Source organism: Petromyzon marinus, unplaced genomic scaffold (genome assembly GCF_048934315.1).
Source record: "Petromyzon marinus isolate PM22_M1 ecotype Great Lakes invasive population unplaced genomic scaffold, UKy_Petmar_22M1.pri1.0 PM_G_Scaffold_32, whole genome shotgun sequence".
In the NCBI taxonomy this organism is placed as follows: domain Eukaryota; kingdom Metazoa; phylum Chordata; class Hyperoartia; order Petromyzontiformes; family Petromyzontidae; genus Petromyzon; species Petromyzon marinus.
The window spans coordinates 569,452-694,087 of record NW_027422895.1 but is presented as its reverse complement, the minus strand read 5'-3'; the positions used below and the strand labels follow the sequence as shown (position 1 = coordinate 694,087).

At 47.6% G+C, this 124,636-nt stretch overlaps 4 protein-coding genes across 13 annotated transcripts; 2 read left to right on the top strand and 2 right to left on the bottom strand.

Moving 5' to 3' along the window:
• The first annotated feature begins 3,119 nt into the window (after nt 1–3,119).
• LOC142915533 (uncharacterized) lies at nt 3,120–25,219 on the top strand. 8 transcript variants are annotated; one of them, XM_076061290.1, is made up of 7 exons: nt 3,120–3,187; nt 13,539–13,668; nt 15,901–16,085; nt 17,156–17,420; nt 23,049–23,124; nt 24,730–24,794; nt 24,995–25,219. In XM_076061290.1, the coding sequence occupies exons 2-7, from the start codon at nt 13,617–13,619 to the stop codon at nt 25,120–25,122; spliced, it is 771 nt and encodes a 256-aa protein (XP_075917405.1). In that variant the 5' UTR covers nt 3,120–3,187; nt 13,539–13,616; the 3' UTR covers nt 25,123–25,219. The 8 variants fall into 8 exon arrangements, with proteins under 8 accessions (XP_075917405.1, XP_075917408.1, XP_075917409.1 ...); XM_076061293.1 differs by lacking the exon at nt 24,730–24,794 and adding an exon at nt 20,401–20,573 and having other exon boundaries at nt 23,049–23,120; nt 24,995–25,084; XM_076061294.1 differs by lacking the exon at nt 24,730–24,794 and adding an exon at nt 20,401–20,573 and having other exon boundaries at nt 24,995–25,083.
• Nucleotides 25,220–29,180: 3,961 nt separating this feature from the next.
• LOC142915532 (coxsackievirus and adenovirus receptor homolog) lies at nt 29,181–76,732 on the top strand. The gene is made up of 5 exons (XM_076061289.1): nt 29,181–29,272; nt 32,729–32,856; nt 37,342–37,537; nt 73,714–73,910; nt 75,196–76,732. Exons 1-5 carry the CDS (start codon nt 29,197–29,199, stop codon nt 75,208–75,210), a joined length of 612 nt encoding a protein of 203 aa, XP_075917404.1. The 5' UTR covers nt 29,181–29,196; the 3' UTR covers nt 75,211–76,732.
• Nucleotides 76,733–83,431: 6,699 nt separating this feature from the next.
• LOC142915489 (lysophosphatidic acid receptor 1-A-like) lies at nt 83,432–91,102 on the bottom strand. The gene is made up of 3 exons (XM_076061249.1): nt 90,984–91,102; nt 84,867–85,639; nt 83,432–83,912 (listed from the first exon to the last, which is right to left on the bottom strand). The coding sequence occupies exons 2-3, from the start codon at nt 85,600–85,602 to the stop codon at nt 83,581–83,583; spliced, it is 1,068 nt and encodes a 355-aa protein (XP_075917364.1). The 5' UTR covers nt 85,603–85,639; nt 90,984–91,102; the 3' UTR covers nt 83,432–83,580.
• Nucleotides 91,103–98,350: 7,248 nt separating this feature from the next.
• On the bottom strand, nt 98,351–107,225 carry LOC142915531 (uncharacterized). Of its 3 annotated transcripts, none has more exons than XM_076061286.1 (8): nt 107,030–107,225; nt 104,209–104,345; nt 103,976–104,065; nt 102,855–102,947; nt 102,574–102,679; nt 101,660–101,826; nt 100,936–101,199; nt 98,351–99,099 (listed from the first exon to the last, which is right to left on the bottom strand). In XM_076061286.1, the coding sequence occupies exons 2-8, from the start codon at nt 104,297–104,299 to the stop codon at nt 98,939–98,941; spliced, it is 972 nt and encodes a 323-aa protein (XP_075917401.1). In that variant the 5' UTR covers nt 104,300–104,345; nt 107,030–107,225; the 3' UTR covers nt 98,351–98,938. The 3 variants fall into 3 exon arrangements, with proteins under 3 accessions (XP_075917401.1, XP_075917402.1, XP_075917403.1); XM_076061287.1 differs by having other exon boundaries at nt 103,988–104,065; XM_076061288.1 differs by lacking the exon at nt 104,209–104,345.
• Between the last annotated feature and the right edge of the window lie 17,411 nt (nt 107,226–124,636).

The following is a 124,636-nucleotide window of genomic DNA, read 5'->3' as shown; positions in this document are numbered from 1 at the left end:
TTTTATTGTTTCCCTTCTACGTGGTGACTTTACCGAAAGAACAAAGAATATGAATCGCCGCAGTCACGAAAGATTTAAATAATTAAATAAAATTGCAAGAGATTGATTATTCGTGCAAAAGAGCGTCGCGTAACCGATCACTCAGGAGTGGGACCTGCGCCTTTAGTGGCACCCCGACGTGAAACGAGCACACGGCACCAACTGTCCCCACTTCCTGAAATGGAACGGGGTTTTACAATCGATGCACGTGCAACTAGTCTCAATGATTGTTGCGCACAGGAGTGCTTCAGGAGAGCATCAGCGAGGTTTTACTCTTCCTCCTCCACTGGAGGGGCGCAGGCTACAGCACAGCGGTTTACCACCAGGCACTCCGTAGTTTGGGTTGTGTGGACACAACATCGCAGGGCTGTGAGACTTCTTGAAGGAGGAGATGTGGCACATCAGCCTGTTGATGTTTTGATTTAAAGCTTTCCTTACTGCAGTAATTCATATTCTTAGCTCTTTCGGTAAAGTCACGTTGAAGGGAAACAATAAAATATATTTTGATCTAAAGCTTTCGTGACTGCAGTAATTCATATTCTTAGTTTTTTCGGTAAAGTCACGTTGAAGAGAAACAACAAAATAACAAAATATATATAAAACAATAAAAAATTCTCACGACGTTTCGACCATAACTCAAACGGTCATCATCAGGTGTGTTGGTTTGCATAAATTTATTTTTAAACGGCACATTTATTTATAAGTTATGATGACCGTTTGAGTTATGGTCGAAACGTCGTGAGATTTTTTTATTGTTTTATATATATTTTGTTGTTTCTCTTCAACGTGACTTTACCGAAAAAACTAAGAATAATAAAATATATATTGTGTTATATATATATTTTATTGTTTTATTGTTTCCCTTCAACGTGACTTTACCGAAAGAGCTAAGAATATGAATTACTGCAGTCACGAAAGCTTTAAATCAAGAGTCCATCTATGTTCTGAAAAGAGGAGGGGGGAGACGAAAAATTAATTTATGCTGTCTGAAAGCCACCGTAAGCGTGAACAATCAATTAAGACCTGAAATGGTTTATCAAATCCTTCCAATGATTGCTAAGCCAGAGTCCATTTTCTCGGTTGAAAGTGTCTCTGTGTTTGTATATGTGGATAGCCTCATGAACAAATCTCTCATGGTAGCCAGATGGATTGCAAAGAACCTCTGTCTTGGAGAAGTCAATGTCATGTGAGCCTACTGAATTATAACAGTGATCTGCCATGGCCGAGGTGTTGGTCCTACCGTGTTTAAGGTCTGCTTTGTGTTCACGAATGCGGTCCGAGACATGGCGTTTGGTTTCTCCAATGTAACTACTACCACAGAGGCAACTTAGTTTGTAGACACCAGGGTACTGTATGTCGTGATAGCGAACTAATGCGTATAATGCTCCACATTTATAATGAACTTAGGTGGGTGACCACTATTGATTCCCATGTCACAGGGCTATACCTAATACATGAAAACTTGAAATGAAACTTGAATAACAGACTGTTGAGGCAATTGCTGTTGGCGAGTAACAGCGTCTATGAAGGCTGGCACAGCACACGAGCAGTGGGTGGCCAACAGCAGGCCGGGCCACCAGAGACCCACAGAGACCCACAGGGAAACATAGAGACTGACAGAGACACACAGAGACCCACAGAGACTCAGAGAGACCGACAGAGACACACAGAGACCCAGAGACACCCACAGAGACACACTGAGATACAGAGAGACCAACAGACACAGAGACTCATAGAGACCCACAGGGACACACAGAGACCCGTACAGACCCGTAGAGACTCATAGAGACCCATATAGACCCAGAGTGACTGAGACTCGTAGACACCCATAGAGGCTCAGGGACTCACAGAGACCCATAGAGACACCATCACCACCACCATCACAACCATGATCATCACCACCATGGCTTTAAATGAGCACCAGGTACTCATTTAAAGCCATGCCGACCCATGGAAAGCGGTTTAAATATTCGGCACCATTATTGGTCGTGAGTGGGGAGGAATTGAACTCTGTTCACTGGGTTCGCAACACAGCGTTGCAAGCCACCACACTGCCGCTCCCCATTAGGACGACGCACACGGCATTGACAACCTTGATGCTTCCGGTTGCTTGCGATGAAGTGACCGGTTGGCTCAGCCTGTCAAGAGCACCGAGCTGTACCGCTGAGACCATGGGTTTGAAATTCAGGCAACTTGCTTGTGATTTTAAACCAGGTTTCTCAAGCGTATTGCATTTGGCTAAATTCCAGCTGAGAATGAAAATATCAGTTTCACTCTCGTACGTGAAACATTTTTCTCGGTGGCAGGGTGTGTGGGGAGGTGCTGCTCATGACTGTTTGGGGGGGGGGGGTGGTGGTGACACGTGGCCCCCCAATGATCCGATCAAAATCCCTCATTTCGATCGGATCATTGGGGTTTACAGTGAGGGAAAAAAAGTATTTGATCCCCTGCTGATTTTGTACGTTTGCCCACTGACAAAGAAATATAATTTTAAGAAATATAATTTTAAGAAATATAATTTTAATGGTAGGTTTATTTGAACAGTGAGAGATAGAATAACAACAACAAAATCCAGAAAAATGCATGTCAAAAATGCTATAAATTGATTTGCATTTTAATGAGGGAAATAAGTATTTGACTCCCTCTCAATCAGAAAGATTTCTGGCTCCCAGGTGTCTTTTATACAGGTAACGAGCTGAGATTAGGAGCACACTCTTAGAGGGAGTGCTCCTAATCTCAGCTCGTTACCTGTATAAAAGACACCTGTCCACAGAAGCAATCAATCAATCAATCAGATCCCAAACTCTTCACCAGTCAACGCCCTACCTGGTTGATTGACGTTGAGAGACCACGCCCACACACGTGATCGTCTAACGTGGTCGATTCCCACGTCTACACAGTAGGAATCGATCAATGAAGGTTCATTTTAGACCACTGTTGATTCCCATGTTATCCCAATGCAAATCGATTTTATTAGCCTAAGCCACAAATAAATCGGTTCCCATGTTGTCCCAATTGAAATCGACTCATACATCCGTAATTCTATTATAATCGATTCCTAATGTTATCCCATTAGGAATCGGCGCGAGAATAGTTAATCGAAATTTGAATCGATTTTCTCTGCAGGTGACTTGGCGCAGCAGCCACGGTAAGCCGAGCCGATCGATACATCATCGGGTGCCAGGTTGTGGTGGACGTGGGGAGCGGTGGTGCAGTGGTTAGCGCACTGTGTGTGTGTGGGGAGCGGTGGTGCAGTGGTTAGCGCACTGTGTGTGTGTGGGGAGCGGCGGTGCAGTGGTTAGCGCACTGTGTGAGTGTGTGTTGAGTTTATGTGTGCGTTGGGGTGGTAGCTGTGAACACAGTGGGTACTGTGTGGTTAGTAGTGACAAGTACATTATTATACAGCAGTGCCTTAAACTTGTTATTAGATTCAAGTATAACGTTGCAATGACTATTGTTTGCTAAACATAACTTAACATTTTTAATGACTGAGTTGAGTTTATGCGTGCATTGGGGTGGTAGCTGTGAACACAGTGGGGACTGTCTGTGTACTCAGTAGTGAGTAGTACATTATTATACAGCAGTGCATCTCATACACACACACACGCATCTCATACACACACGCATCTCATACACACACACACATCTCATACACACACACATCTCATACACACCCACGCATCTCATACACACACATGCATCTCATACACACACACGCATCTCATATACACATGCATCTCATATACACACACATCTCATACACACACACATCTCATACACACACATCTCATACACACACACTCGCATGCATCTCATACACACAAAGACAAAGACCCCCGTATAGCCTTAACAGACTCGGGGCAATCGCTGGGAGCCAACACCTATGAAGGCCGGCCCAGCACACGATGGGGTGGGTGGCCAAACACCACGCCCGGCCGCATTTGTCTCCCAAGTGGCGATGTTCACACCCTGCACCAAGTACTCATTTAAGGCTGAGTTGACTTCAAAGACGGAAACAGGAATACTTCTTCATAATTATGGCAAATCGCCTGATGAAGCTGGTTGTAATAATCAGTGAAACGTCATACTCTAATGGTAAATGTTCTGGGTTTACTATCCAATACACAACCAGTGTGCTGAAGCAGTAACTAATTGGCACGTTTTGTTTACGTGACAAACCTTACTAATTGGCTGTCAGGTGGTGGCGGGTTTAACGACACATTTATATTTACGCAATCTAACCCAAAAAAAGGTCCCTTTATTATGGATGATATTGGTCGCAAAAGCCTACTAGGTTTTAAACTGAGTCGACCCAGGGGAAGCCCAGGACTGGTTCAGATCATCGTCGCTGGTGTTGGCCGTGAGTGGGAATCACTCAGGTCGCCAGGTTCGTAGTGCAGCACGCTCACCGCTGCACTACCGCTTCCCATATACACACACACACACATGCATCTCATACACACAACAAAGACAAATATTTCGATTTAAAGCTTTCGTGACTGCAATGATTCATCTTCTTTGGTTCTTTCGGTAAAGTCACGTAGAATAAGAATAAAATAATAAATTGATAAAATAAAATAACACAATAATATTCTCACGACGTTTCGGCCACAACACAAGCGGCCTTCATCAGGTGAAGGGACGAGACTGTCTGGTAGGACAGCGCTGGAGTGAAAGAGCCACGTTCAGATCACGGCCTTTAAGCCTCAACTTTAGCACCACGGATAGCTACGGGCCCCGTTCAGACGGACGAGTTCGTCCATGGTCGGAACAGAGGAGGGGGAGAGAGACAGCTGCGAGGCCCTAGTATACTCCATGTTGTAAAACCATACCATTAACCGTGGTGTGAGAGGTATTAAGAGGCAATGCTGGCGAAAGAGCTGCGGTCTGAAGGTCATCGTAAAAATACAATTAATTAAGAACAGAAATGATTTAAAACATCTTTCCAGTGGTTACTAAGCCAGAATCCATCTTCTCGGTTGAAATTGTCTCTGTGCTTGTATATGTGATTGGCCTCATGAACGAATCTCTCATGGTAGCCGGTTGGTTTGCAAAGAACCTCCGTCTTAGAGAAGTCAATGTCATGTGAGCCCACTGAATTATAACAGTGATCTGCCACGGCAGAGGAGTTCGTCCTACCGTGTTTCAAGTCTGCTTTATGTTCGCGGATGCGGTCCGAGATGTCTTTTGGTTTCTCCAATGTAGCTACTACCACAGAGGCACTTTAGTTTGTAAACGCCCGGGTACTGTATGTCTGGAACAGCATCTTTTACAGATGGAACTAAATCACGGATTTTATGTACTGTGTTGAATCGGACCTGGATCTTGTGTTTATTCAGGATTTTGGAGATCTTTTTTAGTGACCCCTGCAATGTAGGGTAAGGTAATCGTTTTGAGTGGCTCCACAAGAGGATCCTTCTTCATGACTGGAGTGATGGCTTTGCGGATTGTGTAGTCGGAGTAGCCATTAGCCCTGAGAGCCTGGTGTACCTGCTTGAGTTCACTGGTAATGTGTTCCTGGTCGGAAATGCATTGGGCTCTATGGTATAGAGTCTTGATGAGGGAGTTCTTCTGGGATGGATGGTGGTGGGAATCCGGTTTCAAGTAAGCATCTGTATGGGTAGCTTTCCTGTAGACCAGGGGTCGGGAACCTATGGCTCGCGAGCCAGATGTGGCTCTTTTGATGATTGCATATGGCTCGCAGATAAAACAAAATATTCTCACTTGTTTTAATCCATCCATCGATTTTTCACTGCGCATGTCCTGTTCAGGGCTGCAGGAGCAATTGTCCATTATTTTAATTGGATGATACTGGCCTACGTTTGCCGTTGCTGGGTAAAACAGGTAAACGCCCCCTTTTGAATCAGTCTGAGACTGCGTCTGCTCGGTCATTAGCTCAAAGCTAACCCTTCGACGAAGAAGATGGCGAAAAGAAAAAAAGACGACGAGTATCGTACATTTCAGGACGAATGGACCGAAGAATTCGCCTTTGTGGAGAGAGCGGGTTCTGCGGTGTGTCTAATTTGCAATGACAAAATTACATCGTTGAAACGGTCGAATGTAAAGCGGCACTTCGACACGCGCCACGCTACCTTTGCATCAAAATACCCTGCGGGAGACAGCAGAAAGAAAGCGTGCCAAGAGCTTCTGAGCAGGGTGCAAGCTAGCCAGCAGCAACTCCGCGTATGGACCCGGCAAGGTGACTATAATTCGGCTAGCTTTGCTGGTTCTTTAGCAATAGTGAGGAACGGAAAACCATTCACAGATGGCGAGTATGCTAAAACGTTCATGCTGGATGTAGCCAATGAACTTTTTGATGATCTTCCGAACAAAGACAAGATAATCAAACGGATACAAGACATGCCTCTGTCGGCAAGAACTGTTCATGATCGTACCATCGTGATGGCAAACAAAGTGGAGGAAACGCAAGTGAAGGACATAAATGCAGCGCCGTTCTTTTCTCTGGCTTTGGATGAGTCAACAGACGTGAGCCATTTGTCGCAGTTCAGCGTGATTGCAAGATATGCTGTTGGTGACACACTGCGCGAAGAAAGTCTTGCTGTTCTGCCATTAAAAGGGTCCACAAGAGGTGAGGATTTATTCAAGTCTTTCATGGAGTTTGCTCAAGAAAAAAGTCTACCTATGGATAAACTTCTCTCAGTGTGTACTGATGGTGCTCCGTGTATGGTGGGGAAAAACAAAGGATTTGTGGCGCTTCTCCGTGAACATGAAAATAGACCCATCCTAAGTTTCCATTGCATTATACACCAGGAGGCACTTTGTGCTCAGATGTGTGACAGGCAGTTTGGCGAAGTGATGTCGCTGGTCATTCGTGTGATCAACTTTATTGTTGCCCGAGCCTTAAATGATCGCCAGTTTAAAACACTGCTGGATGAAGTTGTAAATAACTATCCTGGTCTGCTTTTGCACAGCAATGTGCGTTGGTTGTCAAGAGGGAAGGTGCTTAGCCGTTTTGCGGCTTGCCTGAACGAAATCCGGACTTTCCTTGAAATGAAAGGCGTCGGGCATCCTGAGCTAGCCGACACCGAGTGGCTCCTCAAGTTTTACTATCTCGTAGATCTGACTGAACATCTGAACCAGCTCAACGTGAAAATGCAAGGCATTGGAAATACAGTGTTATCCCTTCAACAAGCTGTATTTGCTTTTGAAAACAAGCTGGAGCTTTTCATCACGGATCTTGAAACAGGTCGTTTACTACATTTTGAAAAACTGAGCCAATTTAAAGATGCATGCACAGCAAGTGAGCCCATTCAAAACCTTGATCTCCACCAGCTAGCTGGCTGCACATCCAGTCTCCTACAGTCCTTCAAAGCACGCTTTGGAGAATTTCGTGAGCACACTCGTCTTTTTAAGTTCATCACCCATCCAAACGAGTGTTCACTGAACACAGCCGACCTGAATTACATCCCTGGTGTCTCCGTCAGAGATTTTGAAGCAGAAGTGGCTGACCTGAAGGCCTCAGACATGTGGGTGAATAAGTTCAAGTCACTGAATGAAGATTTGGAAAGAATCACACGACAGAAAGCGGAGTTGGCGAGCAAGCACATGTGGACAGAAATGAAAAAACTCCAACCCGAAGACCAGCTGATTCTCAAAACTTAGAACGCGCTTCCTGTCACATACCACACACTGCAGCGTGTGAGTATTGCTGTATTGACCATGTTTGGATCTACGTATGCATGTGAGCAGTCATTCTCACATCTTAAAAACATCAAGTCCAACCTACGATCACGTTTAACGGATGAAAGCCTCAACGCTTGCATGAAGCTTAACCTCACCAAGTACCAACCTGACTACAAAGACATCAGCAAATCCATGCAGCACCAGAAGTCGCATTAATGGTGAGTGTTATAACAACATTATTTAAAAGAATAAATTCAGAGGCTTATTATACTGACATTTAGTTGAATTCACTTTTAAAATATATTATATGGCTCTCACTGAAATAAATTTTCAAATTTTTTGCTTTCATGGCTCTCTTAGTCAAAAAGGTTCCCGACCCCTGCTGTAGACAGAGTGGCTCATTGAACCATCATGTCTCCTTTTAATTAAGACATCCAAAAAGGGTAGTTTGCCATCTTTTTCGACCTCCATGGTAAATCTGATGGCTGGGTGTATGGAATTGATGTGGTCGCGGAATTGGTCTAGAGCAGGCTGGCCATGTGGCCAGATGACAAAGGTGTCATCAACGTACCTCTTCCATAAGGTCGGGCGTAGAGTGGCAGTCTGGATGGCGTCAGTTTCAAATTTTTCCATGAATACGTTGGCTACAACCGGAGATAGGGGGGAGCCCATTGGGGTGCCCTCAGTTTGTAGAAAGTTCCATTCCAGGTGAAGTATGTGTTGGTTAAGCAATGTCTCACCAGGGGGGGTACATCAGTATGCAGTCCTTGATGAACCAGGTCTTCAATGATAGCGATGGTGTCAGGTACCGGGACTTTGGTGAACAAGGACACCACATCAAAACTGACAAGCAGGTCGTTTGGGGACAGGGAAATGCCTTTGATTGTCGATACCAGGTGAGTAGAATTTAGTACCGCAGAGGTGGTTTTTCCAGTGAAAGGTCGCAGTATATCAGCAAGAAAACATGCCAGTTTGTAGGTGGGGGAGTTGATAGTAGAGACGATGGGACGAAGGGGTGTATCTTCTTTGTGTATCTTTGGAAGGCCATATAATCTTGGTGGTCTGGCAGCAGAGGGTTTCAACGAGAACTGTTTGATCTCATCAATTAATGCTGTTGAATCAGAGATGATTTTGTTCGTTTTGGTGACCAGGCTGTTGGTGGGATCTCTTTTTATTTTTGTATAGCTGCCATCGTCGAGTAGTTCTTGAATTTTGTTGTTATATTCTGTTTTGTCCATGATGACAGTGGCATTGCCTTTGTCGGCTGAGAGGACGACAATATCATCCCTCTTTTTTAATTGAGATAATTCAAAACGTTCGTCTTTGCTGATGTTGCTGGGTGGCAACTTAGCGTTTTTGAGGGTTGCAGCGATTTCAGATCTTGCTACGTCTGCAGAGATGTGACTCAAGCCCTTGAGTGCAACGTCGACATGGGCAATGATATCATTAACCGGTAAGTGTCTCGGTGTGACAGCAAAGTTTAGACCTTTAGCTAAAACGGATTTCAGACCATCAGAAATGGAACTGTTACTGCGATTAATTACGACTTTGTTGACGTCTATCTTTTCGGTGTGTGGATCCGATTTTTTGCTGGAGAGGTGATTGAATTTGGAAATCAAATTGTCCCTACATTTGTTCGACATAGTGGCAGCCGAAGAGGTAGTCATATTGTCTACATGTTCCCAATCCGATGTAGACATTGTTGCTGTCAATTTTAAGTGTGATTTGTAGAGTGTCTTGTCTAACTGATCGAGTTCGGTGCGTGTAAGTCTGATTTTTTCCGAGATAAGAGCGAAGCTAGTTCTAGCTAGAATTCGTTTTGCATTGAGAGAAGTTGCAACAGCAGAGGTTAGTGTAAATGCGGTTGGTATTACCTTAGAGTTGCGGCATCTCTTCAGAAAGGTGAGAGACTCGATTAGTTGAGCCTTCTTATCCCGGAGTCTTTTGAATGATCTTAAGGATGTGTGGAATCCCTCCCCGTAGAGGCGGTTAAATTTCGATTTAAAGCTTTCGTGACTGCAATGATTCATCTTCTTTGGTTCTTTCGGTAAAGTCACGTAGAATGAGAATAAAATAATAAATTGATAAAATAAAATAACACAATAATAATTTCAGATGGTCTGAAATCCGTTTTAGCTAAAGGTCTAAAGTTTGCTGTCACACCGAGACACTTACCGGTTAATGATATCATTGCCCATGTCGACGTTGCCCTCAAGGGCTTGAGTCACATCTCTGCAGCGTAGCAAGATCTGAAATCGCTGCAACCCTCAAAAACGCTAAGTTGCCACCCAGCAACATCAGCAAAGACGAACGTTTTGAATTATCTCAATTAAAAAAGAGGGATGATATTGTCGTCCTCTCAGCCGACAAAGGCAATGCCACTGTCATCATGGACAAAACAGAATATAACAACAAAATTCAAGAACTACTCGACGATGGCAGCTATACAAAAATAAAAAGATCCCACCAACAGCCTGGTCACCAAAACGAACAAAATCATCTCTGATTCAACAGCATTAATTGATGAGATCAAACAGTTCTCGTTGAAACCCTCTGCTGCCAGACCACCAAGATTATATGGCCTTCCAAAGATACACAAAGAAGATACACCCCTTCGTCCCATCGTCTCTACTATCAACTCCCCCACCTACAAACTGGCACGTTTTCTTGCTGATATACTGCGACCTTTCACTGGAAAAACCACCTCTGCGGTACTAAATTCTACTCACCTGGTATCGACAATCAAAGGCATTTCCCTGTCCCCAAACGACCTGCTTGTCAGTTTTGATGTGGTGTCCTTGTTCACCAAAGTCCCGGTACCTGACACCATCGCTATCATTGAAGACCTGGTTCATCAAGGACTGCATACTGATGTACCCCCCCTGGTGAGACATTGCTTAACCAACACATACTTCACCTGGAATGGAACTTTCTACAAACAAACTGAGGGCACCCCAATGGGCTCCCTCCTATCTCCGGTTGTAGCCAACGTATTCATGGAAAAATTTGAAACTGACGCCATCCAGACTGCCACTCTACGCCCGACCTTATGGAAGAGGTACGTTGATGACACCTTTGTCATCTGGCCACATGGCCAGCCTGCTCTAGACCAATTCCGCGACCACATCAATTCCATACACCCAGCCATCAGATTTACCATGGAGGTCGAAAAAGATGGCAAACTACCCTTTTTGGATGTCTTAATTAAAAGGAGACATGATGGTTCAATGAGCCACTCTGTCTACAGGAAAGCTACCCATACAGATGCTTACTTGAAACCGGATTCCCACCACCATCCATCCCAGAAGAACTCCCTCATCAAGACTCTATGCCATAGAGCCCAATGCATTTCCGACCAGGAACACATTATCACTGAACTCAAGCACGTACACCAGGCTCTCAGGGCTAATGGCTACTCCGGCTACACAATCCGCAAAGCCATCACTCCAGTCATGAAGAAGGATTCTCTTGTGGAGCCACTCAAAACCATCACCTTACCCTACATTGCAGGGGTCACTAAAAAAGATCTCCAAAATCCTGAATAAACACAAGATCCAGGTCCGATTCAACACAGTACATAAAATCCGTGATTTAGTTCCATCTGTAAAAGATGCTGTTCCAGACATACAGTACCCGGGCGTTTACAAACTAAAGTGCCTCTGTGGTAGTAGCTACATTGGAGAAACCAAAAGACATCTCGGACCGCATCCGCGAACATAAAGCAGACTTGAAACACGGTAGGACGAACTCCTCTGCCGTGGCAGATCACTGTTATAATTCAGTGGGCTCACATGACATTGACTTCTCCAAGACGGAGGTTCTTTGCAAACCAACCGGCTACCATGAGAGATTCGTTCATGAGGCCATTCACATATACAAGCACAGAGACAATTTCAACCGAGAAGATGGATTCTGGCTTAGTAACCACTGGAAAGATGTTTTAAATCATTTCTGTTCTTAATTAATTGTATTTTTACGATGACCTTCAGACCGCAGCTCTTTCGCCAGCATTGCCTCTTAATACCTCTCACACCACGGTTAATGGTATGGTTTTACAACATGGAGTATACTAGGGCCTCGCAGCTGTCTCTCTCCCCCTCCTCTGTTCCGACCATGGACGAACTCGTCCGTCTGAACGGGGCCCGTAGCTATCCGTGGTGCTAAAGTTGAGGGTAAGAATCCACCCATTTTTTCGCCATATAGCATTGTGATATATAACGACTTATTGTTGGTAGCTTAGCTGATTGGAGAATATAGAGTTTATTGATAACATTAAGGTAATTTTTATTTTAGTTGTTTATTGGTTCACTATATAGTACTGTGAATAGCTCAGATGTGTAGGCCTTGACTTCAACATAGTCATTTCTGTGACCAGTCACTAGCTAATCACTCAGTTATTTCAATGCTAAATTCGCCTAGTTATTTCAATGCTAAATTCTCCTGTTTGATTTGTACTAAGTGCCTCGGTGAATGTGTATGGTCTGACTTTAACGTAGCTATTTCTGTGAGCAGTTACAAGCTAATCACTCAGCTATTTCAATGCTAAATTCTATGCTAATTCCATTGTCAAGGGGTGCCTCTGCGGATGTGTATGCTTTAACTTAGCTATTTCAATGCTAAATTCTATGCTAATTCCATTGTCAAGGGGTGCCTCTGCGGATGTGTATGCTTTGACTTTTAACATAACTATTTCTGTGACCAGTCACAAGCTAATCATTCAGCCATTTCAATGCTAAATTATATGCTAATTCCTTTGTCAAGGCGCTTTGTTCCTCTCACACAGCTTAAAGGCCGTGATCTGAACGTGGCTCTTTCACTCCAGCGCTGTCCTACCAGACAGTCTCGTCCCTTCACCTGATGAAGGCCGCTTGTGTTGTGGCCAAAACGTCGTGAGAATATTATTGTGTTATTTTATTTTATCAATTTGTTATTTTATTCTCATTCTACGTGACTTTACCGAAAGAACCAAAGAAGACAATGTTTCTACTTGCTCTGATGTCCGTGATCTTTGTGTTTGATATAAATTTCACCCCCTTTTGCAACGTTAGCTGATTCGATGGCTTCGTTATGTTTTCTTCACCATCGTCTAAATTGTTGCTCTCGGCATATACACGATGCCACCGCAAGATCAGTGACGCGCACGCCGCTGTCATACTTTTTTCTACGATCTCTTATTTCACGTCGACAGTGATCCTCGCCATTTTCTTCGCAGCTTGGCTTTCCTCACTAACCTTCTTGAATGAATTGACAAAAAAAATTAACGTTAAAATGACAAAAAACACCACGTGGAAATTCACGGAGAGTTGTAGCAAAAGGGTTGCGCACTGAACGAGATCTACTGGACAGGCAGACTGAGGAGCGGCGCTTTGTTTAAGTCGTGAACGGGCTCTACTCTACGCGGTGACTCATCCCGACCCATACAAGTTGCAGCAAGCGCGTCGTACCCCAAGCAAGACGTATCCCAAGACATTTTTTCTCTCGTCAAATACACGACGTGGACCAAATTCAACGTATTCCAAAGCGGTCGTCCACTGTAAATGCGTTTTGGTGAGGAGAGTGCGATGTTGCTGTGATGTAACAGTCGATACCGCTGGTGTTGTTGACGAGGTACAAGAACCAATGGTCGCCGCCTCAGAGCTGAATGTGAACGTCCATTTCAATGCTATAAAATACTGTGAATTATTAAGGTCTAAAATATGAAGCGCGGTGGAAGGATGGTGTCTGATCGACTTATTGCAGGTTAGAGATGTTAACTTATTTGTATTGTATAATGTCATTGTAGTGGTGTGTGCATTGTCTTAATCAATAATCTAATGGTGTGAAATGCATTGTGTTTTAATACGCAACATACATAGGGTTCACGGCGGGAGGAGAAGGGGACGGTGGTGGTGTACCAGCTACACCAGCGGCAGCAAGAACGCGCCGGCCACGCCATGTTGCCGCGGTGTCTAGCGGTGCTCCTTCTGGCCTCCGTCGCGGTCCGAGGTAACAACCACCGTGAACACCGACCAGTCCAGTTCGCTTATTGGTTAGAGCCCTGTGAGCCATGCGGCTCTTGAATCGGGTTGCAACCGCAACGAAACAATAACACGAACAAGAAACCGCAGCGGCAGCATCCAGCAAGCGTCACCGTGACGGTAATCGTCATTGACGCCGTTGTTCGGCATCGTCTTGTCTAGCGTCGTCATCGTCGTCGTCATCCGTAGACGCGTCAGCACCGCCATCGTATAATCCGTAGTTGTGGCAGCAGGTTTCCGACATCGCTGTTATCAGCAGAGTTCATCATTTGGAGAGGCTAATAGGGTGGCTGGAATCGCCAGTGTTCTGTGCATTGAACAAATAAACAGCCCAGGGCCTGCGCTTGAGCAATGGCGAGCTACAGGAGAATGCCAAACGTATCGGAGCATTCATAGCTTGGGGTGAGCAGCTCTATCATGGGATACCTTTTCACCAGTATCAAAGTATTAAATATAAGAATAGATTTGACCCTTTTGACCAAGAAAACAGATGTTATTATATTTTGATTTAAAGCTTTCGGGACTGCAGGGATTCATATTCTTGGTTCTTTCGGTAAAGTCACCATGTAGAAGGGAAACAATAAAATAATAACAATATAAAACAATAACATTCCCTTCTATGTGACTTTACCGAAATGACCAAGAAAACATGTTATTATGTTCAAATACCAAATAGATAACTTTGTCAAGGAATCATTTACTGCATCAGCTACACGTACTTGTGGTGAACATGCAAACAGACATGGTCTGATAAAAATATATATATATAGTGCATTGTACTCTGGTTTTTTCGGTAAAGTCACGTAGGTAAAAAAAAAATCTAGAATCAAAATGATAACAGCTGAATTAAACAACTAAATTAAATGATTTAATTTAGTTGTTTTCATTTATTTTATTGATTTTTTTTTACCCACGTGACTTTCCCGAAAAAACCAAAGAGTATGAATCCTTGCAGTCACGAAATCTTCAAATCTAGAAATAGCGCATTGTCTTTGTACTGTTGTACAAAGACAATGCATATAACATTATAGTCACGTTACTTTTTTTTATTTAAAGCTTTCGTGACTGCAGGGATTCATATTCTTGCTTCTTTCGGTAAAGTCACCACGTAGAAGGGAAACAATAAAATAATAATATATATATATAAAACAATAAAATTATCACGATGTTTAGACTGCAACACAAGCAATCATCATTAGGTGTGAAAAACCACGGCAAGCAATGTATTTATTATTTTATTGTTTCCCTTCTACTTGACTTTACCGAAAGAACCAAGAATATAGTTACATTATTATTATTAAAGCACTGCATATATTATCAGAGGTTGTTTGCATGGTCACCACACGTACCGTATGTGTGGTCATTTTCAGACTTGGTTCCCTGCAAAAGGTGTCTATTTGGTGTTGGAACATCTTAACACAACTCCTCTTTGATTAGTTTAACACGTAGGCTTTCGCGACCAATATTATTCATAATAAAGGTTTTTGGGTTAGATCGCGTTATTTATAAATGTGTCGTAACCCTCCACCACCCGACACGGCCAATCAGCAAAAAAAAGTGTCACGTTGACAAAAGACAAATAATTCACTACTTTAGCCCACCGGTGTGTTAAAGAGTGAATCCACATTTACAGTTTGAGTACGACGTTTCGCTGGTAAATACCTCCAGCATCATCGGGCAATTTGCCAGAATGGTAAAGCCCTCGCTTGCTCCCGGTCTTAAATAGAGCAGCAGGGTGACGTCATCATTTAACTCATATCAGGTGCAGTGATGAGAGGCAGGGGGGGAATTGTAATTATATAATCGATTGGTAATCAGCCATTGGTTATGATTAGTAATGAGTTGTAGATTAGTAATTAGTTGTAATGTGTGTTAGTGATTATATGCTACGTTAGTAATCCGTTAATTAGCATGTGTTTCCCCTATAAGGAATTGTAATATGTATTATTTAATAATACTCAAACTGTAAATGTTGTGGATTCACTCTTCAACACCACCGGTGTGGGGCTAAAGTAGTGAACTATTTGTCTTTTGTCAACGTGACACTTTTTTTTTGCTGATTGGCCGTGTCGGGTGGTGGAGGGTTACGACACATTTATAAATAACGCGATCTAACCCAAAAACAACCTTTATTGTGAATAATATTGGTCGCGAAAGCCTACTACGTGTTAAACTCTCTTTCTCCTCTCTTCCCGTGCAGATGTAACGTTCGCAGCAAAGCTCCGGCTCTCCCTGCCGGAGAGGCTGGACGTGATGGAGGGGGTGAGCTTGACCATCAACTGCTCTTTCTCACCGCCGCCGACCGACCCGAATCACGTCATCGTCAAGTGGTCCGTGTTGCCCGCGTTCTACTCGAAGAACACGCCCATTGGCGACGTCATCCAGGTGATGGGCGGACCTCATCCCGGCTCTAACTTTGAACGACCTGACTCCCCCGTCCGTGTCGCCGCTGGCATTGACACGCCGCGGTTTCTGTTTAACCGGCGGCGCGTTATTTGCGCGTGTTGGTTTTGCTCCGGAGGAGTGACGGTGTCACTTAACGACCCAGCTAACGTCTCGTCGAGTGCCACTTTTTTGTTGTTTTAAATAAGGATCTCGTTTTAAGAAGTTTGCCTAATTTCGTAATTGAACGGCTTCCTATTGAATGAAACTGGCACACCCAAGGGATAAAGCCCCACGTGCACAAGGAAAGAGCGTGCGATGTTCCAAACAAATAAAGTGGACTCTTTGATTATCCGCACTTACAGATCGGGAAGACGGCCGTGGATAATTCAAAGTCACGGATAATCCACAACTTTAACCAGTTTCTGTGGATCTCTATGCCAGAAACCACTAATATAAGTTATACATTACTAGACTTAAGGCTTTTGTCACTTTACGAGTTCATATTCTTTGGGTCTTTCGGTAAAAATTCGATTTAAAGCTTTCGTGACCGCAGGGATTCATCTTCTTGGTTCTTTCGGTAAAGTCGCCACGTAGAAGGGAAGCAATAAAATAATAAAAATAAAACATAATAATTTTATTATATTTTATTATTTCCCTTCTTTCGGCAAAGTCACGTAGATATGTTCATTTTCTTTGAACCTATCTGCGTGACTTTTACCGAAAGACCCAAAGAATATTTACACGTCACTGACGAGACGCGCATGCCGAGTGATAACACTTTACTGCCCCTGCCCAGCAGAAGGCTCTGCCCACTTAAGCGGATGACGGCGAGGCCACGGCCAATCGGCATCAATCAAACCGCGGCCGAATTCATACGCCGCGGGAATAAAAAACAAAAAAATCGCGAGACTTCGCCGCCTCCTCCGCACCGGAGTCTGGGAACGCTGCGCGAGCCGCCGGGAGCCGCTGTGGGAGGCTCGGGAGAGATGGGCCGGAGACGGGTGGGCGGGCGGGCGGGCGGGCGGGCGGCAACACCGGATCGCGGCCCTTTCCTTTTTTCTCGTCCGCAGATCTACAACTCGGGCGTCGACGTCGTCGGCGTCGGGGTGGCCGCGCTCGTGGGCGACGTGGCGAAGGGCGACTGCTCCGTGAGGCTCCGGCGCGTCTCCGCGGGCCTCGGCCCCGTGATTGGGTGCATGGTGGTCTGCGGGCGGTGCAACACGGAGGACGTTGCGGTGGCACGGGAGGCGACGCTGAACGTGACGGTCGCAGGTGAACGGAGCGAGCGGTGTTTGGGGGGACCGTCCAATCACGAAGGCCACTTGGCAAAAGATGGTGAGTGGCAAAACTGACACCTTATTTTGTTACTGGCAAATGAGGTTTCCACTGGGGTAAATGCTTACCCCGAGCTCTCATACTCTGATGGTGCATTGCCTTTTAGTTGTGCGCCTTTTGGCGTCTTCTGGTCCAACACCATGTGAGACGAGGCTCTAAAGAAAGCTGTCTCGGGTGTGGACCAATCAATTTCAAGGACAGTGGTCAAGATGGCGCCGATGATGGCAGCCTCGGCCGGTTGGTGCGCCCTGTTTTGTCCAGTTTTGTCCAGTTTTGTCTTGAGAGGGGCTTGCTGTTCAACACACTCGTGCTGGTGAGAGAGGCCTGTTGTTCATCACACCCGTGCTGGTGAGAGAGGCCTGCTGTTGTGGGGCCTGCTGTTCATCACACCCGTGCTGGTGAGAGAGGCCTGCTGTTCAGTACACCCGTTTTGAGGGGCCTGCTGTTCAGCACACCCTTGGTGGTGAGAGAGGCCTGCTGTTGAGGGGCCTGCTGTTCAGCACACCCGTGCTGGTGAGAGGGGCCTGCTTTTGAGCACACCCGTGCTGGTGAGAGGGGCCTACTGTTCAGCACACCCGTGCTGGTGAGAGAGGCCTGCTGTTCAGCACACCCGTGTTGAGGGGCCTGCTGTTCATCACATCCGTGTTGGTGAGAGGGGCCTGCTGTTCAACACACCCGTGCTGGTGAGAGAGGCCTGCTGTTCAGCACACCCGTGTTGAGGGGCCTGCTTTTCAGCACACCCGTGTTGGTGAGAGAGGCCTGCTGTTCAGCACACCCGTGCTGGTGAGAGAGGCCTGCTGTTCAGCACACCCGTGTTGAGGGCCTGCTGTTCAGCACACCCGTGCTGGTGAGAGGGGCCTGCTGTTGAGGGGCCTACTGTTCAGCACACCCGTGTTGGTGAGAGAGGCCTGCTGTTCAGCACACCCGTGCTGGTGAGAGAGGCCTGCTGTTCAGCACACCCGTGTTGAGGGGCCTACTGTTCAGCACACCCGTGCTGGTGAGAGGGGCCTGCTGTTCAACACACCCGTGCTGGTGAGAGGGGCCTACTTTTCAGCACACCCGTGCTGGTGAGAGGGGCCTGCTGTTCAACACACCCACGCTGGTGAGAGGGGCCTGCTGTTCAACACACCCGTGCTGGTGAGAGGGGCCTGCTGTTCAACACACCCGTGCTGGTGAGAGGGGCCTGCTGTTCATCACACCCGTGCTGGTGAGAGGGGCCTGCTGTTCATCACACCCGTGCTGGTGAGAGGGGCCTGCTGTTCATCACACCCGTGCTGGTGAGAGGGGCCTGCTGTTCATCACACCCGTGCTGGTGAGAGAGGCCTACTATTCATCACACCCGTGCTGGTGAGAGGGGCGTGCTGTTCATCACACCCGTGTTGGTGAGAGGGGCCTGCTGTTCACTCCCATGCTGGTGAGAGAGGCCTACTGTTCATCACACCCGTGTTGGTGAGAGGGGCCTGCTGTTCACCACTCCCATGCTGGTGAGAGGGGCCTACTGTTCAACACACCAGTGCTGGTGAGAGAGGCCTGCTGTTCAGCACACCCGTGCTGGTGCGAAGATGGCGCTGATGATAGTAGCCTCAGCCGGTCGGTGCGCCCTGTTTTGTCTTGTTTTGTCTGTCAATTCAGTGTTTTGCCAAGATTTTCGGAGTTCTCTAACAAGAGACGAACTTTTAAATATCAGGGAAACAATTCCTGTGGATTTAATTCCTACTTTTCTGCTTCCAGCGGCAGAATTAGTAGGCATTCTAGTCAATGCCGCGCTAGGCTTTGCTCAAGCAACGAAACGCCGCCCAAGGGGTAAACGGTCGGGGGCTCTCGTACGGCTACGCAGACGCGGGATCCGAACAGTGCTTCCGAGCTTTTTCCTCTCCAACGTACGTTCACTGTACAACAAAATGGATGAACTTCAGCTACTGATGGTAAAAAACAAAGACTTTCTTTCAGCTTCTGCATTGTGCTTCACGGAAACATGGCTGTGTGATTTGATTCCGGACACTTCGCTACAACTAGCAGGATTCCATCTTGTAAGATCGGATCGTGACATAGCACTCTCCGGCAAGACGAAAGGCGGTGGTATTTGTTTTTACATTAATAGTGGCTGGTGTGTAGATGTCACAGTGATTCTGCAACATTGTTCTCCACTCCTTGAATCAATTTTTATAACCTGTAAACCGTTTTACTCGCCTCGCGAGTTCGCGTCGCTCATTTTGGTAGGAGTTTATTTGCCGCCTTGTCCTCAGGTTAAAGAGGCCCAACGCATGCTCGCCGATCAGATTCTGAGTGTGGAGCGAGCAAATCCAGATTCGTTGGTTATCGTACTTGGCGACTTTAACAAAGGTAATCTCAGCCACGAACTCCCCAAATACATACAATTCATTAAATGCCCAACCAGAGAAGGGAACACTCAGTTCATATTATTAGCTCTTTCGGTAAAGTCACGTTGAAGGGAAACAATAAAATATATATAAAACAATAAAAATTCTCACGACGTTTCGACCATAACACAAACGGTCGTCATCAGGTGTGTCGGTTAGCATTCATTTATTTATTTTTAAACGGTGTTTTTATTTATATAAAACGTCACCGCCACGCACAGCGATTTGGCAGTTTATTTAGAAGGACTAGTCCATCTATGTTCTGAAAAGAGGAGGGGGGAGACGAAAAATTAATGTATGCTGTCTGAAAGCCACTGTAAGCGTGAACAATCAATTAAGACATGAAATGGTTTATCAAATCTTTCCAATGATTGCTAAGCCAGAATCCATCTTCTCGGTTGAAATTGTCTGCCTGCCGCAGGCGAAGTTTCAAGTTTTTTTTTCATTTTATTTATCGGGCATAGCCCTGCGAGCCGTGCGGCTCTCAAGTCGGGTACAACAACAGCGAACGAACAAAACGCGAAGCCGCGTTGAGCCGGTGGCGCCGCGTGCTGGTCTCACCGAGCCCCTTCTCTGTCGCCGCCCCGGTTCTCTGTCAGCCCCGCGGCGGCGCAGTTGCGACGCCGCCTCCGACCCCACAGCGACCGCGCCGCTCCCCTCGTCCACGAAGGGGACGTCGCTGATGATGGTGGTGGTGGTGGCGGTGGCGACGTTGACAGCGCTGGGCTTGGTGGCCGGGGCTGCTGCCGTCGTCGCCGCGTTCGTCTGCAAGGTGCGCTGACGCCCGCCACCTGTTCTGTATTTTGAATTTGTGGTGTCTCTCATCATCACGGTGGCTAGGAGATGTTAACTACCTCGCCCGGTATGCAGGAGGTCATCGGTCTGACCCTGATGTCTGCTGTACATTTGAAGTCTGCGTCTCTCTCTTTCTAAACACGAGATTTTGATCCTGTCGATAGTAGAGTTTGTTTGGGTGAGATGGTGTAAATATAAATGCTCTGTCGTTAAACCCGCCATCACCTGACACAGCCAATTAGTAAGGTTTGTGTCACATAAACAAAACGTGCTCAGTAGTTACTCGTTTATCGTATAGTGTATAGTGTAGTATACAGTGTAGTGTATAGTGTAGTATACTAGTTCAACACTAACTCGTTGTGTGTTGGAGCGTAAACCCACTGCAACATTTACAATTATAGTGTAGTATATAGTGTAGTGTAGTATACAGTGTTTAGTGTACTGTACAGTGTAGTGTATAGTGTAGTCTACTAGTTCAGTACTAACTGATTGTGTGTTGGAGAGTAAACCCACTACAACATTTAAAATTATAATGTAGTTTATAGTGTAGTGTAGTATACAGTTTCATGTATAGTGGAGTGTATAGTGTACTGTACAGTGTAGTGTATAGTGTAGTATACGAGTTCAACACATACCGTTTGTGTGTTGGAGAGTAAATCCACTACAACATTTACAATTATAGTGTAGTTTATAGTGTAGTGTAGTATACAGCGTATAGTGTACTGTACAGTGTAGTGTATAGTGTAGTCTACTAGTTCAGTACTAACTGGTTGTGTGTTGGAGAGTAAACCCACTCCAACATTTACAATTATAATGTAGTTTATAGTGTAGTGTAGTATACAGTTTCATGTATAGTGGAGTGTATAGTGTAGTATACAGTGTAGTGTATAGTGTAGTATACTAGTTCAACACTAACTCGTTGTGTGTTGGAGCGTAAACCCACTGCAACATTTACAATTATAGTGTAGTATATAGTGTAGTGTAGTATACAGTGTTTAGTGTACTGTACAGTGTAGTGTATGGTGTAGTCTACTAGTTCAGTACTAACTGGTTGTGTGTTGGAGAGTAAACCCACTCCAACATTTACAATTATAAAGTAGTTTATAGTGTAGTATACAGTTTCATGTATAGTGGAGTGTATAGTGTACTGTACAGTGTAGTGTATAGTGTAGTATACGAGTTCAACACATACCGTTTGTGTGTTGGAGAGTAAATCCACTACAACATTTACAATTATAGTGTAGTTTATAGTGTAGTGTAGTATACAGTGTATAGTGTACTGTACAGTGTAGTGTATAGTGTAGTCTACTAGTTCAGTACTAACTGGTTGTGTGTTGGAGAGTAAACCCACTACAACATTTACAATTATAATGTAGTTTATAGTGTAGTGTAGTATACAGTTTCATGTATAGTGGAGTGTATAGTGTACTGTACAGTGTAGTGTATAGTGTAGTATACGAGTTCAACACATGCCGTTTGTGTGTTGGAGAGTAAATCCACTCCAACATTTACAATTATAGTGTAGTTTATAGTGTAGTGTAGTATACAGTGTATAGTGTACTGTACAGTGTAGTGTATAGTGTAGTCTACTAGTTCAGTACTAACTGGTTGTGTGTTGGAGAGTAAACCCACTACAACATTTACAATTATAGTGTAGTTTATAGTGTAGTGTAGTATACAGTGTATAGTGTACTGTACAGTGTAGTGTATAGTGTAGTCTATAGTGTAGTATACTGGTTCAGTACTAACTGGTTGTGTGTTGGATAGTAAATCCACTACAACATTTACAATTATAGTGTAGTTTATAGTGTAGTGTAGTATACAGTGTATATGATTACTGTTGTTACATTGTTTTTACAGCTTTATTTTGGTGATTCGAAAACATATGGTTAATCTAAATTGTCTTATGGTTGTTGTTGTTGTTGGCTTGCACCACATTGATTTTAACACACAGCGTTTTAATACGTTTTTTTTAGTGGAATATTTCCTGGTTTATTCCAGGATGTTTCTGTTACGCGTTGTCGCTTTAAGATGTTCTGTGTTCAAGTTTTGTTTGTTGCGGTTGCACCCGACTTAAGAGCCGCATGGCTCACAGGGCTATACCTAATAAATGAAACTTGAAACTTAGTGTACTGTACAGTGTAGTGTATAGTGTAGTCTATAGTGTAGTGTATAGTGTAGTCTATTGTGTAGTATACTAGTTCAGTACTAACTGGTTGTGTGTTGGAGAGTAAATCCACTACAGCGTTTTACAATTCGAGTACCTGGTGACATTTCACCGGTAACTACGACAACAACAACAACCAGCAGAAACATCAACAGACCTGACGATGCTGCTGCTGCTTGCTGCTGCTTGATGCTGCTGTTGTTGTATTTCGGGAAGCGTCAACGGAGTTCCGTGCGTTGTTGAGTTTTTCTCCCCACCCTGCGCGTGATGTTCTCGTTCCCCCAGCGAGGGAGCGACGGAGCGCCCCAATCCTGGTTCCCGAGTGCCTGCTGATGAGTGACGCCGTCTCTGCCGAGTGTAGGTAGCCACCGCCACCACCACCACCAGCAGCTCCACCATCACCATTCCCAACACCACCACCCCCACCACCACCACCAGGAACTCCACCATCACCATTCCCAACACCACCACCGCCGCCGCTGCTGCTGGCGATAGTTTTGATGTAGTCTCTTTGTTTATCAAAGTTCCTGTGCCTGACACCATTGCAAGCATTGGAGATTTGGTCCAACAAGGGCTGAATGCTGATGTACTGGCCCTGGTGACACACTGCCTCACCAACACTTACTTTACCTGGAATGGAACATTCTGCAAACAAGTTGAAGGTACCCCAATGGGTTCTCCCTTATCTCCAATCCTAGCCAGTGTTATCATGGACAGTTTTGTAAGGAATGCCGTCCAGGCATCCACCCTACGTTCATCCTTGTGGTACGTGGATGACAAATTCATCATCTAGCCACATGGCCGACCAGCACTAAACAGATTCCTCAACCGCATCAACTCTCCATACACCCAGACATCAAATTCACAATGGAAGTGGAAAAGGATGGCAAGCTACCGTTCTTGGATGTTTTAAGAGACCAGATGGCTCAGTGGGACACTCTGTCTACAGGAAAGCCACCCATACGGGATGCTTATCTAAAACCTGACTCCCACCACTATCCCTCCCAGAAGAATTCCCTCATCAAAGCTCTACACCATGGAGCTCAATGTATTTCCAACCGTCATCACCGAGCCAGTGAACTTGAACACGTACACCAAGCTCTCAAGATGAATGGATATTCAGACTACACAATCCGTAAAGCTATCACCCCAACCGTTGGGAAAGAACCGTCTGAGGACCCAATCAAAACCATCACCTTGCCATACATAGCAAGAGGTCACCAAAAATAATTAAAAAACAATGAGCAAACACAAAATTCAGGTTCGATTTAACACAGCACATAAAATTCGTGATCTGATCCCATCTGTGAAGGATGTGATCCCTGACATGCAATACCCCGGCGTCTACAAACTAAGCTGTGTCTGAGGCTGTCGTTACATTGGGGAAACTAAGCGACGTGTCTCGGACCGTTCTCGTGACAATAAGTCAGATCTGAAACACGGTAGGACCAATACCTCGGCCGTGTGCTGATCATTGTTTTAAAGTGGTGGGCTCACACGACATTGATTTCTCTAAGACGAAGGTACTTTGCAACGGCATTGAAGGCAACAACCATCTACAGGCAACGATGACGATGGTAATTGTTGTTGTTGTTCCATTGGAAACCTCATTTGCCAGTAACAAAATATGATAATTGTTTTTTTTACCCTTTTATCTGGCAACAAAACTGACACCTTTTTTTACAAGGAGTCATGTTTACATTGACCACTATACCTGCGGTCGGAACGCAAACACAAAACAACAACTCTGATAATGTATGCACGAGGCTCTAAAGAAAGCTGTCTCGGGTGTGGACCAATCAATTTCAAGGACAGTGCCACATACATTATCAGTGTTTTGTGTTTGCGTTCCGACCGCAGGTATTGTCGTCAATGTAAACACGACTCCTTGTACAAAAGGTGTCAGTTTTGTTGCCAGATAAAAGGGTAAAAAAACAATTATATATTGTTGTTGTTTTCCCGGCAGGAGAGGGGGAGGAAGTGGAGGTTTGGCCGATGAAGACGATGAGAAAGGGTGGGGAGAGACCGCCGGTGGGTGGGGAGGGACCGCCGGTGGGTGGGGAGAGACCGCCGATGGGTGGGGAGGGACCACCGGTGGGTGGGGAGAGACCGCCGATGGGTGGGGAGGGACCGCCGGTGGGTGGGGAGGGACCGCCGATGGGTGGGGAGGGACCGCCGGCCTTCGGATCTTCATTCCTTGTTCTTTGTGGCGGGGTTCTTTTCCCTTTAAGGTTTTGCAAACGGCGTCAAAGTGCAGACATCCGGAGGGCATCCCGACTCCGCCCAGTGCCACAAGACAACGGAGACAAGTTTGGGAAGCCCCGGTGCATCCGTTACCAAAACCTCGTTCTTTTCTTGAATACCCAACGATGCCCATGCACATCGTATAATTAGATTATTATTATAATGCGTTGTTTACGTTGTTTTACGTTCTAATGATATAAAAATGTTTGGGGGGGGGGGGGCGGTGGGGCGGGAACGGCACGGAAACCACCACGAAATCCACGGTGTGGTTTCTGCGGCGCGATCGTGACGGAGTCGCGTGTCGCACGTCGGGAAGGAGGTTGTTGCGTGTACCTCGGGCGGGTGTCCACGAGGGGCTGAGCTCCGTCAGTGGACTGGGGGACCACCGAGGACCACGGGCTCCACTCCCGCGGTTCGATCGCGGCTTCAGCCGGCGTTGGTTCCTCACGGACACGGCTCGCCCTTTCGGCGCGAGCGCGCGGCGAGTTGACGGCGAGCCGATGGGCTTAACCTCCATCGCCAACAGCCTCGCAGAATCATTCTCATTATGAGACCTCCTTTGTCAGTAACAAGATATAGGAATAGGTTTTACCCTTTTAATTGGCACAAAAACTGACACCTTTATTCAAGGCACCATGTTTGCAATAACCACAACACAAGCAGTCAAAATGCAAACAAACAAAAAGACAACTCTGATAATAATATTGGCACTGTCCTTGAATTTGATTGGTCCACACCCGAGACGGCTTTTCTTAGAGCCCAGTCTCCACTGGTGTTGGACCTTTTGGCGTCTTCTGGTCCAACACCATTGGAGACTAGGCTCTAAGAAAAGCTGTCTCGGGTGTGGACCAATCAAATTCAAGGACAGTGCCAATATTATTATTAGAGTTGTCTTTTTTTTGTTTGCATTTTGACTGCTTGTGTCGTGGTTATTGCAAACATGATGCCTTGAATAAAGGTGTCAGTTTTTCTGCCAGTGGTGACTTTACCGAAAGAGCTAAGATATGTAATGGGGGGGTTGCGAGGCCATACTTCACCGTGCCGGTCGGCGCGGGTTGCTGAAGGGGACCGATCCGGACATCGCTTGCCATTTAAGTTAACCGCGGCCGGCAATGAAGGTCGGGTCAGCGGGTTCAGAGGACGGCGCGCTAACCGTTCTTCTGATGATGACGATGATGCGTCGTCGATTTCCCGGGAAAGCCTCGCCCGAGTCTCGGGACGCACGCTTCAGGAGGGTGCTTGCGTGAGGATGCGTTGCGCTATAATTGTTGTTCATTTTAAATTTCGACTTAAAGCTTTCATGACTGCAAGGATTCATCTTCTTTGGTTCTTTCGGTAAAGTCACCACCACGTAGAATGAGAATAAAATGATAAAATAACACAATAAAATTCTCACGACGTTTCGGCCACAACACATGCGGCCCTCTTCAGGTGAAAGGAACAGACCTGCCGGGACGACAGAGCTTCAATGTAGCTCTGTGAACAGAGAAGAGGCTCCGTCGTCCTGACAGGTCTGTTTCTTTCACCTGAAGACGGCCGCTTGCGTTGTGGCCGAAACGTGAGAATTTTATCGTGTTATTTTATTATTTTATTCTCATTCTACGTGGTGGTGACTTTACCGAAAGAACCAAAGAAGGTTGTTCATTTCCCCCGCTGCCGTGTGACCGCTGCCGTGTGACCGTGCGTAGCGTGCTGTACGATGGCGAGTTGAATAAACGTTGGTGATGTTTTTCATACCGACCGTGTGTCTGCCGTAACTCGACGGAGTGTCTCGTTTCAGAGACTGAGCCTCAAGCGAGCGCTGAGCTCCGTCACCGCCTCTTCCCTGTTCACGCTCCTGAATTGAATTTTTTATTTAAAGCTTTCGTGACTGCAGGATTCATGTTCTTGGTTCTTTCGGTAAAGTCACCAGCACGTAGAAGGTAAACAATAAAAATATAAAACAATACAATTAAATCACCACGTTTCGACTGCAACACAAGAAGCAATCATCATCAGGTGTGAAAAACCACGGCAAGAAAATTTGAAAAAGTGGCGTTTTTTTTTTCAAATGGTTCTTGCTGTGGTTTTCACACCTGATGATGATTGCTTGTGTTGCTGTCGAAACGTGATTTAATTTTTATAATTTTATTGTTTCCCTTCTACGCGGTGACTTTACCGAAAGAACCAAGAATATGAGGTCCTGAATTGGTCTGTGGAAATTCCACATTGCTACTAAAGCACTGTCACCGGTCGCTCCATGCACGACAACCGCTCCCCCTCCCTTCCTCAAACACTCCCCACCCCCACGATGCTCTCGTTGAGACGTAAGAAAGAGCTGCAACGCCAATGTGCCCGCGCCTGATTTGTGTTTCCGATTTGCCTTCTAAAGAAACGTCTGGCCGTGTCGTCTCGCACGCCCAGAGAGGGCATCTCGCATCCCCCCTGGGGGCGATGAAGAACGCCCGATGATCTAGAGACAGAAACCTGCATCAGGATTTGCGTCGTATTCATAGGCAGCGTTTGATTTTCATATTTACCGGGGGGGGGGGGGGGGGTGGGGGGGTGGTAGTTAGTGGCAGGGGGTTTGTGTAATAATTTAATAAGTACTTGTCGAGTTTGAACAGGAGAATGCGGTGGATTATTTTGCATCGCTCTCTATGCAAGATGCAGCGGAATGGAAGCACAGTTGGGTTCCAGTTCGCTTTGTCCCTCGCGTTCGGAATCGCGGGTCCATTTAATAAAACTTCCACCCCCCCCGCCCCTAACTTGTAAACTACTGAACATACATTGATGAAGGTGTGCAGGTTAGGAGGGGCATTGCCCCCCACCCCACCCCAAAACTCCGCCCGTGGGTGTAGTCCATTGTTGTTGAGGGGTCACGTGAGGAGAGTTGCTTGGTCCACCGGTGACGATGACGGTGATGGTGATGATGACGGTGACGGTGATGACGGTGATGATGGTGATGATGGTGACGGTGATGATGGTGATGGTAATGATGATGGTGATGATGACGGTGATGGTGATGATGATGACGGTGATGATGATGATTACGGTGATGATGATGGTGACGGTGGTGATGACAGTGATGGTGATGATGACGGTGATGGTGATGACGGTGATGACGGTGATGATGATGACGGTGATGACGGTGATGATGTGGTGATGATGACGGTGATGATGGTGGTGATGATGACGGTGATGATGGTGGTGATGATGACAGTGATGGTGATGATGGTGATGATGACGGTGATGAGGTTGATGATGGTGATGGTGATGATGACGATGATGATGATGATGGTGACGACGGTGATGATGACGGTGACGGCGATGACGGTAATGGTGATGATGATGGTGGTGATGGTGATGATGGTAATGATGATGACGGTGATGATGGTAATGATGATGTTGACGGTGATGGTGATGATGGTAATGATGATGTTGACGGTGATGGTGATGATGGTAATGATGACGGTGATGATCGTGACGGTGACAGTGACGATGACGGTGGTGGTGATGATGATGGTGACGGTGATGATGACGGTGACAGTGATGACGGTGATGATGATAACGGTGATGATGGTAATGATGATGTTGACGGTGATGACAGTGATGGTGATGATGATAACGGTGATGTTGACGGTGATGGTGATGATGATGACGATGATGGTGATGACGATGATGGTGATGATGGTGAATGATGACGGTAAGGGTCAAAGGTCGGGCAAAAGTCGGCTCGTTGCTTTTGACCTTTAACCTTGCCGAGGTCTTAGGGAAGGGGGAGGGTCCTTGTAAAGAGGGGCGTGGTTGGGGCGGGGGTCTACCGGAGCTCCACCCCTCGCCCACGTGACGTGTTGAGAGGGTAGGGGTGGGAGAGAGAGAGGGTAGGGGTGGGAGAGAGAGAGGGTTGGGTGAATGGGGTGAGGGGCGTGGCCGTGGGTGGGTGGGGGTAGTTTCATGGGTGGGGGTTGCGTGAGGGGGGGTGAAGGGGTGAATCCACCGGAGCTCCGCCCCTCACCCACGTGACGTGTTGAGAGCGTAGGGGTGGGAGAGAGAGGGGGTTGGGTGAATGGGGTGAGGGGCGTGGGTGGGGGTAGTGTCGTGGGTGGGGGTTGCGTGTGGGGGGGGGTGAAGGGGTGAATCCACCGGAGCTCCGCCCCTCGCCCACGTGATGCGTGACGTCAGGGCGCGAGAGAGACGAGGAGACAAGATGACGGCTATGGCGGTGTCTCGCTCTGCGCTGCTGCTGCTGCCGCTGCTGCAGACGACTGCGATCGCTATGAGCGGTGAGTCGGCGGCTGTCTCGGTGGTCGTGCCATCTTATTGGCGAGGCTTTGTGTGTGTGTTTATTTAGGTACGTTTGTTCTGTTTTGCCAAGTGCACCTAGCCTGGCACGAGCGGCGTTGGTAACGGTGGTGGTCGGTGCGGGCGGTGCGGATCTGTGAGGAGGTGTTCGATGTCTCAAAGTGAACCTAGCCTGACACACGAGGCTGGTGCGGTAACGGGGAGCGGTGGCGCAGTGGTTAGCGACTGGGTTGAACGTCGCCACTGGGGGGGGGGGGGGTGGGAGGGAGGGAGACAAAGGCGGCCGGGCGTGGTGCTGTGTCACATGTAGCAGCTGCTGCTGACTCGCTAGCAGCACTTGCCCCTACAGCCTGTTGAAGGCTACACGGGGGAGCTTTGTCTTTCCTGGACACAGTCTCCCTCGCGTGTCAGACCTTCATCATAGGTGACACTTCATAGGTGACACTTCATAGGTGACACTTCATAGGTGACACTTCATAGGTGATACTTCATAGGTGATACTTCATAGGTGACATTTCATAGGTGACACTTCATAGGTGATACTTCATAGGTGATACTTCATAGGTGACACTTCGTAGGTGACACTTCATAGGTGACACTCATAGGTGACACTTCATAGGTGACACTTCATAGGTGACACTTCATAGGTGATACCACAGGTGATACTTCTTAGGTGATACTTCATAGGTGACACTTCATAGGTGACACTTCATAGGTGACACTTCATAGGTGATACTTCATAGGTGACACTTCATAGGTGATACTTCATAGGTGACACGTCATAGGTGACACTTCATAGGTGACACTTCATAGTTGACACTTCATAGGTGATACTTCATAGGTGATACTTCATAGGTGACACTTCATAGGTGACACTTCATAGGTGACACTTCATAAGTGATACTTCATAGGTGATACTTCATAGGTGACACTTCATAGGTGACACTTCATAGGTGATACTTCATAGGTGACACTTCATAGGTGACACTTCATAGGTGATACATCATAGGTGATACTTCATAGGTGACACTTCATAGGTGACACTTCATAGGTGACACTCATAGGTGACGCTTCATAGGTGATACTCATAGGTGACACTTCATAGGTGACACTTCATAGGTGATACTTCATAGGTGACACTTCATAGGTGATACTTCATAGGTGACACGTCATAGGTGACACTTCATAGGTGACACTTCATAGTTGACACTTCATAGGTGATACTTCATAGGTGATACTTCATAGGTGACACTTCATAGGTGACACTTCATAGGTGACACTTCATAAGTGACACTTCATAAGTGATACTTCATAGGTGATACTTCATAGGTGACACTTCATAGGTGACACTTCATAGGTGATACTTCATAGGTGACACTTCATAGGTGACACTTCATAGGTGATACATCATAGGTGATACTTCATAGGTGACACTTCATAGGTGACACTTCATAGGTGACACTCATAGGTGACGCTTCATAGGTGATACTCATAGGTGACACTTCATAGGTGACACTTCATAGGTGACACTTCATAGGGGACACTTCATAGGTGACACTTCATAGGTGATACTCATAGGTGACACTTCATAGGTGACACTTCATAGGTGACACTTCATAGGTGATACTTCATAGGTGATACTTCATAGGTGACACTTCATAGGTGACACTTCATAGGTGATACTTCATAGGTGACACTTCATAGGTGACACTTCATAGGTGATACATCATAGGTGATACTTCATAGGTGACACTTCATAGGTGACACTTCATAGGTGACACTCATAGGTGACGCTTCATAGGTGATACTCATAGGTGACACTTCATAGGTGACACTTCATAGGTGACACTTCATAGGGGACACTTCATAGGTGACACTTCATAGGTGATACTCATAGGTGACACTTCATAGGTGACGCTTCATAGGTGACACTTCATAGGTGACGCTTCATAGGTGACACTTCATAGGTGACACTTCATAGGTGACACTTCATAGGTGACACTTCATAGGTGACGCTTCATAGGTGATACTCATAGGTGACACTTCATAGGTGACGCTTCATAGGTGACACTTCATAGGTGACACTTCATAGGTGACACTTCATAGGTGACACTTCATAGGTGATACTTCAATGTGTGATGTCCACTTCCGTGGGTTCCGTTCCCAGTGAACCACAGAGAGTCACTTGAAGAAGCAGGCAGCTCAGAGGCAGCTCTGTGATGTCCACTTCCGCGGGTTCCGTTCCCAGTGAACCACAGAGAGTCACTTGAAGAAGCAGGCAGCTCAGAGGCAGCTCTGTGTTGTTCATGGCCACCGCGAGGAGGGAGCTTTCGCGACGAGAGTCTAGCCACCACCACCACCACAACAACAATCTGCTTTTAACGTTTAGTTTTTTGTCCTTCCCCCGCACCTCCGATTCGCACGGTTGGCTACGTTACGGTGGTGCGAAAGAAGTTCAGCGTGCATATAGACGTACCCCTCCGCCCAGGAGTGGGTCACCTTAGCTGATTTTGTTTCAAGCGGGTGAAAACGCAAGAGGCCACGATAGAATCTTATCGGTCCCCATGTAATTCTCTGGGTATGGGTCTCTGTGTGAGTCTACGGGTCTCTGTGTGAGTCTATGGGTCTCTGTGTGAGTCTACGGGCATCTGTGTGAGTCTAAGGGTATCTGTGTGAGTCTACGTGTCTCTGTGTGAGTCTACGGGTCTCTGTGTGAGTCTACGGTTCTCTGTATGAGTCTACGGGTATCTGTGTAAAGTCTATGGCTCTCTGTGAGTCTTTGGGTCTCCGTGTGAGTCTATGGGTCTCTGTGTGAGTCTACGGGCATCTGTGTGAGTCTACGGGTCTCTGTGTGAGTCTACGGGTCTCTGTGTGAGTCTACGGGTATCTGTGTGAGTCTACGGGTCTCTGTGTGAGTCTACGGGTCTCTGTGTGAGTCTACGGGTCTCTGTGTGAGTCTACGGGTCTCTGTGTGAGTCTACGGGTCTCTGTGTGAGTCTACGGGTCTCTGTGTGAGTCTACGGGTCTCTGTGTGAGTCTACGGGTATCTGTGTGAGTCTACGGGTGTTTGTGTGAGTCTATGGGTATATGTGTGAGTCTACGGGTATCTGTGTAAAGTCTATTGGTCTCTGTGAGTCTATGGGTCTCCGTGTGAGTCTACAGGTCTCTGTGTGAGTCTACGGGTGTCTGTGCGAGTCTACGGGTGTCTGTGTGAGTCTACGGGTATCTGTGTGAGTCTATGGGTCTCTGTGTGAGTCTATGGGTATATGTGTGAGTCTACGGGTATCTGTAAAGTCTATGGGTCTCTGTGAGTCTATGGGTCTCCGTGTGAGTCTACAGGTCTCTGTGTGAGTCTACGGGTCTCTGTGTGAGTCTACTTGAAGATATTACTTCACAACCGTGTCACCACCACCACCCCCTTTCCCCCCTCTTTGCAGCCGTCTCGTGGATAGAGAAAGTGCAGGGGGAGACGGTGGTGCTGGGCTGCACCTGGACGGGCGACCCCACGGACACCGAGGTCCTGGACGTGGAGTGGTTCCTGCAGATGCCCACTACGAACATCTACGTGAGGAAGAGAGAGGGATACAGAGACGCACATCGCTACTCAGAGATGCCTGTAGCTTCTACTCAGAGACGCCCGTAGCTCCTACTCAGAGACGCCCGTAGCTCCTACTCAGAGACGCCCGTAGCTCCTACTCAGAGACGCCTGTAGCTCCTACACAGAGACGCCCATAGCTCCTACTCAGAGACGCCTGTAGCTCCTACTCAGAGACGCCTGTAGCTCCTACTCAGAGACGCCCATAGCTCCTACTCAGAGACACCCGTAGCTCCTACTCAGAGACGCCCTTAGCTCCTACTCAGAGACGCCTGTAGCTCATACTCGGAGATGCCTGTAGCTCCTACTCAGAGACGCCTGTAGCTCCTACTCAGAGACGCCCGTAGCTCCTACTCAGAGACGCCTGTAGCTCCTACTCAGAGACGCCTGTAGCTCCTACTCAGAGACACCCGTAGCTCCTACTCAGAGATGCCCATCGCACACGCAGAGACGCCCGTACATCCTACTCAGAGACGCCTGTAGCTCCTACTCAGAGACGCCTGTAGCTCCTACTCAGAGACGCCTGTAGCTCGTACTCAGAGACGCCTGTAGCTCCTACTTAGAGACACCCGTAGCTCCTACTCAGAGACGCCTGTAGCTCCTACTCAGAGATGCCTGTAGCTCCTACTCAGAGACGCACATCGCTACTCAGAGACGCCTGTAGCTCCTGCTCAGAGACGCCCGTAGCTCCTACTCAGAGACGCCCGTAGCTCCTACTCAGAGATGCCTGTAGCTCCTACTCAGAGATGCCTGTAGCTCCTACTCAGAGACGCCCGTAGCTCCTACTCAGAGACGCCTGTAGCTCCTACTCAGAGACGCCTGTAGCTCCTACTCAGAGACGCCCGTAGCTCCTACACAGAGACGCCCGTAGCTCCTACTCAGAGACGCCCGTAGCTCCTACTCAGAGACGCCCGTAGCTCCTACTCAGAGACGCCCGTAGCTCCTACACAGAGACGCCCGTAGCTCCTACTCAGAGATGCCTGTAGCTCCTACTCAGAGACGCCTGTAGCTCCTACTCAGAGATGCCTGTAGCTCCTACTCAGAGACGCCTGTAGCTCCTACTCAGAGACGCCCGTAGCTCCTACTCAGAGACGCCCGTAGCTCCTACTCAGAGATGCCTGTAGCTCCTACTCAGAGACGCCCGTAGCTCCTACACAGAGACGCCCGTAGCTCCTACTCAGAGACGCCCGTAGCTCCTACTCAGAGACGCCTGTAGCTCCTACTCAGAGACGCCCGTAGCTCCTACTCAGAGACGCCCGTAGCTCCTACTCAGAGACGCCCGTAGCTCCTACTCAGAGACGCCCGTAGCTCCTACTCAGAGATGCCTGTAGCTCCTACTCAGAGACGCCCGTAGCTCCTACTCAGAGACGCCTGTAGCTCCTACTCAGAGACGCCCGTAGCTCCTACTCAGAGACGCCCGTAGCTCCTACTCAGAGACGCCCGTAGCTCCTACTCAGAGATGCCTGTAGCTCCTACTCAGAGACGCCCGTAGCTCCTACTCAGAGACGCCCGTAGCTCCTACTCAGAGATGCCTGTAGCTCCTACTCAGAGACGCCCGTAGCTCCTACTCAGAGACGCCTGTAGCTCCTACACAGGCACCAGCAGGCTCCTACACAGGCACCAGCAGGCTCCTACACAGGCGCCAGCAGGCTCCTACACAGGCACCAGCAGGCTCCTACACAGGCACCAGCAGGCTCCTACACAGGCACCAGCAGGCTCCTACACAGGCACCAGCAGGCTCCTACAGAGACACCAGCAGGCTCCTACACAGGCACCAGCAGGCTCCTACACAGGCACCAGCAGGCTCCTACACAGGCACCAGCAGGCTCCTACACAGACACCAGCAGGCTCCTACACAGGCGCCAGCAGGCTCCTACACAGGCACCAGCAGGCTCCTACACAGGCACCAGCAGGCTCCTACACAGGCACCAGCAGGCTCCTACACAGACACCAGCAGGCTCCTACACAGGCACCAGCAGGCTCCTACACAGGCACCAGCAGGCTCCTACACAGACACCAGCAGGCTCCTACACAGGCACCAGCAGGCTCCTACACAGGCACCAGCAGGCTCCTACGCAGGCGCCCGTAGGATCCTACACAGGCACCAGCAGGCTCCTACACAGACACCAGCAGGCTCCTACACAGGCACCAGCAGACTCCTACACAGACACCAGCAGGCTCCTACACAGACACCAGCAGGCTCCTACACAGACACCAGCAGGCTCCTACACAGGCACCAGCAGGCTGCTACACACACACCAGCAGGCTGCTACACAGGTACCAGCAGGCTCCTACACAGAAGCCGCCCCCACAGGCTCCTACACAGGCACCAGCAGGCTCCTACACAGACACCAGCAGGCTCCTATGCAGGCACCCGTAGGATCCTACACAGAAGCCGTCCCCACAGGCTCGTACACAGGCACCAGCAGGCTCCTACACAGACACCAGCAGGCTCCTACACAGAAGCCGCCCCCCCAGGCTCGTACAGAATCAGAATTCACCTTCTTGGTTCTTTCGGTAAAGTCACCGCCACGTAGACTGGAAATAAAATAATGAAATAAAAGAATAATAATGCAATTCTCACGACGTTTCGGCGACAACACAAGTGGGCCTTCTTCAGGTGAAGAAACAGGGCTATCAAGAAGACGGAACTTGAATGAACGCTGTCAGGCAAGGACCGCGTCTTTTGAAGCTGTGTGGGCGGAGTTGAATTAGCATGTTACCAGCCTCACATCCGGAGAGGGAGGTGGGATGGTAACATGCTAATTCAACTCTGCCCACACATATTCTTAGCTCTTTCGGTAAAGTCACGTTGAAGGGCAACAATAAAATAATAAAATATATTAAAATAATCAAATATATAACAAGACATTTTTATTGTTTTATATATATTTTATTATTTTATTGTTTCCCTTCAACGTGACTTTACCGAAAGAGCTAACAATATGAATCACTGCAGTCACGAAAGCTTTAAATCAAAATTCCGCCCACACAGCTTCAAAAGACGCGGTCCTTGCTTAACAGCATTCATTCAAGCTCTGTCTTCTTGATAGCCCTGTTTCTTCACCTGAAGAAGGCCACTTGTGTTGTGGCCGAAACGTCGTGAGAATTGCATTATTACTTGACTTCATTATTTTATTTCCAGTCTACGTGGCGGTGACTTTACCGAAAGAACCAAGAATGTGAATCCCTGCAGTCACGAAAGCTTTAAATCGAAACAGAATCGGAATATATATCTACACTGCAGGAGGAATCCAATGAGCTGTAAAGCTCTTTGTTCACAGATGGGGTGGGTCAGAACGTTCCAACAACAAACGGCTACAAGAACACGTGACAGGAGTGCAACGTATAGGAAAACAAATCAATTGAACAGTATAAAAATAAATATAAATTTAAACCTGGTAAAGCCCACTGAACTATTAGGGTCTTATTCTTGGTTCTTTCGGTAAAGTCACCGCCACGTAGAAGGGAAACAATAAAATAATAAAAATATAAAACAATAAAATTCTCACGACGTTTCAACTGCAACACAAGAAGCAATCATCATCGTCAGGTGTGAAAACCACAGCAAGAACAATTTGAATAAAAGTGGCGGGTTTTTTTTTAACGTCAGCACCACGGAGAGCGATTTGGAAGTTTGTTCAGATGGACGAGTCCATCTATGTTCGGAAAAGGAATCTCTCTTGATAACCGTAAGCGTGAACAATCAATTAAGACCCCAAATGGTTTATCAAATCCTTCCAACGATTGCTAAGCCCAGAATCCATCTCCTCGGTTGAAATTGTCTCCGTGTTTGTACGTGCGGATAGCCTCATGAACGAATCTCTCTTGGTAACCGTAAGGGTGAACAAGCAATTAAGACCCCAAATGGTTTATCAAATCCTTCCAACGATTGCTAAGCCCAGAATCCATCTCCTCGGTTGAAATTGTCTCCGTGTTTGTATATGCGGATAGCCTCATGAACGAATCTCTCTTGGTAACCGTAAGCGTGAACAATCAATCAAGACCCGAATTGGTTTATCAAATCCTTCCAACGATTGCTAAGCCCAGAATCCATCTCCTCGGTTGAAATTGTCTCCGTGTTTGTACGTGCGGATAGCCTCATGAACGAATCTCTCTTGGTAACCGTAAGCGTGAACAATCAATCAAGACCTGAAATGGTTTATCAAATCCTTCCAACGATTGCTAAGCCCAGAATCCATCTCCTCGGTTGAAATTGTCTCCGTGTTTGTACGTGCGGATAGCCTCATGAACGAATCTCTCTTGGTAACCGTAAGCGTGAACAATCAATCAAGACCTGAAATGGTTGATCAAATCCTTCCAACGATTGCTAAGCCCAGAATCCTTCTCCTCAGTTGAAATTGTCTCCGTGTTTGTACGTGCGGATAGCCTCACGGCGGCGGCGGTGGCGATGGCGGAGCCCTTTTTGTCCGTCCCCCACCCCCCTGCCCTCAGGTGGCCACGTTCGCCGGGGGCGAGGGGCACATCTACCCGGACTTCGCGTCCTGCGTGCGCTTCGCCCGCAACGTGACGCGGAGGGACGCGTCGCTGCAGATCGCCGGGCTGCGGGCGAGCGACGCCGGCGTCTACACGTGCAAGGTGAAGTTCGGCACTTTCATCAAGCAGGAGACCATCAGGCTCACCGTGCTGGGTAACGAACGCACGCACGCGCACACGCACGTACGCACGTACACACACACGTACACGCACGCACACGCACACACACGCACGTACATGGACGCACGAACACACACGCACGTACATGCACGCACGCACACGCACGTACAACAACAACAACCGCCATTTGCCACTAAGTGGCGGTGACGTCACCACGACGCTTGTGCCAGGCTATGTGCACCCTGAGGCCACGTGAAGTGTCGAACGCCCGCTGGCAGGAGGTCACGGGGCAGACCCAGGTGCCACGGGTCGACTGACTGCGGCAACCTGCTGTGCTTTAGCCACCCGGCGCTCCGCTCGTTGTTCTGAGCGTCGCTCCTCCGCCCTCCGTTGTTGTTGGAGGGCGACTGCCTCCAACTGCCCAGTAGCATCCTTCACGAGCCTCCTCCACAGAGGCCGATCTTGACACTGCTGGTACCAGTCATCGGCAAGTCCACTCAGCTCCACGTCCTCCTGTACCACATCACTCCATCTCTTCTCTAGCCAGTGCCGCGCCCGCTTAGCCCCCTCAATCCGGCCGAACAAAAGCTGTTTCGGCATGCGGTGGCTGGGCATGCGGGCTACATGACCCAGCCATCGCAGCCTTGCCTGCCGGAGGAGCTCACCGATGGGACCCTGCCCAGATCTTTCAAGGATTTGTGAGCTCCTCACACAATCCAGTCTGGTTAAACCCAGGATGGATCGTAGGCAGGCCAGCCTAAATGTTTCTAACCGGCGAAGATGTTCCATTAGGGGGGTCCACGTTTCGCAAGCGTAGAGAAGGGAGGGAATGACCGTGGCCGAGAAGACCTGAAGCTTAGTGTGGAGCGACAGACCAAGTAGCTTCCACACAGCGTTACGCAACCGATGAAAGATATTGCCGCTCGACCGATTCGGAGTGAGACCTCTGCTGTTAAACTGGAGCCAGTCATAAGCACACTGCCCAGGTATGGGAAACTCTCCACTCTCTCCACAACGGCCCCATCACCGATTGGGAGTTGTGGGGGCAGAGTGTCCGATGGTACAAAATACCCAGGCAGGTGCTTAGTTTTGGTGGGGCTGATGGTAAGGCCCCACCTCTTAGTGGCACGCTCCAGTCTCAGCAACAGCATCTCTAACTCCTCCTCTGAATGAGCAGCTATTACCAAATCATCAGCATACATAACGTGGTTGAGCAATAGGGAGCCATCCCTTGACCGCACCCGGGTGTCGATCAGCCTTCCATTATATCTGTACCATATGGAGATTCCCCAGGACCTTTCCCGCACACTGAGGAGTGAGATGCCCCTGTAGTTTTTAATGCCCTGCACGCTGAACGCCGCGCGCCCAAGTGCGTGTGAGTGTTTAGTTTTGTTTTAATTATTTTAATTATTAAAGTTCGCGAGTGTCAAGGTAAGCTACGTTGACTTTATTTTTTAAAGCATTTTCTCAAGAGAACCGTTGTTGCTGCTGCTGTTGTTGTGAAAGGCCCGGTACACCCTGAGGCCTTGCCTAGACTAGGACAGCCTTGATGTCACGTGGGTCCACACTCTTTGTGTCTTTCGGTAAAGTCACGGAGGTAGAAAATAAAAGTTATTTATTAATTAATTTAATTACATATTTTTTACCTACGTTAAATGTAATTTAAATTAAATTAATTAAAATGTATTTTATACCTACGTTAAATTTAATTTAAATGTGTAATAAATTAAATTTTATTTCATACGTTAAATTAATTGAATTTTTTTATAAATTACATTTATTTAAATTTATTTTATACCTACGTTTAATTTAAATTTTTAATAAATGACATTTATTTACATTTAATACCTACGTTAAATTAAATTTTTAATCAATTACATTTATTTACATTACATTTATTTTATACCTACGTTAAATTACATTTTTTATAAATTACATTTATTTACATTTATTTTATACCTATGTTAAAAAAATTTTAGTACATTTATTTAAATTACATTCATTTTATACCTACGTTAAATTAAATGCTTTAATAAATAAAATGTATTTAAATTAAATGTATCTTATTTCATACCTACACATGTACAGTCATTTTAACTGCTCTGACTGCTTCAAGCTAAGTGTGGCCTGGAATCGTATTATTAAGTAATACATTTTACAATTACAATTCCTTATAGAGGAACCCCATACTAATGAACTGACTACGTATCTATATATTATTAAAAGACCGCACGCAGATATCACAAAAGCGGACCCCGTTGTTAACGATATAATTTGATGTACGTACACCAGTTGCTGTACGTACATCATTAAAATTACACCGATTGCAATACGTCACCAAAGACGACACAATTTTAATTTGACCCCCGGGTCTGATCGCGTTAACTATGCAGGTGGCGGGTCGAGAGGTTACTTGCACGTGTGTGCAGCTTATTGAATATTGACGTGCGATGACTTGTGGAGAGGAAGAATGATGATGATGATGGCGATGCAAGTGTTGAAGTCTGACGTTGTTCTCTGAGTCGTGTAGCCTACCTCGTGCGACTTTGGGGATTGCGTAATGTCATTTTAGTTTCCTCTGTGGAACTTTTTATTTTGTTGATTCTAACGATTGAACTAACGTAGGGCGGGCTTGGGAGCGGCGTTGACGATGTGTTTTGGCGTTGCACCAACCAGCACCTTTGCATTCAGAAGTTGGAGGTGCTTTGATTGTTACAGCGAGAGGTGGAATCATCACCGCCATCGTCATGGGTTTAAGTGGGCACGGAGCCCGTCAAGGGAATGGGTAGGTAGAGGAATGGGGTTGGAGAGTATACACAACTTGCATTTCTAGTCATTTCAACAATTTATGGGCATGCGCATCATTAACAGTATCCTGATTGATGAGCAAAACAAAATCGCACTTTAATCATCAATCTATTGTCATAAATGAGTCCGAAATATCAATCAATAGTCATGCTCAAAACCGCATTCCTATTATAAAAATCATTGAACCGCCATTCATGATGACAATTCCAATGTGGTCATTATGATGCTCAGAATTACACTTATATTCTCAGAATCTATTACAACAGCAGTGTGCTCAAAATGCAAATTTACCAATTTCAACATGTACACAATCAATTCCAAGATTCTTATCAAAGTAAGTCCTATGTATCGTGGTGTTTTCATGCTTATACATTATTACGCGCCCCCCCCCAAAAAATATATACAAAAGTGTATTTTTATAATGTTTGCATGGTGTACAGTCTGGAAATTACCCACTTGGCAAATTTCAAGTTTGGTGCGTGTCGGGAAGTACGCTAAACATTTTGAACAGACACACAATCACAACTTTGCCTTTGATATATATGGAGATTAGTAATAAATTGTTAATTTAACTACTTTCAAGTTTACGGATTGGAAATAGGAATAGCACTGGCTCACCACGGGGCTTATTGCGTGGTATCTGGGCACTTTATTTGAATCGTAAACCCCACAGTTTGTGAGTACAATTCCTCGCAAGTTGCGTCCACAGATACAGAGACAGACAGACAAATAATAACGTTTATAGGTAAAACTAAGAAATGAATCTACATGTCGAGGAGAGAGGAGAGAGCCAAGAGGTCACCTCGGGAGACGGTGCGGCGCGTTAACCTTAGTCACGTGACTGAAGGAGTGTGGGCGTGTCGTGCGTGTGTGTATACTCTGCGTGTGTGTGTGTACCGTTTGTGTGTGTGTATACTGTGCGTGTGTGTGTACTGTGCGTGTGTGTGTGTGTATTGTGCGTGTGTGTACCGTGTGTGTGTACCGTGCGTGTGTACTGTGCGTGTGTGTGCACCGTGTGTGTGTACTGTGCGTGTGTACCGTGCGTGTGTGTGTGTACCGTGTGTGTGTGCACCGTGTGTGTGTGTACTGTGCGTGTGTGTGTAACGTGTGTGGCGGTAGTCTAGCGGTTAGTACGCTGCTCTACGAACATAACGACCCGAGTTTGATTCGCGCTCACAGCCAACACCCAGTGACGATTATTTGAACCGGTTCTGGGCCTCCCCTAGGTCGACTCAGCCTCAAATGAGTACCCGGTGTGGTGTGGAAACATCGCCACTTTGGGAGACAAAGGCGGTCGTGCACGGTGCTGGCCACCCATCCCCTCGTGTACCGTTCCGGCCTTCATAAGTGGTGCTGCTACTTGCTAACAGCACTCGCCCCAACAGTCTGTTAAGGCTACACGGGGGATCTTTGTCTTTGCATCACCACCCAGGAGTCACAGAGCTTTTGAGGCTCCGAGCCACGTGGGGATCCACAACAGCGTGAGGCGGTGCCACTCACAGGTGAGACTCGGGGATATGTGATTTCTAATCGATAGCCATCCGTCAGTTAACCCATCACAACTGCTGAGTCTGTCACGCGACTTCCTCCTTCCAGCGAGCCTTTGACACTTCACGTGGCCTCAAAGTGTACCTGGCCTGGATGCAGGCATGTCCGAGGATTCAGATGCCTTCTATGACCCCCTGTCACAGGTGTTAGCTAAAAGTGGCCCCTCGGGATAGAGTCATCATGTTGGGTGACTTCAATGCCCGAGTTGGTGATGATGCTGGCACCTGGTCTGGAGCGATTGGAAGGCATGGGCCAGATCAACTCAATAACAACGGTAGGAGGCTGTTAGACTTCTGTGCAGCCTGTGGGCTTGTCATTGCGAACACGCTGTTCTGGCATCTATGCATCCAGACAACATCATGGATTCACGCCGGGTCCAAGCAAGAACATCCGCTGGACTATATAGCCAGTGGACCAGCGAATGCAGGCCCATGTCCTTGACACCAGAACCTACAGTGCTGCTGACCTCACTGACCATTAGCTTTTCATATGTATGATCTGTGGGCTGGGTAAATCTGTGAGCAGGAGCGAGAGACAATTAAGCTTCCAAGCATTCACTACGTTATAAACAACATATTTGCACTCATAAGTCGCTTGCCTAATTGCCTCAGCAACTCGGTGTTTCGTATCGAATCTCATCTCAAACAATCGAAGGGCGCCCCCTAGTGGCAGCTGCCCCTGTTGGTTCCACATAGACTCTAGACGCACGTTGTTGTTGGTTCCACATAGACTCTAGAGTCTAGACGCACGTTGTTGTTGGTTCCACATAGACTCTAGACGCACGTTGTTGTTGGTTCCACATAGACTCTAGACGCACGTTGTTGTTGGTTCCACATAGACTCTAGACGCACGTTGTTGTTGGTTCCACATAGACTCTAGACGCACGTTGTTGTTGGTTCCACATAGACTCTAGACCAGTGGTTCTTAACCTTGTTGGAGGTACCGAACCCCACCAGTTTCATATGCGCATTCACCGAACCCCTCTTTAGTGAAAAATAAAATGTGATTTTTTTCAAATTCAAGACATAGATATGTTTTTTTACTGGTACACAAAATGAGCCGTGCATGAACATTACCTTGTTCAAAGAATAAAACCAACACAATGCATAAACTCACAACAATTTACATACCTGGAAATCAATGTGACTTCTGCTGTTGCCTTTGAGAGATCAGTTCAGATATGCGTGGCTTCACCTTGGCAAGTGCCACTCTCATGTCATTTTGACAGCAAAGTCTGTTCCTTTTCTTCGTTTTTATGTCCAGCATCCTCGAAAAGGATTGCTCACAAAGATATGTTGTAACAAATGGTATAAAAAAATCCAGGGCTTTCTTAGCAATAACTGGATACTTGTTCATTTGTCGACACCAAAACGTTGAGAGCGTTGTTGTTCTGAAGAGTTGCTGTTGAACCTGGCTCTGCTGAATTTCAATGATTTCGTCGAGGAATTCATCATTGACATCTGCTGTTTCAACAGCAAACGTGAACGGCTGTCTCACCCATGCTGGATATGACTCTCTTGTAGGGAAATATCCGTCGAGAGACTTTGCAAGCTCATCTAAGTGCGTGGCAATTGTTTGCTTCAGTTCCGTGGATACAGAAATATCTCCGATTCCAGACACATCTTCGATCTTACTTGCACAGTCGTCCAGAAGCGGGAAGTTTGCGAAGTTATTGTTCTCTGTTCGTCGTTTCCATAACGGTAGCTTTTTTTGAAAAGCCTTCAGGTGTTCTTCCGCTTCCATGATATTGACTCCACCACCCTGCATCTGCTGATTGAGATGATTGAGAGCTGCGAATATATCAGCCATGTACGCTAAAATGAGAATGAACTCAGGATTTTTGAAGCAATCTGCATGGCAGTGTTGGTGCTCTTGCAAAAACAGGGCTAATTCCACACGCATGGCAAAAACACGATTCAGCACCTGTCCCCGGGATAACCACCGAATATTAGAATGGAGCAGAAGTACCTCAAATTCAGAGCCCATTTCTTTACACAGCTCACTGAAGATGCGGTGCCTCAGAGCACTTTTTCGCACATAGTTCACACATTCCACCACAGTTTTTAATACTTCTGCCATTTTTGGAGGTAAGGTTTTTGTTGCCAACGCATGCCTGTGCAGAATACAATGCGTCACAATGATGTGTGGTGCATCGGCCTTTACTAGCGCACCAAAACCAGACTTTCTTCCCAGCATGACTGGAGCTCCGTCCGTACAAACTGCAGAAACCATATCCCATGAAAGATTGTTGTCTCTGAAGAAGTCATCCACAAGCTTCTTCACATCGGCTGCCTTCGTTGTTGTTGTAAGAGGCTTACAAAATAAAAACTCTTCTTTTATCATGTCGTCTTTCACATAGCGTACAAAAACAGCAAGCTGGCTTAGATCAGAAACGTCTGTGGTTTCGTCGAGTTGAAGGCTGAATTTTGCCGGGCTTGAAATCAGATCCGCGACTACTTGAGCCAAGATGTCTTTACTCATGTCTTCTATTCTGTCACTGATGGTGTCATTTGAAAGGGGAATTTGGGATAATTTACCTTCGGCCGCTGTTCCGAGTATCAGATTCGCCATCTTTAATGCAGCTGGTTTCACAAGTGTTTCACCAATGGTGTGTGGCTTGCCCTGCTTTGCGATCAGGTAAGAAACTTCGTACGATGCTGTCAGGATCGGTTTGTTAACAGGTACAAATCCAAGAGCAGGCAGAGTGGCCCTTTCATCGAATCTGGCTCTCTTCACCCTGAATTCAGCAAGTGTTGTGTTCTTGTATTCCCCGTCTCCATGCAGCTTCAAGAAGTGTTCCTTTAGTTTTGCCGGTGCAAGACTAGAGTTGCTCAACTTGGCGTTGCAAATCATGCAGATAGGACGCTCACTCCCATCACGTTCCGTGATACATGAGAATCCATGTTGTACATATTCGTCCGACCACTTTCTTCTTTTGCCCGACATAGTTAGTATGGATAAAATATTAAAGAAATCACACGACGTACGACAACAACAGTCACACGTTGACTACTGAGTACGCACTAAATTCCCCGCAGCGCTGATTGGCCAAGCAGTGTAGCATGATCATCTGCAGCCAGTGATGGCCAAGCGGGCCGTGTGTGTCATCACAAATTTACACAATAATTCAAGTGTGTCCGGACCTCCGTGGCGGGGGCTCTGCCGAACCCCTGAGATCGACTCACCGAACCCCTGGGGTTCGATCGAACCCAGGTTAAGAACCACTGCTCTAGACGCACGTTGTTGTTGGTTCCACATAGACTCTAGACACACGTTGTTGTTGGTTCCACATAGACTCTAGACGCACGTTGTTGTTGGTTCCACATAGACTCTAGACGCACGTTGTTGTTGGTTCCACATAGACTCTAGACGCACGTTGTTGTTGGTTCCACATAGACTCTAGACGCACGTTGTTGTTGGTTCCACATAGACTCTAGACGCACGTTGTTGTTGGTTCCACATAGACTCTAGACGCACGTTGTTGTTGGTTCCAAATGTGGAGGGGAGAAACCGAAGGACCCAGAGACAAATCCAGACGACCACGGGGAGAGCATCCAGACTCCAAATACACAGCAAAGCAATTTGCTTATTGATCCCCCTCCCCCCATCACTTCCGACTCAAGAGCTCTCTCAGCATCTGGTTGTAATCGTGCTGCATGCCAAGCAGCTCTCCAAGAGAGACGAACAGCGCCTTCTTGACACCACCACCAGCGCCAGCGTCAGTGTCAGTGTGGGCTGATTGACGTCGTTTGGACGCTGACCGAGGAGCTGCTGAAGCAGGAGCAGCAGCTGCAGCAGCTGCTGCTGCTGCTGCTCTGCATGCTCCAGGGCATGCCCCAGTGGCTGCTGCAGTATCTCCTGCTGCAGCTGCATCAGGAGATACTGCAGCATGTTGTCCAATCAATGCCACACGTTGTCCAATCAATGCCACATGTTGTCCAATCAATGCCACATATTGTCCAATCAATGCCACGTGTTGTCCAATCAATGCCACGTGTTGTCCAATCAATGCCACATGTCCAATCAATGCCACGTGTTGTCCAATCAATGCCACACGTCCAATCAATCCCACGTGTTGTCCAATCAATGCCACATGTCCAATCAATGCCACATGTTGTCCAATCAATGCCACATGTTGTCCAATCAATGCCACGTGTTGTCCAATCAATGCCACGTGTTGTCCAATCAATGCCACATGTTGTCCAATCAATGCTACATATTGTCCAATCAATGCCACATGTCCAATCAATGCCACATTGTCCAATCAATGCCACACGTCCAATCAATGCCACATGTTGTCCAGTCAATGCCACATGTCCAATCAATGCCACATGTTGTCCAATCAATGCCACACGTCCAATCAATGCCACATGTTGTCCAATCAATGCCACATGTTGTCCAATCAATGCCACATGTTGTCCAATCAATGCCACATTGTCCAATCAATGCCACATGTTGTCCAATCAATGCCACATGTTGTCCAATCAATGCCACATGTTGTCCAATCAATGCCACGTGTTGTCCAATCAATGCCACGTGTTGTCCAATCAATGCCACATGTCCAATCAATGCCACGTGTTGTCCAATCAATGCCACACGTCCAATCAATGCCACACATTGTCCAATCAATGCCACATATTGTCCAATCAATGCCACATATTGTCCAATCAATGCCACATGTTGTCCAATCAATGCTACATATTGTCCAATCAATGCCACATGTTGTCCAATCAATGCCACATTGTCCAATCAATGTCACACGTCCAATCAATGCCACATGTTGTCCAATCAATGCCACACGTCCAATCAATGCCACACATTGTCCAATCAATGCCACATATTGTCCAATCAATGCCACATATTGTCCAATCAATGCCACATGTTGTCCAATCAATGCTACATATTGTCCAATCAATGCCACATGTTGTCCAATCAATGCCACACGTTGTCCAATCAATGCCACGTGTTGTCCAATCAATGCCACATATTGTCCAATCAATGCCACATGTTGTCCAATCAATGCCACATGTTGTCCAATCAATGCCACATGTTGTCCAATCAATGCCACATATTGACCAATCAATGCCACATGTCCAATCAATGCTACATGATGTCCAATCAATGCCACATGTCCAATCAATGCCACATATTGTCCAATCAATGCCACGTGTTGTCCAATCAATGCCACGTGTTGTCCAATCAATGCCACATGTTGTCCAATCATGCCACATGTCCAATTAATGCCACATGTTGTCCAATCAATGCCACGTGTTGTCCAATCAATGCCACGTGTTGTCCAATCAATGCCACATGTCCAATCAATGCCACATGTTGTCCAATCAATGCTACATATTGTCCAATCAATGCCACATGTCAAATCAATGCCACATGTTGTCCAATCAATGCCACATATTGTCCAATCAATGCCACATGTCCAATCAATGCCACATGTCCAATCAATGCCACATGTTGTCCAATCAATGCCACATGTCCAATCAATGCCACATGTTGTCCAATCAATGCCACATGATGTCCAATCAATGCCACATGTCCAATCAATGCCACATATTGTCCAATCAATGCCACATATTGTCCAATCAATGCCACATGTTGTCCAATCAATGCTACATATTGTCCAATCAATGCCACATGTTGTCCAATCAATGCCACACGTTGTCCAATCAATGCCACGTGTTGTCCAATCAATGCCACATATTGTCCAATCAATGCCACATGTTGTCCAATCAATGCCACATGTTGTCCAATCAATGCCACATGTTGTCCAATCAATGCCACATATTGACCAATCAATGCCACATGTCCAATCAATGCCACATGATGTCCAATCAATGCCACATGTCCAATCAATGCCACATATTGTCCAATCAATGCCACGTGTTGTCCAATCAATGCCACGTGTTGTCCAATCAATGCCACATGTTCAATCAATGCCACATGTTGTCCAATCAATGCTACATATTGTCCAATCAATGCCACATGTCAAATCAATACCACATGTTGTCTAATCAATGCCACATATTGTCCAATCAATGCCACATGTCCAATCAATGCCACATGTCCAATCAATGCCACATGTTGTCCAATCAATGCCACATGTTGTCCAATCAATGCCACATGTTGTCCAATCAATGCCACATGTTGTCCAATCAATGCCACATGTTGTCCAATCAATGCCACATGTTGTCCAATCAATGCCACATATTGACCAATCAATGCCACATGTCCAATCAATGCCACATGATGTCCAATCAATGCCACATGATGTCCAATCAATGCCACATATTGTCCAATCAATGCCACATATTGTCCAATCAATGCCACATGATGTCCAATCAATGCCACATGATGTCCAATCAATGCCACATGATGTCCAATCAATGCCACATATTGTCCAATCAATGCCACATGTTGTCCAATCAATGCCACATGTTGTCCAATCAATGCCACATGTTGTCCAATCAATGCCACATGTCCAATCAATGCCACATGTTGTCCAATCAATGCCACATATTGACCAATCAATGCCACATGTCCAATCAATGCCACATGATGTCCAATCAATGCCACATGATGTCCAATCAATGCCACATATTGTCCAATCAATGCCACATATTGTCCAATCAATGCCACGTGTTGTCCAATCAATGCCACATGTTGTCCAATCAATGCCACATTGTCCAATCAATGCCACATGTCCAATCAATGCCACATGTCCAATCAATGCCACATGTTGTCCAATCAATGCCACATGTTGTCCAATCAATGCCACATGTTGTCCAATCAATGCCACATATTGACCAATCAATGCCACATGTCCAATCAATGCCACATGATGTCCAATCAATGCCACATGATGTCCAATCAATGCCACATATTGTCCAATCAATGCCACATATTGTCCAATCAATGCCACATGATGTCCAATCAATGCCACATGATGTCCAATCAATGCCACTTGTTGTCCAATCAATGCCACATATTGTCCAATCAATGCCACATGATGTCCAATCAATGCCACATGATGTCCAATCAATGCCACATATTGTCCAATCAATGCCACATGTTGTCCAATCAATGCCACATGTTGTCCAATCAATGCCACATGTTGTCCAATCAATGCCACATATTGACCAATCAATGCCACATGTCCAATCAATGCCACATGATGTCCAATCAATGCCACATGATGTCCAATCAATGCCACATATTGTCCAATCAATGCCACATTGTCCAATCAATGCCACATGATGTCCAATCAATGCCACATGATGTCCAATCAATGCCACTTGTTGTCCAATCAATGCCACATATTGTCCAATCAATGCCACATGTTGTCCAATCAATGCCACATGTTGTCCAATCAATGCCACATGTCCAATCAATGCCACATGTTGTCCAATCAATGCCACATATTGACCAATCAATGCCACATGTCCAATCAATGCCACATGATGTCCAATCAATGCCACATGTTCAATCAATGCCACATATTGTCCAATCAATGCCACGTGTTGTCCAATCAATGCCACGTGTTGTCCAATCAATGCCACATGTCCAATCAATGCCACATGTTGTTCAATCAATGCTACATATTGTCCAATCAATGCCACATGTCAAATCAATGCCACATGTTGTCCAATCAATGCCACATATTGTCCAATCAATGCCACATGTCCAATCAATGCCACATGTCCAATCAATGCCACATGTTGTCCAATCAATGCCACATGTTGTCCAATCAATGCCACATGTTGTCCAATCAATGCCACATGTTGTCCAATCAATGCCACATGTTGTCCAATCAATGCCACATGTTGTCCAATCAATGCCACATATTGACCAATCAATGCCACATGTCCAATCAATGCCACATGATGTCCAATCAATGCCACATGATGTCCAATCAATTTCACATATTGTCCAATCAATGCCACATATTGTCCAATCAATGCCACATGATGTCCAATCAATGCCACATGATGTCCAATCAATGCCACGTGTTGTCCAATCAATGCCACATATTGTCCAATCAATGCCACATGATGTCCAATCAATGCCACATGATGTCCAATCAATGCCACATATTGTCCAATCAATGCCACATGTTGTCCAATCAATGCCACATGTTGTCCAATCAATGCCACATGTTGTCCAATCAATGCCACGTGTTGTCCAATCAATGCCACGTGTTGTCCAATCAATGCCACATGTCCAATCAATGCCACGTGTTGTCCAATCAATGCCACACGTCCAATCAATGCCACACATTGTCCAATCAATGCCACATATTGTCCAATCAATGCCACATATTGTCCAATCAATGCCACATGTTGTCCAATCAATGCTACATATTGTCCAATCAATGCCACATGTTGTCCAATCAATGCCACATTGTCCAATCAATGCCACACGTCCAATCAATGCCACATGTTGTCCAATCAATGCCACACGTCCAATCAATGCCACACATTGTCCAATCAATGCCACATATTGTCCAATCAATGCCACATATTGTCCAATCAATGCCACATGTTGTCCAATCAATGCTACATATTGTCCAATCAATGCCACATGTTGTCCAATCAATGCCACACGTTGTCCAATCAATGCCACGTGTTGTCCAATCAATGCCACATATTGTCCAATCAATGCCACATGTTGTCCAATCAATGCCACATGTCCAATCAATGCCACATGTTGTCCAATCAATGCCACATATTGACCAATCAATGCCACATGTCCAATCAATGCCACATGATGTCCAATCAATGCCACATGTCCAATCAATGCCACATATTGTCCAATCAATGCCACGTGTTGTCCAATCAATGCCACGTGTTGTCCAATCAATGCCACATGTCCAATCATGCCACATGTCCAATTAATGCCACATGTTGTCCAATCAATGCCACGTGTTGTCCAATCAATGCCACGTGTTGTCCAATCAATGCCACATGTCCAATCAATGCCACATGTTGTCCAATCAATGCTACATATTGTCCAATCAATGCCACATGTCAAATCAATGCCACATGTTGTCCAATCAATGCCACATATTGTCCAATCAATGCCACATGTCCAATCAATGCCACATGTCCAATCAATGCCACATGTTGTCCAATCAATGCCACATATTGTCCAATCAATGCCACATGTTGTCCAATCAATGCTACATATTGTCCAATCAATGCCACATGTTGTCCAATCAATGCCACACGTTGTCCAATCAATGCCACGTGTTGTCCAATCAATGCCACATATTGTCCAATCAATGCCACATGTTGTCCAATCAATGCCACATGTCCAATCAATGCCACATGTTGTCCAATCAATGCCACATATTGACCAATCAATGCCACATGTCCAATCAATGCCACATGATGTCCAATCAATGCCACATGTCCAATCAATGCCACATATTGTCCAATCAATGCCACGTGTTGTCCAATCAATGCCACGTGTTGTCCAATCAATGCCACATGTTCAATCAATGCCACATGTTGTCCAATCAATGCTACATATTGTCCAATCAATGCCACATGTCAAATCAATACCACATGTTGTCTAATCAATGCCACATATTGTCCAATCAATGCCACATGTCCAATCAATGCCACATGTCCAATCAATGCCACATGTTGTCCAATCAATGCCACATGTTGTCCAATCAATGCCACATGTTGTCCAATCAATGCCACATATTGACCAATCAATGCCACATGTCCAATCAATGCCACATGATGTCCAATCAATGCCACATGATGTCCAATCAATGCCACATATTGTCCAATCAATGCCACATATTGTCCAATCAATGCCACATGATGTCCAATCAATGCCACATGATGTCCAATCAATGCCACATGATGTCCAATCAATGCCACATTGTCCAATCAATGCCACATGTTGTCCAATCAATGCCACATGTTGTCCAATCAATGCCACATGTTGTCCAATCAATGCCACATGTCCAATCAATGCCACATGTTGTCCAATCAATGCCACATATTGACCAATCAATGCCACATGTCCAATCAATGCCACATGATGTCCAATCAATGCCACATGATGTCCAATCAATGCCACATATTGTCCAATCAATGCCACATATTGTCCAATCAATGCCACGTGTTGTCCAATCAATGCCACATGTTGTCCAATCAATGCCACATTGTCCAATCAATGCCACATGTCCAATCAATGCCACATGTCCAATCAATGCCACATGTTGTCCAATCAATGCCACATGTTGTCCAATCAATGCCACATGTTGTCCAATCAATGCCACATATTGACCAATCAATGCCACATGTCCAATCAATGCCACATGATGTCCAATCAATGCCACATGATGTCCAATCAATGCCACATATTGCCCAATCAATGCCACATATTGTCCAATCAATGCCACATGATGTCCAATCAATGCCACATGATGTCCAATCAATGCCACTTGTTGTCCAATCAATGCCACATATTGTCCAATCAATGCCACATGATGTCCAATCAATGCCACATGATGTCCAATCAATGCCACATATTGTCCAATCAATGCCACATGTTGTCCAATCAATGCCACATGTTGTCCAATCAATGCCACATGTTGTCCAATCAATGCCACATATTGACCAATCAATGCCACATGTCCAATCAATGCCACATGATGTCCAATCAATGCCACATGATGTCCAATCAATGCCACATATTGTCCAATCAATGCCACATATTGTCCAATCAATGCCACATGATGTCCAATCAATGCCACATGATGTCCAATCAATGCCACTTGTTGTCCAATCAATGCCACATATTGTCCAATCAATGCCACATGTTGTCCAATCAATGCCACATGTTGTCCAATCAATGCCACATGTCCAATCAATGCCACATGTTGTCCAATCAATGCCACATATTGACCAATCAATGCCACATGTCCAATCAATGCCACATGATGTCCAATCAATGCCACATGTTCAATCAATGCCACATATTGTCCAATCAATGCCACGTGTTGTCCAATCAATGCCACGTGTTGTCCAATCAATGCCACATGTCCAATCAATGCCACATGTTGTCCAATCAATGCTACATATTGTCCAATCAATGCCACATGTCAAATCAATGCCACATGTTGTCCAATCAATGCCACATATTGTCCAATCAATGCCACATGTCCAATCAATGCCACATGTTGTCCAATCAATGCCACATGTTGTCCAATCAATGCCACATGTTGTCCAATCAATGCCACATGTTGTCCAATCAATGCCACATGTTGTCCAATCAATGCCACATGTTGTCCAATCAATGCCACATGTTGTCCAATCAATGCCACATATTGACCAATCAATGCCACATGTCCAATCAATGCCACATGATGTCCAATCAATGCCACATGATGTCCAATCAATTTCACATATTGTCCAATCAATGCCACATATTGTCCAATCAATGCCACATGATGTCCAATCAATGCCACATGATGTCCAATCAATGCCACGTGTTGTCCAATCAATGCCACATATTGTCCAATCAATGCCACATGATGTCCAATCAATGCCACATGATGTCCAATCAATGCCACATATTGTCCAATCAATGCCACATGTTGTCCAATTAATGCCACATGTTGTCCAATCAATGCCACATGTTGTCCAATCAATGCCACGTGTTGTCCAATCAATGCCACGTGTTGTCCAATCAATGCCACATGTCCAATCAATGCCACGTGTTGTCCAATCAATGCCACACGTCCAATCAATGCCACACATTGTCCAATCAATGCCACGTGTTGTCCAATCAATGCCACATATTGTCCAATCAATGCCACATGTTGTCCAATCAATGCCACATGTCCAATCAATGCCACATGTTGTCCAATCAATGCCACATATTGACCAATCAATGCCACATGTCCAATCAATGCCACATGATGTCCAATCAATGCCACATGTCCAATCAATGCCACATATTGTCCAATCAATGCCACGTGTTGTCCAATCAATGCCACGTGTTGTCCAATCAATGCCACATGTCCAATCATGCCACATGTCCAATTAATGCCACATGTTGTCCAATCAATGCCACGTGTTGTCCAATCAATGCCACGTGTTGTCCAATCAATGCCACATGTCCAATCAATGCCACATGTTGTCCAATCAATGCTACATATTGTCCAATCAATGCCACATGTCAAATCAATGCCACATGTCCAATCAATGCCACATATTGTCCAATCAATGCCACATGTCCAATCAATGCCACATGTTGTCCAATCAATGCCACATGTTGTCCAATCAATGCCACATATTGTCCAATCAATGCCACATGTTGTCCAATCAATGCTACATATTGTCCAATCAATGCCACATGTTGTCCAATCAATGCCACACGTTGTCCAATCAATGCCACGTGTTGTCCAATCAATGCCACATATTGTCCAATCAATGCCACATGTTGTCCAATCAATGCCACATGTCCAATCAATGCCACATGTTGTCCAATCAATGCCACATATTGACCAATCAATGCCACATGTCCAATCAATGCCACATGATGTCCAATCAATGCCACATGTCCAATCAATGCCACATATTGTCCAATCAATGCCACGTGTTGTCCAATCAATGCCACGTGTTGTCCAATCAATGCCACATGTTCAATCAATGCCACATGTTGTCCAATCAATGCTACATATTGTCCAATCAATGCCACATGTCAAATCAATACCACATGTTGTCTAATCAATGCCACATATTGTCCAATCAATGCCACATGTCCAATCAATGCCACATGTCCAATCAATGCCACATATTGTCCAATCAATGCCACATGTCCAATCAATGCCACATGATGTCCAATCAATGCCACATGATGTCCAATCAATGCCACATATTGTCCAATCAATGCCACATATTGTCCAATCAATGCCACATGATGTCCAATCAATGCCACATGATGTCCAATCAATGCCACATGATGTCCAATCAATGCCACATATTGTCCAATCAATGCCACATGTTGTCCAATCAATGCCACATGTTGTCCAATCAATGCCACATGTTGTCCAATCAATGCCACATGTCCAATCAATGCCACATGTTGTCCAATCAATGCTACATATTGTCCAATCAATGCCACATGTCAAATCAATGCCACATGTTGTCCAATCAATGCCACATATTGTCCAATCAATGCCACATGTCCAATCAATGCCACATGTCCAATCAATGCCACATGTTGTCCAATCAATGCCACATGTTGTCCAATCAATGCCACATGTTGTCCAATCAATGCCACATGTTGTCCAATCAATGCCACATGTTGTCCAATCAATGCCACATGTTGTCCAATCAATGCCACATATTGACCAATCAATGCCACATGTCCAATCAATGCCACATGATGTCCAATCAATGCCACATGATGTCCAATCAATTTCACATATTGTCCAATCAATGCCACATATTGTCCAATCAATGCCACATGATGTCCAATCAATGCCACATGATGTCCAATCAATGCCACGTGTTGTCCAATCAATGCCACATATTGTCCAATCAATGCCACATGATGTCCAATCAATGCCACATGATGTCCAATCAATGCCACATATTGTCCAATCAATGCCACATGTTGTCCAATCAATGCCACGTGTTGTCCAATCAATGCCACATGTCCAATCAATGCCACGTGTTGTCCAATCAATGCCACACGTCCAATCAATGCCACACATTGTCCAATCAATGCCACGTGTTGTCCAATCAATGCCACATATTGTCCAATCAATGCCACATGTCCAATCAATGCCACATATTGTCCAATCAATGCCACATGTCCAATCAATGCCACATGATGTCCAATCAATGCCACATGATGTCCAATCAATGCCACATATTGTCCAATCAATGCCACATATTGTCCAATCAATGCCACATGATGTCCAATCAATGCCACATGATGTCCAATCAATGCCACATGATGTCCAATCAATGCCACATATTGTCCAATCAATGCCACATGTTGTCCAATCAATGCCACATGTTGTCCAATCAATGCCACATGTTGTCCAATCAATGCCACATGTCCAATCAATGCCACATGTTGTCCAATCAATGCCACATATTGTCCAATCAATGCCACATGTCCAATCAATGCCACATGTCCAATCAATGCCACATGTTGTCCAATCAATGCCACATGTTGTCCAATCAATGCCACATGTTGTCCAATCAATGCCACATGTTGTCCAATCAATGCCACATGTTGTCCAATCAATGCCACATGTTGTCCAATCAATGCCACATATTGACCAATCAATGCCACATGTCCAATCAATGCCACATGATGTCCAATCAATGCCACATGATGTCCAATCAATTTCACATATTGTCCAATCAATGCCACATATTGTCCAATCAATGCCACATGATGTCCAATCAATGCCACATGATGTCCAATCAATGCCACGTGTTGTCCAATCAATGCCACATATTGTCCAATCAATGCCACATGATGTCCAATCAATGCCACATGATGTCCAATCAATGCCACATATTGTCCAATCAATGCCACATGTTGTCCAATCAATGCCACGTGTTGTCCAATCAATGCCACATGTCCAATCAATGCCACGTGTTGTCCAATCAATGCCACACGTCCAATCAATGCCACACATTGTCCAATCAATGCCACGTGTTGTCCAATCAATGCCACATATTGTCCAATCAATGCCACATGTTGTCCAATCAATGCCACATGTCCAATCAATGCCACATGTTGTCCAATCAATGCCACATATTGACCAATCAATGCCACATGTCCAATCAATGCCACATGATGTCCAATCAATGCCACATGTCCAATCAATGCCACATATTGTCCAATCAATGCCACGTGTTGTCCAATCAATGCCACGTGTTGTCCAATCAATGCCACATGTCCAATCATGCCACATGTCCAATTAATGCCACATGTTGTCCAATCAATGCCACGTGTTGTCCAATCAATGCCACGTGTTGTCCAATCAATGCCACATGTCCAATCAATGCCACATGTTGTCCAATCAATGCTACATATTGTCCAATCAATGCCACATGTCAAATCAATGCCACATGTTGTCCAATCAATGCCACATATTGTCCAATCAATGCCACATGTCCAATCAATGCCACATGTCCAATCAATGCCACATGTTGTCCAATCAATGCCACATATTGTCCAATCAATGCCACATGTTGTCCAATCAATGCTACATATTGTCCAATCAATGCCACATGTTGTCCAATCAATGCCACACGTTGTCCAATCAATGCCACGTGTTGTCCAATCAATGCCACATATTGTCCAATCAATGCCACATGTTGTCCAATCAATGCCACATGTCCAATCAATGCCACATGTTGTCCAATCAATGCCACATATTGACCAATCAATGCCACATGTCCAATCAATGCCACATGATGTCCAATCAATGCCACATGTCCAATCAATGCCACATATTGTCCAATCAATGCCACGTGTTGTCCAATCAATGCCACGTGTTGTCCAATCAATGCCACATGTTCAATCAATGCCACATGTTGTCCAATCAATGCTACATATTGTCCAATCAATGCCACATGTCAAATCAATACCACATGTTGTCTAATCAATGCCACATATTGTCCAATCAATGCCACATGTCCAATCAATGCCACATGTCCAATCAATGCCACATGTTGTCCAATCAATGCCACATGTTGTCCAATCAATGCCACATGTTGTCCAATCAATGCCACATGTTGTCCAATCAATGCCACATGTTGTCCAATCAATGCCACATGTTGTCCAATCAATGCCACATATTGACCAATCAATGCCACATGTCCAATCAATGCCACATGATGTCCAATCAATGCCACATGATGTCCAATCAATGCCACATATTGTCCAATCAATGCCACATATTGTCCAATCAATGCCACATGATGTCCAATCAATGCCACATGATGTCCAATCAATGCCACATGATGTCCAATCAATGCCACATATTGTCCAATCAATGCCACACGTTGTCCAATCAATGCCACATGTTGTCCAATCAATGCCACATGTTGTCCAATCAATGCCACATGTTGTCCAATCAATGCCACATATTGACCAATCAATGCCACATGTCCAATCAATGCCACATGATGTCCAATCAATGCCACATGATGTCCAATCAATGCCACATATTGTCCAATCAATGCCACATATTGTCCAATCAATGCCACGTGTTGTCCAATCAATGCCACGTGTTGTCCAATCAATGCCACATTGTCCAATCAATGCCACATGTCCAATCAATGCCACATGTCCAATCAATGCCACATGTTGTCCAATCAATGCCACGTGTTGTCCAATCAATGCCACATATTGTCCAATCAATGCCACATGTTGTCCAATCAATGCCACATGTCCAATCAATGCCACATGTTGTCCAATCAATGCCACATATTGACCAATCAATGCCACATGTCCAATCAATGCCACATGATGTCCAATCAATGCCACATGTCCAATCAATGCCACATATTGTCCAATCAATGCCACGTGTTGTCCAATCAATGCCACGTGTTGTCCAATCAATGCCACATGTTCAATCAATGCCACATGTTGTCCAATCAATGCTACATATTGTCCAATCAATGCCACATGTCAAATCAATACCACATGTTGTCTAATCAATGCCACATATTGTCCAATCAATGCCACATGTCCAATCAATGCCACATGTCCAATCAATGCCACATATTGTCCAATCAATGCCACATGTCCAATCAATGCCACATGATGTCCAATCAATGCCACATGATGTCCAATCAATGCCACATATTGTCCAATCAATGCCACATATTGTCCAATCAATGCCACATGATGTCCAATCAATGCCACATGATGTCCAATCAATGCCACATGATGTCCAATCAATGCCACATATTGTCCAATCAATGCCACATGTTGTCCAATCAATGCCACATGTTGTCCAATCAATGCCACATGTTGTCCAATCAATGCCACATGTCCAATCAATGCCACATGTTGTCCAATCAATGCTACATATTGTCCAATCAATGCCACATGTCAAATCAATGCCACATGTTGTCCAATCAATGCCACATATTGTCCAATCAATGCCACATGTCCAATCAATGCCACATGTCCAATCAATGCCACATGTTGTCCAATCAATGCCACATGTTGTCCAATCAATGCCACATGTTGTCCAATCAATGCCACATGTTGTCCAATCAATGCCACATGTTGTCCAATCAATGCCACATGTTGTCCAATCAATGCCACATATTGACCAATCAATGCCACATGTCCAATCAATGCCACATGATGTCCAATCAATGCCACATGATGTCCAATCAATTTCACATATTGTCCAATCAATGCCACATATTGTCCAATCAATGCCACATGATGTCCAATCAATGCCACATGATGTCCAATCAATGCCACGTGTTGTCCAATCAATGCCACATATTGTCCAATCAATGCCACATGATGTCCAATCAATGCCACATGATGTCCAATCAATGCCACATATTGTCCAATCAATGCCACATGTTGTCCAATCAATGCCACGTGTTGTCCAATCAATGCCACATGTCCAATCAATGCCACGTGTTGTCCAATCAATGCCACACGTCCAATCAATGCCACACATTGTCCAATCAATGCCACGTGTTGTCCAATCAATGCCACATATTGTCCAATCAATGCCACATGTCCAATCAATGCCACATGTCCAATCAATGCCACATATTGTCCAATCAATGCCACATGTCCAATCAATGCCACATGATGTCCAATCAATGCCACATGATGTCCAATCAATGCCACATATTGTCCAATCAATGCCACATATTGTCCAATCAATGCCACATGATGTCCAATCAATGCCACATGATGTCCAATCAATGCCACATGATGTCCAATCAATGCCACATATTGTCCAATCAATGCCACATGTTGTCCAATCAATGCCACATGTTGTCCAATCAATGCCACATGTCCAATCAATGCCACATGTTGTCCAATCAATGCTACATATTGTCCAATCAATGCCACATGTCAAATCAATGCCACATGTTGTCCAATCAATGCCACATATTGTCCAATCAATGCCACATGTCCAATCAATGCCACATGTTGTCCAATCAATGCCACATGTTGTCCAATCAATGCCACATGTTGTCCAATCAATGCCACATGTTGTCCAATCAATGCCACATGTTGTCCAATCAATGCCACATATTGACCAATCAATGCCACATGTCCAATCAATGCCACATGATGTCCAATCAATGCCACATGATGTCCAATCAATTTCACATATTGTCCAATCAATGCCACATATTGTCCAATCAATGCCACATGATGTCCAATCAATGCCACATGATGTCCAATCAATGCCACGTGTTGTCCAATCAATGCCACATATTGTCCAATCAATGCCACATGATGTCCAATCAATGCCACATGATGTCCAATCAATGCCACATATTGTCCAATCAATGCCACATGTTGTCCAATCAATGCCACGTGTTGTCCAATCAATGCCACATGTCCAATCAATGCCACGTGTTGTCCAATCAATGCCACACGTCCAATCAATGCCACACATTGTCCAATCAATGCCACGTGTTGTCCAATCAATGCCACATATTGTCCAATCAATGCCACATGTTGTCCAATCAATGCCACATGTCCAATCAATGCCACATGTTGTCCAATCAATGCCACATATTGACCAATCAATGCCACATGTCCAATCAATGCCACATGATGTCCAATCAATGCCACATGTCCAATCAATGCCACATATTGTCCAATCAATGCCACGTGTTGTCCAATCAATGCCACGTGTTGTCCAATCAATGCCACATGTCCAATCATGCCACATGTCCAATTAATGCCACATGTTGTCCAATCAATGCCACGTGTTGTCCAATCAATGCCACGTGTTGTCCAATCAATGCCACATGTCCAATCAATGCCACATGTTGTCCAATCAATGCTACATATTGTCCAATCAATGCCACATGTCAAATCAATGCCACATGTTGTCCAATCAATGCCACATATTGTCCAATCAATGCCACATGTCCAATCAATGCCACATGTCCAATCAATGCCACATGTTGTCCAATCAATGCCACATATTGTCCAATCAATGCCACATGTTGTCCAATCAATGCTACATATTGTCCAATCAATGCCACATGTTGTCCAATCAATGCCACACGTTGTCCAATCAATGCCACGTGTTGTCCAATCAATGCCACATATTGTCCAATCAATGCCACATGTTGTCCAATCAATGCCACATGTCCAATCAATGCCACATGTTGTCCAATCAATGCCACATATTGACCAATCAATGCCACATGTCCAATCAATGCCACATGATGTCCAATCAATGCCACATGTCCAATCAATGCCACATATTGTCCAATCAATGCCACGTGTTGTCCAATCAATGCCACGTGTTGTCCAATCAATGCCACATGTTCAATCAATGCCACATGTTGTCCAATCAATGCTACATATTGTCCAATCAATGCCACATGTCAAATCAATACCACATGTTGTCTAATCAATGCCACATATTGTCCAATCAATGCCACATGTCCAATCAATGCCACATGTCCAATCAATGCCACATGTTGTCCAATCAATGCCACATGTTGTCCAATCAATGCCACATGTTGTCCAATCAATGCCACATGTTGTCCAATCAATGCCACATGTTGTCCAATCAATGCCACATGTTGTCCAATCAATGCCACATATTGACCAATCAATGCCACATGTCCAATCAATGCCACATGATGTCCAATCAATGCCACATGATGTCCAATCAATGCCACATATTGTCCAATCAATGCCACATATTGTCCAATCAATGCCACATGATGTCCAATCAATGCCACATGATGTCCAATCAATGCCACATGATGTCCAATCAATGCCACATATTGTCCAATCAATGCCACATGTTGTCCAATCAATGCCACATGTTGTCCAATCAATGCCACATGTTGTCCAATCAATGCCACATGTTGTCCAATCAATGCCACATATTGACCAATCAATGCCACATGTCCAATCAATGCCACATGATGTCCAATCAATGCCACATGATGTCCAATCAATGCCACATATTGTTCAATCAATGCCACATATTGTCCAATCAATGCCACATGATGTCCAATCAATGCCACATGATGTCCAATCAATGCCACATTGTCCAATCAATGCCACATGTCCAATCAATGCCACATGTCCAATCAATGCCACATGATGTCCAATCAATGCCACATATTGTCCAATCAATGCCACATGTTGTCCAATCAATGCCACATGTTGTCCAATCAATGCCACATGTTGTCCAATCAATGCCACGTGTTGTCCAATCAATGCCACGTGTTGTCCAATCAATGCCACATGTCCAATCAATGCCACGTGTTGTCCAATCAATGCCACACGTCCAATCAATGCCACACATTGTCCAATCAATGCCACATATTGTCCAATCAATGCCACATATTGTCCAATCAATGCCACATGTTGTCCAATCAATGCTACATATTGTCCAATCAATGCCACATGTTGTCCAATCAATGCCACATTGTCCAATCAATGCCACACGTCCAATCAATGCCACATGTTGTCCAATCAATGCCACACGTCCAATCAATGCCACACATTGTCCAATCAATGCCACATATTGTCCAATCAATGCCACATATTGTCCAATCAATGCCACATGTTGTCCAATCAATGCTACATATTGTCCAATCAATGCCACATGTTGTCCAATCAATGCCACACGTTGTCCAATCAATGCCACGTGTTGTCCAATCAATGCCACATATTGTCCAATCAATGCCACATGTTGTCCAATCAATGCCACATGTCCAATCAATGCCACATGTTGTCCAATCAATGCCACATATTGACCAATCAATGCCACATGTCCAATCAATGCCACATGATGTCCAATCAATGCCACATGTCCAATCAATGCCACATATTGTCCAATCAATGCCACGTGTTGTCCAATCAATGCCACATATTGTCCAATCAATGCCACATGTTGTCCAATCAATGCCACATGTCCAATCAATGCCACATGTTGTCCAATCAATGCCACATATTGACCAATCAATGCCACATGTCCAATCAATGCCACATGATGTCCAATCAATGCCACATGTCCAATCAATGCCACATATTGTCCAATCAATGCCACGTGTTGTCCAATCAATGCCACGTGTTGTCCAATCAATGCCACATGTCCAATCATGCCACATGTCCAATTAATGCCACATGTTGTCCAATCAATGCCACGTGTTGTCCAATCAATGCCACGTGTTGTCCAATCAATGCCACATGTCCAATCAATGCCACATGTTGTCCAATCAATGCTACATATTGTCCAATCAATGCCACATGTCAAATCAATGCCACATGTTGTCCAATCAATGCCACATATTGTCCAATCAATGCCACATGTCCAATCAATGCCACATGTCCAATCAATGCCACATGTTGTCCAATCAATGCCACATGTTGTCCAATCAATGCCACATGTTGTCCAATCAATGCCACATGTTGTCCAATCAATGCCACATATTGACCAATCAATGCCACATGTCCAATCAATGCCACATGATGTCCAATCAATGCCACATGATGTCCAATCAATGCCACATATTGTCCAATCAATGCCACATATTGTCCAATCAATGCCACATGATGTCCAATCAATGCCACATGATGTCCAATCAATGCCACGTGTTGTCCAATCAATGCCACATATTGTCCAATCAATGCCACATGATGTCCAATCAATGCCACATGATGTCCAATCAATGCCACATATTGTCCAATCAATGCCACATGTTGTCCAATCAATGCCACATGTTGTCCAATCAATGCCACATGTTGTCCAATCAATGCCACATGTCCAATCAATGCCACATGTTGTCCAATCAATGCCACATATTGACCAATCAATGCCACATGTCCAATCAATGCCACATGATGTCCAATCAATGCCACATGATGTCCAATCAATGCCACATATTGTCCAATCAATGCCACATATTGTCCAATCAATGCCACGTGTTGTCCAATCAATGCCACATGTTGTCCAATCAATGCCACATTGTCCAATCAATGCCACATGTCCAATCAATGCCACATGTCCAATCAATGCCACATGTTGTCCAATCAATGCCACATGTTGTCCAATCAATGCCACATGTCCAATCAATGCCACGTGTTGTCCAATCAATGCCACACGTCCAATCAATGCCACACATTGTCCAATCAATGCCACATATTGTCCAATCAATGCCACATATTGTCCAATCAATGCCACATGTTGTCCAATCAATGCTACATATTGTCCAATCAATGCCACATGTTGTCCAATCAATGCCACATTGTCCAATCAATGCCACACGTCCAATCAATGCCACATGTTGTCCAATCAATGCCACACGTCCAATCAATGCCACACATTGTCCAATCAATGCCACATATTGTCCAATCAATGCCACATATTGTCCAATCAATGCCACATGTTGTCCAATCAATGCTACATATTGTCCAATCAATGCCACATGTTGTCCAATCAATGCCACACGTTGTCCAATCAATGCCACGTGTTGTCCAATCAATGCCACATATTGTCCAATCAATGCCACATGTTGTCCAATCAATGCCACATGTCCAATCAATGCCACATGTTGTCCAATCAATGCCACATATTGACCAATCAATGCCACATGTCCAATCAATGCCACATGATGTCCAATCAATGCCACATGTCCAATCAATGCCACATTGTCCAATCAATGCCACGTGTTGTCCAATCAATGCCACGTGTTGTCCAATCAATGCCACATGTTGTCCAATCATGCCACATGTCCAATTAATGCCACATATTGTCCAATCAATGCCACGTGTTGTCCAATCAATGCCACGTGTTGTCCAATCAATGCCACATGTCCAATCAATGCCACATGTTGTCCAATCAATGCTACATATTGTCCAATCAATGCCACATGTCAAATCAATGCCACATGTTGTCCAATCAATGCCACATATTGTCCAATCAATGCCACATGTCCAATCAATGCCACATGTCCAATCAATGCCACATGTTGTCCAATCAATGCCACATGTTGTCCAATCAATGCCACATGTTGTCCAATCAATGCCACATGATGTCCAATCAATGCCACATGTCCAATCAATGCCACATATTGTCCAATCAATGCCACATATTGTCCAATCAATGCCACATGTTGTCCAATCAATGCTACATATTGTCCAATCAATGCCACATGTTGTCCATTCAATGCCACACGTTGTCCAATCAATGCCACGTGTTGTCCAATCAATGCCACATATTGTCCAATCAATGCCACATGTTGTCCAATCAATGCCACATGTCCAATCAATGCCACATGTTGTCCAATCAATGCCACATATTGACCAATCAATGCCACATGTCCAATCAATGCCACATGATGTCCAATCAATGCCACATGTCCAATCAATGCCACATTGTCCAATCAATGCCACGTGTTGTCCAATCAATGCCACGTGTTGTCCAATCAATGCCACATGTCCAATCAATGCCACATGTTGTCCAATCAATGCTACATATTGTCCAATCAATGCCACATGTCAAATCAATGCCACATGTCCAATCAATGCCACATATTGTCCAATCAATGCCACGTGTTGTCCAATCAATGCCACGTGTTGTCCAATCAATGCCACATGTTGTCCAATCAATGCCACATGTTGTCCAATCAATGCCACATGTTGTCCAATCAATGCCACATGTTGTCCAATCAATGCCACATGTTGTCCAATCAATGCCACATGTTGTCCAATCAATGCCACATGTTGTCCAATCAATGCCACATATTGACCAATCAATGCCACATGTCCAATCAATGCCACATGATGTCCAATCAATGCCACATGATGTCCAATCAATGCCACATATTGTCCAATCAATGCCACATATTGTCCAATCAATGCCACATGATGTCCAATCAATGCCACATGATGTCCAATCAATGCCACGTGTTGTCCAATCAATGCCACATATTGTCCAATCAATGCCACATGATGTCCAATCAATGCCACATGATGTCCAATCAATGCCACATATTGTCCAATCAATGCCACATGTTGTCCAATCAATGCCACATGTTGTCCAATCAATGCCACATGTTGTCCAATCAATGCCACATGTCCAATCAATGCCACATGTTGTCCAATCAATGCCACATATTGACCAATCAATGCCACATGTCCAATCAATGCCACATGATGTCCAATCAATGCCACATGATGTCCAATCAATGCCACATATTGTCCAATCAATGCCACATATTGTCCAATCAATGCCACGTGTTGTCTAATCAATGCCACATGTTGTCCAATCAATGCCACATTGTCCAATCAATGCCACATGTCCAATCAATGCCACATGTCCAATCAATGCCACATGTTGTCCAATCAATGCCACATGTTGTCCAATCAATGCCACATGTTGTCCAATCAATGCCACATGTTGTCCAATCAATGCCACATATTGACCAATCAATGCCACATGATGTCCAATCAATGCCACATGATGTCCAATCAATGCCACATGATGTCCAATCAATGCCACATATTGTCCAATCAATGCCACATATTGTCCAATCAATGCCACATGATGTCCAATCAATGCCACATGATGTCCAATCAATGCCACGTGTTGTCCAATCAATGCCACATATTGTCCAATCAATGCCACATGATGTCCAATCAATGCCACATGATGTCCAATCAATGCCACATATTGTCCAATCAATGCCACATGTTGTCCAATCAATGCCACATGTTGTCCAATCAATGCCACATGTCCAATCAATGCCACATGTTGTCCAATCAATGCCACATACTGACCAATCAATGCCACATGTCCAATCAATGTCACATGATGTCCAATCAATGCCACATGATGTCCAATCAATGCCACATATTGTCCAATCAATGCCACATATTGTCCAATCAATGCCACGTGTTGTCCAATCAATGCCACATGTTGTCCAATCAATGCCACATTGTCCAATCAATGCCACATGTCCAATCAATGCCACATGTCCAATCAATGCCACATGTTGTCCAATCAATGCCACATGTCCAATTAATGCCACATGTTGTCCAATAAATGCCACATGTTGTCCAATCAATGCCACATGTTGTACAATCAATGCCACATGTTGTCCAATCAATGCCACATGTTGTCCAATCAATGCCACATGTTGTCCAATCAATGCCACATGTTGTCCAATCAATGCCACATGTCCAATCACTGCCACATGTCCAATCAATGCCACATATTGTCCAATCAATGCCACGTCCAATCAATGCCACACGTCCAATCAATGCCACACGTCCAATCAATGCCACATGTTGTCCAATCAATGCCACATGTCCAATCAATGCCACACGTTGCACACGAACTCAGATCCCGTGACGAGAGCCACTCGGCACCGAAAAGAGGAGAAGCCCTGGAGGAGACCTCCCGTCATCGTCAAAACTCCCTCCTCGTCGTCGTCGTCGCCAGCTCTGTCCTCTTCGCGATGAGGTTGCTGCTGCTGCTGGTGTTGGCCGTCGCCCTGTTGCTCCGCGGCTCTGTGGGGTCGCGCGAGGCCACGGCGCCGCGCCTCTCCTACAGGAGCCGGAGAGGTGCAGAGTGTGCGCATGTGTGTATGTATGTGTGGTGTGTGTATGTAGTGTGTGTGTGTATGTGTGGTGTGTGTATGTAGTGTATGTGTAGTGTGTGTATGTAGTGTGTGGTGTGTATGTGTGTGTATGTATGTGTGGTGTGTGTATGTAGTGTGTGTGTGGTGTGTATGTGTGTGTATGTAGTGTGTGTAATGTGTATGTGTGTTCGTGTGTAGTGTGTGTGTATGTGTGTTCGTGTGTGTGTGTAGTGTGTGTGTATGTGTGTGTATGCATGTGTGTATGTGTGGTGTGTAGTGTATGTGTGTGTGTATGTAATAGCTGCTCAGTCAGAGGAGGAGTTGGAGACGCTGCTGCTGAGACTGGAGCGTGCCACTAAGAGGTGGGGCCTTACCATCAGCCCCACCAAAACTAAGCACCTGCCTGGGTATTTTGTACCATCGGACACTCCACCCCCACAACTCCCAATCGGTGATGGGGCGGTTGTGGAGAGAGTGGAGAGTTTCCCATACCTGGGCAGTGTGCTTATGACTGGCTCCAGTTTAACAGCAGAGGTCTCACTCCGAATCAGTCGAGCGGCAATATCTTTTCATCGGTTGCGTAACGCTGTGTGGAAGCTACCTGGTCTGTCGCTCCGCACTAAGCTTCAGGTCTTCTCGGCCACGGTCATTCCCTCCCTTCTCTACGCTTGCGAAACGTGGACCCCCCTAATGGAACATCTTCGCCGGTTAGAAACATTTAGGCTGGCCTGCCTACGATCCATCCTGGGTTTAACCAGACTGGATTGTGTGAGGAGCTCACAAATCCTTGAAAGATCTGGGCAGGGTCCCATCGGTGAGCTCCTCCGGCAGGCAAGGCTGCGATGGCTGGGTCATGTAGCCCGCATGCCCAGCCACCGCATGCCGAAACAGCTTTTGTTTGGCCGGATTGAGGGGACTAAGCGGGCGCGGCACGGGCTAGAGAAGAGATGGAGTGATGTGGTACAGGAGGACGTGGAGCTGAGTGGACTTGCCGATGACTGGTACCAGCGGTGTCAAGATCGGCCTCTGTGGAGGAGGCTCGTGAAGGATGCTACTGGGCAGTTGGAGGCAGTCGCCCTCCAACAACAACGGAGGACGGAGGAGCGACGCTCAGAACAACGAGCGAAGCGCCGGGTGACTAAAGCACAGCAGGTTGGCACAGTAGGGGGCACAGGTGGTGCATCAGTCAGTCATCTCAGTCAGTCGACCCGTGGCACCTGGGTCTGCCCCGTGATCTCCTGCCAGCGGGTGTTCGACACTTCACGTGGCCTCAGGGTGCACATAGCCTGGCACAAGCGTCGTGGTGACGTCACCGCCACTTAGTGGCGAATGGCGGTTGTATGTATGTATGCCTGGGTATTTTGTACCATCGGACACTCCACCCCCACAACTCCAAATCGGTGATGGGGCGGTTGTGGAGAGAGTGGAGAGTTTCCCATACCTGGGCAGTGTGCTTATGACTGGCTCCAGTTTAACAGCAGAGGTCTCACTCCGAATCAGTCGAGCGGCAATATCTTTTCATCGGTTGCGTAACGCTGTGTGGAAGCTACCTGGTCTGTCGCTCCGCACTAAGCTTCAGGTCTTCTCGGCCACGGTCATTCCCTCCCTTCTCTACGCTTGCGAAACGTGGACCCCCCTAATGGAACATCTTCGCCGGTTAGAAACATTTAGGCTGGCCTGCCTACGATCCATCCTGGGTTTAACCAGACTGGATTGTGTGAGGAGCTCACAAATCCTTGAAAGATCTGGGCAGGGTTTCCATCGGTGAGCTCCTCCGGCAGGCAAGGCTGCGATGGCTGGGTCATGTAGCCCGCATGCCCAGCCACCGCATGCCGAAACAGCTTTTGTTTGGCCGGATTGAGGGGGCTAAGCGGCCGCGGCACGGGCTAGAGAAGAGATGGAGTGATGTGGTACAGGAGGACGTGGATCTGAGTGGACTTGCCAATGACTGGTACCAGCGGTGTCAAGATCGGCCTCTGTGGAGGAGGCTCGTGAAGGATGGTACTGGGCAGTTGGAGGCAGTCGCCCCCCAACAACAACGGAGGACGGAGGGGCGACGCTCAGAACAACGAGCGGAGCGCCGGGTGGCTAAAGCACAGCAGGTTGGCACAGTAGGGGGCACAGGTGGTGCATCAGCCAGTCATCTCAGTCAGTCGACCCGTGGCACCTGGGTCTGTCCCGTGACCTCCTGCCAGCGGGCGTTCGACACTTCACGTGGCCTCAGGGTGCACATAGCCTGGCACAAGCGTCGTGGTGACGTCACCGCCACTTAGTGGCGAATGGCGGTTGTTGTTGTATGTATGTATGCCTGGTTATTTTGTACCATCGGACACTCCACCCCCACAACTCCCAAACGGTGATGGGGCAGTTGTGGAGAGAGTGGAGAGTTTCCCATACCTGGGCAGTGTGCTTATGACTGGCTCCGGTTTAACAGCAGAGGTTTCACTCCGAATCAGTCGAGCGGCAATATATTTTCATCGGTTGCATAACGCTGTCTGGAAGCTACCTGGTTTGTCGCTCCGCACTAAGCTTCAGGTCTTCTCGGCCATGGTCATTCCCTCCCTTCTCTACGCTTGCGAAACGTGGACCCCCCTAATGGAACATCTTCGCCGGTTAGAAACATTTAGGCTGGCCTGCCTACGATCCATCCTGGGTTTAACCAGACTGGATTGTGTGAGGAGCTCACAAATCCTTGAAAGATCTGGGCAGGGTCCCATCGGTGAGCTCCTCCGGCAGGCAAGGCTGTGATGGCTGGGTCATGTAGCCCGCATGCCCAGCCACCGCATGCCGAAACAGCTTTTGTTTGGCCGGATCGAGGGGGCTAAGCGGGCGCGGCACGGGCTAGAGAAGAGATGGAGTGATGTGGTACAGGAGGACGTGGAGCTGAGTGGACTTGCCGATGACTGGTACCAGCGGTGTCCAGATCGGCCTCTGTGGAGGAGGCTCGTGAAGGATGCTACTGGGCAGTTGGAGACAGTCGCCCTCCAACAACAACGGAGGGCGGAGGAGCGACGCTCATAACAACGAGCGGAGCGCCGGGTGGCTAAAGCACAGCAGGTTGGCACAGTAGGGGGCACAGGTGGTGCATCAGCCAGTCATCTCAGTCAGTCGACCCGTGGCACCTGGGTCTGCCCCGTGACCTCCTGCCAGCGGGTGTTCGACACTTCACGTGGCCTCAGGGTGCACATAGCCTGGCACAAGCGTCGTGGTGACGTCACCGCCACTTAGTGGCGAATGGCGGTTGTTGTTGTATGTATGTATGCCTGGTTATTTTGTACCATCGGACACTCTACCCCCACAACTCCCAAACGGTGATGGGGCAGTTGTGGAGAGAGTGGAGAGTTTCCCATACCTGGGCAGTGTGCTTATGACTGGCTCCGGTTTAACAGCAGAGGTTTCACTCCGAATCAGTCGAGCGGCAATATATTTTCATCGGTTGCGTAACGCTGTGTGGAAGCTACCTGGTTTGTCGCTCCGCACTAAGCTTCAGGTCTTCTTGGCCATGGTCATTCCCTCCCTTCTCTACGCTTGCGAAACGTGGACCCCCCTAATGGAACATCTTCGCCGGTTAGAAACATTTAGGCTGGCCTGCCTACGATCCATCCTGGGTTTAACCAGACTGGATTGTGTGAGGAGCTCACAAATCCTTGAAAGATCTGGGCAGGGTCCCATCGGTGAGCTCCTCCGGCAGGCAAGGCTGCGATGGCTGGGTCATGTAGCCCGCATGCCCAGCCACCGCATGCCGAAACAGCTTTTGTTTGGCCGGATCGAGGGGGCTAAGCGGGCGCGGCACGGGCTAGAGAAGAGATGGAGTGATGTGGTACAGGAGGACGTGGAGCTGAGTGGACTTGCCGATGACTGGTACCAGCGGTGTCCAGATCGGCCTCTGTGGAGGAGGCTCGTGAAGGATGCTACTGGGCAGTTGGAGACAGTCGCCCTCCAACAACAACGGAGGGCGGAGGAGCGACGCTCAGATCAACGAGCGGAGCGCCGGGTGGCTAAAGCACAGCAGGTTGGCACAGTAGGGGGCACAGGTGGTGCATCAGCCAGTCATCTCAGTCAGTCGACCCGTGGCACCTGGGTCTGCCCCGTGACCTCCTGCCAGCGGGCGTTCAACACTTCACGTGGCCTCAGGGTGCACATAGCCTGGCACAAGCGTCGTGGTGACGTCACCGTCACTTAGTGGTGAATGGCGGTTGTTGTTGTTGTCCCCTCTCATGCCTCTTCATCTTGCACCGAGACAATCCACGTGGGTCTGTCTCCCAGCCCCCCCACCAGGTTCCGAGAGCTGCTGATGCCTGAGGCTTTTTTGGGCATACTGAAGAAGCTTCGGTGTTGATATACGAGGCCTGGAGCCAAATCAAGAAAGTTGTTTTTAATTCTTAATGTTCAACGTTAATGCCTGGTGACTGGAATCACCGTAAACAAATAATTTATTTAGTTTATTTAGTTCACTGTTCATGTAGGGAGTTGGGGACAACCGCAAATGTCCGAGTTCACCCTTCGCGGAATATTGTGGATAATAAAACAAAGACTCCTGTCTGTTTGACCACGTTAACAACAGCATAAACATCGCCACCACCAGGGCAATGGTTCACCACGTAGCCACATTATAGGCCGTTGGGTACAAGTGCGGTTCAGCCAAGATCTATGAATGCCGGTGAGGCGTTATGGTGGGTGCAATGCCCGGCCAGTGACCTTTGGCTCGCCAGCGCCGATGTCCGCATCCCGTGCCAGGTTGTAATTTTAAGGCCGAGTTGACCCAAAGGAGGCCCGGAACTGTGAGATATCACTACCCAGAGAAGTTGGCCGTGACCTAGAGGTCAAAGTTGGTAGGGCATTGAGGTGGGGGACCAATACAGCACCCCTCCCTATTGCTATTACGAAAGATAAAGACAAAGATCCCCCGTGTAGCCTTAGCAGACTTGGGGCAAGTGCTGTTAGCGAGCACCTTTTTTGAAGGCCAGAACGCGGTGGGTGGTCAGCGCCCCATCCCAGGGGGCAATGTTCCACACTGCACCAGGTACTCATTTGAGGACGAGTCGACCTAGGAGAGGCCCTGGACGGGTTCAGATAATCGTCAGTGGTTTTGGCCGTGAACGGGCATCGTAATCTGGCCGCTGGTTCCTGGCGCAGCATCGTGCTAACCGCTCCACCACCGCCACCGGTGGTGGCGTCATCAACTGCAACAAACGCCTCGAGTCTTCACGGCTACAGCTGCTTCGTGGAGTTTGCTCTTGTTGCCTGCGTTGCCGTCATCCTTGCCGTGTCCCCACACGTGGGCCGGCAGCGTCCGTAAATAAAATCGTAAAGGGGCAAGGGTCGGTTTCCGCCGTGTGGAAAAAAAAGGTTGACGTTCGGCTCAAAGCATTAAGATTCTCTTGGAACAAAGTTTTTTCCATAAGCAATCCCTGGGCTGGTTTCTAACTTGACCAGAGTCTCATGCAGCAGTGTATGGCCTGTCTTTAAAAACAGAACTTACACTGGTCCAAAATTTGTCGCCTAAACTGCAAACTCTACTGGAAAATGTTGGTCCAGAATGCACATAGACTGTGGGAGTGGAATGCTGTTGTAATTTCATGTTGAGAGACTCTTGCTTGTTCATGATTTCATTACTGAACGGAGCACTTGGCTGGGGGGCACTGGTGGGGCCACTGGTGGGGCACAAGGAGGGGGTGCATGAGGGGGACATGAGTAACCCTGAAATGATGCACGCTATATTTACATTCAGTAGCTGTGGAGGTGGTCTCTGTGCGTGGTCGAAATTGTTTTTGAGTGTACCGTATAGGATTGCTGCCTTGGTGTTGGTGAAATTCGCAATTGTTTGTTGTGCTGATGATGAACTTGGTTGTTGTTATAATCGTGGTCATGCCACTGCTGACGCTGATGCTGATGGATGCTTCTGAGGTTAATGGGAATGATGCCGGTGGTGGTGGTCGTCTTGGTGGTTTGGTGAGGATGATAATTCTGCTGCTGCTGCTGCTGGCGAGACTGATGTTTGAACCCCCAGGGGACTGCGAGGTGTCCACGTGGGGGCCATGGTCCACGTGTGAAAGGGAGGGGAGGATGTGCAGCTTCATGTGGGGGGCCCAGGAGAGGAGGCGCAGTGTGAAGAAGAGTGCCCCCACTGCCCCCCATGGGCAGCGCTGCCCGCCACTCCGGCAGGCTCGGCGCTGCCGCGTGCAGCCCCGGTTTGCCCCGGGGATGGTGAGGATCTTTGATCTATCATCATCGTCATCCTCGTCATCGTAATCGATGACGCTGCCCGCATTGGATGCAATTGTAATCGTTGATACGATCGGTAGATTCCCATCGTTGTCACCATCGTTGCGTTTCCATTCATCACAGCTGATATTACGTGACCGGTGCATTAACACATGTGTCCTCAACGGCGCTTCGTGAACAATAATCGTCAATGCAATTATACATTGCGACAGCATGCTGTATTGGGTTGTGTATCGTTCTGCTTGCGAAATTGCAATAATATTTAGCGTTTATCACGAACACGTTGGCCATTACCAACATTGATACATTTTTTTACGTGTAATCCGAGTGCAACGTTACCGCATCGGTTCCATCAATAACTTTCACACATCCACATTAATATCAACCACACCGTGCACTCTCATCATTCGGGGTTGTCATTAGAGATGTCCGAATTCAACCACGCCTCGACATGCGCTTCGCCGCGTGTTTAAGTTGCAAGCTGATGAAGTTCAACCAGGCGAGCGCTCGGGACACCGGGCGAGGTGACCTATGGCCCCGAAACGAAGACGGTGAAAACCAAGCAGAGAAATTATGTAAAAATAGCAAACGGAAACTAAAATAAGGCCTACGAACCATAGAAAGTATTGCTCGAACATAAATCGACGTTAAATCGAAGCTAAATATTTAAATCCCCTGCAGCTCTGAACAGATTCAGCACCGAGACTAACCCCCTGATACAAGTTACAAAATTACGTCTTGTAAAAACGAACATAAATCGACGTTAAATCGAAGATAAATATTAATATTCCCTGCAGCTCCGACAAATTCAGCACTGAGACGAACCCCCTGATACAAGTTACAAAATTACGTCTTGTAAAAACGAACAAATCGACATTAAATCGAAGCTAAATATTAAATCCCCTGCAGCTCTGAACAGATTCAGCACCGAGACTAACCCCCTGATACAAGTTACAAAATTTCGTCTTGTAAAAACGAACAAATCGACGTTAAATCGAAGCTAAATATTAATATCCCCTGCAGCTCTGAACAGATTCAGCACTGAGACTAACCCCCTGATACAAGTTACAAAATAACGTCTCGTAAAAACAAATATAGGCTCCACCCATAGCGCTCTCACGCGAACAAACAGATTCTGTTGAGGATTTGCATCGCGCCCCTTTCAAGGGCATGTGCCATGAGTATCGGTGTGTAAACCAACACGTGCACAAAGACGCGTCAGTGATGTCAATACGTCAAATGCCGTCGTGCCGTGTGCACGTTGCAGAGCTGGGTCTGCTGAGGCAGAACGTTTGGAGCAGAAGAGGAGGCGACCGTTTCACGGTGACGAGGACATTCGAGGTCGAGCCCTGACATCAACCCGCGACTGTGCGTCACCAACAGCCACAACAACAACCACCACCACCTGCACCACCACCTGCACCACCACAATGACCAGCAACGCCAAACTGACGAGCGGCAGCAGTATACCTACAACAACAACAACCGCCACCACCTGCACCACCACCACAATGACCAGCAACGCCAAACTGACGAGCGGCAGCAGTATACCAACAACAACAACAACCACCACCACCTGCACCACCACCACCACCACAATGACCAGCAACGCCAAACTGACCAGCGGCAGCAGTATACCAACAACAACAACAACCACCAACACCTGCACCACCACCACAATGACCAGCAACGCCAAACTGACCAGCGGCAGCAGTATACCAACAACAACAACAACCACCAACACCTGCACCACCACCACAATGACCAGCAACGCCAAACTGACGAGCGGCAGCAGTATATCAACAACAACAACCACCATTCGCCGCTAAGTGGCAGTGATGTCACGACGACGCTTGTGCCAGGCTGGGCTGTACAGTGAGGGAAAAAAAGTATTTGATCCCCTGCTGATTTTGTACGTTTGCCCACTGACAAAGAAATGATCAGTCTATCATTTTAATGGTAGGTTTATTTGAACAGTGAGAGACAGAATAACAACAAAATCCAGAAAAACGCATGTCAAAAATGTTATAAATTGATTTGCATTTTAATAAGGGAAATAAGTATTTGACCCCTCTGCAAACATGACTTAGTACTTGGTGACAAAACCCTTGTTGGCAATCGCAGAGGTCAGACGTTTCTTGTAGTTGGCCACCAGGTTTGCACACATCTCAGGAGGGATTTTGTCCCACTCCTTTTTGCAGATATTCTCCATGTCATTAAGGTTTTGAGGCTGATGTTTGGCAACTCGAACTTTCAGCTCCCTCCATAGATTTTCTATGGGATTAAGGTCTGGAGACTGGCTAGGCCACTCCCGGACCTTAATGTGTTTTCTTGGGGACTATGGTCCCAGCTGCCTTGAGATCATTGATAAGATCCTCCCGTGTAGTTCTGGGCTGATTCCTCACTGTTCTCATGGATCATTGCAACTCCACGAGGTGAGATCTTACATGGAGCCCCAGGCCGAGGGCGATTGACATTTATGTTGTGTTTCTTCCATTTGCGACTAATCGCACCAACTGTTGTCACCTCACCAAGCTGCTTGGCAATGGTCTTGTAGCCCATTCCAGCCTTGTGTAGGTCTACAATCTTGTCCCTGACATCCTTGGAGAGCGCTTTGGTCTTGGCCATGGTGGAGAGTTTGGAATCTGATTGATTGCTTCTGTGGACAGGTGTCTTTTATACAGGTAACAAGCTGAGATTCGGAGCACTCCCTTTAAGAGTGTGCTCCTAATCTCGTTACTGGTAACATTCATGGTGTGAGACGTATTCCCTAAGGATTTTTAAGACGGGGAGATATTTATATGGGGAGCTGGGGGGGGGGGGGGGGGCAATCGTGACGCTAGCACGTTGATGTTAGAGGTTTGATATATATTTGTGTGTACACTTATTTGTTAATGGTTTCATAATAATTAAATTGTTATTGGCAATTTGCAGTGTTAATATTGTTAAACTCACCTTTTGCCCGTCCAAGGACAGGTGTATTGCAGTAAATCTGAAACATTCAAGCGAAAGGCAGATCGCGGCGTCTTATTAATTGCATCAATTCGTGTGCAATTTGTGAGGCCGCGGTGACACAGACCTGTTTCACGTCAAGGTTATAATCCCTTGTTTATCGTGACGACCTTTTTACTTTGATGTCTCAACAACAGTGTTACGCAGATCGCGTGACGTGATGAGGGTTCTGCCTTTGTAGTGAGGGTTGTAAGTTGACGCTGAGGAGGGATGAGGCGTCTCCCCCCCCCCCCCCCCCCCCCCCATGTGGAGTGACTTCACCTGCTCGTGACTTTACCTATCCACGTGACTTTAATGAGAGACCCAACAAAGTCGTCGATGCCACCGTCGTCACCAAAGTTTTAAATCGACATTTATCGTCGGTATGTTTGGCTGCCACAATTGAGGCCTATATGCTTATTGGTTGCTTACAGTTCGGGATGAACTTTCATCTTAAGGCCTCGATCTGCTCGGCAATGTATCGTCACATTCCCGAACACAGCACGAGGTTGAGTTTCCTTACTGCGCCAACTAATCGCTCGGATGTGGACAAAGCAGTCGCAGGTGGTGACTATGACGAAGTAGCGTGATTTTTGAGAGCAATTCAATTGCAAGATTGATCTCCGATATGTGTGTGTGTGTGGGACCCGAGTTTATGTTTGAGTCTCTAAGGCAGGGGTGGGGAACGTTCGGCCCGTGGGCCGTATGAGGCCCGCAAAATCATTTGGGTCTGGCCCTGCCAAGGCAACCCCGGTCGGGACTCGAAATTAAATAAATCTAGGAGCAAACCTGGAAAAGCAGTTGCGAGTAGCAGCAACATCAATACCAACTAACATCATCACACGCCTCACCAAAGAGAAGCAGTTCCAGCCATAGCATTAGGGGCGAGTTAATAAAATGTTTGACCAAATATAACGGGCAAATTTGTAAGTGGATGATTTTGTATGGCCCGCGAATGATGTTATATAAATATCCAAATGGCCCTTGGCAGAAAAAAGGTTCCCCACCCCTGCTCTAAGGCTTCCAGTGATTTATTTTCAACCGACATTGCTTCAAGGAAGGCAAGAGGGCAGCTTTACAAGAGGCACTTAGCATAACAAGCTGCAACCATAACCTGCTATACCAGCTGGGTTGTGGCGAGTGTTGTCATGGTGTCATTGTGCATGGTACGATACCAGTTCTCGCTATTAGGTACGACGATTGTCGCGATATATGAACGTTCCGTCACGGGAGACTATCAGAAACCACAGACTCGGTATTCATATCCGTTATTAACCTATTAATGTTCGGTTTTGCACGACTGCTACAGACGTCAAAAAAACTTTACCATCAAAATATACGAAATGTATAAACACTTGAACACGTGGTAGTAGTAGGAAGCTTTTGCGACCAATTTTATCCATGAGGGGGTTTTTTGGGGGGGGTTAGATCACTTAAATATGTCGTTAAACCCGCCACCACCCGACAGCCAATGAGGAAGGTTTGTCACGTGAACAAGACGTGCCAATTCGTTACGAGTGCAGCACGACACCGGTTGTGTGTTGGGGAGCCAAATCTGGCTGTCGCCTGACGATGCCGGCTGTAATTACTGGTGAAACAGCGTCCTCAAATAGTAAATGTTATGGATTTACCCTCAAACACACCGGTGTGCTGTACTATTAAAGAATTGGCCACGTTCTAATTACCCTCAAACACACCGGTGTGCTTTACTAGTAAAGAATTGGCCACGTTCTAATTACCCTCAAACACACTGGTGTGCTGTACTAGTAAAGAATTGGCCACGTTCTAATCACACTCAAACACACCGGTGTGCTGTACTAGTAAAGAATTGGCCACGTTCTATTTACCCTCAAACACACCGGTGTGCTGTACTAGTGTTGAGGTGCAACTGACGACATGGTTCTTTAGTAGGAGCTGATGTCAAGGTTTATTAAGTGCTACTGCCGGTAACTTATTAAAGGCTTATGCCCAACAGGTAACAACCCTAACATCTCCCCAGGGGAAAGGGTACTGGGATGTCCCTAGCTCCACCCAGGCTATACGTGATCTCCCCCCCCAGCACCGACCGAGAGATCACCCAACTCGGTCAGCCGGGTGAAGTATCACACTCGCCTGGTGCTGATTCCCCCTACCCGGGATCCCGACTCCCCAACTCTCTCTGTTCCTGGCCCTTCGCGACGACCCCCTCTACGTCACGCGTTCCCCCTTATATATCCCCCGTAACTTCTGACGTCATCCCTTTTTACCCCCCCCCCCCGTGAAAAAAACCCAGCCGAACCGTCTGCAACAATTATGCGAGAGGAGTCCATTTGGCGGGAAGCCACCCTTACCAGAAACCCCAAGGACGCATGCGTATAGAGACAACCCCGGCTGCTAGCAGAACACAACACTAGGGCAGCACGGGATCAGAAAAGTCTGGACAGTCACCACCCGGCAACGTAAGTGGCGACAAGGCAGGGGATCGAAGTAGACGACTCCGCGGGCCGTCAGTGTATGCGCACGCCCCATGAGCGCGTGCCCGCCGCCGGCGGCCTGCTCCCCGTGTGGTGTCGGCCGCCTGAGGCGACGGTGCGCCGGCCAAAGCCGAGCCCGCCGGCACGTGGCCGAGCTAAGGTGTCACCGGCGGCACCACTGGCAGGGGCTCAGCTGGCGCCTCTAACGGCGGCCCACTGCTCCCTGTGGCGTCGGTGTCCGGACCGGGCGGTGGCCTGGAGGGAGGCAGGGTCGCCGCCGGGACACCCCCCGGACGGCCCGCTGTTGGCGGCGTCACTGTCGGTGGCTCTGCGGGCATACACAAGGGCAGGGCATCGCTCGCATTTCCACGACCCCCGCGGCCCGGCTCGTCGGACGCAGCAATCGCCGACCGCTCCAAAAATGGGGATGAATCAGGGAGCCCCGGCGGCACCACCCGCTTGAGCCGCGACGGGTGCACGGTCCAGTGACGACGGCCCCACCGGATGCGGACACATTGCGGACAGCGGACCTCCACGACCTCGACAGGGCCCTGCCATGGGCGATGTAATTTAGGAGACGTACCCACCGGCACTTGGGGGCAGTGCAGCCACGCCAACTGGCCCTTTTCCCACGGGCGGCCGACAGCCTGGTGTTTGGGCAGACGCTCGGAGGCCGCCTATCGGCTGGCCGAATTATCTAACGCCGCCAACCGCGCCTCGCGCAGCCGATCGAGCGCAATCCTCATCTGGATGGGAACAGGCGAACCCTTTTTGGCAGGCCCGAGGTCCAGTTGGATGTGCATCAGGGGTTCGGGTTCTCTTCCATACATGAGGTAAAATGGTGAGAACCCCGTCGAGGCATGAGGAGCTAACCTGTACGTGGCCAGCACCCCCAGGATGAACAGGTCCCAGTCCAATTTGGACGTGCTCACATGATGACACAGCATGGACGTGAGCGTGCGGTTTAATCGCTCTACCATCCCGTCGGACTGGGGGTGGTAGGGCGAGGTGTGGACCTTCTTCGTCCCAAGGAGGTCACAGACCTTCTTGAGCAAACGGGAAGAAAAATTCCGCCCCTGATCCGCCAAGAGCTGTTCTGGCGCCCCTTTGTCAAGGACGTACCCCTGAACAACGCCTCAGTGATGGACGAGGCCGATTGGTCCACCAGAGGCCACGCCATAGGCCAACGTGTGAGATACTCCACGCCCACCAAGAGGTACCTATGGCCCCGATGGGATGCAGGGAATGGCCCCAGAATGTCGAGTGCCACGAGCTCATTGACACGAGAAACCCGGATGGACTGCAGCGGCGCCCGATCCTGACCAACAGGGGCCTTCCTCCGCGCACAGTCGTGGCAACCTTTCAAAATCAGAGCCACATCATCCTCCACACCCGGCCAATAGTAATTCCGTTTAAGGGTCAACAAGGTCGTATGGTAGCCGAAGTGCATAAGTTTTTCATGAATAACCCGGGTCAATTTTCCTCGTAAGCCAATGGGCACCACCACACAATAGCATTCCAACTGGGCATCCCAACACATGAGGAGGCCGTCATGTACTACGATCACCGGGGCCGCCGACGGAACCGAGCTACGGGCCTTTGACCCAACCCGGCGTCGCAGCCTCAGCAGAGAGGAATCCTCCATCTGCAACTTGGACCATACCTCCCGGGGGAGTCCCAGGCCAAAATCAACAGGCAATGCAATGCCACACCCGGAGGGGGTGCCGCTTCGGGCCGATGCGACCAACTGGGCCGCAGTGTTCACTGGGGCCTTACAGCGGCTGGAACCCAGGGCACAAGCGCACCCGCTGTCCGGGGGCAGCCTGGAAAGGCCGTCCGCATTCCCATGCCGAGTCCCCTTCCTGTGGATGACATCGAAGGGGTACTCCTGGAGCGCCTCGAGCCAGCGGGACAGCTGACCCGAGGGCTGGTCAATTCACAGGGAATACTGCAGGGCTGCATGGTCAGTCCGGACGGTGAACCGGCGACCATACAAATACGGCCGGTACAGCTGGACAAAAAAAACAAAAGCCAGCAGCTCCCTCCTGGTGACGCAGTACCGCTGCTCAGTGGGAGACAATAGGCCACCACCTGTTCCACCCCATCGATCACCTGGGCCAAGACGGCTCCAATGCCCGTGTCACTGGCGTCGGTGTCGAGAAGGGTTTAGAGAAATCGGGATACCCCAAGGGCGGCGCATCCGCCAGGGCCGTGCGAAGCGCCACAAAGGCGTTTTCCTCCTCCATCCCCCAGCGAAATTTTGTACCTTTGGCCGAGAGGGCGTGCAGTGGCTTCGCAATAGTCGCAAAATCGCGAACGAAACCGACGATAGTATGATGCGAAGCCGGTTCCGGCGTCGCGCCAACAATGGCGGCCGGTTCCTGCATCGCAGCGACAATGGCGGCTGGATCCGGCGGCGCATAAAAAATGGCGCCCGATTGCCGCGGCACACCCGGCAGCGCGTTGGCGGGAATTATGGTTTTGGCAGGATTCGCGATGTCGGCGATCCCGCGGTTTTGGCAAAAATCACCGCCCGCCGAGTGTCCGCGGTCCCCCACCTCTGCCAAAGCGACGGCGAGCTGCGCCATCGTGAGCTGCAGCGTCTCCAGCCTGGCCGCGATGGCGCACCACTCGTCCGACGGCGGCGCGGCAGCTCCCCCGACCGCCGCCTCTTCTGGCCCCGACTGGACCATCTCCACGGGGAACATCACCGGGCCCCCGGTCTCCGGGATCATCGCCAGCTCGCCGACGTCCTTGTCGCCCTGGTGCACCCTAGGCGTAGTCTTTCGTTTCGCGCCGGATCTAGGCATTGCGGCGCGGAACGAAACCACTTCTGGCACCAGTTGTTGAGGTGCAATTGACGACACGGACACGGTTCTTTAGTAGTGGCTGATACCAAGTTTTATTAAGGGCTACTGCCGGTAACTTATTAAAGGCTTACGCCCAACAGGTGACAACCCTAATTTCTCCCCAGGGGAAAGGGTACCGGGAGGCCCCTAGCTCCACCCAGGCTATATGTGATCTCCCCCCCCCCAGCACCAACCGAGGGATCACCCAACTCGGTCGGCCGGGTGAAGTAGCACACTCGCCTGGCGCTGATTCCCCCTAACCTGGATCCCAACTCCACAACTCTCTCCGTTCCTGGCCCTTCACGACAACCCCCTCTACATCACGGGTTCCCCCTTATATATCCCCCGTAACTTCTGACATCATCCCTTTTCACCCCCCTGAGTGACATGACGTCCTCCACTACTCCTCTACACTAGGAAAGAATTGGCAACGTCTATTTACCCTCAAACAAATCGGTGTGCTGTACTAGTAAAGAATTGGCCACGTCTATTTACTCTCAAACACATCGGTGTGCTGTACTAATAAAGAATTGGCCACGTTCTACTTACCCTCAAACGCACCGGTGTGCTGTACTAGTAAGGAATTGGCCACGTTCTATTTACCCTCAAACATACCGGTGTGCTGTACTAGTAAGGAATTGGCCACGTTCTATTTACATGACACCATACCAATTGGTTGGCGGGTTTAACGACACTTATATTGAAGTGATCTCACCCAGAAAATAAAACCGTATGGATATATAACTGTCTTGGTACGAAGCGTACCAAATGCCACTAGGTTTGTATTTAAATTCTAGTATGCATTATCTCCACAAGGGTGCACACACACATACATTGTACCCAGGTTCAATGAAATCTTATCGCAAAGAGAAACATACTCTTTGGTTCTTTTTGTAAAGTCACGTAGGTAATACAATAAAATAAATCACGACGTTTCGATTGCAACACAAGCAATCATCATCATCAGGTAGGAAAACCATGCATCGTTAGCCCAATTAGTTATTAGACGACAAACTGATTCATATTCTTAGTTTTTTCGGTAAAGTCACGTTGAAGAGAAACAACAAAATATATATAAAACAATAAAAAATTCTCACGACGTTTCGACCATAACTCAAACGGTCATCATCAGGTGTGTCGGTTTGCATAAATTATTTTTTAAAACGGCACATTTATTTATTTATAAAAAATAATTTATGCAAACCGACACACCTGATGATGACCGTTTGAGTTATGGTCGAAACGTCGTGAGAATTTTTTATTGTTTTATATATATTTTGTTATTTTGTTGTTTCTCTTCAACGTGACTTTACCGAAAAAACTAAGAATATGAATTACTGCAGTCACGAAAGCTTTAAATCAAAATTTAAACTGATTCATCTTCATCGCACTTGTGGTGGTCACGTGACTGATAGGCGTGACCAGGTTGTGATTCGCCGTGGACGTTGATTTATTGGAGACGTTATCGGAGCCATTGGTGATGATGGCTTCTGCCTTTTGGCAGTACAGGATTCGCTGCAAAGTGGCGACAATCTCTTTGTCCCGAATCGAGTAGATGATGGGGTTCATGGCGGAGTTGAGCTCCGCTATGAGCAAGAAGTACTTATCAAAGGCCAGGACATTGCAGTCCGAGCAGAACGAATCCAGCAGCAGAATCACCAGGCCTGGCGTCCAGCACACGATGAAGGCTCCTGAGAGGCGACGGCACGAGACACACGAGTCAGGCATTTTGATAGCAACGTGTGGAACAAGATCAGCGTTGTTCCCTGAAACCCGTGGAAGGTCAAGGCACAACCCTGCAATGGCTTGCTCCATGACTGCTGCAAGGAGGGCCCCTCCACTAGAGGAGAACTGTGGAGAGGCCCTTTAGAGGCTTCTTTTCCCACCTGCTTTTCCACCGTTGGCCAGACAAGGAACCACACTTTACCTCGCTACACCCAGACCTGCCGATCGACAAACTGTGGCTAGACCCCTACGTACTGCCGGGTGGACAGAGGCGGTGGGGGGGGGAGATAAAAAAAAAACTTTGCCCCGTTGTTTCAACCGCTGTGCTAGAATAGTCGTCGTACGAATGATAATTCACAGGCCTTCGTCAATCCTCTGCGTACTTCAACCTAGCCGGTGCAGTTTGGTGAAATGACTGGGGAGGTGCCGCACCTGGTGCCGATAACGACTCGCCACCGTTAGCCGTGGTTCGAAATCGAACAGCAGTCGCTGGGTTCATAGCGCCAGTACGCTAACCACTGGGCCACTGTTTCCCCTAAAGCTGTTCGGCATGCGATATGAGCCATGAATGTTGCCCACAACCAAAATCACCCAGAGAACATTCACCAAATCCGATCAGAAGCTGAGCAGAGTGTTGAGCCAAGACGGTGCTTGGTTAGGCGACTGTCACGCACGTCAGATTGATGTAGCCTGCCCCGGAGGCTACATGGTGGCCAGTGCAACAATCTCCATTGTTGTGCTACACTTTCTATGCTCCCACGTCTATTTACCCCACCTTTACACAACCCACACTACAAAATGACTCCCTACACATGCACCGGATCGACACAAGGGGCTGTACACATGCACACACGCTCGAAGACGAATGTGAATCGTGTTGTCGAATATGAGCACCTGCTGCCCAGACCCACAACACTTACCCAACATGATGGTGACCGTTATGAGCAAGCTCATGGTGGCCTTTTTCCTCTGGGTGGACCTGGAGGTATTCTGCGGCACGGGTATCGTGTTCCTCCACACGTGCACGAAGATGTGACTGTAGAGTCCCACCATGATCAGGAATGTGGAGAGATTGGAGCCGGCCCAGAAGATGACGTAGCTGGTGCTGTACAGGGGCGCCATGGTGGAGCACGTGCTGATGTTGCAGATGCAGTTCCAGCCCATGCTGGGAATGGCACCGGTGATGATGGACACGAGCCAGATGATCGCAATGACGACCGCGACGCGCCGCTCGCTCATCCGCGAATGCATCTGCATCCGGAACACCGTGATGTGCCGCTCTATGGCTATGGCCAGGAGGCTGGCAACGGAGGCCGTGAGGCTCGTGTTGATCAGCCCCTGGCGTAGCATCCAGGTCGGCAGCGACAGCTTGTGAGTGTTGGGTCCCGTGTTGAACATCAGGTAGACGTACGCCGCTCCCGCAAAGAAATCCGCCACGGCCAGGTTGGCCATGAGGAAGTAGATGGGGTGGTGGCGTTTCTTGTTGATGTATACGGCGAGCATGACGAGGACGTTGGCCAGCATGATGAAGAGGCACATGGTGATGCCGAGCACCATGACCAGCACGCTGGTGACAGACCACTCGTCGTACAGTGGCCTTTTGATGTTGTTGTAGAAGAAGGTGATCGTCTCATTGTGGTGGCAGCTGCCGTCCATCTCGTTCTCGCGTTTTGTTTCCCACGCCGACACCCACCTGCAAAGCGAAGATTCATTAAAGTTAAGAGAAACGTTACACTCTTGTCCCGAACCAAATGTTTTTAAATGGACCGATTTATATAAAAAAAAGGCGAATTGAGTATTGTTTTTTGCCGTGTAGTCAAGTTACAAGGTAATTTATGAGGCGGCTATATTGTGCTGTGATAGACGACTGTTGCCTGAAACATCGCCTGTTAGATGTTTTGTCCGTTTTTAAGGTCCACGGTGTTATTGTGACCCACTACAGCCTATACAGTATACAGTGTTTACACTACAGTATACACTACAGAATAATAGTATATATATACATACTGTGTACACTACAGTATACACTACAGCCTATATATATATACACGTGTACCAAGGCCGTGTGAGTCTGTGGGTCTCTGTGTGAGTGTGTTGGTCTATGTGTGAGTCTGTGGGGCTCTGTGAGTCTTTGTGTGAACCTGTGGATCCTTGTGTGAGTCGGTGGGTCTCTGTGTGAGTCTGTGGGTCTCTGTGTGAATGTGTGGGTCTCTTTGTGTGTGGGTCTCTGTACGAGTCTGTAGGTCTCTGTGTGAGTGTGTGATGTTTTTGTGTGAGTCTCCGGGTCTCTGTGTGAGTCTCTGTGTGAGTCTGTGGGTCTCTGTGTGAGTCTGTGGGTCTCTGTGTGAGTCTGTGGGTCTCTGTGTGAGTCTGCGGGTTCTTGTGAGTCTGTGGGTCTCTGTGTGAGTCTGTGGGTTCGTGTGAGTCTCTGTGTGAGTGTGTGGGTCTCTGTGTGAGTCTGTGGGTCTCTGTGTGAGTCTGTGGGTTCGTGTGAGTCTCTATGTGAGTGTGTGGTTCTCTGTGTGCGTCTGTGGGTCTCTGTGTGAGTCTGTAGATTCATGTTTGAGGCTGTGGGTCTCTGTGGAAGTCTGTGGGTCTCTGTGTGAGTCGGTGGGTCTCTGTGTGAGTGTGTGGGTCTATTTGTGAGTCTGTGGGTCTCTGTGAGAGTCTCTGTGTGAGTCTGTGGATCCATGTGTGAGTCAGTGGGTGTCTGTGTGAGTCTGTGTGAGTCTGTGGGTCTCTGTGTGAGTCTCCGGGTCTCTGTGTGAGTCTGTGGGTATCTGTGTGAGTCTGTGGGTCTATGTGTGAGTCTATGGGTCTCTGTGTGAGTGAGTCTGTGGGTCTTTGTGTGAGTCCATGGGTCTCTGTGTGAGTATGTGGGTCTCTGTGTGAGTCTCCGGGCCTCTGTGTGAGTCTGTGGGTCTCTGTGCGTCTCTGTGTGAGTCTGTGGGTCTATGTGTGAGTCTGTGGGTCTCTGTGTGAGTGAGTCTGTGGGTCTCTGTGTGAGTCCATGGGTCTCTGTGTGAGTGTGTGGGCCTCTGTGTGAGTCTCCGGGTCTCTGTGTGAGTCTCTGTGCGTCTCTGTGTGAGTCCGTGGGTCTTTGTGTGAGTGTGTGAGTGCATACTCTTTGGTTCTATTGGGTAAAGTCACGTAGGTGAAAATAAAATAACAAAAAATCACGACGTTTCGGCCACAACACAAGCAGCCTTCATCAGGTGAAGGGACGAGACTGTCTGGAGGACAGCGCTGGAGTGAGAGAAGCCACGCTTAGATCACGACCTTTAAGCTGTGTGAGAAGAAAAACACAAAGCGCCTTGACAAAGGAATTAGCATATAATTTAGCATTGAAATGGCTCATTGAAATAGCTAAGTTAAAGTATACACATCGGCAGAGGTACCCCTTGACAAAGGAATTAGCATAGAATTTAGCATTGAAATAACTGAGTGATTAGCTTGTAACTGGTCACAGAAATAGCTATGTTAAAGTCAGAGCATATACATTCACCGAGGCACCTAGTACTCATCAAACAGGAGAATTTAGCGAAACACAACCACGCTCAGACAGCGGACCTTTAAACTGTGTGCGAGCAAACAAGGTGTTCTGACGAAGAAATTAGCATAAAAATTAGCATTTGATTGGCGGATTTTAGGAAAGAGGTGGTGTACGTGCCGGTGGACTTGCCGTTTGGCGCGGGGGGGGGGGGGGAGTTTACCTATTGATGGTATACAAGCACGCACACACACACGTGGGTCGGTAGTGGGGGTGGGTAGGTGGGTCGGTGGTGGGGTTGGGTAGGTGGGTGGGTGGTGGGGGTGGGTGGGGGGGCCACTCCGCCTACCGCGTACTTCATAGACGCCGCGCACTCACACACGCTGACCAACCCACCCACCCCCACCCACCACCACGACCACCTAACCACAACCAACCCACCTACCCACCACCTACCCATCTACCCACCCCCACCACCCACCCACCTACCCACCCCCACCACCTACCCACCCACCCTCACCACCGACCCACTACACAGCACCCACCCACCTACCCACCCCCACCACCGACGCACCCTCACCACCTACCCACCCACCCCCACCACCCACCCACTACACAGCACCCACCCACCTACCCACCCCCACCACCGACGCACCCCCACCACCTACCCACCCACCCCCACAACCGACCCACCTACCCACCCCCACCACCCACCCACCTACCCACCCCACTACCGACCCACCTACCCACCCCCCACCACCTAACCACCCACCTAACCCACCCACACCACCTACCCACCCCCACCACCGACCCACCACCGACCCACCCCCACCACCGACCCACCTACCCACCCACCTACCCACCTACCTACCCACCCACCTACCCACCTACCACCCCCACCACCCACCCACCTACCCACCCATCTACCCACCCCCACCACCTACCCACCCCACCACCTACTCACCCCCACCACCCACCCACCTACCCACCTACCCACCCCCACCACACACCCACCACCTACCCACCCCACCACCCACCCACCTACCCACCCCCACCACCTACCCACCCACCTACCCACCCCCACCACCCACCCACCTACCCACCCCCACCACCTACCCACCCCCACCACCTACCCACCCCCACCAGGCTGACCCCCCCATAGTCTTCGCTGTTACAAACTGCTTCACCACGCTGTCGCTAAACAACGCGCACTGCTACTTAAGAGGCTGTACAAAGCTACAACACCGTGCTGCTTTGTACACCACGCAGCCCCGAAACACCGCGCACTCAGAGAGGCTGACCACCCGAGTCCTCGCGATGCAGTCTCACGATCTGTATGTAGACTGCAGGAGGAGGAATCCGAGGAGCTATGAAGCTCTTTTCCACACACGTCCAGTAGGGGGGTCACAGGGGTCAGTAAGCGACTACAAACTTCAGCAAACTGATAACCGTGCTCTTACCAAAAGGCTCCACAAACGCCGCGCACTCGCTAATCGCACTCGCCCGATTAATTATTTTTTATTGCCCAGAGCATCATCCTCTGCATAGACGAAGCACACCTCTCACCCCTCCCCCAAACGCTCCCGAAGCAACACGAAAATTCCCACTTGCCGCCATCAGCTCTGGAATTCCCTCCCGTCCCCTCTTCTCCTCATCCCCACAAGTTCTTGATGACAACGACCTCGGCTCAATTCAAGACACATCGAACCCTAACTACATTCTAACTACATTTTGACATTTGCCGTTAGTTGCTGACCGCTCGTTTGACTTTTGTGCCTATGCTCAGCAACTGTTTAACAACAAAGTACCCGAAACTAACTCCTACGTATACACACACGTGTACACACACGCGTGTACACACACGTATACACACACACAGGTGTACACACACACGCGTGTACACACACACGTGTGTACACACACACGTGTACACACACGCACGCATGTACACACACACACACGTGTACACACACGCGTGTACACACACGTGTACACACACAGGTGTACACACACGTGTAAACATACACGCGTGTACACACACACACGCGTGTACACACACACGTGTACACGCACACACGTAGACACACACACATAGACACACAACAACCGCCATTCGCCACTAAGTGGCGGTGACGTCACCACGACGCTTGTGCCAGGCCATGTGCACCTTGAGGCTGCAGTCACGGGAAGTGGGAAGGACGTCTTGGACGAGTGTGATCCTTCTACAGATGTCTCTGCATTTTTCGAAGCGATTTTTTTCTTCGGATATCTCGGGATTTTGTTTGACTCTCCAGATTTCTCAGGAGTTTCGCAGACTGTATCCAAGACATTTCAGATATAGTCTCTAGATTTACCAATATTTTTTTTTACAAAGCTCTCCGATTTTCTGCAGATTTCTCTTTGCCGTACTATCTCCAGATTTCTCGATTAACAAACAAAAAAATATTCTCAAGAATTGCCAGTTACTTTTGCATCCAGATTTCACAGATTTTCGAAAGTTAATCCACAGCTGAAAAAAAACATGTAGCAGGAACGCTTAGTAAACGTCACAACGTTTATGCTCTCGTGGGGGCTGACGCCCCGCTCCCCGTGAGAGGGCGGGATGCCCCCCCCCCCCAGCTGCTAAGCCCTTGTGTCAACACGGCGACCGCCCTCGAGTGGTTATTTATTAACTCGCTGGCAGCTGCAGAAACTCCGCAGCTGTACGGATACTCATTAGTTTGCGCTCTCGGGATAACCACCCAGTTTCAGTTTCATTTATTTGGTGTATAGCCCTGTGAGCCATTCGGCTCTTGAATCGGGTGCAACCGCAACAAACAAAAACGCGAACAAGAAAACATCTTAAAGTGACTTTGTGGAAACAGAAAATCCAGGAAAAAATCCTGAAAAAGCACCGTACACCAACGCTGTGTGCAAAAATCCCATCAGTCTAACTCCGTACTACAACAAACATGGCCAAACCAAACCCACTAATTTATATCACCCACACACGGCAGTGTGCCAATCGCTGTTCCACCACTCTTCACACACACACGCACAACGCGTCGACCATCAATCTTGTACCAAGGTTTTATTCCCGGCGTGAATAGTGAACCCCTGTTTATGCCCCCCCCCCCCCCCCCAGCGAACACTCCACGGATCTCGCCTAGCCTCTTATTTCCCACCCTTCGCGATGTGCGACTATTCTCAGGCTAGGGCTAACGGCTAACAGGGCTGAATTGAAGCAATTGGCAGGACCCCGGGGGTCTCATCACTGCCCCGGGGTGGGAAAAAACGCGTAGCGACACGAGTCTTGCCTTACCGACAGCAAAACTAGTGGTCAATCGATTGGCCTCGTTGAGAGCTACTCGGGGAACTAAGTTTCGTAAAAAGTTGAAAAATTACATAAACACGTTAAATTCACTGCGGGCGCGGGCTCGCCTTGGCATAGAAGCTGAGGATCGATGGCTGACCGGAGGGCGGACTGAAAAATAATAATTATTGACCTGATTTTTTCGGGACCCCGGGGTCACGCCAAATGAAATTGACCAACTGAACGATCACTCACCTCGCACGGTGGAAGTTGGGGAGGACGCTGGGCAGCGAAGACTCTGCCTGGGCAATGGTTCGCAGCTGCACTCAACGGGCGTCAGGCGGACGCTGAGGGCGGCTGGGATTCAGCGCGGCTCCAGGTGAACTCTGAATTCAATTTGCTCTCTCCCTCCCCTCTTATCTTCTCAAAGCCTGTTAATCCCCGGGTGACATGATGTCATCTTGCACGTCCAATCGAGTTCTTTTTACGTGTCCCACCCATCACTACCTCTTCCTACCAACCCCCCAGTTGCTAAACCTCGATCCTCCACTCTGCTCACAGACATACACACATTCTTTGTGCTTTCAAGACAAAATACCAAGATCCCCCGTGTAGCCTGCAACAGACTGCCGGGGCAAGTGCTGTTAGAGAGCACCTATGAAGGTCAGTACGGCACACGAGCCGGTTGGGTGGCCAACACCACGCCCGGCCGCCTTTGTCTCCCCAGTGGTGATGTTTACGACACACCGCACCAGGTACTCATTTGAGGCTGAGTCTATCTAAGGGAGGACCCAGGATCGGTGCAGATAATTCGTCACTGATGTTGGCGGAATCGAACTCCGGTTGCCTGGGATCGTGGCTAAGTGCGCTAACCACTGCGCCATCACTCCCCCACATGTAAATAGACAGAGGTCCCCCGTGTAACATGTAACAGACTTTTGATTTAAAGCTTTCGTGACTGCAGTAATTCATATTCTTAGTTTTTTCGGTAAAGTCACGTTGAAGAGAAACAACAAAATAATAAAATATATATAAAACAATAAAAAATTCTCACGACGTTTCGACCATAACTCAAACGGTCATCTTCAGGTGTGTTGTGTGTTGGTTTGCATATTGTTTTATATATATTTTATAATTTTGTTGTTTCTCTTCAACGTGACTTTACCGAAAAAACTAAGAATATGTAACAGACTGTAGGGGCAAATGCTGTTAGCGAGTAGCAGCAGCAATGTCTATGAAGGAGACAAAGATCCCCCGTGTAGCCTGTAACATACTGTAGGGGCAAGTGCTGTTAGCGAGAAGCACCTATGAAGGTCGGAACGGCACACGAGGAGGGGGGGGGGGGGGGTGGACAGCCTTTGTTTCACACGCACACACACACCACCACTCTGTAACGTTTGCCGGTTTGAACATTTGGCTCCGCTTTTAATGCTCCTATTATTCTTCACAGAGTCTTTGAAGAAGAGCACACGCGTGTGTGGGTGTCTGTGCGTGTATCTGTGTGTGTGTCTGTGTGTGTGGGTGTCTGTGTGTGCCCTGTGTGTGTGTGTGCGTGTGTGTCTGTGTGTGGGGAGCGATAGTGTAGCGGTTAGCGCGCTGCGCTATGAACCTGGCGACCCGGGTTCAATTCCCGCTCACGGCCAACACCAGTGACGATTATCTGAACCGGTCCTGGGCCTCCCCTAGGTCGACTCAGCCTCAAATGAGTACCTGGTGTGGTGTGTAAACATCGCCACTAGGGAGACAAAGACGGTCGGGCGTGGTGCTGGCCACCCACCCCCTCGTGTACCGTTCCGGCCTTCATAGGTGCTCGCTAACAGCACTTGCCCCTACAGTCTGTTACAGGCTATATGGGGGATCTTTGTCTTTGTCTGTGTGTGTGTGTGGGGGGCCTTAGAAGAGCCACACCCTGTTGTTTGGCAGTCTGCTGCCCTGAGTAGAGAACTGTCCACCCCTCATGGTGGCAGGAGCCAGAACCGGTCCACCGGACCTCCTGAATGCAACAGAGATCCAGGCGGTACCGGTTCAGCTCCCGACAGAGGAATGGCAGCTCTTCTCCGCAGTGAGTGTTCGAACATTCCACGTGGCCATCCGTAGTGGCTTTTCCTTGTTTCTGGAGGAGCCCCGAGGATAGAGATTCAATCTCCTGGCTCCGCCAATTGGGGTTTGGCCAGGAGATGTCATAGACGCCTGTCCCCCCAGGGCCTCCGGCACAAGCTTATTAGTTACATATTTCAGTTTAACTCGTGGTTTAGTGGTAATTAATTGAAGGTGGAGGGGTTACCAGCTCCTCGCACCCGTCCAGAGCCCCCATTTAGCCACTGTGCTGGACACAGACGCCTTGAGGGGAGGAGCCAATCGGAATTGGCCCTCCCCCCACAGCACTGTCCACGACAGAGTTGCCCGTCCGGCACCGCGAGGAGATAGGGGGCGTGGGAGCGTGGCGGTGAGGTGTGGGAAGCTGTAAGCCCAAGGCTACTTTGGGCTCGCCTTCCCATCAACCGGAGGTGAGGAGTGGTGGTCGTGGTTATTTATGCCCCCACCAAAGACGAACATCCGTGGAGGGATGCAGGCAAAGCCGATGAGTCAGATGCCTTCTATGACCTCCTGTCACAGGTGCTGGCTAAAGCGGCACCTCGGGATAGTGTCATTATGTTGGGTGACTTCAATGCCCGAGTTGGCCATGATGCTGGCACCTGGGCTGGAGTGATTGGAGGGCATGGGCCAGATAAGCTCAATAACAATGGTAGGAGGCTGCTAGATTTTTGTGCAGCCCATGGGCTTGTAATTACCAACACGCTGTTCCGGCATCGGGGGCGTGGGAGCGTGGCGGTGAGGTGTGGGAAGCTGTAAGCCCAAGGCTACTTTGGGCTCGCCTTCCCATCAACCGGAGGTGAGGAGTGGTGGTCGTGGTTATTTATGCCCCCACCGAAGACGAACATCCGTGGAGGGATGCAGGCAAAGCCGATGAGTCAGATGCCTTCTATGACCTCCTGTCACAGGTGCTGGCTAAAGCGGCACCTCGGGATAGTGTCATTATGTTGGGTGACTTCAATGCCCGAGTTGGCCATGATGCTGGCACCTGGGCTGGAGTGATTGGAGGGCATGGGCCAGATAAGCTCAATAACAATGGTAGGAGGCTGCTAGATTTTTGTGCAGCTCATGGGCTTGTAATTACCAACACGCTGTTCCGGCATCGGCGCATCCACACAATGTCATGGATGCATGCCGGGTCCAAGCAAGAACATCTGCTGGACTACATAGTGATGGACCAGCGGATGCGAGCCCATGTCCTTGACACCAGGACCGACCGTGGAGCTGATCTGCCCTCTGACCATCGACTAGTCATCTGTCAGATGCGCCTACCATTCTTCCACTCCGGTGGTGGGTGTACACCCAGGACCCCATTCCAACCTAAAGTGGTCTGGTCTCAGTTATCTGATGAAAGTTGCAAGCGAGAATTTCATCATCGCGTGTGGCTGGGATTGGCATTGTCCCCGAGTCTTCCTGATGTCGAGGGTAAATGGGCGACGTTTAGGACTGTGACTCATGCAGCTGCAATGGCTGCTTTGGGTACGCGTTCCAGACCTCCCAAGAGACCCTGGCTGACAGAAGAGGTGTTCAGGATGGTTGAGAAACAGCGACAAGCCCACTGTTATTGGCAACAGAATTCCACGTCAGAGAATGAGGAGGCTTACCGCAGCCTTCCCTCGGAGGTTCGGAGAGCCGTGAGGCGCTGCATGGATGGGTGGTGGTCGCGGGTTGCTGAGGAGATGAAGTCTGCCTCAGTGGCCCGCGATCACAAATCTCTATTTAACTCCATCAAAAAAGTAACCTGCAGGGCCACACCTATTACCATCATTAGGGGAAAAACGGTGATCCAATCTTCGACCCCCAGGAACAGGTTTGTAGATTTTCTGAGCATTTCTGTGAGGTCCTGGGGGAGGGAAAATGTGGGGGCTACCGTCCCCCGCCATCACTGAATTGTCGGGGCCGTTGCCCACCGACTCCCCCATTCCACTCATACCGCTACCCCCCGGCTGCTCTGTCAGGTCCAGACTACCGACCCCTAATGCCTCGCCCCCCTGTACCTCTGCCTGGGATGTCGACCGCGTTTGCGTAGCTTAATTAGCGGCTCGTACGCTTTACGCTCGCGATGCGCTACCCTGTTCAACGGCGGCGTGTCACGGTAAGCGCGCTTGCAAAGTAAAACCCTGTCCTGCACGGGAATAAACAAGCGCGGCGCGCCCCCGTGGGATTCCCTCCCACCCACGCTCCACGCACTTAAGCAAAAACAAACACGCCGCGATTACTTTGCTCCGATTTAACGGGCTGTTTACACAGCTGCGTATTCGCGCACACCAGGCGCTTGATTCGCTATTAGACAATCGTGCGAGTGCACGCCCGCCACCCCGCCACCCCGCCACCCCGTCAGACAGGCGCGCGAGCACAAAGCGCTACTGTAGGCTATTGCGCAGGTACGCGAGCACTGGGCACCACCGAAAATATTCGTGTAGGTACGCGCACGCTGAACAATACTGTAAACGATCGTACAGGTACGGACACTAGGCACATTCTACTCCCTTATTCGCTGCAAACAGCCGCGTATGCGCGCGAACACAAAACACTCTGTACACACTCATACCGGTATGCGAACACCAAACACTCCGTCTCCCTCCTCGCACTCACAGTGACCACGACACAGCTTTATCCTATTAGTGGTTTTATTCCCCGCGAGTATCGAACTAGACTGTGTGTGTCAGTACGGACCAGCAGGACAGGTCTAACCTATCTCGCTACTGCCAGATACTTAATGGACCTGTCTGCCCTCTATTTTCTCTCCGAATTTCGTCCCTTTGTCTTACCTCTCTCCCTCGTACTTACGGTCCGACCTCGCAGCGATGGAGGTCGCGGATAGATGATGCTGTAACCAGCATCTGGCTGTTCTCTGCCCCGTCTCACGGACGTGCGAGTAACAGTCAGGTGACGGCTCCGCGATCCCTCCCTCCTGTTGATCTCCAAATAAAAAAATGGCCCCGTGCTTCCCCAAAGCATCCCTTTTTATCCTCCTTTCAAAGCCCTCGCACCGCCCATCCGCGGTGCATCACGGGTCCAGCCGGTAATCCGCGGTGCATCATGGGTAGAGACGCTAGCCCGCGGTGCACCATGGGCAGAGACGCTTAACCCGCGCTGCCCCGCTCCCCACCTGGCTGCTGGTCCGCGTGTGTCATGGGCATCTCCTCACTGCGGTTCTCAGCGAGTTCTCCGTGGTCATTTAATTCTAAGTTAAACCACGGCGCCGCAGTGCCATTTGGCCTGGGGGGGGTGGAGGGGGGGGGTGCCTGCCAATCCCCTGACCCTGAGAAACCGTGGAGCACCCCCACGAGGGGGCCTCTCGGGTAAAAACTCAGGGCAGGTGCTCCCCCCTCCCCATGAGGCCCTACTTGAGTGTGTGTTTAGGTGGGGGGGGGGGGGGCAGGGGAAGTGCTGTGATGGGAGCCGGGTGGCTTCTCGGTCGCAGCAGCACAGCGACGGCCCCGGTTTCGACGGAGCGGCTTCTCTGTTGTGGCACCACAATGGCAATTGTCATCCCGGCCGAGGGGCACCTGACAGCGAGGGACATCCGTTGCTTAATTACCGAGAACTTCCCCTTCTACCAGAACAATGACAAGAAGCGGGGAAACTCTGTCCGTCGCTGCCTCACGTTTGGAGACTGCTTCGTTAAAGTGCCCAGAAGGCCGGGCCGGCCGGGCAGAAGCAATCACTGGGTCGTGGACCCGGCGGCTGCGAACATCTTTGATGATGTCTCGTATCAGCGCAGGAGGAAGAGGTTCAAACGGTACGGTGTGGTGTGGGGAGGGTGAGTGGGCGAATGACTGGATGGGTAGATGGGTGGGTGGGTAGGTGAGTGGGTAGGTGAGTGGGTGGGTAGGTGAGTGGGTGGGTAGGTGAGTGGGCGAATGACTGGATGGGTAGATGAGTGGGTGGGTAGGTGAGTGGGTGGGTAGGTGAGTGAGTGGGTAGGTGAGTGAGTGGGTAGGTAGATGAGTGGATGGGTGAGTGGGTAGGTGAGTGAGTGGGTAGGTGAGTGGGTGGGTAGGTGAGTGGATGGGTAGGTGAGTGGGCGAATGACTGGATGGGTAGATGAGTGGGTGGGTAGGTGAGTGAGTGGGTAGGTGAGTGGGTGGGTAGGTGAGTGGGTAGGTGAGTAAGTGGGTAGGTGAGTGAGTAGGTAGGTGAGTGGGTAGGTGAGTGGATGGGTAGGTGAGTGAGTGGGCGAATGACTGGATGGGTAGATGAGTGGGTGGGTAGGTGAGTGGATGGGTAGGTGAGTGGGTGGGTAGGTGAGTGGGTGGGTAGGTGAGTGGGTGGGTAGGTGAGTGAGTGGGTAGGTGAGTGGGTAGGTAGGTGAGTGGGTAGGTGGGTGGGCAGGTGAGTGGGCGAATGACTGGATATGTAGATGAGTGGGTGGGTAGGCGAGTGGGCAAACGACTGGATGGGTAGATGAGTGGGTGGGTAATTGAGTGAAAGGGTGGGTGAATCGGTCGGCGGGTGAGTGGGAGGGTGGGTGTGGATGTGTACTGTGATGCATCTGCCAATTGTCTCAGTCAACCCATGGCATCTGGGTCTGTCCCGTGACCTGTCAGCGAACTTGGCCTAAGCTCCGTGGTGATCTCACGGGCGGTGTTTGAATGGCTTCTCAGGCTGTGGAGGTGGTCGGGGCATTTAAACTGGAGCATGATGTGTTTATTTTGTTCCCCATAGAATGTGGAGATTTAACGTGGTAACAACTTCTTTAAACACCACCGAGGCGTCGTTATGCGTCTCTTTCAAACCGTGATAGTTTGCGAACGGTAGTTTCCCTTATCTCCATATACTGTATATAAAAGGCAAAGTTGTGAATGTGTGTGTCTGTTCAAAATGTTTAGCGTACTTCCCGACATGCAATACACTTGAAATTTGCCATGTGGGTACTTTCCAGACTGTACACAGTGCAAACATTATACAAAAACACTTTTGTGTTTTTTTACGGTGGGGGGGGGGGAGCTCAGTAATGTATAGATTTTTTGCATGGCAAGTGAGCTGTGACGTCAAATCTGTCACGTGACCCTCGCATGTGGAAGCGTAACGCATTGTAGTGTAGCGGTTAGCGTTGTCTGTGTGTGTGTCTGTGTGTCTGTGGGTGTGTGTCTGTGTGTGTGTCTGTGTGTGTGTCTCTGTGTGTGTGTCTGTGTGTGTGTCTGTCTGTGTGTGTGTGTGTGGGGGGGAGCGGTAGTGCAGCGGTTAGCGTTGTCTGTGTGTGTCTGTGTGCCTGTGTTTGTGTCTGTGTGTTTGTGTCTGTGTGTCTGTGTGTGTGTCTGTGTGTGTCTGTGTGTGTGTGGAAGCGTAACGCATTGTAGTGTAGCGGTTAGCGCTACGCTGCGCTACGAACCTGGCGACCCGAGTTCGATTCCCGCTCACGGCCACCACCGGTGACGATTATTTCAACCGGTCCTGGGCCTCCCCTAGGTCGACTCAGCCTCAAACGAGTAAATGTTGTGGTGTGAACATCGGGAGACAAAGGCGGCCGGGCGTGGTGAATCCAAGTCCCGGGCGAAGCCGGGTAGTTAAAGCTCGTGCTGTTATATTCATAATCAGATGTTTTTTATTTCGACTCGAGGAAAATCGGTGAAATCGAAGCCAAACGATAGGCCCCAGTTGTGGGCCCTTCTTAACCTGGTAACAAAATATTATTCTTCGTGAGTGATGTCCTCACCTAAGCGTGTGAGACGAGACGGACGCACAAGACTCTAGTCTCCCTTTGCTGTACATCACTCAAAGAGCACCACAGCGCTCCCCCCCAGATCCACAACAGCGTTCGCCCCGCAAGACTCTGGCACCTTCTCCCTGCCTCAGCTGGACCATCAACAACGGCAACATTTGTGTCAACAACAGCAGCAACAGCTAACTTTGCGCCTTTATGATTACGTCTTCAGCACGGCAGCAGCAGCACGGAACAACTTCAGGGCATGACTCAGTCGCAACTCGCGTTTAAAATCGTCACGCAAGACGGCTCTCCGCGAGACGTCGCGGGCACACGGCGCGTTACTTTTTTCCCCGAATAAAACTCGGGACAACGTGAATGCGTGGAAACGAGAAACGATGTCGGAACGCAACGGGGCATCGCAAATCGTAAAGATTTTGCGAGAGCGAGAAAGAAAAGCTTCCTTCTAGACGTCGCCGCCGCGCGCCAACGAGGGCACCAGCGTGAGCAGAAGCGCCGTGGGCCAAGCGGCACCGGGGCAGCAAGACGCCTTGCTGGTGGCGGACGCCCGCCCCGCTGACGTCGTCACCGCTGACGTCGTCGCCGCTGCTGATGACGTCGTCGCCGCTGCAAAGGGGCAAGCGGAGAAACGAGACGTCAGTCGCCATCGCTACGATGAGAGCGATGTACGAGTACCGGGGGGGCCTCCTACAACCCTCCGCCTCCTCCTCCATTTCCACCACCACCAACAACACCAACACCACCAACACCACCACCAACATCACCACAAACACCACCACCAACATCACCACCAACACCACCAACATCATCACCAACACCACCAACATCACCACCAACACCACCAACACCACCAACATCACCACCAACACCACCACCAACACCACCAACACCACCACGAACACCACCACCAACACCACCAACACCACCAACACCACCAACACCAACACCACCAACACCACTAACACCACCACCGCCACCACCTCCTAGGGGATGGAAGATTTGTTGGAAGTTGTTGGTAGTTGAGACTGAAACCTCTTCCTCACTTGTTCACTCAGCCACTCACCCACCCACCCAATCACTCATTCAGAGAGACGATCCATCACATTACGGTTAAAACTATTTGGTAAATTAAAACGCCGACAGTCACATCATCGACGTCGGGTGGTCCACCGCTCACCGCTCTGCGGTGAGCGACCACCACCACCGCCACCACCCCCCACGTGTCAACAACGCTCTTTGCCAAAACAGCAAACCCCTGCCCAGAGTTGCGATGCTGAGAATCTTTTTATTGTCAAAGCGTTCTGTTATCTCCGTTTGACCGCAAATTGGTTGACTGCCCTCGATGTGTGCACCTCCGTGAGTCTATGGGAGCCTTTAACATTGAAGTCTATGGGAGCCTTTAACAGTGAAGTCTATGGGAGGCTTTAACATTGAAGTCTATGGGAGCCTGTAACATTGAAGTCTATGGAAGCCTTTCACATTGAAGTCTATGGGAGCCTGTAACATTGAAGTCTATGGGAGCCTGTAACATTGAAGTCTATGGGAGCCTTTAACAGTGAAGTCTATGGGAGCCTGTAACATTGAAGTATATGGGAGCCTTTAACATTGAAGTCTATGGGAGCCTTTAACAGTGAAGTCTATGGGAGCCTGTAACATTGAAGTCTATGGGAGCCTTTAACATTGAAGTCTATGGGAGCCTTTAACATTGAAGTCTATGGGAGCCTTTAACATTGAAGTCTATGGGAGCCTTTAACATTAAAGTCTATGGGAGCCTTTAACATTGAAGTCTATGTGAGCCTTTAACATTGAAGTCTATGGGAGCCTTTAACATTGAAGTCTATGGGAGCCTTTAACATTGAAGTCTATGGGAGCCTTTAACATTGAAGTCTATGGGAGCCTTTAACATTGAAGTCTATGGGAGTCTTTACCATTGAAGTCTATGGGAGCCTTTAACATTGAAGTCTATGGGAGCCGTTAACATGGAAGTCTATGGGAGCCTTTAACATTGAAGTCTATGGGAGCCTTTAACATTGAAGTCTATGGGAGCCTTTAACATTGAAGTCTATGGGAGCCTTTAACATTGAAGTCTATGGGAGCCTTTCACATTGAAGTCTATGAAAGCCTTTAACATTGAAGTCTATGGAAGCCTGTAACATTGAAGTCTATGGGAATCTTTAACATTGAAGTCTATGGGAGCCTTTAACATTGAAGTCTATGGGAGCCTTTAACATTGAAGTCTATGGGAGCCTTTAACATTGAATCCAAGCATGAATGGGGCAAGCATTTGGGAACCCGAGCAGCCAATGGAGATTCACGGAGTGGCCAGAAACCCAGTTTTTTTAAAACCCAGGACTTTCCGCGCCGCCGACCTCATTGGGCTGACCACGGCCATTTGCATCGTCAGGGTGGTGAGACGATCCAAGCCGCCGCCCTCCCGCGTACCTGGCGAGGTAGCTAACAGCTCGTCGTCGTCATCCTCGCCCTCGTCAGCACCGCCGTCACGGCCGCTACCGGCGTTGGGGGCCGATGGCGAGGACGTAGAGGCCTCCTTGCCATCGTCCTGGCCCTCCTCCTCGTCCTCCTCGTCCTCCTCCTCGTCCTCCTCCTCGTCCTCCTCCTTGTCCTCCTCGTCCTCCTCTTCGTCCTCCTCCTCGTCCGCCTCGTCCTCGTCCTCCTCCTCGTCCTCCTCCTCACCGCCCGGCGCCACTGTGGGGGTGGTTGTGGGGGTGATAGTGGTGGTAGTTAATGGTGGCGGTGGTGGCGGCGGCGGGTGTAGCGGTCTACGCCGCGCTACGCCGCGCTACGAACCCGGCGAACCCAAGTTCGATTCCCGCTCACGGCCACCAACACGCGGTGACGATTATCTGAACCGGTCTTGGGCCTCCCCTAGGTCGACTCGGCCTCAAACGAGCACCCGGCGCGGTGTGTGGCGAACATCGCCAGCACCGGGGAGACAAAGGCGGTCGGGCGTGGCGCCGGCCACCCACCCCCTCGTGCGCCGTGCCGGCCTTCACAGGCGCCGCTCGCTAACGGCCCTCGCCCCCGCGGCCTGTTGAGGCTACACGGCGGGGGATCTTCGTCTTCGACGGTGGCGGTTAACGGCTCGGCGCCGGATCGGAGAGGGATTCCGGCCGGCGGGTTTGTTGTCGGCGGCGACTTTGCTCACCTTCGACGGAGAGGTGCGCCCGCAGCTGGTCTGTGTTCAGGTTGTTGGTGGCGAAGCAGGTGTAAGTGTCCGAGTCCTCGCGCCGCAAGTCCACGATGTGAAGGGTGCCGTTCTCGAAGATCTGGAAGCGCTCGCCCTTAACTTTCAACCTCCGGTAGTTCCTGAACCTGGCAGGCGGGGGGCGTGAACCGTTGAGGTTTGACGGCGATGCCGTCGGGGGTTTTGAGATCCGGGGTCAGCGGCTTCGGGAGACGCGGAAGCGAACGTCCCGGGGGACGTTGGAGCGGCGAGGTTCACGCGGCCCTCCGCCGCGTTGAGTGCCCCTCTCTCTCTCTGAGCCACGTCCGCGTGGTGGCCATCGACAGTCGCCCTACCCCGCCCCCCCGCGCACGAAATTATAAATGTTAGCCTATGGGAGCCTTTAACATTGAAGCCTATGGGAGCCTTTAACATTGAAGTCTATGGGAGCCTTTAATATTGAAGTCTATGGGAGCCTTTAACATTGAAGTCTATGGGAGCCTTTAACATTGAAGTCTATGGGAGTGTTCTATGTTGAACTTCTTTCGCTCCGTACGTGGCCAGCCATGCAAACCCGCTGGCGGCATTCACAAAACAGACTCAGCTCCCGTACCTCTGATTAGCACGGTTGGCCACGTAGGGTGCGAAAGAAGTTCAGGGCACGTACAGTCCTCGCGACAGGGAGCGTCGAAGCGCGATGACGGCGTGCCGAATGAACGAGGAGCCTCTTCGTTGTCAGGGCTGTCGTTTGCGACATGGCTGGGTAGCTTCTGAAAAACAGCTGCACGGCTCGGTGGGCATCAGGCGGTGAAATAAACAAAAAGAGTCTCCAGCGAGCGGAGAGCGAGAGGAGAGGCGGAGAGGGACGGACGCTCAGGCGCGGCGTTCGGTCTCACCACAGGATGGTGGCGGGTGGCCACACCGAGCACTCCATGTACACCGCCTCTCCCTCTCTCGCCCTGTACATCCTGTCTTGCTCCGACAGCATCGACGGGGGGTTGGCTGTGTGAGGCGGTGGTGGGGGGGGGCAGAGACAGCAAGCGGGCAGAGGTCGCTCCCGAGGGTGGGGGGGGGGTCGCTCCGGGCCGAGCAAGTACTTGCAGTGCTGCACCTTAACAAACTGCGTACTCAACTGGGCCCTGTACGTGTGTGTGTGTGTGATGTCGCAACCGTGCACCTTTCCGTCGTGTGTCCGGAGGTTGCTGCTTTGCTGCATACACCTGATGTGAGCTTCTTTGGTACCGTACGTGGCCAGAGATGATAACCGCAGCTGCGGGCGAAAATACAGCAGAGTGTTAGTAGGGTCTCTGTGTGAGTAGTGTGTGGGTCTCTGTGTGAGTAGTGTGTGTGTCTCTCTGTGTGAGTAGACTGTGGGTCTCTCTGTGAGTAGTGTGTGGGTCTCTCTGTGAGTAGTCTGTGGGTCTCTATGTGAGTAGTGTCTGGGTCTCTATGTGAGTAGTGTGTGGGTCTCTGTGTGAGTAGTGTGTGGGTCTCTCTGTGTGAGTAGTGTGTGGGTCTCTCTGTGTGAGTAGTGTGTGGGTCTCTGTGTGAGTAGTGTGTGGGTCTCTGTGTGAGTAGTGTGAGGGTCTCTGTGTGTGAGTAGTGTGTGGGTCTCTGAGTGAGTAGTGTGTGAGTCTCTGTGTGAGTAGTCTGTGTGTCTCTGTGTGAGTAGTGTGTGGGTCTCTGTGTGAGTAGTCTGTGTGTCTCTGTGTGAGTAGTGTGTGAGTCTCTCTCTGAGTAGTGTGTGGGTCTCTCTGTGAGTAGTGTGTGGGTCTCTCTGTGAGTAGTGTGTGTGTCTCTGTGTGAGTAGTGTGTGGGTATCTCTGTGAGTAGTGTGTGGGTCTCTCTGTGAGTAGTGTGTGGGTCTCTCTGTGAGTGAGTAGTCTGTGGGTCTCTGAGTGAGTAGTCTGTGGGTCTCTGTGTGAGTAGTGTGTGGGTCTCTGAGTGAGTAGTGTCTGGGTCTCTATGTGAGTAGTGTGAGGGTCTCTGTGTGAGTAGTGTGTGGGTCTCTGAGTGAGTAGTGTGTGGGTCTCTCTGTGAGTAGTGTGTGTGTCTCTGTGTGAGTAGTGTGTGGGTATCTCTGTGAGTAGTGGGTGGGTCTCTCTGTGAGTAGTGTATGGGTCTCTCTGTGAGTAGTCTGTGGGTCTCTGTGTGAGTAGTCTGTGTGTCTCTGTGTGAGACCCACAGATACCCACAAACTACTCACAGAGAGACCCACACACTACTCACACAGATACCCACACACTACTCACACAGATACCCACACACTACTCACACAGAGACCCACACACTACTCACACAGATACCCACAAGTGTTTCGAGTACTCGGCCCCGCTTGAACGTCGAAGTGCTTCGTTGAAGCCATCATTTGCAGGAGCCGGGGCGCTTCTGAAAAAAAAAAGAGCCACGAAGCTCAGTGGGCATTGCCTGGTGAAGTCAAAAGAGTCGAGTTTAGTCGATGGCCTTTAGTGGGAGTAGCGTTGAGAGGGGGCATCGTCTCAAGTGGGGTAGCGGCGCTGTTTGCTACTCACGGTCAAGGGGCAGGGCGAAGGGGTTGTGACGGTCGCTCAGCACAACGACCAGCAAGGCCACTAAACGGGTGGTGGTGGGGAAAGCCTCCATTGGGGGGAGGTGGCAGATGGTCGGCCTGGCGGCTTCCTTCACTTGGCTAGGAGGGGTGAAGGGGAGGGAGTAGGAGGAGCAGTGGGAATGATATTTATTTAGACTGCAAGAGGAGGAATCCAAAGCGCTATGAAGCTCTTTTTTTCACAGATGTCCAACTGTGGCACTGGGTCAGAAACATGACAACAAACACAAAACAAAAACACGGCGTGAGTGCAGAGTTACAGGAAGAGTAAAACAAATCACTTTAAAAATATATATATACTAATAAAACTAACCAATGTTTAATCTTGCCACGCGAAGCACACCACCGTGCTACATAGCTCTTTTTAAGAAGAGACATTGGCCCATAAACGGTGGGCTGATATCAAGTGGACATTCAGGGCAAAATACTCTAAACGCGTGGCGTTTCTGAATGTGGAGGGGAAAAAACCGGAGGACTCTGGGAGAGAAATCCACACGGCCGCGGGGAGCGAGAAACGTCAACTCCAAAGATAGAGCAGGGAGTGTCAGGGTCGGTATCAAACCCCACGACCTCCTGTACACCAGGTGACAACCATGCCGGGTTAAAGACCTCCTCCTTCACAACGGGACAATTGGATGCATGCCTAAGGCTCCCTCACTGATGGACACGTTCCTCCTGTGTTGAGCAAAATGTTTAGGTTCTCATCGTTTCGCAGAGGCTGCATTTTTTGCCACCGCAGAAAACGAACGTTGGGGGAAACGCCTCCTCGCATCGGACTCTTTGTTTTTTTTGCTAAAGTCACGTAGGTAAAAAAAAAATCTATAAAATAAATAAATGAAAAAAACAACTCAATTAAAATCACGACGTTTCGGAGGCAGCAGCACAAGCTTCCGTCTTGAGGTGGAAACCGTCACGGCAAAATTACTGCATCAGGTGAAGAGAACTCTAAGACACCCGAGATTGTATACAGGTTAAGGGGGGGGGGGGATAAGAAGGGCCGTGGGGGGGCGGGCTAAGTTAAGCCGCCTTCTGTTATGCTGCAGGGGGTTGGGGGGGACGGAGAGATGGCCGTGTGCAGGTTGAAGAGCGTTACACACGTGAACCGGAGGCAGGAGGCAGTAGTTAAGCTGACAAACTGGTTGTCTTGCAGAGCATACTGCTGTAAACTATAAGGCTGCTAAAGTTTAACTTGGGTTTAACTTTATTTTTTTTACCTCCGCGGCTTTACCGAAAAAAATCCAAAGAGTATGAATCCTTGCACATCGCGAAAGCTTCAAATCTAGCGCCTCACATCGTGTTAGTTTGGCACCGATGTTCGTGCTGATTGTTTTAAACTAGATCAATAAAACAACATTGATTACAGCCCCAGCTCAGGTTTTTTTCCCATCAATGAAACAGCCCCTGAAGTGAGAGCACCTCCCAGGGTATAAACCAACACTGCCGCACGTCTGTCCAAGAGCTGTGTAAAAAAACAATTGAGTTGAAAAAAATGTCAAGCCGACAGGGAAAGGGGCTCCTGGCAACTGTGACCGCCAGCCAGGTCGATGTGTTGGTAATGAGAATGTGCAATTTTTTTGTCCTTGGAAACACGGACTATGAATAAAACGAGATATTCTTAACTCTTTCGGTAAAGTCACGTTGAAGGGAAACAATAAAATAATAAAATATATATAAAACAATAAAAATTCTCACGACGTTTCGACCATAACACAAACGGTCGTCATCAGGTCGAAACGTCGTGAGAATTTTCAATTGTTTTATATTTTTTTTATTTTATTGTTTCCCTTCAACGTGACTTTACCGAAAGAGCTAAGAATATGAATTACTGCAGTCACGAAAGCTTCACATCAAGATTCAAAACGAGATACTCGCAGAGTTTACGCTTCTGAATGTGCACTTGTTCAAGCGATTCACTCGGGTCTAAGAGGCAGACGCACGGTAAATTATTGGGTGGCACTTTGTAAGCTCATAAGGTAGACAAATCGAGCTTGAACACGACGCGCTCGAGTGAAGTCTTTGAGCGACGCATAGTTCATAGTTCATTTATTTGGTATAGCCCTGTGAGCCATTCGGCTCTTGAATCGGGTGCAACCGCAACAAACAAAAAACACATGAACAAGAAAACATCTTAAAGTGATTATGTGACTGTGCAAACAGAAAATACAGGAAAAAATATCAAAATATTCCTGAAATAGCACCGTACACCAACGCTGTGTGCAAAAATCCCAGTGGGATGCAAGTCAAATAACAACCACAAGACAACTAAGATTAAAGCCATCAGTCTAACTCCGTACTACAATAAACAAAAACATGGCCAAAACAAAAAAAAAACTTTTCTAAATCACCAAAATAAAAGCCATAAATCCAATGTAACAGTGATCATAGGGACTGTGACCGAATTTTTAACAATAAACTACATAAAAAAATTATAACACCAAAATCTAGAGCCATAATTTAGGCCACTGAATAGCAGTGGCAGCTAGGGTTGTACAACTCCTCTAGAGCACATTGACACGCGTGCATTGCAAATAATTCAAGTTTAAAACACGCAGCAAAGATTCGTTACAAAAGCCGAGCGGCAGCCTTCACGCATCCTTTGGAAGCTTGCTAGCCCACAACATAACCTAGAGACCATCTTCCAGGTCTCTATGGAGGCCATCGCATGACAGCGGCATCTGTAGCCGGCCAAAGTGCCGCCTCGGTCGGCTGGGCAATCTAGCCGAGACCGGTGACACTCCCGGAATAGGCCTCAACACGGCACTCACCAGCGCAACGCTGCGTAGGTGTCTGGGGAGGGGGTCTTGAGCTATATCCTCCTTCGTGGTGAGGTTACAAACAAAACAATGTCCTCGTGTGGTCGTGGTGGAGGAGGAGATTCGACGTTCCGTGCCTCGAATCACGGGCAGGCGACTCGGCGGGGCTGTTATCACGTGAGGCCTTAGCAGGGCGCTTTTATAAACCGTAGTGCGTATAGGCGAATACGCAGTGCGAGCGAGGCTCAGATTCTGTAGAATTGATAAACACTGCCCATAGACTAAGCACTGCCCATAGACTCAACACTGCCCATAGACTCAGCACTGCCCATAGACTCAACACTGTCCATAGACTCAACACTGCCCATAGACTCAACACTGCACCATAGACTCAACACTGCACCATAATAGACTCAGCACTGCCCGTAGACTCAACACTGCCCGTAGACTCAACATTGCCCATAGACTCAACACTGCACCATATACTCAACACTGCACCATAGACTCAACACTGCCCGTAGACTCAACACTGCCCATAGACTCAACACTGCCCATAGACTCAACACTGCCCCATAGACTCACCACTGTGATCTCTACATTGGGTCAAACTTAACATCTCTTAATGTTCGACGGCTTGTGCACCAGATCTTATTTATTCACGATGTACTTACAAAAAATTCCGCAGACTACCTACTGGATCTCCTCTCTGTTTCAAAGAACAAATTTGACCTCAGGTCTTCGCTCATTTACCAGCTTCACATTCCCTATTGCCGTACAAAAACTGGAGGAAGGGCCTTTGCTATTCATGACCCCAGGGTCTGGAATGCTATTGCCAATAAACTGCAACTTGAATCACCACCTATGAGATCTTCACTCAAAACTGCTCTAGAGGAGTTGTACACCCCTAGCTGCCACTGCTATTTAGTGGCCTGAAATATGGCTCTAGATTTTGGTGTTATAATTTATTTATGTAGTTTATTGTAAAAAATTCGGTCACACTCCCTATGATCACTGTTACATTGCATTTATGGCTTTTATTTTGGTGATTTCGAAAAGTTTTTTTGGTTTAGGCCATGTTAATGTTTATTGTAGTACGGAGTTAGACTGATGGCCTTAATCTGAGTTATCTACATAATGACACCTTGCCGATATTAACTATGTTAACCTATTTGTATTTTTTATTTTTTAATTATATCTTAAAGCTATTTTATATTCGATATTTATTCAATTTTATATACTTCAGCCCCTTGGTGTTAGACTTTTAACCCTTATTATTATTATTATAGTAAGACTTGTTTAAAACTTATTTAAGATTTTAGATTCCTATATGTTGAATGTATGCACCATCCTGCCAAAGTAAATTCCGTGTCGGTGTGAACTTTCATAGCGAATAAAACCCTTTCTGATTCTGATTCTATTGTGGTTGTTGTTGTTGTTATTTGACTTGCATCCCACTGGGATTTTTGCACACAGAGTTGGTGTACGGTGCTATTTCAGGAATATTTTGATATTTTTTCCTGTATTTTCTGTTTGCACAGTCACATAATCATTTTAAGATGTTTTCTTGTTCATGTTTTTTGTTTGTTGCGGTTGCACCCGATTCAAGAGCCGAATGGCTCACAGGGCTATACCAAATAAATGAACAAATGAACTAAAATGAACTAATATCGAAAGGTACATTAACATAATTTGTTCATACTCTAATTTATTTATTTACGGAGAAGCTCATTGTGGGAGGAGCGTGTCCCGTTCCCCGGAAGTGACGTCTTGTCACCTGCTGCCGCGTGACGTCACGAGATAACAGGAAGCTATCGCTTCCTGCACTGAAATCCGAGGTGAGAAATTCTCATTGTGGTTGTTGTGGTGGTGGTTGTGGTGGTTGTTGTTGTTTACCAAGGTAGAGCCTCGCTCTCTCTCGTAGGGATGTCAGTTGAGTAGCAGCGAGCAGGGGAATCGATGTCCAGGTTGGAACTTTACAACGCGGGGCCTAGCCACGCGGGGCCTTGCCTCCTGCCCTCGCCTGATTGCATTTACTTTAATTATCTCGCTTAAGTTTAATTTGTCTTCACCCGGCTCGCTACTTTGTAACTTTGTTTTATTGTAAATATTCACGCAGTTTTTATTTTCTTTTGTTACCAGGCCAAGCCCGCTTGAGCTGCTATACCGCTCTTGTTATCAGAAGCGACCTGCCCACAACAACACAAGGTGAGGCTTTGTCAACGTGTGTGAATGTTTTGACTTAAAACTTTGGTGACTGCAGGAATTAATATTCTTGGTTCTTTCGGTAAAGTCACGTAGATAGAAAATAAAATTAAAATAAATAAAAATAAATTGTAAATAAAGCAAAAAAACTCACGTTTTGATCGCAACACAAGTGGTCTTTATTTAATGTAATTGTATTATCTGTTATTGTTATTTTCTATCTACGTAACTTTACCGAAATCAACAAGAATACGTGTGTCAATGTCTATCGGTCAAAGACGCTAAACGGAGTGACGTGCAAACTCCAAATATACAGCAGGTGTCAGGGTCGGGATCGAACCCACGACTTCCTGTAGACCAGGTGAGGTAGTTAACATCTCACCACGGAGAGACACACGCAAACTCCAGTTAGCCTCGGTTATGTTCGTTGATCCTCAATTAATTACTTGGTGGAGTGAGAAAGCATTCATGCCAAGCAGATGAAGGTGGCCAGGCATGATTCTAGACACGCCACCGCCTGTTTACCCAGTGACAGCGTACAGTTTGTGTTTGCAGTAACGTCTATTAACTCTGTTGAACACGGAGGTTATAGCGTAACAATGGTTTACTTTTGTTTTCCTCTGGAACTCTTCATAAGAATGGAAACAGGAAGTTAACACAGCACACACATTCAGCTGAAGTCGGAACTGTTCATCCCAGCATTTAAGGACATCTTAGCCTAGATTTGCACCTCTAAGTTGCGATTGAACATTAATTTATGAATTTCTGCATAACACAAATAGTATTGTTTTCAACACCCTTTGCTATGTCAGCTGAATTTAGCTCTCATAAATATTCCTTTTGTAGCCAGACAGCTGAAATTGTGTGCTCGGAGTTTTTGGTGAACATTCATTTTGAAGATACGAGGGCTTCCAGGCATGTTTATGACCATTTGCCCTCTCATTGTGTGCCATAACAGCCCGTGTGATAAATTTGGAAAACGTTTTTACTACATCATGAATATATGAATATAGACGTGTAAGTCACATGTGACTATATATGCATTCCTCTGTGCCTCGATACTGACGTGTAGATGGTGTGGATATTATTTTTTTCTGTCTGCAGCTGACGCTTCCTCTGCAGAATTGGTCTGATGGAGCAAATGCACTCAGCGCAGCTCGGTATGACAAGTCAACAATGCGACCAGCGTGCATACAGCACGGATCGGACTGGAAATTTGACACGGCACCAGAGAACTCACACAGGAGAGAAACCCTTCAAGTGCAGTGTGTGTGGGAAGGCATTTTCACGGTCATCTGTTGTTAAAAAACACCAGAGAACACACACAGGAGAGAAACCCTTCAAGTGCACTGTGTGTGGGAAGGCATTTGCATGGCTATCAGTTTTTCAGACCCACCAGATAACTCACACAGGAGAGAAACCCTTCAAGTGCACTGTGTGTGGGAAGGCATTTGCACATTCATCAAATCTGCAAAGACACCAGAGAACACACACGGGAGTGAAACCCTTCAGGTGCAGTGTGTGTGGGAAGGCGTTTGCACAGTCATCAAGTCTGCAAAGACACCAGAGTACACACACGGGAGAGAAACCCTTCAAGTGCACTGTGTGTGGGAAGGCATTTTCACAGTCAACTGTTCTTAAAAATACACCAGAGAACACACAGGAGAGAAACCATTCAAGTGCACTGTGTGTGGGAAGGCATTTTCACTGTCATCTATTCTTAAAAAACACCAGAGAACACACACAGGAGAGAAACCCTTCAGGTGCATTTTGTGCGGGATGATGTTTGCACGGTCATCAAATCTTCAAGTACACGAGAGAACACACGGGAGAGAAACCCTTCAAGTGCACTCTGTGCGGCAAGGCGTTTTCACAGTCACATCTTAAAGTACACCAGAGAACACACACGGGAGAGAAACCCTTGAGGTGCGCTCTGTGTGGGATGATGTTTTCACAGTCATCACATCTTAAAGTACACCAGAGAACACACAGGAGAGAAACCCTTCAGGTGCACTCTGCAGGAAGGCGTTTGCACATTCATAAAATCTTCAAGTACACCAGAGAACACGGAAGCATCTGAAGATCCACAAGGAGTGGAGTCTGAAATCAGCTTGTGAAAGTCAAAAGTGCCGCAATAAGCCCATCCCTCATGAAACAAGAACCGAAAGAAAATCCCAGCTTGGACACTTTTAAAGGTATCGAGGTGACATATGAAGAGGTGATGGTGAAGAGGGAAGAGGTGATGGTGAAGAGCGAAAAAGTGAAGGTGAAATGTGAAGAAGTGAAGGTGAAGAGCGAAGAAGTGAAGGTGAAATGTGAAGATGAAGATTCAACTCCAAAATGGGACCTTCACATAAATGGAGGCAACGTGAAGCAGGAGGAGAATTCTGACTGTGAGGCAGAGCGAGGCAACTCCCGGCAGTTTGTGGAAGTGGAGGTGTGGGTGGACTTGCTTCTAGACAATACAAAGTCAAATGGAGACCCGGTAGATGTGTAAGCCAGAGACAATGTCGCTCCAATAGATGCACCTTTGTCACAATCCTTTAATGACAAGAATGTGAAGTTGAACACTCAGCTCCTAGGTTCAACCTGCAGAGTAAGAACGGCCAGTCTTTGTGGACCTGTGGGTTGGGTCAATCTCTCACCAGGAGCGAGAGACAATAAGCTCCCAAGCATTCACTATGTTATAATAATTGCTTTTATGCGTTGCTTGCTTAATCGCCTCAGCAACTCAGAGTTTTGTATCTCGTCTGAAGCACTCGAAGAGCATCCCCAAGTAGCAGCTGCCCCTGTGTGGCACAAGGTGGTGGCCCTGCACCGGCCTGCATGTGGACAAGAGCCTGTCAGTAGGGGGCGATGATTGATGCGTCATCTCAGTTGTGTAGTTTGTAGGCAATCTTGATTCGAAGCTTTCGTGACTGCAGGAATCCACACTCTTGAGTTATTTCGGTAAAGTCACCACGTGGGTAGAAACATAACAGATCACGGCGTTTAGATCGCAACACGAACAATCGTCATCAGGTGGGACAACCACAGCAAGAGAAACTGCTGAAGTAGTAGGCGCCTACTCCAGTTTCTTCTTCTTGCTGCTGTGCTTGTCCCACCTGATGACGATTGCTTGTGTTGCCATCGAAACGCCGTGACTTATTATTTGTAGCGTAATGTTTTGAATTTGCTACATTTTGACCCAGACGCCAGCATGCAACGGCCTACTCGTTTTGAATGACGCAACAATAGTACGTTGTACATACACGGTTAAGCAGACGGTGCGTATTTGTAAAATAACTTCTTGTTAATACGATGTAACGTGATGCAGTCAATTTCGCTGCAGTAATTCAATGTTGTTAATATGCCCGTCAATGATTTAGAATGAATACGTGTCTGATTGTGCGCGTGCGTGTCACATTTTGTCTGAGGGTCAAACATTGAATAAGTGATGTTAGGACAAAGTGTGTGTGTGTGTTTGGAAGTAACCTGTACAGATCACTCGGGTGAGACCCGTTCTTGTGATACAGGTCAAAGGGTATTTTTGTGTTTCACGAAGCGTCTGCCTCTGGAGAAACTCATTGTCTTTGAAATAGGGAGCACGCTCGGATCATTCATCAGTTACAAGGCATACCGCTTGAAAGTTACACGTATAGGAGGAGGTACATTCTCTACAACACGAATTGTACTTTTGTCTTACGTGTTGACGTAGATTTTGTCTAACTGGGACTAGAAATGCTCCTTGCTGATTCACGTCTGGATGTTCGTACCTATCGGTTGAAGCAAACCCCACTGCTGTTGTTGAGACGCTGGGCACCAATAAGGGTCCAACACATTGACGGCCTTCAGGCCAGGAAAGTCACAACATTTGCACACGAAGGACGCATTCACGCAAGTGCCCCATGCTCCGTTTTTGAAGTTTTAAAATGAAACATCTTTGAATTGTGTTGTGTTTTGAATTAGATGATTTTATTTCTACATTAAAAGCTTGTATCAATTTACATCTGGAAGACTTCATTGAAAAGGACATTTCGTGTGAATTTCTCTCGTCATTAAGTAGACGGTCTTGCCGGGGGTTTGGTTCGATGCGGACACAAACAGTGTACACACACAGTGTACACACACACAGTGTACACACACACAGTGTACACACACAGTGTATACACACAGTGTACACACAGTGTACACACACTGTACATACAGTGTACACACAGTCTATACACACATTGTGCACACACAGAGTGTACACAAACAGTGTACACACAGTGTACACACTGTACACACACAGTGTACACACACACTGTATACACAGTGTACACACACACAGTGTACACACACAGTGTACATACACAGTGTACACACACACAGTGTACACACAGTGTACACACACACAGTGTACACAGTGTACACACAGTGTACACACACAGTGTATACACACAGGTAGACGCACACACAGGTAGACACACACACTGTACACACACACACAGTGTATACACACAGCGACACACACAGTGTACACACACACACAGTGTATACACAATAATGTCCACGTTGTTGTTGCTGAGCTCACACACCCAAGGGAGGGAGCAATGGAAAATTAATCTAAATCAACTTAAACTCCAACTCTGTGACGTCACCACTCTTAATTACCTCATCGGCGTGAAACGCCAGGGTGAGGTGTACCTAGCTAGTGACGTCATGTCACTAAGGTATTCATCCCTCCCCTGTCCACCGCGCTCTTGAGTGTGACGTCATCTCCGTTTGGAGATCATTGGAGATCGTCATCTCCAGTGGCAATCCTTATTTGGGCAAAGCTACGCCCGGTGACTGGTAGCTCATTAACATAATGTGCCCGTTAAAGCCGTCGCGAGTTTATTGCGACGGGTTCAGCGCCCACGCCCCCATCCCTCAACATATAGGCTGGCTTCATTAACATAATTTATTCAGGTAGAGAGCCGCTCGTGGGAGGGAAGTGACGTCATACTACTCCCTGCTGTCGCGAGGCAACAGGATGCTGCCGTGTGCGCGCTTGCACTGAAATCCGAGGTGAGAAATTCTCATCGTTGTGGTGGTGGTGGTTGTGGTGGTGGTTGTTGTTGTTGTTGTTTACCAAGGTAGAGCCTCTCTCTCTCGTAGGGATGTCAGTTGAGTAGCAGCGAGCATTGGAATCGATGTCCAGGTTGGAACTTTACAACGCAGGGCCAAGCCACGCGGGGCCTTGCCTCCTGCCCTCGCCTGATTGCGTTTACTTTAATGATCTCGCTTAAGTTTAATTTGTCTTCACCCGGCTCGCCACTTTGTAACTTTGTTTTATTGTAAATATTCACGCAGTTTTTATTTTCTTTTGTTAGCAGGCCAAGCCCGCTTGAGCTGCTATACCGCTCTTGTTATCAGAAGCGACCTGCCCACAACAACACAAGGTGAGGCTTTGTCAACGTGTGTGAATGTTTTGACTTAAAACTTTGGTGACTGCAGGAATTAATATTCTTGGTTCTTGCGGTAAAGTCACGTAGATAGAAAGTAAAAAAAATAACAATACAAATAAATAAAATATTGTAAATAAAGCAAAAAAACTCACGTCGTTTTGATCGCAACACAAGTAGTCTTTATTTAATGTAATTGTATTATCTGTTATTATTATTTTCTATCTACGTAACTTTACCGAAAGAAACAAGAATACGTGTGGCAATGTCTATCGGTCAAAGACACTCAGCGGAGAGATGCGCAAACTCCAAATATGCAGCAGGCGTCAGGGTCGGGATCGAACCCACGATTTCCTGTATACCAGGTGAGGTAGTTAACATCTCACCACGGAGAGAGACACGCAAACTCCAGTTAGCCTCGGATATGTTCGTTGATCCTCAATTAATTACTTGGTGGAGTGAGGAAGCATTCATGCCAAGCAGATGAAGGTGGCCAGGCATGATTCTAGACACGCCACCGCCTGTTTACCCAGTGACAGTGTACAGTTTGTGTTTGCAGTAACGTCTATTAACTCTGTTGAACACGGAGGTTATATCAAAACAATAGTTTACTTTTGTTTTCCTCTGGAACTCTTTATAAGAATGGAAACAGGAAGTTAACACAGCACACACGTGCAGCTGAAGTCGGAACTGTTCATCCCAGCATTTAAGGACATTGAGCCTGGATTCACACCTCTAAGTTGCGATTGAACGTTAATTTATGCATAACACAAACAGTATTGTTTTCAACACCCTTTGCTATGTCAGCTGAATTTAGCTCTCATAAATATTCCTTTTGTAGCCAGACAGCCGAAATTGTGTGCTCGGAGTTTTTGGTGAACATTCATTTTGAAGATACGAGGGCTTCCAGGCATGTTTTTAACCATTTGCCCTCTTATTGTGTGCCATAACAGCCCGTGTGATTAATTTGGGAAACGTTTTTACTACATCATGAATATATGAATAAGTATAGACGTGTAAGTCACATGTGACTATATATGCATTCCTCTGTGCCTCGATACTGTCGTGTAGATGGTGTGGATATTATTTTTTTCTGTCTGCAGCTGACGTTTCCTCTGACGCTTCCTCTGCAGAATTGGTCTGATGGAGCATATGCACTCAGCGCAGCTCGGTATGACAAGTCAACAATGTGACCAGCGTGCATACAGCACGGATCGGACTGGAAATTTGACACAGCACCAGAGAACACACACAGGAGAGAAACCCTTCAAGTGCAGTGTGTGTAACAAGGCATTTGCACGGTCATTTGCTCTTAAAATACACCAGAGAACACACACGGGAGAGAAACCCTTCAAGTGCACTGTGTGTGGGAAGGCGTTTGCACGTTCATCTACTCTTGTAATACACCAGAGAACACACACGGGAGAAAAACCCTTCATGTGCAGTGTGTGTGGGAAGGCGTTTCCACATTCATCTACTCTTGTAGAACACCAGAGAACACACACGGGAGAGAAACCCTTCAAGTGCAGTGTGTGCGTGAAGGCGTTTGCACAGTCATATGCTCTTGTAAAACACCAGAGAACACACACAGGAGAGAAACCCTTCAAGTGTACTCTGTGTGGGAAGCCGTTTGCAGATTCATCAAATCTTCAAGTACACCAGAAAACACAGAAGCATCAGAAAATCCACAAGGAGTGGAGTCTGAAATCAGCTTGTGAAAGTCAAAGTGCCGCAATGAGCCCATCCCTCATGAAACACGAACCGGAAGAAAATCCCAGCTTGGACACTTTTAAAGGTATCGAGGTGAAATTTGAAGAGGTGATGGTGAAATATGAAGAAGTGATGGTGAAATGCGAAGAGGTGAAGGTAAAATGTAAAGGTGAAGATTCAACTCCAAAATGGGACCTTCACAACGTGAAGCAGGAGGAGAATTCTGACTGTGAGGCAGAGCGAGGCAACTCCCAGCAGTTTGTGGAAGTGGAGGTGTGGGTGGACTTCCTCCGAGACAATACAAAGTCAAGTGGAGACCCGGTAGATGTGTAAACTTGAGACGATGTCGCTCCAATAGATGCATCTTTGTCACAGGCCTTTAATGACAAGAATGTGAAGTTGAACACTCAATTCCTAGGTTCAACCTGCAGAGTAAGAGCGAGCGGCCAGTCTTTGTGGACCTGTGGATTTGGGAGATCTCTGCCCAGGAGTGAGAGCCAAGAAGCCTCCAAGCATTCACTATGTTATAATAATTGCATTTACTCGGTGCTTGTTTAATTGCCTCGGCAACTCGGAGTTTTGTATCTTGTCTGAAACACTCGAAGAGCATCCCCAAGTAGCAGCTGCCCCTGTGTGGCACAGGGTGATGGCCCTGCACCGGCCTGCATGTATTTTGTTTTCCGCCTGAGGATGACCGCTTGTGTTACGATCGAAACGTCGTGATATATTATTATTTTTTCTACCTACGTGACTTTACTGAAAGAATCAAAGAGTATGTGAAGAAGAGGCTGTCAGTAGGGGGCGATGATTGATGTTTCATCTCAGTTGTGTCATTTGTCGCTAATGTTTAGAATTCGCCAGCATGCAATGGCCTACTCGTTTTGAATGACACAATAGTATGTTTTACATCCACTGTTAAGCAGTTGATGCATATTTTTTTAAATAGCTTTTTAATCAGATGTTATCTGATGCAGTAGATTTCTCTGCAGTAATTAAATTTTGTTAAAATTCCTGTCAATAATTTAGAATGAACATCTTCTTTGGTTCTTTCGGTAAAGTCACATAGAATGAGAATAAAATAATAAAATAACAATAAAATTCTCACGACGTTTCGGCCACAACACAAGTGGCCTTCAGGTGAAAGGAACAAACCTGTCGGGACGACAGAGCTTCAATGAACGTTGTTAAGATTCGTAGCGTCTTTTAAGCTGGTTTAGAGAAGTGAGGCACCTTGACAAAGGGGTTTACATATAAAACAGGAGAATTTAGCATTGAAATAGCTGAGTGATTAGCTTGTGACTGGTCATAGAAATAGACTGGTCATAGAAATTGCTTTATTGTGTTATTTTATTAATTTATTATTTTATTCTCATTCTACGTGACTTAAGATGAATCCTTGCAGTCACGAAAGCTTTAAATCGAAATTTAGAATGAACACTTGTCTGATTTTGTGTGTACATGCATCACTTTATTTTTTATAAGGGTCAAACATTGAATAAGTGATGTTAGGACAAAGTGCGTGTGTTTTTGGAAGTAACCTGTACAGTTAACTCAGGTGAGACCCGTTGTTCTTGTGATACAGGTCAAAGGGTACTTTTGTGTTTCAGGAAGCATCTGGAGCAACTCATTGTCTTTGAAATAGGAAGCACACTCGGATCATTCATCAGTTACAAGGCATACCACCTTAAAGTTACACGTAGAGGAGATACATTCTCTACAACACGAATTATAATTTTGTCTTACGTGTTGACGTAGATTTTGTCGAACTTGGACTATAAATGCTCCTTGCTGATTAACGTCTGGATGTTCACGACCATGGCTTGAAGCAAGCCCCACTGCTGTTGAGACATTGTCCACCAAAACCGGTCCACAGTTGGCTTGCACTGAAGCAATGCTGCAGTAATTATGGACTCGCACGAAGGCCGTGGGATTTATATTTCGTGTTCAACATTCCTTTGTTTAGTGGAGATACCGATTAAATTAAAGACGTCTTGTCTGCTGATCTTGTTCATATCTGTGTACATCGATATCCCACATTGCTTGCACGTACACACCACACGCAATTAGATCAATAAAAATAAGAACGACTTCCGGGCATTGCGAAGATCGAGGAATCTCTTTCAATGGAGCGAGTTCAGTGTGTTCGATTCAACATCTCTCTGTCTCTGTCCGTCTGTGTCATCTGTTTGCCTCTGTGTTTCTTTCTGCCTGTGTCTCTCTGTCGTCTCTGTGTTCCTCTTGTCTGTGTCTGTCCGCCTGTCTTGTCTGTGTGTGTGTCTCTCTATCAGCGTCTATCCAACCGTATTCAACGACTGTCAGTAGCAACACGCGCCCGGTCAACTTCCACGGCCCGCGACTCAAACTTGTTTATCTGTAACTTTCGCACCGTACGTAGCCAACCGTGTTAATCCATGGGACTCTGTGTGTGTATATAACTTATTTCGCACCATACCTAGCCGTGTTAATCTATGGGTCTCTGTGTGAGTCTGTGTGTGTGTATCTGTGCGAGTCTCTTGTGTTTGTATCTGTGTGAGTGTGTGTGTATCTGTGTGAGTCTCTGTGTGTGTATCTGTGTGAGTCTCTGTGTGTGTGTATCTGTGTGAGTCTCTGTGTGTGTATCTGTGTGTGTATCTGTGTGTGTATCTGTGTGAGTCTCTGTGTGTGTATCTGTGTGAGTCTCTCTGTGTGTATCTGGAACTTATTTCGCACCGTACGTAACCGAACCTGCCCAGGAGGAGCGGCTGGTATCTGTGGAGCTGTGGGCTGGGTAAATCTGTGAGCAGGAGCGAGAGACAAGCTCCCAAGCATTCACTACGTTATAAACATATTTGCACTCATAAGTCGCTTGCCTAATTACACTCAGCAACTCGGTGTTTCGTATCGAACCTCATCTCAAATAATCGAAGGGCGCCCCCTAGTGGCAGCTGCCCCTGTGTGGCACAAGGTGGCCCTGCACCGGCCTGCACGTGGACATGAGTCTGTCGGTAGGGGGCGATCATTGACGCGTAATCTCCCTTGTGGAGTTTCTGGATAGTGTTACTGGAATTGCCACAATTTTGACCGTGACACCAACATGCAATGTGCGTTGTGAGTGACACAGTGGTTTGTTTGACATCCGCTGTTAAGCAGACTGCACATATTGTGGTGAATGTTACTGGGGTAGCCAGATATGCCTGTCGGATTTGAACCTCGGCAACGAATAGAGAATGCGCTACCATATTCCTGGTTCTTTCGGTAAAGTCACAGATAGAACAATAAAAGATACAAAGAATAAGTAAACATTTTAATAATAAAATAATAACAAATTAAAATAATAAATTGAAAATAAATTGATGAAAAGATGCCATGGGTCGACTGAGATGACTGGTGAATGCACCACCTGTGCCCCCCACTATACACACAGTGTACACACACACAGTGTACACACACACATTGTGTACACAGTGTACACACACACAGTGTACACACACACAGTGTACGCACACACAGTACACACACAGTGTATACACACAGTGTACACACACACAGTGTACACACACACATTGTGTACACACACAGTGTAAACACACACAGTGTACACACACACAGTGTACACACACACAGTGTACACACACACACAGTGTACACACACACAGTGTATACACACACACAGTGTACACACACATAGTGTACACACAATAATGTCCACGTTGTTGTAGCTGAGCTCACACACCCAAGGGAGGGGGCAATGGAAAATGAATCTAAATCAACTTAAACTCCAACCCCGCTCTGTGACGTCACAACTCTTCATTACCTCATCGGCGTTAAACGCCAGGGTGAGGTGTATCTCGCTAGTGACGTCATGTCACCAAGGTATTCACCCCACCCCCGTCCACCGCGCTCTTGAGGATGACGTCCCCTCCGCTCAGGTCACTGCCAATATCTGTCCAGTGGCAATCCTAATTTGGGCAAAGCTACACCCAGTGACTGGTGGCTCATTAACATAATGTGTTCGTTAAAGCCGTCGCGATTTTATTGCGACGGGTTCAGCGCCCACGCTCCCATCCCTCGACATATGGGCCGGCCTCATTAACATAATTTATTCAGTTACTGAGCCGCTCGTTGTGGGAGGGGCGTGTCTCTTACCCCGAAAATGACGTCATGTTACCTGCTTACCCGCGTAACGTCGCGAGGTAACAGGAAGCTGCCGATCCGCGCTTGCACTGAAATCCGAGGTGAGAAATTCTCATGGTGGTGGTGGTTGTTGTTGTTGTTTACCAAGGTAGAGCCTCGCTCTCTCTCGTAGGGATGTCAGTTGAATAGCAGCGAGCATGGGAATCGATGTCCAGGTTGGAACTTTACAACGCGGGGCCTAGCCACGCGGGGCCTTGCCTCCTGCCCTCGCCTTATTGCATTCACTTTAATTATCTCGCTTAAGTTTAATTTGTCTTCACCCGGCTCGCCACTTTGTAACTTTGTTTTATTGTAAATATTCACGCAGTTTTATTTTTTTTGTTAGCAGGCCAAGCCCGCTTGAGCCGCAATATCACTCTTGTTATCAGAAGCGACCTGCCCACAACAACACAAGGTGAGGCTTTGTCAACGTGTGTGAATGTTTCGACTTAAAACTTTGGTGACTGCAGGAATTAATATTCTTGGTTCTTTCGGTAAAGTCACGTAGATAGAAAATTAAATAACAGAAAAAAATTAAAAAAATGTTTTTTTTTAAATAAAGCAAAAAACGCACGACGTTTTGATCGCAACACAAGTGGTCTTTATCTTATTAAATTTAATCTGTTATTTTTATTTTCTATCTACGTGACTTTACTGAAAGAACCAACAATACGTGTGTCAATGTATCTATCGATCAAAGATGCTAAGCGTGTGCCGCTGTTGACTCTGAATGTGTGGAGGGGAACACCTTCACCACGGGGAGAGAGAGACACGGATAGCCTCGGCTATGTTGATTGATCCTCGATTCATTACTTGGTGGAGTGAGGAAGAATTAATGCTGAGCAGATGAAGGTGGCCAGGCATGGTGCTGGTCACACCACCACCTGTTTACCCATGGCAGTGTGTGACAGTGTGAAGTTTGTGTTTGCAGTAAAGTCTATTCACTCTGTTGAACACGGAGGTTATATCAAAACAATAGTTTATTTTTGTTTTCCTCTGGAACTCTTCATAAGAATGGAAACAGGAGGTGAACACAGCACACACATACAGCTGAAGTCGGAACTGTTCATCCCAGCATTCAAGGAAATCTGAGCCTGGATTCACACCTCTAAGTTGCGATTGAACATTAATTTCTGCATATCACAAATAGTATTGTTTTCAACACCCTTTGCTATGTCAGCTGAATTTTGCTTTCATAAATATTCCTTTTGTAGTCAGACAGCCGAAATTGTGTGCTTAGAGTTTTGGGTTAACATTCATCTTGAAGATATGAAGCCTTCCAGGCATATTAATGACATCTGCCCTCTCATTGTGTGCCCTAACAGCCCGTGGAGAGAAACCCTTCAGGTGCACTCTGTGCGTGAAGGCGTTTGCACGTTCATCAAATCTGATGAATTTGGGAAACTTTTTCACATCATGAATATATTAATAAGTATAGACGTGTAAGTCACGTGTGCATTCCTCTGTGCCTGACGTGTAGATGGTGTGGATATTATTTTTTTCTGTCTGCAGCTGACGCTTCCTCTGCAGAATTGGTCTGATGGAGCAAAGGCACTCAGCGGAGCTCGGTACGACAAGTGAACAATGCGACCAGCGTGCATACAGCACGGACTGGAAATTTGACACGGCACCAGAGAACTCGCACAGGAGAGAAACCCTTCAAATGTACTGTGTGTAACAAGGCATTTGCATGGCCATCAGTTCTTCAGACCCACCAGAGAACACACACGGGAGAGAAACCCTTCAGGTGCACGATGTGCGGGATGGCGTTTGCACAGTCATGTAATCTTGTAAAACACCAGAGAACACACACGGGAGAGAAACCCTTCAAGTGCAGTGTGTGTGGGAAGGCATTTTCACATTTATCTATTCTTAAAAAACACCAGAGAACACACACAGGAGAGAAACCCTTCAAGTGCAGTGCGTGTGGGAAGACATTTTCAGATTTATCTACTCTTAAAACACACCAGAGAACACACACGGGAGAGAAACCCTTCAAGTGCAGTGTGTGTGGGAAGGCATTTTCACAGTCATTTGATCTTGTAAAACACCAGAGAACACACACGGGAGAGAAACCCTTCAGGTGCACGATGTGCGGGATGGCGTTTGCACAGTCATGTAATCTTGTAACACACCAGAGAACACACACGGGAGAGAAACCCTTCAATTGCACTGTGTGTGGGAAGACATTTTCATATTCATCTCATCTTCAAAGACACCAGAGAACACACACGGGAGAGAAACCCTTCAAGTGCAGTGTGTGTGGGAAGACATTTGCAGATTCATTTGCTCTTAAAACACACCAGAGAACACACACGGGAGAGAAACCCTTCAAGTGCAGTGTGTGTGGGAAGGCATTTTCACATTTATCTACTCTTAAAAAACACCAGAGAACACACACAGGAGAGAAACCCTTCAAGTGCAGTGTGTGTGGGAAGACATTTTAAAATTTATCTACTCTTAAAAAACACCAGAGAACACACACAGGAGAGAAACCCTTCAAGTGCAGTGTGTGCGTGAAGGCATTTGCACAGTCATCTGATCTTGTAAAACACCAGAGAACACACAGGAGAGAAACCCTTCAGGTGCAGGATGGCGTTTGCACAGTCATGTAATCTTGTAACACACCAGAGAACACACACGGGAGAGAAACCCTTCAATTGCACTGTGTGTGGGAAGACATTTTCATATTCATCTCATCTTCAAAGACACCAGAGAACACACACGGGAGAGAAACCCTTCAAGTGCAGTGTGTGTGGGAAGACATTTGCAGATTCATTTGCTCTTAAAACACACCAGAGAACACACACGGGAGAGAAACCCTTCAAGTGCAGTGTGTGTGGGAAGGCATTTTCACATTTATCTACTCTTAAAAAACACCAGAGAACACACACAGGAGAGAAACCCTTCAAGTGCAGTGTGTGCGTGAAGGCATTTGCACAGTCATCTGATCTTGTAAAACACCAGAGAACACACAGGAGAGAAACCCTTCAGGTGCAGGATGGCGTTTGCACAGTCATGTAATCTTGTAACACACCAGAGAACACACACAGGAGAGAAACCCTTCAGTTGCACTGTGTGTGGGAAGACATTTTCATATTCATCTCCTCTTCAAAGACACCAGAGAACACACGGGAGAGAAACCCTTCAAGTGCAGTGTGTGTGGGAAGACATTTGCAGATTCATTTGCTCTTAAAACACACCAGAGAACACACACGGGAGAGAAACCCTTCAAGTGCAGTGTGTGGGAAGGCATTTTCACATTTATATACTCTTAAAAAACACCAGAGAACACACAGGAGAGAAACCCTTCAAGTGCAGTGTGTGCGTGAAGGCATTTGCACAGTCATCTGATCTTGTAACACACCAGAGAACACACACAGGAGAAAAACCCTTCAGGTGCACGATGTGCGGGATGGCGTTTGCACAGTCATCTACTCTTGTAACACACCAGAGAACACACAGAGGAGAGAAACCCTTCAATTGCACTGTGTGTGGGAAGACATTTTCAGATTCATCTACTCTTAAAACACACCAGAGAACACACACGGGAGAGAAACCCTTCAGGTGCAGTGTGTGGGAAGACATTTTCACATTCATCTACTCTTAAAAAGCACCAGAGAACACACACGGGAGAGAAACCCTTCAGGTGCAGTGTGTGTCGGAAGACATTTTCAGGTTCATTTGCTCTTAAAACACACCAGAGAACACACACAGGAGAGAAACCCTTCAAGTGCAGTGTGTGTGGAAAGGCATTTTCAGATTCATCTCATCTTCAAAGACACCAGAGAACACACAAGGGAGAGAAACCCTTCAAGTGCAGTGTGTGTGGGAAGACATTTTCAGATTCATTTGCTCGTAAAACACACCAGAGAACACACACAGGAGAGAAACCCTTCAAGTGCAGTGTGTGTGGAAAGGCATTTTCAGATTCATCTGCTCTTAAAACACACCAGAGAACACACACGGGAGAGAAACCCTTCAAGTGCACTGTGTGTGGGAAGGCATTTGCACAGTCATCTGCTCTTAAAAAACACCAGAGGACACACACGGGAGAGAAACCCTTCAAGTGCACTGTGTGTGGGAAGACATTTTCAGATTCATCTGCTCTTAAAACACCAGAGAACACACACGGGAGAGAAACCCT

What these genes read in the sequence shown, in the direction of transcription:
- LOC142915489 (XM_076061249.1), bottom strand. Translation starts at nt 85,602, where the DNA reads ATGGACGGCAGCTGCCACCACAATGAGACGATCACCTTCTTCTACAAC. An exon ending in AACGGTCACCATCATGTTGG is followed by an intron (nt 83,913 to 84,866) that starts GTAAGTGTTGTG and finishes GTCGCCTCTCAG; the next exon opens with GAGCCTTCATCGTGTGCTGG.
- LOC142915533 (XM_076061290.1), top strand. Translation starts at nt 13,617, where the DNA reads ATGTTGCCGCGGTGTCTAGCGGTGCTCCTTCTGGCCTCCGTCGCGGTC. An exon ending in AGGCCACTTGGCAAAAGATG is followed by an intron (nt 17,421 to 23,048) that starts GTGAGTGGCAAA and finishes TCGTTCCCCCAG; the next exon opens with CGAGGGAGCGACGGAGCGCC. An exon ending in GCCGTCTCTGCCGAGTGTAG is followed by an intron (nt 23,125 to 24,729) that starts GTAGCCACCGCC and finishes TTTTCCCGGCAG; the next exon opens with GAGAGGGGGAGGAAGTGGAG.
- LOC142915531 (XM_076061286.1), bottom strand. Translation starts at nt 104,299, where the DNA reads ATGGAGGCTTTCCCCACCACCACCCGTTTAGTGGCCTTGCTGGTCGTT. An exon ending in AAACACTTGTGGGTATCTGT is followed by an intron (nt 102,948 to 103,975) that starts GTGAGTAGTGTG and finishes TTTCGCCCGCAG; the next exon opens with CTGCGGTTATCATCTCTGGC. An exon ending in GCTGTTAGCTACCTCGCCAG is followed by an intron (nt 99,100 to 100,935) that starts GTACGCGGGAGG and finishes GCCCCTTTGCAG; the next exon opens with CGGCGACGACGTCATCAGCA.
- LOC142915532 (XM_076061289.1), top strand. Translation starts at nt 29,197, where the DNA reads ATGACGGCTATGGCGGTGTCTCGCTCTGCGCTGCTGCTGCTGCCGCTG. An exon ending in GACTGCGATCGCTATGAGCG is followed by an intron (nt 29,273 to 32,728) that starts GTGAGTCGGCGG and finishes CCCTCTTTGCAG; the next exon opens with CCGTCTCGTGGATAGAGAAA. An exon ending in CATCAGGCTCACCGTGCTGG is followed by an intron (nt 37,538 to 73,713) that starts GTAACGAACGCA and finishes TTGAACCCCCAG; the next exon opens with GGGACTGCGAGGTGTCCACG.